General features: G+C 44.3%; 1 protein-coding gene across 1 annotated transcript; it reads left to right on the plus strand.

The window, feature by feature from the left end:
- The first annotated feature begins 60,161 nt into the window (after window positions 1–60,161).
- Window positions 60,162–109,598, plus strand: fam83b (family with sequence similarity 83 member B). Its single transcript, XM_079843404.1, has 5 exons — window positions 60,162–60,284; window positions 69,357–69,850; window positions 86,976–87,140; window positions 104,185–104,309; window positions 106,632–109,598. Exons 2-5 carry the CDS (start codon window positions 69,404–69,406, stop codon window positions 108,682–108,684), a joined length of 2,790 nt encoding a protein of 929 aa, XP_079699530.1. The 5' UTR covers window positions 60,162–60,284; window positions 69,357–69,403; the 3' UTR covers window positions 108,685–109,598.
- Window positions 109,599–121,896: the final 12,298 nt, after the last annotated feature.

Below are 121,896 nucleotides of genomic sequence, written 5' to 3' on the forward strand. Positions count from 1 at the left end.
TCCCATTTTAATCCCATTCAGTAATTGTTGATTACTTATTATGGAACTATCTTAGTCCTAAATTTGATATTCCTTATTGATTAGTTAAGCTCGTTTCTATATTAGTTAATAGTAGTAGCTGAAGTGTTAATGTAGTACTACTCATTAGTCCTGCATTTCTTCCTGCATAGTTACCTATTAATGACCGACCATTATTCTAAAGTGTTACCCACTCAACATTTCACAAGTTCACACTTACATATAATTTATGGAGAGTAAATTTAAATTCTTAAATTCTTATTTGGCATGCTACAGCCCCCCCCCCCCCCCCCCCGTGTATGTAAGTGGTTAGAACTAAAAGTGTGGAGATGGGGTGATGGAGGGATGCTGATAAACTGTCAACGAATGGAGGTAAGACTGCTGCGTTTATATACCTCTATTGTTGATTAGCTGAGTGCTATCCACATTATCTGAACGTGCTCCTTTCCGAACCTTCTTATTAAAACATCATAATGTGTAAAACGGTCACAACTTACTGCATCATATGCAAAACCTACACCTCTGTGCAACGGTGTAATACCAGAGTACATGCACGGTAACTCGATGGTATTTTGATGTGATATTAACGCTGAATGCAGCTTTAACCAACTTTAGTATTTCAACATGGTAAAAAATACACCTTTCTTTTTGTATTGCTCACGTCAGATGTCCCTTTCTCTTGTGAGCGATTTTGGGACTCGACTATGGCCATAAACTTTTGTCTTGACATCCCGCCAACTCTAAGACCTGTTTTTCTTTTCAGTTTCCTCAACGCCTTGAAGCAAACCTGTAAATAGAATAATTAGTACAAACAAAAATTAACCAAAGCTCATTTGGCTGAGCAATGCCGTGCTGAAGAGTCTTGTGCAAAGGCCATCCTTATATGCAAATGAATATGGCAACAATGAAGCTACCTTTCTGAGCAATTTGTTTATTCTGGACAATGTTGTTGGCAACACAGTCTTCCATCAAATCAATTTGTCTTGAGCCCTATTCGGACGGTAATTGTTTCTCACGTGAAGGTCCATAAAAATAAATGTGCATGCCACCTCAGTGTTATTCCACATGGAAATGAGCGGAAATAAGTGAATACAGCTTCTTATTTACATGATGATGTTATTTTAACATCTATAACTGCTGCAGTAATAACAGCCTATTTCAAATGTGTACGTGCTTTTCTTCTCTTTATTTTTTGAGCGATGATTAAATATATCGCTCTTGTAAACACTTGCCAGCATTTCAGTAATAAAAGTCTAGATCTTTAAAATGCATCCAAATTACAGCAAAGCGCAACCGTATGGTGCTCTGCAGGGGTCAAAAAGGGTATATACCATGAATTTTGAAGTGATATATTGTGGGAGAAAAACACTGACATTCTGGATTCGGACGGCAATAAAATCACTGATTGTTCTGCTGTGGATCTTCATGCCTCCACTCCGCTGGTTCCACTGTGGTCCTCTCCTCTTCCAGCTCCTCCGTGGTGAAGGCCTCCATTTCTGCCAGGAGTTTACTGTTACATATTGTCTGTGTTTTTCAGTTTTTCTGTAACTCTGGGTCAGATGTATCAACCCAGTGTTTGGGTAGTTTTTGTGTTACCCAGATCCTGGGTCAGACATATCAACCCAGTGTTTGGGTAGTTTTTGTGTTACCCAGATCCTGGGTCAGACGTAACAACCCAGTGTTTGGGTAGTTTTTGTGTTACTCAGATCCTGGGTCAGACGTAACAACCCAGTGTTTTGGTAGTTTTTGTGTTACACAGATCCTGGGTCAGACGTAACAACCCAGTGTTTGAGTAGTTTTGTGTTACTCAGTTCCTGGGTCAGACGTAACAACCCAGTGTTTGGGTAGTTTTTGTGTTACTCAGATCCTGGTTCAGACGTAACAACCCAGTGTTTGGGTAGTTTTTGTGTTACTTAGATCCTGGGTCAGACGTAACAACCCAGTGTTTGGGTAGTTTTTGTGTTACGCAGATCCTGGGTCAGACGTAACAACCCAGTGTTTGGGTAGTTTTTGTGTTACCCAGATCCTGGGTCAGACATAACAACCCAGTGTTTGGGTAGTTTTTGTGTTATTCAGATCCTGGGTCAGACGTAACAACTCAGTGTTTGGGTAGTTTTTGTGTTATTCAGATCCTGGGTCAGACGTAACAACCTAGTGTTTGGGTAGTTTTTGTGTTATTCAGATCCTGGGTCAGACGTAACAACCCAGTGTTTGGGTAGTTTTTGTGTTATGCAGATCCTTGGTCAGACATAACAACCCAGTGTTTGGGTAGTGTTTGTGTTACCCCTATCCTGGGTCAGACACAACAACCCAGTGTTTGGGTAGTTTTTGTGTGACGCAGATCCTGGGTCAGACGTAACAACCCAGTGTTTGGGTAGTTTTTGTGTTACTCAGATCCTGGGTCAGACGTAACAACCCAGTGTTTGGGTAGTTTTTGTGTTACTCAGATCCTGGGTCAGACGTAACAACCCAGTGTTTTGGTAGTTTTTGTGTTACACAGATCCTGGGTCAGACGTAACAACCCAGTGTTTGAGTAGTTTTGTGTTACTCAGTTCCTGGGTCAGACGTAACAACCCAGTGTTTGGGTAGTTTTTGTGTTACTCAGATCCTGGTTCAGACGTAACAACCCAGTGTTTGGGTAGTTTTTGTGTTACTTAGATCCTGGGTCAGACGTAACAACCCAGTGTTTGGGTAGTTTTTGTGTTACGCAGATCCTGGGTCAGACGTAACAACCCAGTGTTTGGGTAGTTTTTGTGTTACGCAGATCCTGGGTCAGACGTAACAACCCAGTGTTTGGGTAGTTTTTGTGTTACCCAGATCCTGGGTCAGACATAACAACCCAGTGTTTGGGTAGTTTTTGTGTTATTCAGATCCTGGGTCAGACGTAACAACCCAGTGTTTGGGTAGTTTTTGTGTTATTCAGATCCTGGGTCAGACGTAACAACCTAGTGTTTGGGTAGTTTTTGTGTTATTCAGATCCTGGGTCAGACGTAACAACCCAGTGTTTGGGTAGTTTTTGTGTTATGCAGATCCTTGGTCAGACACAACAACCCAGTGTTTGGGTAGTTTTTGTGTTACGCAGATCCTGGGTCAGACGTAACAACCCAGTGTTTGGGTAGTTTTTGTGTTACTCAGATCCTGGGTCAGACGTAACAACCCAGTGTTTGGGTAGTTTTTGTGTTACTCAGATCCTGGGTCAGACGTAACAACCCAGTGTTTTGGTAGTTTTTGTGTTACACAGATCCTGGGTCAGACGTAACAACCCAGTGTTTGAGTAGTTTTGTGTTACTCAGTTCCTGGGTCAGACGTAACAACCCAGTGTTTGGGTAGTTTTTGTGTTACTCAGATCCTGGTTCAGACGTAACAACCCAGTGTTTGGGTAGTTTTTGTGTTACTTAGAACCTGGGTCAGACGTAACAACCCAGTGTTTGGGTAGTTTTTGTGTTACGCAGATCCTGGGTCAGACGTAACAACCCAGTGTTTGGGTAGTTTTTGTGTTACTTAGATCCTGGGTCAGACGTAACAACCCAGTGTTTGGGTAGTTTTTGTGTTACCCAGATCCTTGGTCAGACATAACAACCCAGTGTTTGGGTAGTTTTTGTGTTATTCAGATCCTGGGTCAGACGTAACAACCCAGTGTTTGGGTAGTTTTTGTGTTATTCAGATCCTGGGTCAGACGTAACAACCTAGTGTTTGGGTAGTTTTTGTGTTATTCAGATCCTGGGTCAGACGTAACAACCCAGTGTTTGGGTAGTTTTTGTGTTATGCAGATCCTTGGTCAGACATAACAACCCGGTGTTTGGGTAGTTTTTGTGTTACTCAGATCCTGGGTCAGACGTAACAACCCAGTGTTTGGGTAGTTTTTGTGTTACTCAGATCCTGGGTCAGACGTAACAACCCAGTGTTTGGGTAGTGTTTGTGTTACCCATATCCTGGGTCAGACACAACAACCCAGTGTTTGGGTAGTTTTTGTGTTACCCATATCCTGGGTCAGACGTAACAACCCAGTGTTTGGGTAGTTTTTGTGTTACGCAGATCCTGGGTCAGACGTAACAACCCAGTGTTTGGGTAGTTTTTGTGTTATTCAGATCCTGGGTCAGACGTAACAACCCAGTGTTTGGGTAGTTTTTGTGTTACCCAGATCCTGGGTCAGACGTAACAACCCAGTGTTTGGGTAGTTTTTGTGTTATGCAGATCCTGGGTCAGACATAACAACCCAGTGTTTGGGTAGTTTTTGTGTTACTCAGATTTGGTTCAGACGTAACACCCTAATGTTTGGGTAGTTTTTGTGTTACCCAGATCCTGGGTCAGACGTAACAACCCAGTGTTTGGGTATTTTTTGTGTTACCCAGATCCTGGGTCAGACATAACAACCCAGTGTTTGGGTAGTTTTTGTGTTATTCAGATCCTGGGTCAGACGTAACAACCCAGTGTTTGGGTAGTTTTTGTGTTACTCAGATCCTGGGTCAGACGTAACAACCCAGTGTTTGGGTAGTTTTTGTGTTACCCAGATCCTGGTTAAGATGTAACAACCCAGTGTTTGGGTAGTTTTTTTGTTACTCAGATCCTGGGTCAGACGTACCAACCCAGTGTTTGGGTAGTTTTTGTGTTACCCAGATCCTGGTTCAGATGTAACAACCCAGTGTTTGGGTAGTTTTTGTGTTACTCAGATCCTGGGTCAGACGTAACACCCCAGTGTTTGGGTAGTTTTTGTGTTACTCAGATCCTGGGTCAGACGTAACAACCCAGTGTTTGGGTAGTTTTTGTGTTACTCAGATCCTGGGTCAGACGTACCAACCCAGTGTTTGGGTAGTTTTTGTGTTACCCAGATCCTGGTTCAGATGTAACAACCCAGTGTTTGGGTAGTTTTTGTGTTACCCAGATCCTGGGTCAGACGTAACAACCCAGTGTTTGGGTAGTTTTTGTGTTATTCAGATCCTGGGTCAGACGTAACAACCCAGTGTTTGGGTAGTTTTTGTGTTATTCAGATCCTGGGTCAGACGTAACAACCCAGTGTTTGGGTAGTTTTTGTGTTATGCAGATCCTTGGTCAGACATAACAACCCAGTGTTTGGGTAGTTTTTGTGTTACTCAGATCCTGGTTCAGACGTAACAACCCAGTGTTTGGGTAGTTTTTGTGTTACTTAGATCCTGGGTCAGACGTAACAACCCAGTGTTTGGGTAGCTTTTGTGTTACGCAGATCCTGGGTCAGACGTAACAACCCAGTGTTTGGGTAGTTTTTGTGTAATGCAGATCCTGGGTTAGACGTAACAACCCAGTGTTTGAGTAGTTTTTGTATTACCCAGATCCTGGGTCAGACGTAACAACCCAGTGTTTGGGTAGTTTTTGTGTTACCCAGATCCTGGGTCAGACGTAACAACCCAGTGTTTGGGTAGTTTTTGTGTTACCCAGATCCTGGGTCAGATGTAACAACCCAGTGTTTGGGTAGTTTTTGTGTTACCCAGATCCTGGGTCAGACGTAACAACCCAGTGTTTGGGTAGTTTTTGTGTTACCCAGATCCTGAGTCAGACGTAAAAACCCAGTGTTTGGTTAATTTTGTGTTACGCAGATCCTGGTTCAGACGTAACAACCCAGTGTTTTGGTAGTTTTGGTGTTACCCAGATCCTGGGTCAGACATAACAACCCAGTGTTTGGGTAGTTTTTGTGTTAGCCAGATCCTGGGTCAGATGTAACAACCCAGTGTTTGGTTAGTTTTTGTGTTACTCAGAATCTGGGTCAGACGTAACACCCCAATGTTTGGGTAGTTTTTGTGTTACCCAGATTCTGGGTCAGACATAACAACCCAGTGTTTGGGTAGTTTTTGTGTTATGCAGATCCTGGGTCAGACGTAACAACCCAGTGTTTTGGTAGTTTTGGTGTTACTCAGATCCTGGTCCAGACGTAACAACCCAGTGTTTGGGTAGTTTTTGTGTTACCCAGATCCTGGGTCAGACGTAACAACCCAGTGTTTGGGTAGTTTTTGTGTTACGCAGATCCTGGGTCAGACGTAACAACCCAGTGTTTTGGTAGTTTTTGTGTTATTCAGATCCTGGGTCAGACGTAACAACCCAGTGTTTGGGTAGTTTTTGTGTTATGCAGATCCTTGGTCAGACATAACAACCCAGTGTTTGGGTAGTTTTTGTGTTACTCAGATCCTGGTTCAGACGTAACAACCCAGTGTTTGGGTAGTTTTTGTGTTACTTAGATCCTGGGTCAGACGTAACAACCCAGTGTTTGGGTAGCTTTTGTGTTACGCAGATCCTGGGTCAGACGTAACAACCCAGTGTTTGGGTAGTTTTTGTGTAATGCAGATCCTGGGTTAGACGTAACAACCCAGTGTTTGAGTAGTTTTTGTATTACCCAGATCCTGGGTCAGACGTAACAACCCAGTGTTTGGGTAGTTTTTGTGTTACCCAGATCCTGGGTCAGACGTAACAACCCAGTGTTTGGGTAGTTTTTGTGTTACCCAGATCCTGGGTCAGATGTAACAACCCAGTGTTTGGGTAGTTTTTGTGTTACCCAGATCCTGGGTCAGACGTAACAACCCAGTGTTTGGGTAGTTTTTGTGTTACCCAGATCCTGAGTCAGACGTAAAAACCCAGTGTTTGGTTAATTTTGTGTTACGCAGATCCTGGTTCAGACGTAACAACCCAGTGTTTTGGTAGTTTTGGTGTTACCCAGATCCTGGGTCAGACATAACAACCCAGTGTTTGGGTAGTTTTTGTGTTAGCCAGATCCTGGGTCAGATGTAACAACCCAGTGTTTGGTTAGTTTTTGTGTTACTCAGAATCTGGGTCAGACGTAACACCCCAATGTTTGGGTAGTTTTTGTGTTACCCAGATTCTGGGTCAGACATAACAACCCAGTGTTTGGGTAGTTTTTGTGTTATGCAGATCCTGGGTCAGACGTAACAACCCAGTGTTTTGGTAGTTTTGGTGTTACTCAGATCCTGGTCCAGACGTAACAACCCAGTGTTTGGGTAGTTTTTGTGTTACCCAGATCCTGGGTCAGACGTAACAACCCAGTGTTTGGGTAGATTTTGTGTTACGCAGATCCTGGGTCAGACGTAACAACCCAGTGTTTTGGTAGTTTTTGTGTTACTCATATCTTGGTTCAGACGTAACAACTCAGTGTTTGGGTAGTTTTTGTGTTACTCAGATCCTGGGTCAGACGTAACAACCCAGTTTTTGGGTAGTTTTTGTGTTATTCAGATCCTGGGTCAGACGTAACAACCCAGTGTTTGGGTAGTTTTTGTGTTACTCAGATCCTGGGTCAGACGTAACAACCCAGTGTTTGGGTAGTTTTTGTGTTACTCAGATCCTGGGTCAGACGTACCAACCCAGTGTTTGGGTAGTTTTTGTGTTACCCAGATCCTGGTTCAGATGTAACAACCCAGTGTTTGGGTAGTTTTTGTGTTACTCAGATCCTGGGTCAGACGTAACACCCCAGTGTTTGGGTAGTTTTTGTGTTACTCAGATCCTGGGTCAGACGTAACAACCCAGTGTTTGGGTAGTTTTTGTGTTACTCAGATCCTGTGTCAGACGTACCAACCCTGTGTTTGGGTAGTTTTTGTGTTACCCAGATCCTGGTTCAGATGTAACAACCCAGTGTTTGGGTAGTTTTTGTGTTACCCAGATCCTGGGTCAGACGTAACAACCCAGTGTTTGGGTAGTTTTTGTGTTATTCAGATCCTGGGTCAGACGTAACAACCCAGTGTTTGGGTAGTTTTTGTGTTATTCAGATCCTGGGTCAGACGTAACAACCCAGTGTTTGGGTAGTTTTTGTGTTATGCAGATCCTTGGTCAGACATAACAACCCAGTGTTTGGGTAGTTTTTGTGTTACTCAGATCCTGGTTCAGACGTAACAACCCAGTGTTTGGGTAGTTTTTGTGTTACTTAGATCCTGGGTCAGACGTAACAACCCAGTGTTTGGGTAGCTTTTGTGTTACGCAGATCCTGGGTCAGACGTAACAACCCAGTGTTTGGGTAGTTTTTGTGTAATGCAGATCCTGGGTTAGACGTAACAACCCAGTGTTTGAGTAGTTTTTGTATTACCCAGATCCTGGGTCAGACGTAACAACCCAGTGTTTGGGTAGTTTTTGTGTTACCCAGATCCTGGGTCAGACGTAACAACCCAGTGTTTGGGTAGTTTTTGTGTTACCCAGATCCTGGGTCAGACGTAACAACCCAGTGTTTGGGTAGTTTTTGTGTTACCCAGATCCTGGGTCAGACGTAACAACCCAGTGTTTGGGTAGTTTTTGTGTTACCCAGATCCTGGGTCAGACGTAAAAACCCAGTGTTTGGTTAATTTTGTGTTACGCAGATCCTGGTTCAGACGTAACAACCCAGTGTTTTGGTAGTTTTGGTGTTACCCAGATCCTGGGTCAGACATAACAACCCAGTGTTTGGGTAGTTTTTGTGTTAGCCAGATCCTGGGTCAGATGTAACAACCCAGTGTTTGGTTAGTTTTTGTGTTACTCAGAATCTGGGTCAGACGTAACACCCCAATGTTTGGGTAGTTTTTGTGTTACCCAGATCCTGGTCCAGACGTAACAACCCAGTGTTTGGGTAGTTTTTGTGTTACCCAGATCCTGGGTCAGACGTAACAACCCAGTGTTTGGGTAGTTTTTGTGTTACGCAGATCCTGGGTCAGACGTAACACCCCAATGTTTGGGTAGTTTTTGTGTTACCCAGATTCTGGGTCAGACATAACAACCCAGTGTTTGGGTAGTTTTTGTGTTATGCAGATCCTGGGTCAGATGTAACAACCCAGTGTTTTGGTAGTTTTGGTGTTACTCAGATCCTGGTCCAGACGTAACAACCCAGTGTTTGGGTAGTTTTTGTGTTACCCAGATCCTGGGTCAGACGTAACAACCCAGTGTTTGGGTAGTTTTTGTGTTACGCAGATCCTGGGTCAGACGTAACAACCCAGTGTTTTGGTAGTTTTTGTGTTACTCATATCTTGGTTCAGACGTAACAACTCAGTGTTTGGGTAGTTTTTGTGTTACTCAGATCCTGGGTCAGACGTAACAACCCAGTTTTTGGGTAGTTTTTGTGTTATTCAGATCCTGGGTCAGACGTAACAACCCAGTGTTTGGGTAGTTTTTGTGTTACTCAGATCCTGGGTCAGACGTAACAACCCAGTGTTTGGGTAGTTTTTGTGTTACTCAGATCCTGGGTCAGACGTACCAACCCAGTGTTTGGGTAGTTTTTGTGTTACCCAGATCCTGGTTCAGATGTAACAACCCAGTGTTTGGGTAGTTTTTGTGTTACTCAGATCCTGGGTCAGACGTAACACCCCAGTGTTTGGGTAGTTTTTGTGTTACTCAGATCCTGGGTCAGACGTAACAACCCAGTGTTTGGGTAGTTTTTGTGTTACTCAGATCCTGTGTCAGACGTACCAACCCTGTGTTTGGGTAGTTTTTGTGTTACCCAGATCCTGGTTCAGATGTAACAACCCAGTGTTTGGGTAGTTTTTGTGTTACCCAGATCCTGGGTCAGACGTAACAACCCAGTGTTTGGGTAGTTTTTGTGTTATTCAGATCCTGGGTCAGACGTAACAACCCAGTGTTTGGGTAGTTTTTGTGTTATTCAGATCCTGGGTCAGACGTAACAACCCAGTGTTTGGGTAGTTTTTGTGTTATGCAGATCCTTGGTCAGACATAACAACCCAGTGTTTGGGTAGTTTTTGTGTTACTCAGATCCTGGTTCAGACGTAACAACCCAGTGTTTGGGTAGTTTTTGTGTTACCCAGATCCTGGGTCAGACGTAACAACCCAGTGTTTGGGTAGCTTTTGTGTTACGCAGATCCTGGGTCAGACGTAACAACCCAGTGTTTGGGTAGTTTTTGTGTAATGCAGATCCTGGGTTAGACGTAACAACCCAGTGTTTGAGTAGTTTTTGTATTACCCAGATCCTGGGTCAGACGTAACAACCCAGTGTTTGGGTAGTTTTTGTGTTACCCAGATCCTGGGTCAGACGTAACAACCCAGTGTTTGGGTAGTTTTTGTGTTACCCAGATCCTGGGTCAGACGTAACAACCCAGTGTTTGGGTAGTTTTTGTGTTACCCAGATCCTGGGTCAGACGTAACAACCCAGTGTTTGGGTAGTTTTTGTGTTACCCAGATCCTGGGTCAGACGTAAAAACCCAGTGTTTGGTTAATTTTGTGTTACGCAGATCCTGGTTCAGACGTAACAACCCAGTGTTTTGGTAGTTTTGGTGTTACCCAGATCCTGGGTCAGACATAACAACCCAGTGTTTGGGTAGTTTTTGTGTTAGCCAGATCCTGGGTCAGATGTAACAACCCAGTGTTTGGTTAGTTTTTGTGTTACTCAGAATCTGGGTCAGACGTAACACCCCAATGTTTGGGTAGTTTTTGTGTTACCCAGATTCTGGGTCAGACATAACAACCCAGTGTTTGGGTAGTTTTTGTGTTATGCAGATCCTGGGTCAGACGTAACAACCCAGTGTTTTGGTAGTTTTGGTGTTACTCAGATCCTGGTCCAGACGTAACAACCCAGTGTTTGGGTAGTTTTTGTGTTACTCAGATCCTGGGTCAGACGTAACAACCCAGTGTTTGGGTAGTTTTTGTGTTACCCAGATCCTGGGTCAGACGTAACAACCCAGTGTTTGGGTAGTTTTTGTGTTACGCAGATCCTGGGTCAGACGTAACAACCCAGTGTTTTGGTATTTTTTGTGTTACTCATATCTTGGTTCAGACGTAACAACTCAGTGTTTGGGTAGTTTTTGTGTTACTCAGATCCTGGGTCAGACGTAACAACCCAGTGTTTGGGTAGTTTTTGTGTTGTGCAGATCCTGGGTCAGACGTAACAACCCAGTGTTTGGGTAGTTTTTGTGTTACCAAGATCCTGGATCAGACGTAACAACCCAGTGTTTGGGTAGTTTTTGTGTTACCCAGATCCTGGGTCAGACGTAACAACCCAGTGTTTGGGTAGCTTTTTTGTTATGCAGATCCTGGGTCAGACGTAACAACCCAGTGTTTGGGTAGTTTTTGTGTTATGGACATCCTGGGTCAGACGTAACAACCCAGTGTTTGAGTAGTTTTTGTGTTACCCAGATCCTGGGTCAGACGTAACAACCCTGTGTTTGGGTAGATTTTGTGTTACCCAGATTCTGGGTCAGACGTAACAACCCAGTGTTTGGGTAGTTTTTGTGTTACCCAGATCCTGGGTCAGACGTAACAACCCAGTGTTTGGGTAGTTTTTGTGTTACCCAGATCCTGTGTCAGACATATAAACCCAGTGTTTGGGTAGTTTTTGTGTTACCCAGATCCTGGGTCAGACGTAACAACCCAGTGTTTGGGTAGTTTTTGTGTTACGCAGATCCTGGGTCAGACGTAACAACCCAATGTTTGGGTAGTTTTTGTGTTACGCAGATCCTGGGTCAGACGTAACAACCCAGTGTTTGGGTAGTTTTTGTGTTACCCAGATCCTGGGTCAGACGTAACACCCCAATGTTTGGGTAGTTTTCGTGTTACCCAGATCCTGGGTCAGACATAACAACCCAGTGTTTGGGTAGTTTTTGTGTTGTGCAGATCCTTGGTCAGACGTAACAACCCAGTGTTTGGGTAGTTTTTGTGTTACCAAGATCCTGGATCAGACGTAACAACCCAGTGTTTGGGTAGTTTTTGTGTTACCCAGATCCTGGGTCAGACGTAACAACCCAGTGTTTGGGTAGCTTTTTTGTTATGCAGATCCTGGGTCAGACGTAACAACCCAGTGTTTGGGTAGTTTTTGTGTTATGGACATCCTGGGTCAGACGTAACAACCCAGTGTTTGAGTAGTTTTTGTGTTACCTAGATCCTGGGTCAGACGTAACAACCCAGTGTTTGGGTAGATTTTGTGTTACCCAGATCCTGGGTCAGACGTAACAACCCAGTGTTTGGGTAGTTTTTGTGTTACTCAGATCCTGGGTCAGACGTAACAACCCAATGTTTGGGTAGATTTTGTGTTACCCAGATTCTGGGTCAGACGTAACAACCCAGTGTTTGGGTAGTTTTTGTGTTACCCAGATCCTGGGTCAGACGTAACAACCCAGTGTTTGGGTAGTTTTTGTGTTACCCAGATCCTGGGTCAGACATAACAACCCAGTGTTTGGGTAGTTTTTGTGTTACCCAGATCCTGGGTCAGACGTAACAACACAGTGTTTGGGTAGTTTTTGTGTTACCCAGATCCTGGGTCAGACGTAACACCCCAATGTTTGGGTAGTTTTCGTGTTACCCAGATCCTGGGTCAGACATAACAACCCAGTGTTTGGGTAGTTTTTGTGTTGTGCAGATCCTTGGTCAGACGTAACAACCCAGTGTTTGGGTAGTTTTTGTGTTACCAAGATCCTGGATCAGACGTAACAACCCAGTGTTTGGGTAGTTTTTGTGTTACCCAGATCCTGGGTCAGACGTAACAACCCAGTGTTTGGGTAGCTTTTTTGTTATGCAGATCCTGGGTCAGACGTAACAACCCAGTGTTTGGGTAGTTTTTGTGTTATGGACATCCTGGGTCAGACGTAACAACCCAGTGTTTGAGTAGTTTTTGTGTTACCTAGATCCTGGGTCAGACGTAACAACCCAGTGTTTGGGTAGATTTTGTGTTACCCAGATCCTGGGTCAGACGTAACAACCCAGTGTTTGGGTAGTTTTTGTGTTACTCAGATCCTGGGTCAGACGTAACAACCCAATGTTTGGGTAGTTTTTGTGTTACGCAGATCCTTGGTCAGACGTAACAACCCAGTGTTTTGGTAGTTTTTGTGTTACCCAGATCCTGGGTCAGACGTAACACCCCAATGTTTGGGTATTTTTTGTGTTACCCAGATCCTGGGTCAGACATAACAACCCAGTGTTTGGGTAGTTTTTGTGTTACCCAGATCCTGGGTCAGACGTAACAACCCAGTGTTTGGGTAGTTTTTGTGTTACCCAGATCCTGGGTCAGACGTAACAACCCAGTGTTTGGGTAGTTTTTGTGTTACCCAGATCCTGGGTCAGACGTAACAACCCAGTGTTTGGGTAGTTTTTGTGTTACCCAGATCCTGGGTCAGACGTAAAAACCCAGTGTTTGGTTAATTTTGTGTTACGCAGATCCTGGTTCAGACGTAACAACCCAGTGTTTTGGTAGTTTTGGTGTTACCCAGATCCTGGGTCAGACATAACAACCCAGTGTTTGGGTAGTTTTTGTGTTAGCCAGATCCTGGGTCAGATGTAACAACCCAGTGTTTGGTTAGTTTTTGTGTTACTCAGAATCTGGGTCAGACGTAACACCCCAATGTTTGGGTAGTTTTTGTGTTACCCAGATCCTGGTCCAGACGTAACAACCCAGTGTTTGGGTAGTTTTTGTGTTACCCAGATCCTGGGTCAGACGTAACAACCCAGTGTTTGGGTAGTTTTTGTGTTACGCAGATCCTGGGTCAGACGTAACACCCCAATGTTTGGGTAGTTTTTGTGTTACCCAGATTCTGGGTCAGACATAACAACCCAGTGTTTGGGTAGTTTTTGTGTTATGCAGATCCTGGGTCAGACGTAACAACCCAGTGTTTTGGTAGTTTTGGTGTTACTCAGATCCTGGTCCAGACGTAACAACCCAGTGTTTGGGTAGTTTTTGTGTTACCCAGATCCTGGGTCAGACGTAACAACCCAGTGTTTGGGTAGTTTTTGTGTTACGCAGATCCTGGGTCAGACGTAACAACCCAGTGTTTTGGTAGTTTTTGTGTTACTCATATCTTGGTTCAGACGTAACAACTCAGTGTTTGGGTAGTTTTTGTGTTACTCAGATCCTGGGTCAGACGTAACAACCCAGTTTTTGGGTAGTTTTTGTGTTATTCAGATCCTGGGTCAGACGTAACAACCCAGTGTTTGGGTAGTTTTTGTGTTACTCAGATCCTGGGTCAGACGTAACAACCCAGTGTTTGGGTAGTTTTTGTGTTACTCAGATCCTGGGTCAGACGTACCAACCCAGTGTTTGGGTAGTTTTTGTGTTACCCAGATCCTGGTTCAGATGTAACAACCCAGTGTTTGGGTAGTTTTTGTGTTACTCAGATCCTGGGTCAGACGTAACACCCCAGTGTTTGGGTAGTTTTTGTGTTACTCAGATCCTGGGTCAGACGTAACAACCCAGTGTTTGGGTAGTTTTTGTGTTACTCAGATCCTGTGTCAGACGTACCAACCCTGTGTTTGGGTAGTTTTTGTGTTACCCAGATCCTGGTTCAGATGTAACAACCCAGTGTTTGGGTAGTTTTTGTGTTACCCAGATCCTGGGTCAGACGTAACAACCCAGTGTTTGGGTAGTTTTTGTGTTATTCAGATCCTGGGTCAGACGTAACAACCCAGTGTTTGGGTAGTTTTTGTGTTATTCAGATCCTGGGTCAGACGTAACAACCCAGTGTTTGGGTAGTTTTTGTGTTATGCAGATCCTTGGTCAGACATAACAACCCAGTGTTTGGGTAGTTTTTGTGTTACTCAGATCCTGGTTCAGACGTAACAACCCAGTGTTTGGGTAGTTTTTGTGTTACTCAGATCCTGGGTCAGACGTAACAACCCAGTGTTTGGGTAGTTTTTGTGTTACTCAGATCCTGTGTCAGACGTACCAACCCTGTGTTTGGGTAGTTTTTGTGTTACCCAGATCCTGGTTCAGATGTAACAACCCAGTGTTTGGGTAGTTTTTGTGTTACCCAGATCCTGGGTCAGACGTAACAACCCAGTGTTTGGGTAGTTTTTGTGTTATTCAGATCCTGGGTCAGACGTAACAACCCAGTGTTTGGGTAGTTTTTGTGTTATTCAGATCCTGGGTCAGACGTAACAACCCAGTGTTTGGGTAGTTTTTGTGTTATGCAGATCCTTGGTCAGACATAACAACCCAGTGTTTGGGTAGTTTTTGTGTTACTCAGATCCTGGTTCAGACGTAACAACCCAGTGTTTGGGTAGTTTTTGTGTTACCCAGATCCTGGGTCAGACGTAACAACCCAGTGTTTGGGTAGCTTTTGTGTTACGCAGATCCTGGGTCAGACGTAACAACCCAGTGTTTGGGTAGTTTTTGTGTAATGCAGATCCTGGGTTAGACGTAACAACCCAGTGTTTGAGTAGTTTTTGTATTACCCAGATCCTGGGTCAGACGTAACAACCCAGTGTTTGGGTAGTTTTTGTGTTACCCAGATCCTGGGTCAGACGTAACAACCCAGTGTTTGGGTAGTTTTTGTGTTACCCAGATCCTGGGTCAGACGTAACAACCCAGTGTTTGGGTAGTTTTTGTGTTACCCAGATCCTGGGTCAGACGTAACAACCCAGTGTTTGGGTAGTTTTTGTGTTACCCAGATCCTGGGTCAGACGTAAAAACCCAGTGTTTGGTTAATTTTGTGTTACGCAGATCCTGGTTCAGACGTAACAACCCAGTGTTTTGGTAGTTTTGGTGTTACCCAGATCCTGGGTCAGACATAACAACCCAGTGTTTGGGTAGTTTTTGTGTTAGCCAGATCCTGGGTCAGATGTAACAACCCAGTGTTTGGTTAGTTTTTGTGTTACTCAGAATCTGGGTCAGACGTAACACCCCAATGTTTGGGTAGTTTTTGTGTTACCCAGATTCTGGGTCAGACATAACAACCCAGTGTTTGGGTAGTTTTTGTGTTATGCAGATCCTGGGTCAGACGTAACAACCCAGTGTTTTGGTAGTTTTGGTGTTACTCAGATCCTGGTCCAGACGTAACAACCCAGTGTTTGGGTAGTTTTTGTGTTACTCAGATCCTGGGTCAGACGTAACAACCCAGTGTTTGGGTAGTTTTTGTGTTACCCAGATCCTGGGTCAGACGTAACAACCCAGTGTTTGGGTAGTTTTTGTGTTACGCAGATCCTGGGTCAGACGTAACAACCCAGTGTTTTGGTATTTTTTGTGTTACTCATATCTTGGTTCAGACGTAACAACTCAGTGTTTGGGTAGTTTTTGTGTTACTCAGATCCTGGGTCAGACGTAACAACCCAGTGTTTGGGTAGTTTTTGTGTTGTGCAGATCCTGGGTCAGACGTAACAACCCAGTGTTTGGGTAGTTTTTGTGTTACCAAGATCCTGGATCAGACGTAACAACCCAGTGTTTGGGTAGTTTTTGTGTTACCCAGATCCTGGGTCAGACGTAACAACCCAGTGTTTGGGTAGCTTTTTTGTTATGCAGATCCTGGGTCAGACGTAACAACCCAGTGTTTGGGTAGTTTTTGTGTTATGGACATCCTGGGTCAGACGTAACAACCCAGTGTTTGAGTAGTTTTTGTGTTACCCAGATCCTGGGTCAGACGTAACAACCCTGTGTTTGGGTAGATTTTGTGTTACCCAGATTCTGGGTCAGACGTAACAACCCAGTGTTTGGGTAGTTTTTGTGTTACCCAGATCCTGGGTCAGACGTAACAACCCAGTGTTTGGGTAGTTTTTGTGTTACCCAGATCCTGTGTCAGACATATAAACCCAGTGTTTGGGTAGTTTTTGTGTTACCCAGATCCTGGGTCAGACGTAACAACCCAGTGTTTGGGTAGTTTTTGTGTTACGCAGATCCTGGGTCAGACGTAACAACCCAATGTTTGGGTAGTTTTTGTGTTACGCAGATCCTGGGTCAGACGTAACAACCCAGTGTTTGGGTAGTTTTTGTGTTACCCAGATCCTGGGTCAGACGTAACACCCCAATGTTTGGGTAGTTTTCGTGTTACCCAGATCCTGGGTCAGACATAACAACCCAGTGTTTGGGTAGTTTTTGTGTTGTGCAGATCCTTGGTCAGACGTAACAACCCAGTGTTTGGGTAGTTTTTGTGTTACCAAGATCCTGGATCAGACGTAACAACCCAGTGTTTGGGTAGTTTTTGTGTTACCCAGATCCTGGGTCAGACGTAACAACCCAGTGTTTGGGTAGCTTTTTTGTTATGCAGATCCTGGGTCAGACGTAACAACCCAGTGTTTGGGTAGTTTTTGTGTTATGGACATCCTGGGTCAGACGTAACAACCCAGTGTTTGAGTAGTTTTTGTGTTACCTAGATCCTGGGTCAGACGTAACAACCCAGTGTTTGGGTAGATTTTGTGTTACCCAGATCCTGGGTCAGACGTAACAACCCAGTGTTTGGGTAGTTTTTGTGTTACTCAGATCCTGGGTCAGACGTAACAACCCAATGTTTGGGTAGATTTTGTGTTACCCAGATTCTGGGTCAGACGTAACAACCCAGTGTTTGGGTAGTTTTTGTGTTACCCAGATCCTGGGTCAGACGTAACAACCCACTGTTTGGGTAGTTTTTGTGTTACCCAGATCCTGGGTCAGACAAAACAACCCAGTGTTTGGGTAGTTTTTGTGTTACCCAGATCCTGGGTCAGACGTAACAACACAGTGTTTGGGTAGTTTTTGTGTTACCCAGATCCTGGGTCAGACGTAACACCCCAATGTTTGGGTAGTTTTCGTGTTACCCAGATCCTGGGTCAGACATAACAACCCAGTGTTTGGGTAGTTTTTGTGTTGTGCAGATCCTTGGTCAGACGTAACAACCCAGTGTTTGGGTAGTTTTTGTGTTACCAAGATCCTGGATCAGACGTAACAACCCAGTGTTTGGGTAGTTTTTGTGTTACCCAGATCCTGGGTCAGACGTAACAACCCAGTGTTTGGGTAGCTTTTTTGTTATGCAGATCCTGGGTCAGACGTAACAACCCAGTGTTTGGGTAGTTTTTGTGTTATGGACATCCTGGGTCAGACGTAACAACCCAGTGTTTGAGTAGTTTTTGTGTTACCTAGATCCTGGGTCAGACGTAACAACCCAGTGTTTGGGTAGATTTTGTGTTACCCAGATCCTGGGTCAGACGTAACAACCCAGTGTTTGGGTAGTTTTTGTGTTACTCAGATCCTGGGTCAGACGTAACAACCCAATGTTTGGGTAGTTTTTGTGTTACGCAGATCCTTGGTCAGACGTAACAACCCAGTGTTTTGGTAGTTTTTGTGTTACCCAGATCCTGGGTCAGACGTAACACCCCAATGTTTGGGTATTTTTTGTGTTACCCAGATCCTGGGTCAGACATAACAACCCAGTGTTTGGGTAGTTTTTGTGTTACCCAGATCCTGGGTCAGACGTAACAACCCAGTGTTTGGGTAGTTTTTGTGTTACCCAGATCCTGGGTCAGACGTAACAACCCAGTGTTTGGGTAGTTTTTGTGTTACCCAGATCCTGGGTCAGACGTAACAACCCAGTGTTTGGGTAGTTTTTGTGTTACCCAGATCCTGGGTCAGACGTAAAAACCCAGTGTTTGGTTAATTTTGTGTTACGCAGATCCTGGTTCAGACGTAACAACCCAGTGTTTTGGTAGTTTTGGTGTTACCCAGATCCTGGGTCAGACATAACAACCCAGTGTTTGGGTAGTTTTTGTGTTAGCCAGATCCTGGGTCAGATGTAACAACCCAGTGTTTGGTTAGTTTTTGTGTTACTCAGAATCTGGGTCAGACGTAACACCCCAATGTTTGGGTAGTTTTTGTGTTACCCAGATCCTGGTCCAGACGTAACAACCCAGTGTTTGGGTAGTTTTTGTGTTACCCAGATCCTGGGTCAGACGTAACAACCCAGTGTTTGGGTAGTTTTTGTGTTACGCAGATCCTGGGTCAGACGTAACACCCCAATGTTTGGGTAGTTTTTGTGTTACCCAGATTCTGGGTCAGACATAACAACCCAGTGTTTGGGTAGTTTTTGTGTTATGCAGATCCTGGGTCAGACGTAACAACCCAGTGTTTTGGTAGTTTTGGTGTTACTCAGATCCTGGTCCAGACGTAACAACCCAGTGTTTGGGTAGTTTTTGTGTTACCCAGATCCTGGGTCAGACGTAACAACCCAGTGTTTGGGTAGTTTTTGTGTTACGCAGATCCTGGGTCAGACGTAACAACCCAGTGTTTTGGTAGTTTTTGTGTTACTCATATCTTGGTTCAGACGTAACAACTCAGTGTTTGGGTAGTTTTTGTGTTACTCAGATCCTGGGTCAGACGTAACAATCCAGTTTTTGGGTAGTTTTTGTGTTATTCAGATCCTGGGTCAGACGTAACAACCCAGTGTTTGGGTAGTTTTTGTGTTACTCAGATCCTGGGTCAGACGTAACAACCCAGTGTTTGGGTAGTTTTTGTGTTACTCAGATCCTGGGTCAGACGTACCAACCCAGTGTTTGGGTAGTTTTTGTGTTACCCAGATCCTGGTTCAGATGTAACAACCCAGTGTTTGGGTAGTTTTTGTGTTACTCAGATCCTGGGTCAGACGTAACACCCCAGTGTTTGGGTAGTTTTTGTGTTACTCAGATCCTGGGTCAGACGTAACAACCCAGTGTTTGGGTAGTTTTTGTGTTACTCAGATCCTGTGTCAGACGTACCAACCCTGTGTTTGGGTAGTTTTTGTGTTACCCAGATCCTGGTTCAGATGTAACAACCCAGTGTTTGGGTAGTTTTTGTGTTACCCAGATCCTGGGTCAGACGTAACAACCCAGTGTTTGGGTAGTTTTTGTGTTATTCAGATCCTGGGTCAGACGTAACAACCCAGTGTTTGGGTAGTTTTTGTGTTATTCAGATCCTGGGTCAGACGTAACAACCCAGTGTTTGGGTAGTTTTTGTGTTATGCAGATCCTTGGTCAGACATAACAACCCAGTGTTTGGGTAGTTTTTGTGTTACTCAGATCCTGGTTCAGACGTAACAACCCAGTGTTTGGGTAGTTTTTGTGTTACCCAGATCCTGGGTCAGACGTAACAACCCAGTGTTTGGGTAGCTTTTGTGTTACGCAGATCCTGGGTCAGACGTAACAACCCAGTGTTTGGGTAGTTTTTGTGTAATGCAGATCCTGGGTTAGACGTAACAACCCAGTGTTTGAGTAGTTTTTGTATTACCCAGATCCTGGGTCAGACGTAACAACCCAGTGTTTGGGTAGTTTTTGTGTTACCCAGATCCTGGGTCAGACGTAACAACCCAGTGTTTGGGTAGTTTTTGTGTTACCCAGATCCTGGGTCAGACGTAACAACCCAGTGTTTGGGTAGTTTTTGTGTTACCCAGATCCTGGGTCAGACGTAACAACCCAGTGTTTGGGTAGTTTTTGTGTTACCCAGATCCTGGGTCAGACGTAAAAACCCAGTGTTTGGTTAATTTTGTGTTACGCAGATCCTGGTTCAGACGTAACAACCCAGTGTTTTGGTAGTTTTGGTGTTACCCAGATCCTGGGTCAGACATAACAACCCAGTGTTTGGGTAGTTTTTGTGTTAGCCAGATCCTGGGTCAGATGTAACAACCCAGTGTTTGGTTAGTTTTTGTGTTACTCAGAATCTGGGTCAGACGTAACACCCCAATGTTTGGGTAGTTTTTGTGTTACCCAGATTCTGGGTCAGACATAACAACCCAGTGTTTGGGTAGTTTTTGTGTTATGCAGATCCTGGGTCAGACGTAACAACCCAGTGTTTTGGTAGTTTTGGTGTTACTCAGATCCTGGTCCAGACGTAACAACCCAGTGTTTGGGTAGTTTTTGTGTTACTCAGATCCTGGGTCAGACGTAACAACCCAGTGTTTGGGTAGTTTTTGTGTTACCCAGATCCTGGGTCAGACGTAACAACCCAGTGTTTGGGTAGTTTTTGTGTTACGCAGATCCTGGGTCAGACGTAACAACCCAGTGTTTTGGTATTTTTTGTGTTACTCATATCTTGGTTCAGACGTAACAACTCAGTGTTTGGGTAGTTTTTGTGTTACTCAGATCCTGGGTCAGACGTAACAACCCAGTGTTTGGGTAGTTTTTGTGTTGTGCAGATCCTGGGTCAGACGTAACAACCCAGTGTTTGGGTAGTTTTTGTGTTACCAAGATCCTGGATCAGACGTAACAACCCAGTGTTTGGGTAGTTTTTGTGTTACCCAGATCCTGGGTCAGACGTAACAACCCAGTGTTTGGGTAGCTTTTTTGTTATGCAGATCCTGGGTCAGACGTAACAACCCAGTGTTTGGGTAGTTTTTGTGTTATGGACATCCTGGGTCAGACGTAACAACCCAGTGTTTGAGTAGTTTTTGTGTTACCCAGATCCTGGGTCAGACGTAACAACCCTGTGTTTGGGTAGATTTTGTGTTACCCAGATTCTGGGTCAGACGTAACAACCCAGTGTTTGGGTAGTTTTTGTGTTACCCAGATCCTGGGTCAGACGTAACAACCCAGTGTTTGGGTAGTTTTTGTGTTACCCAGATCCTGGGTCAGACATAACAACCCAGTGTTTGGGTAGTTTTTGTGTTACCCAGATCCTGGGTCAGACGTAACAACCCAGTGTTTGGGTAGTTTTTGTGTTACGCAGATCCTGGGTCAGACGTAACAACCCAATGTTTGGGTAGTTTTTGTGTTACGCAGATCCTGGGTCAGACGTAACAACCCAGTGTTTGGGTAGTTTTTGTGTTACCCAGATCCTGGGTCAGACGTAACACCCCAATGTTTGGGTAGTTTTCGTGTTACCCAGATCCTGGGTCAGACATAACAACCCAGTGTTTGGGTAGTTTTTGTGTTGTGCAGATCCTTGGTCAGACGTAACAACCCAGTGTTTGGGTAGTTTTTGTGTTACCAAGATCCTGGATCAGACGTAACAACCCAGTGTTTGGGTAGTTTTTGTGTTACCCAGATCCTGGGTCAGACGTAACAACCCAGTGTTTGGGTAGCTTTTTTGTTATGCAGATCCTGGGTCAGACGTAACAACCCAGTGTTTGGGTAGTTTTTGTGTTATGGACATCCTGGGTCAGACGTAACAACCCAGTGTTTGAGTAGTTTTTGTGTTACCTAGATCCTGGGTCAGACGTAACAACCCAGTGTTTGGGTAGATTTTGTGTTACCCAGATCCTGGGTCAGACGTAACAACCCAGTGTTTGGGTAGTTTTTGTGTTACTCAGATCCTGGGTCAGACGTAACAACCCAATGTTTGGGTAGATTTTGTGTTACCCAGATTCTGGGTCAGACGTAACAACCCAGTGTTTGGGTAGTTTTTGTGTTACCCAGATCCTGGGTCAGACGTAACAACCCAGTGTTTGGGTAGTTTTTGTGTTACCCAGATCCTGGGTCAGACATAACAACCCAGTGTTTGGGTAGTTTTTGTGTTACCCAGATCCTGGGTCAGACGTAACAACCCAGTGTTTGGGTAGTTTTTGTGTTACCCAGATCCTGGGTCAGACGTAACACCCCAATGTTTGGGTAGTTTTCGTGTTACCCAGATCCTGGGTCAGACATAACAACCCAGTGTTTGGGTAGTTTTTGTGTTGTGCAGATCCTTGGTCAGACGTAACAACCCAGTGTTTGGGTAGTTTTTGTGTTACCAAGATCCTGGATCAGACGTAACAACCCAGTGTTTGGGTAGTTTTTGTGTTACCCAGATCCTGGGTCAGACGTAACAACCCAGTGTTTGGGTAGCTTTTTTGTTATGCAGATCCTGGGTCAGACGTAACAACCCAGTGTTTGGGTAGTTTTTGTGTTATGGACATCCTGGGTCAGACGTAACAACCCAGTGTTTGAGTAGTTTTTGTGTTACCTAGATCCTGGGTCAGACGTAACAACCCAGTGTTTGGGTAGATTTTGTGTTACCCAGATCCTGGGTCAGACGTAACAACCCAGTGTTTGGGTAGTTTTTGTGTTACTCAGATCCTGGGTCAGACGTAACAACCCAATGTTTGGGTAGTTTTTGTGTTACGCAGATCCTTGGTCAGACGTAACAACCCAGTGTTTTGGTAGTTTTTGTGTTACCCAGATCCTGGGTCAGACGTAACACCCCAGTGTTTGGGTAGTTTTTGTGTTACCCAGATTCTGGGTCAGACATAACAACCCAGTGTTTGGGTAGTTTTTGTGTTATGCAGATCCTGGGTCAGACGTAACACCCCAATGTTTGGGTAGTTTTTGTGTTACCCAGATTCTGGGTCAGACATAACAACCCAGTGTTTGGGTAGTTTTTGTGTTATGCAGATCCTGGGTCAGACGTAACAACCCAGTGTTTTGGTAGTTTTGGTGTTACTCAGATCCTGGTCCAGACGTAACAACCCAGTGTTTGGGTAGTTTTTGTGTTACCCAGATCCTGGGTCAGACGTAACAACCCAGTGTTTGGGTAGTTTTTGTGTTACGCAGATCCTGGGTCAGACGTAACAACCCAGTGTTTTGGTAGTTTTTGTGTTACTCATATCTTGGTTCAGACGTAACAACTCAGTGTTTGGGTAGTTTTTGTGTTACTCAGATCCTGGGTCAGACGTAACAACCCAGTTTTTGGGTAGTTTTTGTGTTATTCAGATCCTGGGTCAGACGTAACAACCCAGTGTTTGGGTAGTTTTTGTGTTACTCAGATCCTGGGTCAGACGTAACAACCCAGTGTTTGGGTAGTTTTTGTGTTACTGAGATCCTGGGTCAGACGTACCAACCCAGTGTTTGGGTAGTTTTTGTGTTACCCAGATCCTGGTTCAGATGTAACAACCCAGTGTTTGGGTAGTTTTTGTGTTACTCAGATCCTGGGTCAGACGTAACACCCCAGTGTTTGGGTAGTTTTTGTGTTACTCAGATCCTGGGTCAGACGTAACAACCCAGTGTTTGGGTAGTTTTTGTGTTACTCAGATCCTATGTCAGACGTACCAACCCTGTGTTTGGGTAGTTTTTGTGTTACCCAGATCCTGGTTCAGATGTAACAACCCAGTGTTTGGGTAGTTTTTGTGTTACCCAGATCCTGGGTCAGACGTAACAACCCAGTGTTTGGGTAGTTTTTGTGTTATTCAGATCCTGGGTCAGACGTAACAACCCAGTGTTTGGGTAGTTTTTGTGTTATTCAGATCCTGGGTCAGACGTAACAACCCAGTGTTTGGGTAGTTTTTGTGTTATGCAGATCCTTGGTCAGACATAACAACCCAGTGTTTGGGTAGTTTTTGTGTTACTCAGATCCTGGTTCAGACGTAACAACCCAGTGTTTGGGTAGTTTTTGTGTTACCCAGATCCTGGGTCAGACGTAACAACCCAGTGTTTGGGTAGCTTTTGTGTTACGCAGATCCTGGGTCAGACGTAACAACCCAGTGTTTGGGTAGTTTTTGTGTAATGCAGATCCTGGGTTAGACGTAACAACCCAGTGTTTGAGTAGTTTTTGTATTACCCAGATCCTGGGTCAGACGTAACAACCCAGTGTTTGGGTAGTTTTTGTGTTACCCAGATCCTGGGTCAGACGTAACAACCCAGTGTTTGGGTAGTTTTTGTGTTACCCAGATCCTGGGTCAGACGTAACAACCCAGTGTTTGGGTAGTTTTTGTGTTACCCAGATCCTGGGTCAGACGTAACAACCCAGTGTTTGGGTAGTTTTTGTGTTACCCAGATCCTGGGTCAGACGTAAAAACCCAGTGTTTGGTTAATTTTGTGTTACGCAGATCCTGGTTCAGACGTAACAACCCAGTGTTTTGGTAGTTTTGGTGTTACCCAGATCCTGGAACAGACATAACAACCCAGTGTTTGGGTAGTTTTTGTGTTAGCCAGATCCTGGGTCAGATGTAACAACCCAGTGTTTGGTTAGTTTTTGTGTTACTCAGAATCTGGGTCAGACGTAACACCCCAATGTTTGGGTAGTTTTTGTGTTACCCAGATTCTGGGTCAGACATAACAACCCAGTGTTTGGGTAGTTTTTGTGTTATGCAGATCCTGGGTCAGACGTAACAACCCAGTGTTTTGGTAGTTTTGGTGTTACTCAGATCCTGGTCCAGACGTAACAACCCAGTGTTTGGGTAGTTTTTGTGTTACTCAGATCCTGGGTCAGACGTAACAACCCAGTGTTTGGGTAGTTTTTGTGTTACCCAGATCCTGGGTCAGACGTAACAACCCAGTGTTTGGGTAGTTTTTGTGTTACGCAGATCCTGGGTCAGACGTAACAACCCAGTGTTTTGGTATTTTTTGTGTTACTCATATCTTGGTTCAGACGTAACAACTCAGTGTTTGGGTAGTTTTTGTGTTACTCAGATCCTGGGTCAGACGTAACAACCCAGTGTTTGGGTAGTTTTTGTGTTGTGCAGATCCTGGGTCAGACGTAACAACCCAGTGTTTGGGTAGTTTTTGTGTTACCAAGATCCTGGATCAGACGTAACAACCCAGTGTTTGGGTAGTTTTTGTGTTACCCAGATCCTGGGTCAGACGTAACAACCCAGTGTTTGGGTAGCTTTTTTGTTATGCAGATCCTGGGTCAGACGTAACAACCCAGTGTTTGGGTAGTTTTTGTGTTATGGACATCCTGGGTCAGACGTAACAACCCAGTGTTTGAGTAGTTTTTGTGTTACCCAGATCCTGGGTCAGACGTAACAACCCTGTGTTTGGGTAGATTTTGTGTTACCCAGATTCTGGGTCAGACGTAACAACCCAGTGTTTGGGTAGTTTTTGTGTTACCCAGATCCTGGGTCAGACGTAACAACCCAGTGTTTGGGTAGTTTTTGTGTTACCCAGATCCTGGGTCAGACATAACAACCCAGTGTTTGGGTAGTTTTTGTGTTACCCAGATCCTGGGTCAGACGTAACAACCCAGTGTTTGGGTAGTTTTTGTGTTACGCAGATCCTGGGTCAGACGTAACAACCCAATGTTTGGGTAGTTTTTGTGTTACGCAGATCCTGGGTCAGACGTAACAACCCAGTGTTTGGGTAGTTTTTGTGTTACCCAGATCCTGGGTCAGACGTAACACCCCAATGTTTGGGTAGTTTTCGTGTTACCCAGATCCTGGGTCAGACATAACAACCCAGTGTTTGGGTAGTTTTTGTGTTGTGCAGATCCTTGGTCAGACGTAACAACCCAGTGTTTGGGTAGTTTTTGTGTTACCAAGATCCTGGATCAGACGTAACAACCCAGTGTTTGGGTAGTTTTTGTGTTACCCAGATCCTGGGTCAGACGTAACAACCCAGTGTTTGGGTAGCTTTTTTGTTATGCAGATCCTGGGTCAGACGTAACAACCCAGTGTTTGGGTAGTTTTTGTGTTATGGACATCCTGGGTCAGACGTAACAACCCAGTGTTTGAGTAGTTTTTGTGTTACCTAGATCCTGGGTCAGACGTAACAACCCAGTGTTTGGGTAGATTTTGTGTTACCCAGATCCTGGGTCAGACGTAACAACCCAGTGTTTGGGTAGTTTTTGTGTTACTCAGATCCTGGGTCAGACGTAACAACCCAATGTTTGGGTAGTTTTTGTGTTACGCAGATCCTTGGTCAGACGTAACAACCCAGTGTTTTGGTAGTTTTTGTGTTACCCAGATCCTGGGTCAGACATAACAACCCAGTGTTTGGGTAGTTTTTGTGTTACCCAGATCCTGGGTCAGACGTAACAACCCAGTGTTTGGGTAGTTTTTGTGTTACCCAGATCCTGGGTCAGACGTAACAACCCAGTGTTTGGGTAGTTTTTGTGTTACCCAGATCCTGGGTCAGACGTAACAACCCAGTGTTTGGGTAGTTTTTGTGTTACCCAGATCCTGGGTCAGACGTAACAACCCAGTGTTTGGGTAGTTTTTGTGTTACCCAGATCCTGGGTCAGACGTAACAACCCAGTGTTTGGGTAGTTTTTGTGTTACCCAGATCCTGGATCAGACCTAACAACACAGTGTTTGGGTAGTTTCGAGTTTCGAGGGAACTCGCACTGCATCGAAACGACGCTTTGGGGATGCTCCCTTAGCATCAGCGAATCTGAAACCAGAATGCCAACTAGGCCAATCCGATTGGCGTGCGTGATGACGTCATCGTGACGGCATACCCGGAAGTATAAAAGGGGAGCTGGAACGTAATGGCGGTAGTTATTGCTCCTCAGCAAGCGCTATCTGTTAAACTGTCTGTCTATTTTCTGTTGTATGTCAGTGAGAGTGTGTGACAAAAGAAAAATGGAAAGTGAGAGAGTGAGAGAATTCAAGCAGTGTGTGCATCCGTGTCCCAGGTTTATGACGGGCTCGGATACACACCTGCTTTGTGTGCACTGCCTGGGCGTCCAGCATGCCCAAGCGTCTCTCGAGGGAGCCGCTGGTGAGCACTGCGAGAAATTGACGCTCAGGGTGCTCCGCTCTCGGCTGGCTGCGTTTGATGAGGCCGGCCAGCCTCGTGAGCCCCGTGGTTCTGGACCCGCAGTCGCTGAGGCGGCTCGGCGTCGCAGATCATGGGGCTCACAGCGGGATTTGTCAGAGAGTTTCGGGACTGCTGCGGCACTTTCCCGATCCTCCTCTGACAGTTCCGAAGATCTTCCTCCCCGTGTGGAAGCCCGCTCTGCGGCTTCTTCCCCCGGGGTGGGAGGTCCGGTGCTTGTTCTCTCCGGTTCCGAGGAGCCGGAGGAAATAGGCACCGAGGCGGGGGATGAAGCAGGAATTGTTTCATCGCTTCACCCACCCGCCCAAGAGGAGCTGGTCGAGGTGTTGACCCGGGCTGTGGCTAAATTAAATATAAGTTGGCCACAAGAGGCTCCGGAAATCCAGCCACCCAGCAGGCTGGATGACCGGTTCCTCTCACACCGGGTTCAAACACCTCGCCGGGGCCTGCCTTTTTTCCCGGATCTACACACCGAGGTGTGTAGATCATGGAATCGGCCCTATTCCTTGCGTGTTTCCAATCCTCCAGTGTTGGATTATTCTAACGTTAGTTAAATTTTTCAACTAAACATCGAAATACATCTAAATAATAAACTAAATTAACCATTTAAACTAAATTACTGATCAAATTATTGATCTAAAGCCCACACTGTCACTGTATGATACTTGAAATTTTTCCAGAATGGCTATACAGCTGAATAAAATTATGCTGCATTATTTTCCTGTTTAACACTGTAAAGCTGCTTTGAAACAATCTACATTGTTAAAAGCGCTATATAAATAAAGTTGACTTGACTTGACTTGGGGGCACGCGAGGCGGGCTATGGGGCGATGCCTCGGGTGGAGGAGGCTCTCGCGAGCTACCTTTCACCTGATTCTGCATCGTCCCTTAAGGCTCCGGTTTTGCCCACCAAACCCTGTCGGGATACCTCATCTTTGGTGGGCAAAGCATATATGGCGGCTGGTCGGGCTGGTGGTTCCCTGCACACATTATCCATTCTGCAGGCCTACCAGGCCGACCTCCTTAAAGAGTTGGACGAGGGAGATGGTCCCTCTCCGGAGGACATTCTGGAACTGAGGAAGGCTGCAGATTTGTCTCTCCGCGTCACCAAGGAGACGGCCCGCGCTATCGGCCGCTCCATGGCTTCCATGGTGACTGTGGAGAGACATCTCTGGCTGAATCTGTCAGGGATAAAGGAGAAGGATAGATCTTTTCTCCTGGACTCCCCGATCTCGCCTTCTGGGTTGTTTGGAGACGCGGTTAACACCGTCGTTTCCAGACACCAGGAGGCGAAGAAACAGTCGGCAGCCTTCCACCAGTATCTCCCTCGCCGCTCTAAACCTGGGAAGGCTGGCCCTAGCGGAAGGTGCAAAAGGAGAGCGTCGCATCTAGAGCCCCTCCCCCGGGAGCCTGGCAACAGAGGCGGCGCTCTCAGCAGCAGTCTTCCACTCCTAAGGGCGATCTACGGAACGTCCTTCAGGCGCGGAAGGCTGCTGGGAAGAAGTCCTAGCTGCGGCAGGGCTTCTAAGAGCGGTCCCTCCCGTGGAGAAACAACCGAGGTTGTTTCCTCCACGGCGCTCTGGGGAAATCGATGTGGTAATCCCGCCGTCTATGACGCTTCGGGCCACATCGGTTTCCCGCGAACGCATGCTGCACCAGCCGCCTCTGGAAAGACCTGCGGCTGGGCAGCTCGCGCGTCCGCACACGGAGAACCTTTCCCAGCTACTTCCTGCCGGTCAGCCGCTTCAGGAGGTTGGGAACGGGAACCGTGTAACACCCGACGCCAGCCTCGAGAGGCTGGTTCCCTTAGTAGATTATCTCGGCGCATGGAAATGCCTTCCGAATATTTCTACATGGGTCCTGCGTACTGTAGAAAAGGGGTACAAACTGCAGTTCAGTTTTCCTCCTCCACAATTCAGGGGGTTATACTGGACAGCAGTGATACCCGAGCAGGTTCGGGTAATGGAACTGGAAGTAAAAACTCTTTTAGCGAAGGAAGCCATAGAGCGTGTTCCTCTGCTGGAAAGAGAGTCCGGGTTCTACAGCCGGTACTTTATAGTTCCCAAAAAGGATGGAGGGTTGCGTCCGATTATAGATCTGAGGATTTTGAATCTGTCTCTAAGGAGCTTCAGATTCAAAATGCTCACCATTCCCATGATCGTGAGTCAGATCCAGTCCGAGGACTGGTTCGTCACGATAGATCTGAAGGACGCGTATTTTCATATCTCCATCCTCCCATGTCAGAGGAAGTACCTGAGGTTCGCTTTCGGGGGCGAAGCGTACCAATATCGAGTGCTTCCCTTTGGCCTAGCCCTCTCCCCACGCACGTTCACGAAGTGCATGGATGCAGCTCTGGCTCCAATGAGACTTCAGGGCATCCGTGTGCTGAATTATATCGACGACTGTCTCATACTGGCCCAGTCGTACGAAGTGGCGGTTCGGCATCGAGATGTCGTTCTGAACCACATAAAGTGCTTGGGGATGAGACTCAACACGAAAAAGAGCGTGTTGACGCCGTCCCAGAGGACAACGTTCCTCGGGGTCGTGTGGGACTCGACGACGATGCGGGCACAATTGTCTCCCGCGCGAGTCGAGACCATACGGGCGATGGTCTCAGGAATAAGGCTAGGCCACAAAATCACTGTGAAGCACTTTCAGAGAGTGCTGGGGCACATGGCAGCAGCGTCCAGCGTAATACCTTTTGGCCTGCTGTACATGAGACCCCTCCAGTGGTGGCTGAAAACCAAGGGGTTTTCCCCCAGAGGGAATCCTTTCCGTATGATCAGGGTAACGCGCAATTGCCTTCGTTCCCTAGTCATATGGAAGAAACCTTGGTTTCTGTCCCAAGGGCCAGTGTTGGGAGCGTCCTGTTGCCGTAAATCCGTTTCAACAGACGCCTCCCTCACTGGCTGGGGCGCGGTCATGGACGGCCGCTTTGCGAGGGGCCCATGGGAGGGCCGTCGTTCCTCCTGGCACATAAATTGCCTGGAGATGATGGCGGTCTACAAGGCTCTCAGGAGCTTTCTCCCGCACCTCCGCGGCCAGCATGTCCTGGTACGGACAGACAATACGTCTGTCGTGGCGTACATCAACCGCCAGGGGGGATTGAGGTTGCGCTCTCTTTACAGTCTAGCGAGTCGAGTCCTCCTGTGGACCCAGGGGAAACTGTTGTCCATCAGGGCAATGTATGTCCCGGGGGTCCAAAATCAGGGAGCAGACATCCTGTCGAGGCAGGGGCTGAGGCCCGGGGAGTGGCGACTCCACCCAGAGGTGGTGGAGGCCATATGCAAGAGGTTCGGCCCAGTGGAAGTGGATCTGTTTGCGTCTCGAGAGACGTCCCACTGTCCGCTGTGGTTTTCCCTCACGCATCCAGCTCCGCTGGGGCTGGATGCCATGGTTCAGACGTGGCCGAGGCTGCGTCTGTACGCATTTCCCCCGATTGCTCTGCTCCCGGGAGTCCTGGAACGGGTCCGTCGACAGGGGGTCAGTCTACTTCTGGTAGCACCCCGTTGGCCGACTCGAGTTTGGTTCTCGGATATCATAGCTCTGCTAGCAGGTCAGCCGTGGGAGATTCCTCTGAGGAGGGATCTCCTATCTCAGGCGGCGGGTACGATATTTTACCCCCGCCCGGAGATTTGGAACCTATGGGTCTGGCCCCTGAGGGGACCAGGTACATAGAGGCTGGCCTATCGGCGGAGGTGATAGAGACCTTACTCAGTTCCAGGGCTCCGTCTACGAGGAGACTGTACAGCCTCAAGTGGAATGTATTTTCCACTTGGTGCAGAGAGCGTGAGGTGGACCCAGTTAACTGCCCAGTGGCTTCAGTGCTGGAGTTCCTCCAAGATCGCTTCTCTGCAGGGCTTACCCCGTCCACACTCAAGGTGTACGTGGCTGCCATTGTGGCTTTCCACACTCCTATGGGTGATGGGCCTCTGGGTAGGCACCAGCTGGTTGTACAATTCCTCCGTGGGGCTCGGAGGATGAGGCCTGCGGCTCGGTCCAGAGTTCCAACCTGGGACCTGGCAGTGGTTCTCGAAGGATTGGCTGAGGCCCCCTTCGAACCATTGGAGTCGGCTGGACCAAAAAATCTGACCCTTAAGGTGGCTTTTCTCCTTGCCATTACCTCTCTTAGGAGAGTGGGAGATCTCCAGGCCTTGGTGGTAACACCGACCTGCCTGGAGTTTGCCCCGGGAGGAGTAAAGGCCATCTTACACCCTAGGCCGGGCTACGTGCCTAAGGTGCCTTCCAGGGTGGTCAGGTCATTGGTCCTGCAGGCATTTCATCCTCCGCCTCATGTGACGGCGGAAGAGGGGAGGCTTCACCTACTCTGCCCGGTTAGGGCCCTTAGAGTTTATCTGGCGAAGTCTGCACAGTGGAGGAGATCGCAACAACTGTTGGTGTGTTTTGGCTCACCTAAGAAGGGATTGCCTGCGTCTACTCAGACAATCAGTAATTGGATTGTCCAGGCGATTACCATGGCCTATCAGGTGCGCAGTTTGCCTTCACCTGTGGCCGTGAGGGCTCATTCCACCAGAGGCATGGCCTCTTCGGTGGCCCTTCTTTCTGGGGTCCCCTTGCAGGATATCTGCGAGGCGGCCGGGTGGGCTACCCCACACACTTTCATCAGGTTCTATAGCCTGGATCTCCCTACGACGCCTGGTGCGAGGGTGCTCCAGTCCTAGCTGTGCCCGGTTTCCGGCTTCACACTAGGGCAGGTGCTACCCTTCGGTGTGGCCTAGTGGGTACTCGTTCCCCAAAGCGTCGTTTCGATGCAGTGTGAGTTCCCTCGAAAGGGAACTGCTCGGGTTATGTATTTAACCCTTGTTCCCTGAGAAGGGGAACGAGCACTGCATCCCGACGCCACACCTCGGCGCGCCTGGAGCGCATGCTTCAGAGCAATTACTACCGCCATTACGTTCCAGCTCCCCTTTTATACTTCCGGGTATGCCGTCACGATGACGTCATCACGCACGCCAATCGGATTGGCCTAGTTGGCATTCTGGTTTCAGATTCGCTGATGCTAAGGGAGCATCCCCAAAGCGTCGTTTCGATGCAGTGCCCGTTCCCCTTCTCAGGGAACAAGGGTTATATACATAACCCGACCAGTTTTTGTATTACCCAGATCCTGGGTCAGACGTAACAACCCAGTGTTTGGGTAGTTTTTGTGTTACCCAGATCCTGGGTCAGACGTAACAACCCAGTGTTTGGGTAGTTTTTGTGTTACCCAGATCCTGGGTCAGACGTAACAACCCAGTGTTTGGGTAGTTTTTGTGTTACCCAGATCCTGGGTCAGACGTAACAACCCAGTGTTTGGGTAGTTTTTGTGTTAAGCAGATCCTGGGTCAGACGTAACAACCCAGTGTTTGGGTAGTTTTTGTGTTATGCAGATCCTGGTTCAGACGTAACAACCCAGTGTTTGAGTAGTTTTTGTGTTACCCAGATCCTGGGTCAGACTTAACAACCCAGTGTTTGGGTAGTTTTTTTGTTACCCAGATCCTGGGTCAGACGTAACAACTCAGTGTTTGGGTAGTTTTTGTGTTACGCAGATCCTGAGTCAGACGTAACAAACCAGTGTTTTGGTAGTTTTTGTGTTACTCAGATCCTGGTTCAGATGTAACAACCCAGTGTTTGGGTAGTTTTTGTGTTACTCAGATCCTGGGTCAGACGTAACAACCCAGTGTTTGGGTAGTTTTTGTGTTACCCAGATCCTGGGTCAGACGTAACAACCCAGTGTTTGGGTAGTTTTTGTGTTACCCAGATCCTGGGTCAGACGTAACAACCCAGTGTTTGGGTAGTTTTTGTGTTGCCCAGATCCTGGGTCAGACGTAACAACCCGGTGTTTGGGTAGTTTTTGAGTTACGCAGATCCTGGGTCAGACGTAACAACCCGGTGTTTGGGTAGTTTTTGTGTTACCCAGATCCTGGGTCAGACGTAAAAACCCAGTGTTTGGTTAATTTTTGTGTTACGCAGATCCTGGTTCAGACGTAACAACCCAGTGTTTTGGTAGTTTTGGTGTTACCCAGATCCTGGGTCAGACATAACAACCCAGTGTTTGGGTAGTTTTTGTGTTAGCCAGATCCTGGGTCAGACGTAACAACCCAGTGTTTGGTTAGTTTTTGTGTTACTCAGAATCTGGGTCAGATGTAACACCCCAATGTTTGGGTAGTTTTTGTGTTACCCAGATTCTGGGTCAGACATAACAACCCAGTGTTTGGGTAGTTTTTGTGTTATGCAGATCCTGGGTCAGACGTAACAACCCAGTGTTTTGGTAGTTTTGGTGTTACTCAGATCCTGGTCCAGACGTAACAACCCAGTGTTTGGGTAGTTTTTGTGTTACTCAGATCCTGGGTCAGACGTAACAAACCAGTGTTTGGGTAGTTTTTGTGTTACGCAGAACCTGGGTCAGACGTAACAACCCAGTGTTTTGGTAGTTTTTGTGTTACTCATATCTTGGTTCAGACGTAACAGCCCAGTGTTTGGGTAGTTTTTGTGTTACTCAGATCCTGGGTCAGACGTAACAACCCAGTATTTGGGTTGTTTTTGTGTTACCCAGATCCTGGGTCAGACATAACACCCCAGTGTTTGGGTAGTTTTTGTGTTACCCAGATCCTGGGTCAGACGTAACAACCCAGTGTTTGGGTAGTTTTTGTGTTATGCAGATCCTGGGTCAGACGTAACAACCCAGTTTTCGGTAGTTCTTGTGTTATGCAGATCCTGGGTCAGACGTAACAACCCAGTGTTTGGGTAGTTTTTGTGTTACCCAGATCCTGGGTCAGACGTAACAACCCAGGGCTTGAGTTATTTATCTCAGGCTTTTTGCAACCTTTCCAGGAGAGAGTAGTGCAGCTCTGTCAAATTGGTGCATGTCTTTGGTAAAATACAGGTTTGTGTGCATTTTATTTTATCTATATATATGTTTGTGTGTTGTATAGCATTTAATTTTATGCAAAGTAACATACTGGGCCGTGATGTGAGTCACCTAAACGAGTGTCACGTCTGTCTTTTCCTGTGATGGAAACGCCTGATGACTTGCATAAAATTGTATTAAAAAAGATACCGAATATAAATACTTATGATTGTCACAGATTCAACAACACCATCAATCCAGCCATCAGCACCAGATAACCACACTCAGCCCACTCGTTCACATTCACCAGAGATCTAATCACCTGCACACCCTCATCAACTCACCCTTTATCTGCCACCGATCCCTCCACTTCAGGGTCTGGTCTCGTCTACGACAAGCTCTACAGACTCTTTCCCTTCACTCACCTGAGAACTTACCTGTCGATTCCGATCTGTCTTCTGTCTGCCATCCTCCGTTGATCATCGTCTGCCTGAATCTCCTGTTCACCTGTTCTCCAGTATCCCATCAATCCATCACCTGCACAGATAACATCTGGTTACCAGCCAGCTAAATCCTCGTCAATCTACCTGTTGACTATTTACTCACCCGTGTTTGCATTCCTGCTCTGCTCTCTCCTTTGCACCTACAAAAAAAGTGTTTACTAACTTACCTTGTCTGTCCTCTTCTGTGTGGGACAATGATGTTAAAATATGTCCTCAGAACTGTACACTGATGGTTTATGGACAGGTTATGGAGTCAGTCACAGCATGTCTCGTCTACGAGAGAAACGCAAGTCAGCGGTCTGAAGGGAGAAGAATCAACCCATTATACTGGATTAAATAAACAACCCAATTTGCTGGGTAAAATGTGTTCTGTCCTATATTTACCCAGCCCTTGGGTTGTTTTTATTTCAGTGTTTTTGGAGTGTAGTTACCCCCCCCCCCCCCCCATATTGATTTGGTTGCCAGGGTGTTTGATTTAAGTTCCACCTATGTTATGTTAAAATGATCCGCAGGTGGCGGATCATTTACAGCCTTTTCTCACAGCAGCTGGAATAATTAAATGTATTTGATGGCGGATTGTAATCCAGAAAGGAGCTAACAACAATCATCATTGAGAGCTGGAGATTCACCCGGAGTCAAACACAAAAGATTAGGCTGTACGGATATCAAAATCTACAGGTAACGCTAATACACACTAAGTACATGTAGTCACGCAATGCTGATGTTGTTAACATTAACAATTTGAGAACAAAGTATAACAATAATAATAATTTGCACAGTTTGATGTGATGTGAGCTAAGCCAGTGGTTCCCAACTTCACGCCCTTATGGGGGCGCCAGAGTTCGCAGGGAGAATTTATATGCTTTGAGATCAAACATGGATACGGAAAACCTTTCCGTATAATTTATAGGAATGCTCCAAATGATCAGCCACTTATCCGAAAATGTTGACCGTTACTTTCTTTGATTCTATCCGTGGTCTCTCAGCTTGCCGATCACATAAATCGATCACATTTTAATGACGCAAAAGACGCGAGCTTGCTCACACCAGCTGTGAGAGCTGCGGCAAAAATGAGAGTTCAGCAGCGGCTGCGCAAAAATAACGCAGAGAAAAGGTGTGTATGGTTCAAACTACTTTATTAAAAAATCCAGAATTCCTCCACTCTCTTCTGAACTCTTTCCCTCACTCAGTAGCGTGTTCTCCTCATTAGAGCTTCAGGTGAAGGGTTGCCAGTAGAGATGCACCAGTCCATCAGTCAGAACCGGCCAGCGGTGCCTTTCCCGTACAACGACGTAACTCACTGCTTAACGACCATAGTACGATGCATCGCTGAAGAAATCAATTAGCTAGTCACGACTGTTTCCCGAAACCATACTGTTGCAAATATGTCGTTCAACCACGTTGGTTAATGATGTCACGCAGGTGGTGGAGTAATCAATGCTTTTAATTAATTATTTTGAGATTGAATTCATGCTAGATTTTTTGCTACACATTATGGATATGGCACCTGAGGAATAATTCAAATTTTTCTCAGTTATTTTGCTTTATTTCCAGATTCAAATAGGGTCTTTTTTACGTACTAGAGCACGTCCGCACATGCACACTCTTCAAAAACGGTGCTTTAAATCTCTTGACAAACTAAAAGACATTAATGACATTTGTATGTATTCTAAATAAAATATATAGGTTGTCCACATGTCATGCAAACAAGAAACTATGCTTCTAACCACAGTTCGAGAGCTGTCGTTGCAACCACACAAGTTTGCGACGCTGTTTGCGAACGTTCGTTCGAACGATGGTTTTGGGAAACACTGACTGGTTGAACTATGTTGATAACGATGGGACTTGCGACCATAGTTGGCTAACAATGCTTTTGGGAAACGCACCCCAGGTCCGTTTTTTTTGTGTTGTTTTTTTTCGCCCAGTCTCTGTCCCGGACTTGCACACAAAATGCATTGCAATCGTTTCTCAAAATGTAATTTGTGTGGACAACGTTAACCGAGGCCAGAGACGGGACACGCGTAAGACGGACGCAAAGAGAAGAGCATAGAAAATACACGGCAAAATGTATTTTCTTATTTAGTGTTTTTGTCTTGTTTCCAGTCTAAATATATACGAATTCTTAAATCAAGATGCATTTACTAGATAAGTAACCCCATTGGCAAATCCTCCGTTGATCATCGTCTGCCTGAATCTCCTGTTCACCTGTTCTCCAGTATCCCATCAATCCATCACCTGCACAGATAACATCTGGTTACCAGCCAGCTAAATTTACTAGATAAGTTACCCCATTGGCAAATAATTTTGCTAGTTTACACTTTATTTTGATTTATTTTTATATATATCTTTAAGCATCTTCCATCTTTTAAGCGTCGTGATTTAAGTTTTTTTTTTCTTTTCACATTTGGACTGGAAACAAGACAATATTAAAAATATTGAACAATATTCAGTGTATTGGAGCTGTTCCATAAGCGCCACTTTCTGAGTGAATTTGCATGTTTTTTTTGTGTGTGTGTGTGGTTTATTTTTTTATTTTTATTTTTTTTGGGGGGTGGGGGGGTCCTCAGAGTTTCTTATGTATGCTTCATGGACAAAAGGTTGGGAACCACTGAGCTGAGCGATCGTTAGATTTAATCGTGATTTATTATAACGCTTTTTTTTTCTCATTTGGTCAGAACATAAGAGGCAGACATGTTACTTACTTGACATTTTCCAGTGAAAATTCCTATTTTAGTCATACTTCCAAGACATAGAATCTGTGATTCTGAAGAACAGTATCCAGAGGTGGGAGTAAGTCACACATCTGCAAGTCACAAGTAAGTCTCAAGTCTTAACCTTCAAGTCTCAAGCAAGTCCAAGTACATTTTTGTGAGAATCAAGCAAGTCAAGTCAGTGCTTTATGTCAAGCAATTCAAGTCAAGTCGTAGCTTGGGTCAAGCAAGTCACTGGCAAGTCATACAAATGTTTGATGATTTAACTTAATTTATATGTTAAAATAAGTTAAAACTACAGTAGTTATGGACTATTTGCAACAAACAAATTGCAATATGCATTTCTACTCAAAAGATGTCCACATACAACTGAGATGTTAATACAATAAAAATGTTAACTTAAAACTAAATAGCCTAAAATGCAAATGTAGCTGAAATTAGGCCAATATATTGGGGGAGATACGTATTATTTGAATTTTCTGCTTGTCCTGTACAGTGTGACCTGTTTTGATTATAATGTTTTACTAAAATGTTTTACAATTGTGCAGTGTTGGGTGGATTTATGCATTTTTCTTTTTAATTTATATAAATTCAATCAATGGGAGACTAGAAAAATTACGTTCCCTTTCGTTCAGTCACTACGACGTAACGTTAGTGACTAACGAATGGGGGTTTCGCTTAGAAGCCTATCAACTTCGAGTTTTGAGAAAACGCCCAATGGCGTGCCAATGCCATGGGGCATGCGGAATTTGCATACGTAGCTCCGCCTCACTGCGTGAGTATATAAGGAAGTACGAGGCAATATCGCATTATGTTTCTGCTTTCGGAGCCAAGAGTACCTACCTCTTCACTCCTACAGCCTTCTGAGACTCTGTCAGCTTCTTCGAGACGAGCAGCTTTCCAGTCGGTGTTGGTGTGACGGCGCGTTCCAGTGATCGCATACTTCCTGCCTGCTGATCTGTGCAGTGGTCTGCATCCAGCTGGTGTGTGTTTCCCTGGGCGCTTCGGCATCGACTGTGAAGTTTCCTCTCACAAAAGAGCTTGCACGTGACGCGTCCTTTTCAGGATGTTTCGTCCGTGCACTTCTGGGTGCGGTAGATCGCTTTTTTCTTTCGACGGGCACGAGCGCTGTGTGACGTGTTTGGGCTTTCAGCACGCTCAGGCAGCGCTCGTGGATGACTCATGTTCTCTCTGCGGGAACCTGGCCATCTCAGTGCTACGATCGAGACTCCGTGAATTCCGTGCTGATGCCGGAACGAGAGTCCCCTCCGTCCCCCCCCAATCTGCGGTCTCCTCTGGAGGCGGCACTTTGGCTGGTGACCAGGGTGATCTGAGGGTGACGGTGTGGAATAAAGCTCCGACGCTAGTTCCTCGGCCCACACCCCCCTCTCAGGCACTTGACCCGGCCCGCGCTCAGGCGTCTACATCGGGGCCGGCTCCTGCTGTCCCGACTGTGGCGTTTGGCGCGGCGGAGGAGGAAGTGATGTCTATCGCCGCATCACAAGGTGGGCTGGAGTCATCTGAGGATGAGGATTCGGCTGTGCTGCCACCTTCGGGTGTCCCAGCATTGCCCGAGTCGGACCCAGAGTTGACAGCCATGCTCTCTCGGGCCGCCGCAGCGCTTGGACTGGAGTGGAACCCTCCGCCTCAGCCCGAGCGTTCGCGGTTGGATGATTGGTTTTTGGGGGCGGCGCGTTCGGACACCCGTCCGGCCGCTCCTCCAATACCTTTCTTCCCCGAGGTGCATGAAGAGGTCGCGCGTTCCTGGAAGGCCCCGTTGTCTTCCCGTGAACGTTTGGCGGCCTCTTCCGCCTTCACCTCTCTCGATGGAGCCGCGGCTCATGGGTACACTGGGGTCCCCCCAGTCGAACGTTCTGTTGCGATGCAACTGTGTCCACAGAGCGCTTCGTCCTGGCGTGGTGACCCAAAGCACCCCTCCAAGGCCTGTAGGTTTTCGTCATCTCTGGTGGCGAAGTCCTATAGAGCTGCGGGGCAGGCCGCCGCTTCTTTGCATACCATGGCAACTCTTCAGGCTTACCAAGCCAAGTTGCTGTGCGATATGCACGAGAGAGGGGCTGATCCAGGGCTCAGCAATGAGTTGCGTGCCGCCACCGACCTCGCTCTCCGGGCGACGAAGGTGACCGCGCGCTCCCTGGGTCAGGTGATGTCCACAAATGTGGTCCAGGAGAGACACTTATGGCTCAACCTGTCTGATATGCGCGACGCCGAGCGAACACGTTTCCTCGACGCCCCCATATCACAGGATGGGCTATTCGGCGGAGCGGTCGAGAGCTTCGCCCAACAGTTCTCGGCCGCTCAGAAGCAGACTGAGGCAATAAAATACATCCTGCCCCGGCGGTCAGCTGCTGCCTCCACCCCACCGCCCGCGCAGGTGCCTCAGCCTGCTCGCCGCCGAGGACGTCCTCCCGCGGCTTCCTCCGCCTCTGCGCCACCCAAGCAGCAGCCTCCACCCGGGCCGCGCAGAGGCAGCCGCAGGAAGGCGTCCCAGTCCGCTCCAGCCCCGCAGCCCGCGAAGAAACGCCAGGCTAAGCGGCGCTCCTGATGCGGACGGCTCAGGGATGGGCAGTTCTTTCCAGGAGACGGCGGCAGGGCCGCTCCTTCCCCCGGTGGAGGGCCGGGGGAGAATCTTTTGTTCAGCTGCTGGCCCCCGGGTCAGCGGCACCCTAATGTGGTTAAAGAAAGAACTGACAAACCCATCCCTGAGCCCCCAGAGATCGGTGACGGCAGTGCGCGCCACCCTCGGGTCACGCCACTCTCGTCCCTCTCTGTCGCCAGCCCCCTGGCAGAGCAGACCCCCGTGGAACGCGAGTCCTTCCCTGGTCTCCTCTGTCAGGGCGCAGCCGTTAACCGTGCTCCGACCCGGGGACGCCCAACAGCCTCCCCTGTCCGCGCCGGTAACGCTGCCTCGCTGCCCCACCCGGGGTACGCCTACTGTCCGTATGACCCCGTTGGTGCAGTCTCTGGAAGCCTGGCTTCAGCTTCCGGGGCTGTCCCGCTGGGTTGCCCGGACCGTCAGGCTCGGCTACGCGATTCAGTTCGCGCAGGCTCCTCCCCGTTACAGGGGAGTCCACTATACCGTGACCGGGGCCCATGCCCCCGTCATGCGTGCGGAGATTGCCACTCTACTGGCGAAGGGTGCGATCGAGCCTGTCCCTCCAGCCGAAATGAGGTCGGGGTTCTACAGCCCCTACTTCATTGTACCCAAGAAAACCGGTGGGTTACGGCCAATCCTGGACCTTCGCATCTTGAACCGATCCCTTCACCGGCTTCCGTTCAAGATGTTGACTGCGAAACGCCTTTTCGAATGCGTTCGTCCGGACGATTGGTTTGCAGCGATCGACCTGAAGGACGCCTACTTCCATGTCTCCATCCTTCCTCGACACAGACCGTTCCTACGGTTTGCTTTCGAGGGGCGGGCATACCAGTACGCAGTTCTCCCATTCGGGTTATCTCTGTCCCCTCGCGTCTTCACGAAGATCGCCGAGGCAGCCCTTGCGCCCCTTTGGCAGCACGGGGTCCGCATCCTGAACTACCTCGACGACTGGCTCATACTAGGCCACTCTCGAGAGCAGGTTTGCGGACACAGAGATCTGGTTCTCCACCACTTAACCCGTCTGGGCCTTCGGGTCAACTGGGAGAAGAGCAAACTCTGCCCAGTGCAGAGGATCTCTTTTCTCGGTATGGAGATCGACTCGGTCGCCATGTACGCGCAGCTTTCGAGCGAGCGCGCGCAGTCTCTGCTGACTTGCCTCCGACAAATCGAGAGCAAGAATGCGGTTCCACTGAAACTTTTTCAGAGGCTCCTGGGGCATATGGCATCTGCAGCCGCGGTAACGCCGCTCGGATTGCTTCATATGAGACCGCTTCAGCACTGGCTTCGCGATCGAGTCCCGAGATGGGCATGGCAGTCTGGCACGCTCCGGATCCAAGTGACTCAGGCCTGCTTACAGACACTCACCCCGTGGTCGAACCTCAGCTTTCTACGGGCCGGTGTGCCCTTAGAACGAGTTTCCAGGCATGTTGTCGTATCGACGGATGCCTCTGCCACGGGCTGGGGTGCCATGTGCAATGGACAAGCAGCCGCGGGCTCCTGGACAGGACCCCAGCGCCTCCTGCATGTCAATTGCCTCGAGTTGCTGGCAGTACGGTTCGCCCTGCACCGCTTCCGAGCGTTGCTGAAGGGTCAACATGTGCTCGTCCGGACAGACAACACGGCCGTAGTAGCGTACATCAACCACCAGGGCGGTCTACGCTCCCGCCGCATGTCTCAACTCGCCCGCCATCTCGTCTTATGGAGTCAGAAGCGCCTGAGGTCCCTTCGTGCTGTCCATATTCCGGGAGTCCTGAACCACGCAGCCGACGAGCTCTCGCGGTTTCAGCCTCTCCCGGGAGAATGGAGACTCCATCCCCGGACGGTTCAGCTGATTTGGGAACAGTTCGGCGACGCACAGGTAGACCTGTTTGCCTCCCACGACTCTTCCCACTGCAGCCTGTATTATTCCCTGACCGAGGGCACGCTCGGCACGGATGCACTGGCGCACAGCTGGCCGCGGGGCCTACGCAAATATGCGTTTCCCCCAGTGAGCCTACTCGCACAGCTTCTGTGCAAGATCAGGGAGGACAAGGAGCAGGTCCTTTTGGTCGCCCCGTACTGGCACGGCCGGACCTGGTTCCCCGAACTCATTCTCCTTGCGACAGCCCCTCCCTGGCCTATTCCTCTGAGACCGGACCTCCTTACTCAGAGACGGGGCACCCATTGGCACCCGCGTCCCGACCTTTGGAACCTCCACGTGTGGCTCCTAGACGGGACCCGGCAGGTTTGAGTGGCCTACCACCTACGGTGGTCGCCACCATCACTTCCGCTAGGGCAGAGTCCACTCGGCATGCCTATGCGTTGAAGTGGAACCTCTTCGTCACCTGGTGCTCTTCCCGCCAAGAAGACCCCTGGAAATGTCCGATCGGGTCCGTGCTTGAGTTTCTCCAAGAGGGGCTGGAGCGAAGGCTGTCTCCCTCCACCCTCAAGGTATATGTGGCCGCAATATCTGCCCACCACGATCTCTTGGAGAACAAAAAGGTAAGTCAGCACGACCTGGTCATCAGGTTCCTGAGGGGAGCTAGGAGACTGAATCCTCCTCGCTCTCCTCTCGTACCCTCTTGGGACCTCGCAGTAGTACTAACTGCTCTGCAGAGACCTCCCTTTGAGCCTTTGCGGTCGGTCGATATTAAGTTTCTGTCTATGAAGACGGCTCTGCTGACCGCATTGGCCTCAGTCAAGAGGGTCGGGGACCTGCAGGCATTTTCGGTTGACGAAGCGTGCCTGGAGTTCGGGCCGGCTAACTCTCACGTGATCCTGAGACCCCGGCCTGGATATGTGCCCAAGGTTCCCACCACTCCGTTCAAGGACCAGGTGGTGAACCTGCAAGCGCTGCCTTTGGAGGAGGCAGACCCAGCCTTGGCATTGCTCTGTCCAGTACGCGCTCTCCGCGCCTACGTAGACATGACGCAGTGTTTCAGGACCTCAGACCAGCTCTTTGTCTGTTATGGTGGAGAGCGGAAGGGAAGTGCTCTCTCAAAGCAAAGGCTGTCTCACTGGATAGTGGACACCATTGCTTTGGCTTACCAGCAGCAAGGCCGACCATGTCCCCTTGGTGTGAGGGCACACTCCACCCGGAGTGTGGCTTCCTCTTGGGCTCTAGCGCATGGCGCCTCGCTAGCAGACATCTGCAGAGCTGCAGGCTGGGCGACACCCAACACATTCGCCAGATTCTACAATCTCCGAGTGGAGCCAGTGTCCGACTATGTACTCGCCCCCCCGAGGGGCCGGTGATGGGCCAGGCTCAGGTGTCTTCGCTTGCTCGCCACTCCACTCCACGGACTGGATACGTGCGATATTTTCCTCAGGTGAGCTCCCCGAGAGCCCTGAGCTCCTCCAGCACTGTCGATGCCGACATCAGTTCAGTCTGCCCTCTCGAGCCCAGACCCTCATGTCCGGCCAGGTGCCCCATGTGCATGGTTCCCTCCGGCGACCCCCACATGTGTATTTCACCGTAAGTCTCCGCAGTGAGCGGGTTTCTTCCCTTGGCGTGTCCCCGCCACCCCTAGGGTTAAAAATCCACCTTCGGCTGGTACCCTAGAGATCTTCCATATACAGCCCTCTCCGGGTCATATGTGTCTCTTAAGTCCTCCCCACGGGTAGGCATCTTGGCATTCCCTCACTGGGATATGCTTCCCAGTGTACCTTGGTAATCCTGTGTTAAGTGGGAGTCCTTCGTCCGTTCTAGTCTTACGACAGGGAACTCACACTTACGCAGGGCGCTGGAAGACGGCTGAGTGGCGGGATTATATTGGGACCCCCATTCGTTAGTCACTAACGTTACATCGTAGTGACTGAACGAAAGGGAACGTCTCGGTTACGGATGTAACCCTCGTTCCCTGAGGAGGGAACGGAGACGTAACGTCCCCTTGCCACATCAGCTGTGTTGCCTGGAACGCAGGAGTTCAGTCTTGGCTCCTCAAGCAGGTAACATAATGCGATATTGCCTCGTACTTCCTTATATACTCACGCAGTGAGGCGGAGCTACGTATGCAAATTCCGCATGCCCCATGGCATTGGCACGCCATTGGGCGTTTTCTCAAAACTCGAAGTTGATAGGCTTCTAAGCGAAACCCCCATTCGTTAGTCACTAACGTTACGTCTCCGTTCCCTCCTCAGGGAACGAGGGTTACATCCGTAACCGAGACGTTTTGTTACATGATTTGTCAAAAATCAGCTCCAAACGCAAAACACACAGAAATGATATAGTGACTTTCCCGTCCAATCACAGTGGAGGAGGGGCGGGACAAATACAACACTAACCAATCGCCACATTTTGCTTGTACAATGTCAACAGATGACAACAAGAAGCATAAAAATGGATGAAATGAAAATGATACTTTATATAGCAAATACTTTATATTGTATCGAATATCTGCGGAGACTCCTTATATCACACACACAACTCTACTGAGATGCTCACAGCTAGGCGTCTTCAGCAAAACGGGCTAATTATTCAACAAGAGAAATAAGCAGCTATTCATCATTGTGCAACACAATTCGGATACCACAATGTCAACTTACAATGCTTGATGTGTTCGTAGAGAGGAGGTTTTTACCGCTTTGAACTCATCGCGACCTCTTCGTATAAAAATGATGGATACAGCGCGGGTGCTAGCATGGGCTAGCCATGACCCGTGAGGGACTGATTACCATGGAAACTTGAATTTCACATAATCCTGCGCTGCATATAAAAATGTATTAACCAAAAGATACGTTATTTCGAGTCATTTAACTCAAGTCAAAGTCAAGTCTTTTATTAATATTTGTCAAGCAAGTCTCAAGTCCTAAAATGTGCTACTCAAATCTGACTCGAGTCCCCCACCTCTGACAGTATCCACACCGGTGTGGTGAATGACTGACAGCCACACACACTCCTCAAAACATTATATTCATCTGCGCTGAGGAGCTGCGCCGATGCACAAACCACGTAAAGATGATAATTCAATAAAAAACTGCAATTACAGGTTTCAAACATAGATGGCGACAAAGAGGCAAAACTTACAAACAGCAGCTTTAAATAAAAACCGTATCTAGTCAGAGGCCAAAAGGGCAGGTGCTTGAGCACGAGTTGGGGTCTATCTGTGAACATGCCTGGTTTTATTGCAAAAAGAAAAAAAAGTCAATCACAAAGCACGTTTCTGTCACGTGTGTTTCTGTCTGTGTGCGAGTGTGTTTCTGCACAGTATGTGTGCATGCAGAAAAGTCAATCACAAAGCAAGTTTCTGTCACATGTGTTCCTGTCTGTGTGCGAGTGTGTTTACGCACAGTATGTGTGCATGCAGAGAGACCGCATGGGAGAATAGATAAAAGGTGATTTAGAGTGAAAAACAAGAAAATTGTTTGCAATTTTTTCCCTGTTGTTTGTCACATTTGTTTGCTTGGCCAGTCGCTTGGCCAGCTTAATTTGTGGCTCGCATGGCAGTCAATACGGTGAAATGATCATGCAGTCAATACAGATATTTCATAAAAACAAGCAGCGCTATAACATAACCCATTATGTCTGCAACCCAGTTTTTGCTCTATTACACATAATTTATAGATATAAAAAAATACCCCAAAACAGCAGCATTACAAGAAATATAGACTGGAAAGGATATTGAAACTTGCTCTGCCCTTACATTCAGTTGCCATTTTGGCTGTTTTTCCAGCTTTTAACGCCGAATGTGCTCTAATAGATCAACACATTCTCATGAAATGCATATCTATAACACAAATTGTATTTATCGTGCAATTTATACGCCAAAATTACTTTTTACGTGCATACACTCTAAAAAATGCTGGGATATAAAAAACCCAAGTTGGGTTGAAAATGGACTAACCCAGTAATTGGGTTGTTTTAATTCAGGGGTTGGGTTAAATGATTGCTTAAAGCTACACGGTGTAACTTTTTTAGTTTATTCTTAGCTAAAAACACTTAGTTCTTTCAAAAATATATGTGCTCATTAATGTATATTTACTTCTTTCAAGTAATAAAGTATTCTCATAAGTTTATAATATGCCATTGAAAATACATACGGGTGAGGGTTCGAATGCGGGTCGCCATGTTGCCCCTCCATCTTGAAAGTACATTAGCCGAAGAGGGACAAATTCAAGCTTCGCCTTTGGCGTTTTAACACTCGATGGCACCGTGTCGAATGTGGACGAGGTCGAACTGGAAGCCATGTTAATATTGGACTAAATCGGCCACCGTAGGAGTTAAACGAAATCGGAATTGAGAAGAACATAAACTAATATTCACTGGATGGTCATATACCTTTCAACCACTAGATGGGGGAAAATATCAAACAGTGTAGCTTTAAAACAACCCAATCGCTGGGTTAGTCCATTTTCAACCCAACTTGGGTTATTTTTAACCCAGCATTTTTTAGAGTGTATGATACGCATTGTCAACTAGTGGTGTGGGTTAAGGCTGATTTATACTTCTGTGTCGGACCTACGCCATATCCTCTACGCCGCAAGTTACGCGTTGGTTTTTTATTTATACTTCTGCGTTGTTGTCCGTGTCAATGTGCAATTACTCATGCAGACCGCTGGGAGGCAGTGTCCACGGGCATGATGATGGTAACCCACAGTATCAAGACAAAAGCCGGAGAAGAAGCAGCTTGTTGTGTACATTGTTGGAGTATCAGCAGCAGTGATGGCGGCGAATAGATAGAGACTGTTCTTGCAGCTTGAGTTGTTGTATCTAATACAAATGAAGCATCTCTAGTTGATTAGTAGAGTCTGGCGCTGGAATGTGTTTTTGAAATCATGCCGAGCTTGTGCCACTGTTTTCAATATCGTTGGCTCGTGCACAGATGAGCGCTTCAATCGATTGCTGTTGTGGAGACTTTATTCGTTCCGTTGAAATCACAAAATGAAATGCACCCAAATGTGTCCCTGTTCTTGATAAACAATCACTGACTAACATCTTTGGTTTTAATGAGTAAAAAAACTTTCCACCTTTTTCCTGGTGAGCAAATTTACCCATGATTCATAGCGGGTTTGAACCGGAAGTCGGTTGTCCTTTTCCGGTTTGAAGCTTGTGTACGTTTGATAGCTTGTAGCTTGCTATCTTGTTTGCTGTAAAAGCCGGTGTTTCTCCATGGATGAAGCACAAATGGACAAAAACGGAGGTGGATACACACCATGGATGTTTTAACAAGTCGTGACGACACTACCTCATCCATCCAGTCTGACGGAGAGGCTATATGACATGAAGCAATGGCCATTTATAAACACCTAAATCGGAAATAAAAATGCCCAAACCGAATTAAATTGTAATCGGTTTAAGAGGGGTGGGATTAGGGTTGGGAATCGAGAACCGGTTCTTATGCAGAACCGAAACTGATTTTTTAAAAATACCAGAACCGTGCGAAATTCCTAAGTTTCGGTTCCGAAAACGGTTCTGGTGCAATGTGTGTGCGAAGCGCTGGAAGCGTATCCTTTAATAGCGAGTGACAACCAGTGTTGCCAAGTCCGTGGTTTTCCCGCGGAATTGGGCTACTTAAACACTGTTGCCGCGGGCTGTGTTTCATGTCCGCGGGTTGAAGCGACCCCAATTATGTGATATTTAGCCCCGGAAATGCGAATTTTTAGCCCCCCTGAAACGCGATTGGGTTTGTTTTGGGCTAGTTTTGAGTAGCAATTGTGCGGGTTTTGTTGCGAAAACCTGGCAACCCTGGCTCACCTCATCGTTGCCTGCTGCTTCCAGGAGTGTAACGCAGTTCAGCACTGAAAGCCCTCGTGCTACACATTTACGGTTTTGCGTCAGATATTTTCTCGTTGACCACCAGCATGGCGAAGAGAAAGTCACCATTATGGATTCATTTCCAAAGAATGAATGATAATGAAGCAAAATGTAACACATGTGAAAAGTTAATAACATGCAAAGGAGGCTGCACTAGCAATTTGACAAAACATTTGCTACAGCACAGAGTGCCACAGGGCTTATACCAGATTTATAGTCAAAGGTCTATATATATATATATATAAATATATATATATATATATATATATATATATTTTTTTTTTTTTGTCAACCGTTGAGTCACCATGGTTTAGGTAAGCGTTTAGCACTAATACCTTTGTAATGCTGAATTGCAATTTATTATTTACAAGTTCACTGAATAACTGAATAACTATTAAATTAATATACAACTAATTAATAAATATAACTAATAAATATAATTTATAACTTGGTTTTATTCAGAGACAGAGAGATAAAATGTAATAAGACAATTTCAGAGGTGTTCATTTAAAAAAAAATGTGTTTCAAGAATGGCTTAATTAATACTGTAATATGTACAGTACAGGACTTTTTTGACATTGCCAACCTGTAAATTAATTTTAGGAGCAAGTAATAAACACTAAATGGATTGTTTGAGTTGCGTATTGTGCCTTTTTCCTTTACCACTATTTGTTTAATCATTTTAATGGAACCGGAATCGGAACCGGAATCGTTAGGCGGAACCAGAACCAGAACCGGAACCTGAAAATTTCTCACGATTCCCAACCCTAGGTGGGATAAACTATGAAAATAAAAATGAACCGATCAAATGAAAAATCTCACCATGTAAACGACCTGATCCGATTACTTTGTGTACTTCTGTGACATGATATACAGCGCGCGCCTCCACAACTGAAAAGTGCGCGCCGCGCTCACATCAGGGCAGGCTAATGTTGACAAGAGAGGAAAGATAATTTTTCTGAGGTATTCAACTTTTTATTTTATAACAAGTTATGAACATAATGTTGGAATAATGACACAAACATAGCCTGGCTACACCATCTCATCTTGACAGCGTTTGTCCTGGGCTTCGACAGCTGCGCCTGACAGAAGAATAGATTTTTCTGAGGTCATTCTTACATTTTACAACAAATAATAAATAGCTTTTATAAAACTGTATAAGTCCTGGTGTCCGTTGAGAGAGTTGCCATGGCAACGGGGAACATTCAAGCTGCTGGAGAGGACGTGTCGACATTTCTCTCTGTTTCTCGTAAGTTATATAAAATAGTAACTTACTGCATGTCCGCCCACAGAAAAATAAATAAATATAAAAATACCAACACAGAACTATTGAACTTATTCTAATCAAAGTAATGTTGCCTTCTCTGTCGATATCATGGTACGCTAGTAGAGGTTAGCCGCTGAACAGGAAACACAATACCGGAAAGCTGAAGTAGGTCAGCACCCACTGGTTGCTGGAGAAACAGGCGGATTCAATGGTGGATTAGAACCCAGAACCTCTACCAAAAATTCTACCACTAGACCATCAAGAGCTCACACACACTCACAGCGGATCTATATTTTTATTCACTAGCATAAAGAGTCTCTGGACTACAGAATATTGTGTTATATAGCTGATGTAAGGATGAAACTATCATTCCATTTCTGGACACACACACACTCCTATCGCAGATTTTTAATTTATTTATTGAGCTGAGGGAGGGGTTCTGGCAGACCAATCACAGCGCTTGCGGTCCGTGTAGAAATTACGCGTTGTTACATTTTTGGAGAGGTGTGCGTCAGGGTACGTCGTAGGATACGCGCGCATCACACAGCCTACAGCGTACACCCAATGCAGAAGTATAAATTGGGCTTTGCGCGCCAGTATCATAAGCACAGACATCGCGCCAAAATCGAGTTCTCTTTTGCTCTTGAACAAACTACAACACACAGAATTATGCCTAAATGTCCGTTTGGTGGAGCATCCTCATAAGAACAGTTTTAAAAGAGTTAAATAATGTCAAATCAAATCAAATCACTTTATTGTCACACAGCCATGTACACAAGTGCAACAGCAGGTGAAATTCTTGGTGCAGTTCCGAGCAACATAGCAGTCATGACATGTACAACATTTAAAGCAGCATCAGATTACACATCTGATGCGCCCACAATTACTCACAGCACAGTAAACACTACAATAAATAATTACACAATGTGAGTGTAGTTCTCACAGCTTTAACCAATATACACATACTTACAATATACATATACTTTAAACAATATACACTAAACATACATTAAACAGTATACATTAAGCTATAATAATAATAATATACAATGTACAGTATCCATTATTATTCACAGTAGAGATACAATGTACAATAGGTGCTATATGATAAATGATAAATAATAAATTATATAAATGTGTATATAATGTGTGTGTATCTACAGTGGGTTGTGCTGAGTGATATTCTGTCCAGTGTGTGTTATGATCCTGATGGGTCAAGAGTTAAGGAGTCTGATTGTTTGTGGGAAGAAGCTGTTCTGGAGTCGGCTGGTGCGTGTTCTGATGCTGCGGTACCGTCTGCCTGATGGCAGCAGTGAGAGCAGCCCATGGCTCGGGTGGCTAGAGTCTCTGATGATCCTCTGAGCTCTCTTCACACATCGCCTGGCGTAAATGTCCTGGAGGGAGGGAAGCTCACCTCCGATGATGCAGCTGGCCGTGCGCACTACCCTTTGCAGGGCTTTGCGGCTGCGGGCGGTACTGTTGCCGTACCAGGTGGTGATGCAGCCAGTCAGCAGGCTCTCTATGGTGCTGCTGTAGAACCGTGTGAGGATGTGGCGGCTCATTCCAAACCTCCTCAGCCGTCGCAGAAAGAAAAGGCGCTGATGAGCCTTCTTCACAACGGCCTCGGAGTGGACGGACCATGAGAGTTCCTCTGTGATGTGGACACCGAGGAACTTGAAGCTGCTGACTCTCTCCACCGGTGCTCCATCGATGGTGATGGGGCGGTGTTCTCTCTCATTCCTCCTGAAGTCGACCACCAGCTCCTTGGTCTTGCTGACGTTGAGGGAGAGGTTGTGCTCCTGACACCACCGTGTCAGAGTGTGCACCTCCTCTCTGTAGGCCGTTTCATCATTGTCAGTGATGAGACCTACCACCGTCGTATCGTCAGCAAACTTGATGATGGTGTTGGAGCTGTGGGTTGCCACACAGTCATGTGTGTACAAGGAGTACAGGAGTGGGCTGAGAACACAGCCCTGAGGGGCTCCAGTGTTGAGAGTCAGTGGTGAGGAGATGTTACTGCCCATTCTGACCACCTGGCGTCTGTTTGACAGGAAGTCCAGGATCCAGCTGCATAACAGGCTGTTTAAGCCGAGAGCCCGGAGTTTCACGTCAAGTATGGAGGGCACAATGGTGTTGAATGCTGAGCTGTAGTCTACAAACAGCATTCTCACATATGTGTTCCTCTTTTCCAGGTGGGAGAGAGCAGTGTGAATTGTTGATGAAATGGCATCATCAGTGGAGCGGTTTTTGCGGTATGCAAACTGCAGTGGGTCCAATGAGGGGGGGAGAACAGAGCAGATGTGGTCTCTGACTAGTCTCTCAAAGCATTTGCTGATGATGGGGGTCAGAGCAACAGGACGCCAGTCGTTTAAGCAGAGTGTTTTTGACTGCTTAGGTACAGGAACAATGGTGGACGTTTTGAAGCATGTGGGGACCACAGACAGGGAGAGGGACAGGTTAAAAATGTCCGTGAAAACTCCAGCCAGTTGGCGCGCGCACGCTCTGATGACGCGGCCGGGAATCCCGTCTGGACCCGCAGCTTTACGGACGTTCACCCGCCGGAAGGATCGGGTTACATCCGCTTCAGATACGGAGAGTGCACTAACCTCTGTATCTTCAGCCGCGAGCTCTCTCTCCGCGAGGGCGGTGTTTGTTCCCTCAAAGCGAGCATAAAAGGTGTTGAGCTCGTCCGGGAGAGAGGCAGCGGTGTTCACGGTGGAGTTTGAGTTTGTCTAATGAACTTAAAGAGTTGTGAGGAAATGGGACGCGGCAGATCTTAAAGTGACAGCAGCCACTAATGATGTCTGTCATTAATGTTCATCTCTCACTGCTCTTGACTAAAGAACTTTTGTAGCTTTAATACGGATTAATATATATTTAATTCATAATAAGTTTGAAACCTAATAAATGTTTAAAAGCTTTCAATTACACTGTAATGTTGAATAGCTATAATTAATGCTTAAAATCTACCGTAGAGACATCAGCAGGGGCGGACTGGACATCGGGAGCATCGGGAGTTTTCCCAGTGGGCCGCTGGACAATGTGGGCCGGCCCATTGCTACGTAAATATGATGAATGAATGAATAATATTAAATTCACGCAGCCTAGTCTATAGCCCGCGTGGCCCACGTGAGGGAAAAACTCGAATCTATTTAGCCTGATCAGTCTCAGGGGTTCGTAAATGTCAAAATGTTTGAAATAACCAATCAAATCGAAGGAGGCGCGATTTATTGTCCACAGAAACTGAGCAGCGCAGAACTTGAATCAGAGCCGAGGTAAAACAGCTGAACTTGTGGAGTCAATACAGCAATATTTCCAGACGGTTTACGATTAACAAAATTTAAACAATGGACATTCATTTCCAGGGATGCAAACTACTGCCGACCTTTTCGAATTTCTCAGATTGTAATGCCATTTACGTTATTCAACACACAATGCACAACGAAACATTAACGTAGTAGTTTTCAGCATATCAGAGTGAATGTGTGTCTGTTTCGAGGCTTTCTTCAGTAATATCACAGTCATTTATATTTATATATATCAAGTGATTTATATTTATAAAAGGATAAAACTCAAAATATAATTTTCACTAAAACATGATAAAACTGGCAACTTTCATATTCAAGTAGCCCATGTCTCATGAAGGAACGTGTCATATACTAAAATAAATACAGGCAAAAAATTTTTTTAGTAATGTCTATTAATGCTTTATAAATGATGAATAAACTATTTACTAATGCTTAACTAATGATCCAAAGCGTGCCATTATTATACAGTGTTACCCATTGATGTTAATAAGCATTTCAATAAAAAATAGCTTTAAAGCATTAAAGCATTAAATACCTGGGTGTTATATTAGAAAGCAACTTGTCTTTTAAAAATCATATTTCAAATACTACAAAAACAGCCTTCTTCCAACTCAGAAACATCGCTAAGCTATGAAACATGCTATCTGTCTCTGATGCAGAAAAGTTAGTTTATGCATTTATGACCTCTAGACTAGATTACTGTAATGCACTACTAGCTGGCTGTCCTGCCTCCTCAATTAACAAGCTACAATTAGTCCAAAATGCAGCTGCTAGAGTACTTACTAGGTCAAGAAATTATGATCACATAACACCAATTCTAACATCTCTACACTGATTACCTGTTAAGTTTCGTATCAATTATAAAGTATTGCTACTGACCTATAAGGCACTAAATGGTTTAGCTCCTGTGTATTTAACTGATCTTTTATCGCCATATAACCCATCACGATCTTTAAGATCACTAAACTCTGGGTTTCTGGTAATACCGAGGATATCTAAGTCAACTAAAGGAGGGAGAACGTTTTCATATTTGGCACCTAAACTATGGAATAGCCTTCCTAATAATGTTCGGGGCTCAGACTCACTCCTCCAGTTTAAATCTAGATTAAAGACGCATCTCTTTAGCCAGGCATACACATGATGCTTCTCCTAACCTTGTACTCTATAGTTATATCAATGCACATGATTGTCTTTGCTTAATGCTTTGAACAGCAGCTACGCTAATTATTTTTCTATTCTGTAATACCTCTGGACGCCCATTCCGAGGTAACTAGAGAATCCTCCAGTCTGGATCCAGCTTCTCGTAAAGACTTCAGATGACCATCACCTGTGAAGAGACGACTCAACTCCTGCGAGGACTTCAGATGACGCAGCTCTGCATCAACACGCACTCATGCTCATCTATATACCTATTCATTAACAAACTGTATTCTTACTTCTATGCCATAGCTATTATATTGATTAATAATAGATAGTTAGCTAATCTGTGTGCTTGTATATGTGCAATTCTGAAATGCATAACATGTACAAATCAATTAAATTGTAATGTAGATGCTTTTTCTGTGAAGCTGCTTTGAAACGATGTGTATCGTGAAAAGCGCTATACAAATACATTTGAATTGAATTGAATTGAATATTTTTGTATAAATAGCATCTATATTTTTATGTTAGTAAGTGGTGTTTAAAGTTGCTTTAATGAGCTGGTGGGTTTATGGTGAGATGGTGAGTTTATGGACCGGTTGTTATGGGCCGCTTTGTGCCAGAAAATCCAGGGCCACTTTTTTGTCCCAGTCCGCCCCTGAACATCAGTATCACTAGTATCAGTGACACTGGCCTTTATTCATAAAAAGTATTTAAAATATGCTGTCTTTGTTTTTTATACATTAATTTGGTGATTTACTGTGAAATTATTACATTATAAAATACACTCACCTAAAGGATTATTAGGAACACACACTAATACGGTGTTTGACCCCCTTTCGCCTTCAGAACTGCCTTAATTCTACGTGGCATTGATTCAACAAGGTGCTGAAAGCATTCTTTAGAAATGTTGGCCCATATTGATAGGATAGCATCTTGCAGTTGATGGAGATTTGTGGGATGCACATCCAGGGCACGAAGCTCCCGTTCCACCACATCCCAAAGATGCTCTATTGGGTTGAGATCTGGTGACTGTGGGGGCCATTTTAGTCCAGTGAACTCATTGTCATGTTCAAGAAACCAATTTGAAATGATTGGAGCTTTGTGACATGGTGCATTATCCTGCTGGAAGTAGCCTTCAGAGGATGGGGACATGGTGGTCATAAAGGGATGGACATGGTCAGAAACAATGCTCAGGTAGGCTGTGGCATTTAAACGATGCCCAATTGGCACTAAGGGGCCTAAAGTGTGCCAAGAAAACATCCCCCACACCATTACACCACCACCACCAGCCTGCACAGTGGTAACAAGGCATGATGGATCCATGTTCTCTTTCTGTTTACGCCAAATTCTGACTCTACCATCTGAATGTCTCAACAGAAATCAAGACTCATCAGACCAGGCAACATTTTTCCAGTCTTCAACTGTCCAATTTTGGTGAGCTTGTGCAAATTGTAGCCTCTTTTTCCTATTTGTAGTGGAGATGAGTGGTACCCGGTGGGGTCTTCTGCTGTTGTAGCCCATCCGCCTCAAGGTTGTGCGTGTTGTGGCTTAACAAATGCTTTGCTGCTTACCTCGGTTGTAACGAGTGTATTTCAGTCAAAGTTGCTCTTCTATCAGCTTGAATCAGTCGGCCCATTCTCCTCTGACCTCTAGCATCAACAAGGCATTTTCGCCCACAGGACTGCCGCATACTGGATGTTTTTCCCTTTTCACACCATTCTTTGTAAACCCTAGAAATGGTTGTGCGTGAAAATCCCAGTAACTGAGCAGATTGTGAAATACTCAGACCGGCCCGTCTGGCACCAACAACCATGCCACGCTCAAAATTGCTTGAAAGTGTTTCTTAATGTGCGTCGATGTGTGACAGCAGGAGTGAGGACGTGTGTGTGAGCTCTGCTTCCACCGTTCACTAAACAATGGAAGTAGAACAGAATAATATATACGCGCAGATCAGGAAAAAGAAAGCAACAGAAAAGTGTGGCGCGGCCACACACACACACTTTTCACTCAGACAGATCGCAACACCAGTTTCGCAGATTATTGGGTTTGAATGGTAAAAAATCTGTAAAAATGCACGTCTTGGCGAGTATTCGGGTAAACGCAGTCGGATATGTCTTTAGTGAACGTATACAGAGCTGAGTGAGAAATCGGGTGTTACAATGAATTTGGTCCGTGCGGCTCTTAAAGGGCCGGACATGATATTCTGTGTGAAGCAGGGCAGGAACATGCCGGCCAGGTGAGTTTATAGGGGTTTTTAACCCTAAAACAATGATACAACAATGAATAGTAAGTTCTGTCATATTATTCAATTACGTTTACAGTTTTTTTGCCATGGTATCGATTCAGTATCGGTATTGAGGTATTTTAGTCTGGTATCGTATCGAAGTCATAATTTTGGTATCGTGACAACACTATTCTATATAAAAAGTATTTGCTGATATTCTCTTTATGTTGGTTTATGTACCTTTTTACATCTTTACTCTTTTAGTTTTACATTTTGTCAAGGGCTTGTTTACATTTATACTTTTTTATAGTACACTACTGAAGGCCAACGTTGCAAGTTAAATTAAATGTTTTGAAGTAAAATTGTTGAAAATTATTGTGATAAATCAATCGATAGATTAATCAATTAATCGATAAATTAGTCGATAGATTAATCGATATAAAAATAGTCGTTAGTGGCAGCCCTAGTTAATTTTTTTAATTGATTGACAGCACTAAAATGAAGTTTACATGAAATATATCCTAATACCTTTTGTATTTATTGCATTGCATATTGTATGTTCAGGGATGACAGACTGATAAGCAGACATGCTATTTACGACTGGATGTTTGATACTTTTTGGTAAAAGTGGCTCTTCTATTGATTTTGTCCTATCAGTGGAGCTCTCATGAAAATAATTGTGAAGACCACTACCTTAGAGCGTTCGCCAGCCAATCAGAATCAAGCATTCAGCAGCCCTTTGATATAAAGTGTTGTTGCTTTATTTTCTAGCTGAATGAACATTCTATTAAGTGTGGCTTCTGAATAAATTCATAGAAAACAAAATAGCGAATGAAACGCTTTGATCCGTAAGGTTACGGGCTGCTTATGTAGAAGTGCCGTAGCTGAAGAAACAACTCACAGATCCAAACATACTGACCTTCTCATATAATTTATACTCATCATGTAGGTCAATATGTATAGATCTTCAGTAAATGCTGTGTAGCATTGTGTGTGTGTAAATGTTATTGACAGTCTGGGTCAAAATATATCTTGCATGGCATTTGTGATTTGAAATTGAATTACATAATTGGTGGCAATTAACCACGTTGTAAAACAAAATGCTACACATTTACTGACTTCCTTGCATCTGTTAGAATGAATGAAATACTTGACGTCTAAGACATTTTAGTGTCATACCATTGCATACATATATCAGTTCACTTTCAAGACAAATATAACACTGGAGAACTGTACATAAATACTTCAAGATGAACAGAATCATAGTTCAACCCTTGTGCCTCATCAGATGACTCTCACGCTCAACATTTTGCATTATCTCATTACTTTCCTTTTGATTTTGGGCTGAAATATGGCCCAGACATGCTTTTGACAGTTTCTAAAAAACCCGTCCCTTTTATTTTAAAATCAGGTGATTCGATGAATTTGGTGATTGGAAATCTCAGTTGTCCCTCAGGGCCTTGGGAACGCAGATAAACACTCCACAAACATTGAAATAACCACATGTAGGCAGATGAGAAAGGTTGTGTTCAGTCATCCACACTATTGAAGGGATGCCTGCTGGAACAAGCCCACAGGAAACGCGATACAGCTCAGGTGACGTATATTACAGTGTGGGCTGCTTGCGTTAAGATTTTCCCTTTCGGATAGCATTACTCGCCCGTGATGCAGTTACCTTAAGGGACAGAAACCTGTTGTGAATGTGCAAATGTGGCCTGAAAGACTGCACCTGCTTCTGAAATCCTCCAGCCGTAGCGGAACAATGCAGCCAAATGATATGCCTCGTACTACTTTTAAAAGGCCTGAGGTGTGTTTGTGACATATAGACGAGACTTACCTGTGTGTGTGTGTGTGTGTGTGTGTGTGTGTGTGTGTGTGTGTGTGTGTGTGTGTGTGTGTGTGTGTGTGTGTGTGTGTGTGTGTGTGTGTGTGTGTGTGTGTGTGTGTGTGAATGAAAGAATGTTTTTCCTAAGCAAGAGGACGTAATAACAGGGTTTTTCCCAATTATGTGAATACCGGTCTGACATGTCTATCAAAGACAGCTGATGTCTGCTGCCAAATTCAGGGTTTTACAGCGCTCAACCCTGCTCACATGTACGGCCAGTTAGTAATTACACTGATTTATGTTTCACAAGCCTTATACATCAATAACACATGAGTTTGACACTAGATTTTTCCATTAAAAAAACATGTTAAATAGGGTACAACAGGGCTAAAGGCACACCTTGTGCTTTTCATTACTCCCATAGTGTATGATTGCAGAAAATTTTTTTTTGGTTTGTTTGTATTGAATATTGATGGAGCAACAGATTTTGTGTGAAAATAAATCATAAAAGTGGTTTATTTTGTTTAACCCTTAAATGCATGATTAAATTCGCCAAACATTCTTACATATTCGGGTCTTTAGCGACTCGGATCTATATCTAACACGGATGGATCTATTCCTGTTGCGATAATATAAAACTCTCCTTATATTAGTGTAACAATTACAGAAGAATAACATAAAGCATATTTCGTTACATTTTGGAGCTTGGGAGGGTTCAGTTTGAGCAGATGTTTTATACCATCATCCCTATCCTCGTCAGAGCTAATTTCCCGGAACATTCAGCATCTGGATCATATTCACCATCTTACGGATATTCTCAAAACGTCAGCATTTTCAAAATCAATATTTTGATCGCTGACAGCTTCTTCACTAGATCCACCATCAGTGACAGTAATATTTGATTGTGTTCAATACTTGCTCTGCAGTAAATCACTGAGCCGATTATGTTCTTTGGTTTCGTAAATATGAGTGAAATGTCACTTCATCAGTGTGTATCAGACATCGCAACCTTGTGGAATAAAGGTGAAATGCACTTATTCCATCATTAAAGATTCAATTATTGTTGTGCAGAAAAAAATATACGTACACTCTTACACACCTCGGATCATTAGCGACCCTATACAATTTTTTTACAAAAAATTTATGGAAAAACAGACACTCTTTTATAATTTTATATATTTTTTCTTTGTAATTAATTGATTGAGGAATACTAAGAAGGTTGGTGTCTAACTTTAAATGAATGAGGAGAAGGGGAAGTGAATGACGTCCCGGGTCGCTAAAGACCCGAGGTATGCATTTAAGGGTTACAAATCGTATAAAGATGGGGCAAAACCAGCATTGAAACAAATACTTTAGATACAATAAAATGATTTTAATAATGTCTAAGTTAATACTTGTACAAAACAATCCCTTTAACCAAGTTTGAACTATTTTCTGTTTATTTTTTTTATAAAATAATTCATTTTTGTTCAATAAATATTACAATTGAAGGAGATCCCATAATAATTTAATACAGATTTACAGTAGTAACAATAAATTATATTGTATTATATGTAGTTTTTAAATATGATGGTTTAATTATGAATATGGTGATTATCTCTAAGGTGGACACTCAACTTAGTATATGATATTTCCTGAATCTGAATCTAATCATGTCATAAATGTTAAAGTCAGCCGCTGTTTATTATCATGTCTTTCGCCCCAAATATCATGCTTTTACATAATCTTCTGTTATTGAATAACTGTTGCTTAAATGGCCTTGAACAAAACTGAAAATCATTAACTAGACCTTTGTCTCAAAATATATTGATTCTCATTTGCTACTTAAATCTACAACATTTTAAAAAACATAAAATATCAGATCGAATGAGCACAGAATCATGTTTGCGCTGCGATCACGTCAAGGTTCAGACACATTTCCACGTGCATCTTGAAAAGTAGAAGTTTTGGAAAGTGTTGAGGTAAGTGTTTGTGCCATCTAGTGGTTTGGAGGAGAATAAAATCAAAGGAGCCTTTAGCCACGTTGTGCCCTATATGTTATTTCATCGTTGTCTTTGTATTGCGGTGTTTGTATTCTGGTCTTTCTCTGGCATTGCATTTTGATTCTTTCAGCATCCCGATCCCTCAAGACAAAACAATTGCTTTGGCCATGGCACCGCAGATTCAATTGCACCTTCGAGCTAAAACACTGAAAAGCAGCTCCTCAGTGTCTTACACCGAGAACAGAACAAAACGGCATGAAAATCATTCAGTTATTTTCTTCAGAAACGTTCTCAATCCTCAATCCTTCAAGTGAATCATCACAATGACAAGGATTATGAAATGCTCAGCCTTTACAGGGGGTAAACCGAAAAAACACCCACATGAAAACTCCCATTTCTACATGGAGGATGCTTGAATAAGCAGAGCACCCCACCGAGACGCGATCATTTATGACAAGCACACATGTCCCAGAAGCCTTTTGACAGTCTCCTTGATCTTCAGAGGTCTTTTGTAAAGCTCAGCAATTCACAGAACATAGATAGAGTCGGGATTGAGTTGATAGATCAAAACATGCTTTTAAAAAAATAAATGAGGTTCCAACATTAGGACGCTTTGCCTTCCTACACACTGTGAAGGACTTGATTTAGTACAGTAAGAAAGAAGTCACTGGAACGTTGTACCTGCCACATCTACAAAACAACGCCTCTGTCAGTGAGAAGATAGAATCTGTCAGAAATAGAAGCTGCCAACTTTATCTGAGTGAACCATGAACTCCCTGAAAGGATAGAGACGCGGGATGAAAGATAGAGGGGAAGAGGTGTGTCCTCGGCATGTCAGACAGGTTTACTGCCTCTGGCCAGTGAGACGCTCTTTTTATTTGCATGTGAAAACTTGAGTCCCCACCCTTCGCCAGGTTCTCAGCACTCCTCGTGTTAAAACACATTCAGGTTTTTTTTTTCTTTCTGAGACGAACTAATCCACCTTAGCTTGTGACATACCTCGTCTGTACTGGAACAACACGGGATAAGAATGCTAAGAGACGCCGCATGATGAGTTCCTCTTAAGTAAGTAACTTTTAAACACATGCCATAGACCTGAAAGTAGGTGCTGAATTGTTTGCAGACAGGTTACTTTGCTATACGTATTGTTTTTTTGCATACTAAAAGAAACTTTTCAGTACTCAAGCACAATGCATGACACTAGACTAGTTCTGAAAAGGTTAGGTTCTCACAGGCGAATAATCGTTTTTGTACATGGATTTTAGTTCTAGTTTTATCTTTGGAATGTGCTGATGCCTTACAGTCTCTTAGATTAAGAAATCTTAGAAAAATTGCATGCAATCTCTCAAAATTTGAGTGAAGCATTTAGTGAAATTAATTTTCAAGATCTTTTGGATATAAATATGCCTGTATGCCCATAGAATTTGAAATGCAATCACGTACTTGACATAATACTCTGTTGGAAATTCAATGTCGAACTTTACTGTCACTCTTACTATTGCACACATCAGTTCACTTTCTAGACGAATTATAATACCTGTATATTTTAATATAGAACCTTTGTGCGATAGTAACAGTCAATATTATGACTCTCTCCCACGCAACTCTCTCAAACTGCATTATTTTCATGACATTTTCATAAAAATTTGCATGTAATCTTTCAAAATGAAGTGTTTAGTAAAATTGCTGTTTTTCAAGTTATATGGAAATATACAGTATGCAATTATAGCATATCCTAAATCCGGCCGTGGAGATAAGACCATAACAAGTTTCCCTCACAGAAACACAAAATGAGTTGTTTAACACCCAGCGTTTGGTTTTGATGGACTTAAACAGACTTTGTTATTCATTCGCCATATTAATCAGAGCAGGTGGGGCTCAGATCGACTTTAGCTTTGGATGCCAACCCCTTGTGATCGCTTTAGGCCTGTGGAGATCTCAGCACCTGCTGATCAAGTCGAGTCAAGTTGAGTGAATTAATTACACCTGATGGGAAGAGTCTGAAATATGATGAATACTGACGGATTCTGGGACATAACCTGTTATTGGCATCAGGGTTTTCTAGTGTAGCCTGGTTTTCTGAATGCATATTTGTTGCAGTTTTGTTCACTTGTCCATACTTCGTACATAGGGGAACGCTTTTTGACTTTCTCAGTTTGTGTAAATCCACTTGGGGTTCAGAGTATTTATTTTTTCCCACATTAATTTCACACATGTCTAGTGCAATTATGTGGTTGTGTTTCATTAATACAGTAAATACTTTTTTCTTGATTTACCCCAAAAGAATGGAAGTGAAATGTGACAACATGCCCCATAGGTGGGGTACATTATAACATGACCACATGACAGCTTAAAATGTTATCTGATATAATAATAAAAATAACATATATATATATATATATATATATATATATATATATATATATATATATATATATATATATATATATATATATATATATATATATATATATATATATATATTGTCAATAAAATACAATTATTAACTTTTTAAAATAAAATGATGTATTTTTTAATCATTTAAAATATACACATTTTTGAGTTTGACAACAAACACATCGCTAAATACAGCTATACAGCATAGTTAAAAACATAATAATAATTAATAATTTCTGAACATTAACTCTCAGTCATTATTCACCCTTTTCTCATGGTTTTTCAATAGAATTCATAAAAGTATAGAATATAATAGCGTAGTTCTAATAGGGGCTCATTGTAACGCAGTGTGACAACACACCCCATCTGAGCAACTGGGATTTAAACATTAAAGAACGACCTCAGCCGTTAAATAACAGATATAAGATTATAATAATATCAGATTTGTCTTATTTTAAATAAACACAAAAACAGAGATGAAAAATAAACTTAAGTAAGAACTTTACTTTTGCTATGGTTAAATAAATGTTCAGTGATATCTTCCAGAGATTTTACATTTTTGGCGCAATTTTTTCTCTAAATAATGTTAATATGCCAACTAGTAAATACACTAAGTTTCGTCATCCTGGCATGTGTGGAAAGTGTTAAACCATGTGTGTTACAACTAACCCCTGGGTTAGGTTGTGCCCCGCACTCCCCTACAATCTTAAAAATTAAGGTTCTTTATTGGCATTGATGGTTTCATGAAGAACCTTTAACATCCATGGAATCCTTCCATTTCACAAAAGGTTTGGAACCTCCGTTTAGAATCTTTATTTTCCCAGACAGCATCATACACTATATTGTCAAAAGTTTTCGGACGCCTGCCTTTACATGCACATGAACTTTAATGATATCCCATTCTTAATCTGTAGGGTTTAATATGGAGTCGGCCACCCTTTGCAGCTCTAACAGCTTCAGCTCTTCTGGGAAGGCTTTCCTCAAGGTTTAGGAGTGTGTTTATGGGGATTCTTCTAGAAGCGCATTTGTGAGGTCAGGCACTGATGTTGGACGAGAAGGCCTGGCTCTCAGTCTCTGCTCTAATTCACCCCAAAGGTGTTCTATCGGGTCGAGGTCAGGACTCAAGTTCCTCCACACCAAACTCGCTCATCCATGTCTTTATGGAGCGACGCTTTGTGCACTGGTCAGTCGTGTTGGAACAGGGAGAGGCCGTCCCCAAACTGTTCCCACAAATTTGGGAGCATGAAATTGTCCCAAATGTCTTGGTGAAGCATTAAGAGTTCCTTTCTCTGGAATTAAGGGGCCAAGCCCAACCCCTGAAAATTTTTTTGTGGCTTTTTCATTTGTGGCTGAGTTGCTGTGGTTCCCAATCGCTTCCACTTTGTTATAACACCACTAACAGTTGAGCGTGGAATATTTAGTAGTGAGGAAATTTCCTGAATGGACTTATTGCCCAGGTGGTCACTGATCACGGCCCCACGCTTGAGTTCTCTGAGCTCCTGAGAGAGACCCATTCTTTCACTAATGTGTGTAGAAGCGTCTGCAGGCCTAGTGCTTGATTTATACACCTGTGGCCATGAAGTGATTGAACACCTGAATTCAGTGATTTGGAGGGGTGTCCCAATACTTTTGGCAATATAATCTACATGTGGATTCCACATGTACCAGATGTGGGCCGGATCTGGGACGATTCTATATTGCTGTCTGGATTTAAGGGTGTGTATCATATACACCTATATCTATAACTAATTGTCTGTTACGGATGGCTGAAGATGAGGATGGAGCGATGATATAAAATGCATTGTGAACTTTACTAAACAAAAACAAAAGAGTAGAACGGTAATCCAAATAATCAGGAAAGGCACAGTAACTGTGCATGAAACAGAAGTCACCAGACTATGAGTAACTGAGGCAGGGCATTATATGCACGTGAACTAATGAGGAAAATTAGGAACAGGTATGAATGAATCAATGAAACAATAACCATAGCAATGGAAGAAAACAGAGCAAATACAAGCAATGACGATTAACGAAACAAGAGTCCTTGAAAATGAAACCAAAACATCAGAAAGTTTCCTAAATTAATTTCTGAAGAACTTCATTAATATGCACTGCAAGTTCATTATTACTAATTTTTTTTAGATTTACTCCCCAACATGTTATTAAATCCTTAATGCTGACAAACAGCACATCAAAGGGTTTATTGACTTGCCTGCACTTTCATTAACAGTGTTAATTTGTTTCTTTGAAGGTGAAGTACATAATTTCAGTGCCACTAGATTTTTTTAAAAGCCTCATACGAACCGTAAATATATCATTATATTATAGTAGATGTTTTTAAGCGACCGGCCCTTAAACAGCTCAGGATAGTCACTATAATGAAGGGTTTGGTGTGCATTGGCAAAATCAGTCATAACATAATTCTCCTCCAGCTCCAGAGTAATTAGCAGATGCCAATTACAGCTAATGTGATTGCCTCTGAGTGGCATTGAGCAAAGTACCGGCTGAGCAACCATTGAGATTATCCTTAGTGGGCAACATTTAAAGATTGTCAACTATCTGAACTAACTGTCCTGCACCCAGCAAACAGAACTTATTGAGTTGGAAAGGAATGTTCATGTTGTTTTAGAAGCCCTAACTCAGTAGCAAAGCAGCGTGATGCAATTACTTTAACATTTCCTCACATTTTCAGTCGAAGAAAAGTAATTACAGAGCAGCTTTCCCATTACAGGAACAGTGAGTCACTGGGTTTCATCAGTTACATCTGGAGACCTTACTCACTGCTGTTGCTCAGTTTTATCTTTTTAAAGATAAATGTGCACTCACAGAATTTTTATGTGCACTCATTAAAAAAAAGTTTTACTGAACAGAATAGTTCTTAACAACTATTTTACGGTAATTTTACGGTAACAATTCTCACTATTAACTAGTGTCTGTCTTATTATCATGCATATTACTACACTGTAAAAAAATATAGGATCAATAAGTTATGACAACATATGTTTTTAAGTTAATTTAACTCAAAATCAAAATAAGTTAAGCAATTTCAACTTTTACATTTAAGTTATACAAGATTCAACTCAAAATTGTAAGTCAGTTGAATGTAAATTGTAATATAGAGAGTTGAAATGAACTTGTACACTGTTAAAAATATTGTTGGTTTAACTTTAAAAAATAAGTAACCTGGTTGCCTTAAAATTTTACATTTTTAAAGTTAATACAATGAAGGAAATTCAAAATATTATTGTATCTGAACCACGTTAATAAATAAAAAATGTTGTGATAAATCATGGAAATAGCACAATTTGGTATGTTTCACTGCATTATTACAAATAAAACACAATTACGCAATATGCTTACAAAATATTTAATAATATTTGAATAAAGGGTGATGTCGATTCTCAAATGTCCATTGTATTAACTCAAATGTTTAATTTCAATTAACTCAAAATGTTAAGGCAACTAGGTAACTTACTTTTTAGATATTGTTTTTTTTTTACAGTGGGATATTGTCTGTTTATTAGTACTTATACAGCACATATTAATGCCTTATTCTGCATGACCATATTCTACACCCCTTAATACCTAAACTTAACAACTACCTTACTAACTATTAATAAGTAGTAATTAGGAGTTTTTTGAGGCAAACGTTGTAGTTAATATTGAGAATTGGACCCTAAAATAAAGTGTAACCACCTACACTGTAAACATTATATGATCAATAAGTAATGATAACACATGCTTTTACATTGCTTTAACTCTTCAAAATAGGTTAAGCAACTTTTTTCAAATTCAGTTTAATATAATTTAAGATGAAATTACTTAAACATCCAAGTTGATTGCACATAAAAATTTAAGGCAGCACTTTTTTTTTTTGTATGCTGACATATTTCCTAATAAAGTGTGACGTTTTGTTTGACAATCTATATCCAGACTAAGGCCTAATATTTCATAGACATGAACAATGATTTTCTACTTTCAACTTGGTGTCAGGTGATATTGAAGGGAGGGAGGATTTTATTGGATAAAAAAAGAGGAAACAGCCTATGATATTATGGCCACAATTACATTACATGGATATAGTGACCCAATTTAGATTTTTTCCTCCCATGTGGCACAGATTGCATATGAGCTGAACATGTAAGCAGGGAAAAAGAACATGGATTACGATATTCTCAGATGGGTTTCAGGCCTCATTCATATGTGGAAATAAATCTGGTTTGAATCAGATGCATTTGCGACTGCCATGTAAGCAGATCGGATATTCTCCTGCCAATGCGAGTCGTATGCCATTGAAAAAGTGGCGATGGCATATGACGTCAACTCAGGTGAACACCAACCGCCACTATTTTCAGTGGCGAAATGGAGGATGAAAGCTCAACCCAACGTGTTGCTGACCGTTAAAGATGGTGTCAGTACGTCTACATTGGGTTGTTTCGTCAAGTGTATAGTCTAAATGCAGATATCTGATATGGGTCACTTTTAAAAGAAGATGTAAGCTAGTCATCAAAAAAATCCACTTTAGTCAACAAATCGGAATTGGGCATCAATATCTGCAGTGTAAATGCCTTTAAAGTCTTTAAAGGCACATCATATAAACAGCTCCCGAGTATAGTCCAGAGTGATGGTATCGATGTGTGGGATCCATCATTTCACACCAAATGAGTGTGGAGAAATAACATGTTCAGACTTCAAGCTCAAAGCTGCAGTATGTATTGCTTAATAAAACTTGTCTACAAGCCAGAGATGGCTGTCCTTGAGGGTCTTATTAGAAGCATTTGTACAAAGATCACTGCAGTGATGAGGCTTTTTTGTTGGCCAACCCGTAAGTTTGCATCACCCTGGTTCCCTCAACAAAAACATTTTTCCATTGGCTTTTTGGATTATAAGCAACACAAGTTTTTGATTCCTACGCGTTTTGTTCATCATCATAATCTTTACAAATTAACACAACTTTTATGATTTTTAACCGCCTGCATTTTTGAAAAAAGATCCCTGCCAGCGCCAGCATTTTTATCATCTTCACAAACATTTCATGGCCCGAGAATATTTTTGTTGAATATGAATATCTGAACATGCAATATATTAAAAGAAAGAACAGACCCTCTGCTTTTAAACCAGTTTTCTATCTTAATGCATTTCTTTTTATCAACTCTTGAATGTGGGTAAGTTTCATAAAAAAGGAACATTTTGAGCAAAAAATCACAGATGGGGTAGATGGAGTCCATCAACAATCCCCAAAGCCTCACTGTCCTAACGCTCGTCCTGGGGCGATATTTCATTCAGTAACTGTAAAGGAGTTCTTTGTTCAGGGAAGAAGGAGGCAGGAACCGGCGAACATTCAAAATACTTTAATAAATAAATAAGCAAACAGAAAGTAAAAGCGGCAGCCCCTCACGGACGACTTGTGGGCCCCTCTGCACACACAACAAAGCGTAAACAAAACACAAATGCTGCGTCCTAATTCACCTACTTATACTACGACCAAAAAAGTAAGAAAAAGTACATACTTTTGAGTGTGTAGCAGAAGAGTATGCAAGCTTTGGGACATACTACTTTGTCATCTATAACGGACTCTGTTGCTTAGTTACGTGCATCCCATCACTATCCTGTCATTCATTGTCACAATTCAAATCCTCCACATTCAATTTAATTTCCTACCATATCGGAGAGAAATGCAGTCGCACGTTGATCTGCCATTCGTGGGTCTTTATGCAGAGACTCCCCTCATGTGTTTGCAAAGTTAATGGCCAAACGTATCAGTACAAAAGTTCTCAATGGTGCTGCAGTTGAAATATAATGTGGATAATATTGAATAAATATCTTTTCGTCAGGTTAAATACTGATAATTATTCACTCAAGCCCCTTTATCTAACCCTCTCTTACTTAACCATCGGACGTCATGTTTGTAGTTTTTTTAACACTTTTTTATCAGCGTTTGTAGTTCTAATCGAATCCTCGTCCATCTCACAATGGGTTGTGGGCAATATCAGCCATTAGAGTGCTCATCGATCTGCACTTCGAATTCTGAGCAGAAATAGTCTTCAATCTTTGGAATACTCTTTTCAACATACTAAGATTAGGGACATACTAATAATTTTTTTGCATACTATTTAGCACGCGAATTGGGAAGCAGCGAAAGTAAAATCCAGGCCTGGTCCTCTCCGGTTCACTGTCGTCACTCCTCCTTTTATGCTACCGAGCTCCTTCGTGAGACACGAGACCGGTGCAGAGCGCAGCTGGCGCTCATTATCACTCACGACCGGCCTTGTCCCGTTCTCACGGTCCCTCGGCCTCGCTGCTTGCCACATATCCCCATCGCCCCTCGCAGGCCGGGGGATACTCCCGAGACTGTGCTCTAAAAAAATTTAATAAATCTTGGTCTGGTTCCCGGACACAGTGCCACTCGGACCTCAGCCAGCCGAGAGGCTCTTCCTCATGGTCCCTCACGAGTCTAGCGCTCCCTGCTCCTCCCCATCATGGTGGATGGTAGCAGGCTCCAGCCCCCTCTAGGATGGCAGCCACCCCACCTCGACCCAGGGGCACGGCAGCGAGCTCTCCGTCCCACCGGTCTGCACTCGCTCCAGCACCACCGCCTTGGGCAGCCCCTCACTGTCTTTTTTTCTTCCTCGCAGCCCAACCTCCAGAGCACTGCGATCCCCCTCAGCAGCAAGGGCTCCCCGACAGCATGTCCCTCCTTCCTCCCGGGTTTCGGCACCTATGTAATGGAGTTCTTTGTTCAGGGAAGAAGGAGGTGGGAACCGGTGAACATTCAAAATACTTTAATAAAGAAATAAACAAAAAGAAAGTAACAGCCCCTCACGGACGACTGCCACGCACACACATAAAACGTAAACAAAACACAACATAAAATCCAGGCCTGGTCATCTCTTGTCCTTCACTGTCGTAACTCCTCCTTTTATGTGACCGACTACTTCTGTGAGACATTTATGCATTTGGCAGACACTTTTATCCAAAGCGACTTACATCGCATTCAAGATATAAATTTTTTGTCAGTTCTTGCTTTCCCTGGGAATCGAACCCATGACCATGGCGTTGACTAGCGGCACGCTCTACTGTTTGAACAACAGGAAAGCCGGGAGAGACATGAGGCCGATGCGGCGCAAAGGTGACGCTCATTATCATTATCGTCCCGCTCTCACGGTCCCTCGGCCTCGCTGCTTGCCACAGTAACATTAGGCAGTTTTGGTCTATATGCTCTTTAATGTTGACGATCACGTTATTTTACATATGCAACTGCTTATATATGCTTCTTTTTCGCCTGTGTTTTGATCAGGAGATTACTGTACTCTTTCAGAGGACGTGTCATAGTGCCCCCTCGTGTATAACAGTGAAAACACGGAAAGCCGGAAAATTCCGTCAATGGCTGGGAAAGAGTTACCTAAAATACAGTCACTTGACTTCAACATCAACATCACCATAATTAAGCTTAATTTTCCCATCAAGTTTGAGTAGGAACAGGCATTTAACCACATACCCCTTTAAAACCCCAAACCCATTGACTTCAGGATGATTTAATCGGAAGTGCTAAAATGCAATTGAAACCAAAAAGCTTGGAAAACCAGGCCTTAATAGCCAAGAAGAAAAAAAGCTTCAAGCTACAAGTTATATTAGAACAAAATATCTATGCAAGATGCTATACATGCACCTAGATGAGTTGTTATATTACTGATGTACAGAATTGTCCTATATGAACATGATGTGTGTTGTTTCTTATAGGTGGCGAAGGCTGTTCAGTGTTTTGAGGAATCCAAATCAACACCGTGATGGAATCTGATTTATCACTGCTGTCCTCCTCAAAGGGAGAGTTCAAGGCAGAAGATTACATACAGCCGCATTACAAGGAAGCGTATCGCTTAGCCATCGACTTCCTGGTTAAAGAGGGAGAAGATTCTTATCAAAATTTCATCAAAGGGGAAGGCATATGCAGTTTTCTCTCTGAGGAGGAAATCAAGCATATTACAAAGAGCGCTGTACAGCCGCCCTCAAGCAACCAGTCAGATGAAGTGGACTGTCCGCAGAGCGACACGTCCTCCACGGGTACGTACTGGCCCACTCACTCTGACACTGAGCCGCCAAACCTGGAGTTAGGATGGCCAGACGTCCCGCACCGAAGGCTTGAGACCAACATAGACCTGCTCTTCCACCCGCCGAGGCAAAACAGCCCCACTATCAAGGAAGTGATCCGCAAACAAATACAGGACGCCAGGCAGGTAATGTTGATAAAACAGCATGCAGAAAAGGGTGTAAATAAACGCCTCTTCAAAACCAGTCCTTCTGTAGATCATCATGTGCTTTTGAACTGCGCTCAGAGTTCACAAACACATTGCTGAACACAAAAGAAATGCTCTACACTGGCAATTGTGTTAAAGTGCTAAATGTTCTGGGCTGCATTTCTCAAAAGCATTGGGAGCCAAGTTGATTGTAGAGATCATTAGTGCCAAACAGTTCTACGATCTTTTTACCTAGCAATGCCTTTGAGAAACACAGCTCTGGTTAGTAGAAAGGTTGTGGGTTCAAAGCCCACAAGGGTTGATCCATGCCCTTAACAAAGCACCTAACCTCAGGTTGCTCCTGAGACTCTGAGACATAGTAAGATGTACACCTTCCATTTTCCACCATCGAGGATGTTGACAAGGTCACTCTTCGGAAAAACTCCCTATGTCACCCTATGGAGTGTGTGATAAATAAATGAACAAATCTTTGAAAGGCTAGTAGAGTGCAAAATCAGATTTTGAATGTCACATTCATTTTCTTCAAAGAGAAATTTCGAGACAGGCCTGCCATGAGCTTGCTCTAAGGCTTAAGCAATAAGATATACTTCTGTTGAAGCCACAAGCCAGTGTTTATTTAGCAAATTCTAGTGAAGAACTGAACTACGTATAACTAATGACTTAAAGAGTAAAATCACAAATTTCAACTCGCTTTGTATTGTTACAATGCCGGTATATATAAATGTATAACGATACTCTCGTGTCACGATTCGATACATATCACGATACTGAACTCACGATACAATATTTTTGCATTATATTCCAAGACATATGGTAAACGGTTAACAAAAATGTACTGTTGATTATTACATTGGGGGTGGAAATGATTAGGCTTGGACTTGGTGCTGGAAACCCAATGCACAGGACAATGTGCATATATTTAAAATAATGTAAAATAATGTAACATTATTTAAAATAATGTTAAAGATATATTTAAAATAATGTAGGCCACTTTAAATGAGACATTTGGCATTATAAGGACTCACAAATATCCTCCATTGCATTATTATGCATTATATGCAACATTATATAGTAGTTCAATGTAGTACTGACACTAAAACTCTGTGAACTTGAATTTTTTTTGGCTGAACTATATACAATTCAGATTTTCACTATTCACGAAACATGTTGCTGCATTTTTGTGTTGCGACATTGTGACACGATATAATGTTACAACCCTAGTAAATGTCATCTGGGCCAAGAAATACATGTGACATTCATTTGACAGCTCCAGGGCTTTTGTGAAAACTACAGTTCTTGCACCCGAGAACAAAATAAGTCGACGCCATTATGACTAAAAGTTTGCTAAGAAGTATTTCCTGCTAAAGCAAGGCGCTGTTTCCAAGACAGCAACATAGTGTCGGCACATTGTGTATCCGAATATGGCCCGGATCTGGGCCGACACTATGTTGCTGTCGGGGTTGACTCTGGTAAGTGTATCCATTAAACAGCCTTGAACAGCAACATGCCCAGTGCATTATGGGTGTTGAAGTTTTCCTACCTTTTTGGCAAATAGGAAGACAACAGCCTTTTCTCTTTCCACCCTTATACTGTATAGACAGCCAAGTTTTATTGAAAGCTCATTTTGCCAGCGGTACAGAACCCCTTTGAAGGCAATAATTGTATTCTCTATTAATATTCATTAGTGCGTCATTCACTTCGTCATTTATACTGGAATGGGTAGTTCATTCATTAATTAAAAAAAATAAAAATAAGTACAAAACTTTTTTGCTTCATGTCCGGTTTGGCCATTCCAATGTCAATGGAAAAAAATGTATGGGGAACAAGAACAAATGTAGCTAACAAAGGGGCCACCACGAAATAAAAAAGCTAAACGTAAATTTTAAAAAAAGAATTAGACTGTATAACAATTCACGTGATATGTTGGTTTTAATAGTTTTCCTCAAATAAAGTCTCTTGCCATCATCTAGAGAGTGAGTTTTTATCGTAGCTTGCTGTTTTTCCTCAGGGCCTAATAATCACAGATCAAGGCTATATGAGCAAAGATCTTTTAAATGTAGAGATTCAACATATGTCTTTGATCTTCACTGGAATCACCTATCATATAGACATGCTTCTTTACTGAGTTCAGCCTTGCCGACAGCTTCTACCTTGAAAGTAAAGTGAATTTGTTCCCTAAAGACACGTCTTTCTAAATAAATTATATTGGCACGCTACATAAAAACATCATAGAGGCTCTCAGAGTCCTCTGTGGCTGAAATAAAATCCATTTTAGATACATTGTCTACCTCATCGATTGGATACATTTAGCTAAGTTTTGACTTGCCTTACCTGTAGAGTTAAGTCCATGTATTCAATTGATTATTAAACTTCAGTTGAACGTTGTCTTTGCGCCCAGCATTGCTATGGAACTGTTAGTGAGAGATGATGATAGAAAACATGTCCAGCTTAGATTTCCCTAAGCCATATTTGTTTTTTAATTCCATTGTTCTCTGTGGTGAATATTAGATTGTCAATAATAATAATAATAATACTATTATATACAGTTAAAACATTTTTTTTACCATTTTTAATGAGTTGGTGTCCATAATCTTGTACAAGTCATTTCGCACAAAGCCCTGATGAGACCAGCATTGCTGTCATTCACTGCATCTGTCTGTTCACCTTGTGAATCCCTCATAATCACAGAGGAGACTTTATATTGATTTCCTTTAAATCACGTCTTGAACTCTTGCTAAAGATGTGATAAGGTCAGGTACATCACTTTCTCCCTCAGGCATCAGTCATGTAAAAAAACTTTCCCCAGCAACAGTGGCAGCTAAACCATGCTGAACAAACACGTCAAACAATGAAACTAGTTGTGCAATATGCAATGCTGAAATGATCGCTCCCTTTGCAGTTGATGAGACAGGAGTGCCTGAAATATCTAGGTGTGGCTGTAAAAAAATGTTTTGTCATGCAAAGAAATCCCTGCTACTGGGGTGTGGACCTCATTAGTTATAAGTGAGAATGCAATGTCTGAGCAATGCACTCTTCTTTGTGTTTTGATTATGAGAGATGATTAAAGCCCTGGCTCTAATAATAATGAGACAGCAGGTCTAAGAGCTATGACAATATCGTCAGCATGGGATCTCATAAATACAGCATTGGCCAACCTTTATGGTCTTGACAAAAAATGGCAAAAAAAAAGGTCTAATCTAAATAAGTGTAACGTAGGCCAGTAAGAGCTGTGCGCGTAAATCTCACTCCCCTGATCTCAAGAGGCGCACTAATGACTGACGCTAGCAACTGCCTTTAACGTCCTTTTTAGCGTGTCCACCTGCCACACTGGAGACGCCGGTTCAAATCCCGCTCAGAGTGGGGCGAGTAGGATCGGAGGGGTTACTTTTGGAGCCATGTCCCAGATGGGAGTGAGGTTTAGGGTGTTGAGGGTAACTAGGTCAGTAAGAGCTGTGCATATAAACCTCACTCCCCTGATCTCAAGAGGCATGCTAACGGCTGTGGTCTTTAGCACTCCTGCCTCCCACGCTGGAGACACAGGTTCGAATCCCGCTCGGAATGGGGCGAGTAGGACCAGAAGGATTACATTTGGTGCCGTGACCCGGATGGGAGTGAGGTTTAGGGTGTTGAGTGTAAAGTAGGTCAGTAAGAGCTGTGCTAGTAGACCTCACTCCCCTGATCTCAAGAGGCACGCTAACATCTGTGTTCTTTAGCGCTCTTGCCTCCCTTGCTGGAGATGCTGGTTTGAATCCCGCTCAGAGTGGGGCGAGTAGGATCGGAGGGGTTACTTTTGGAGCCATGTCCCGGATGGGAGTGAGGTTTAGGGTGTTGAGTGTAAAGTAGGTCAGTAAGAGCTGTGCTAGTAGACCTCACTCCCCTGATCTCAAGAGGCACGCTAACATCTGTGTTCTTTAGCGCTCCTGCCTCCCTTGCTGGAGATGCTGGTTTGAATCCCGCTCAGAGTGGGGCGAGTAGGACCAGAAGGATTACATTTGGTGCCGTGTCCCGGATGGGAGTGAGGTTTAGGGTGTTGAGTGTAAAGTAGGTCAGTAAGAGCTGTGCTAGTAGACCTCACTCCCCTGATCTCAAGAGGCACGCTAACATCTGTGTTCTTTAGCGTTCCTGCCTCCCTTGCGGGAGACGCGGGTTCGAATCCCGCTCAGAGTGGGGCGAGTAGGATCGGTCACATTTGGTGCCGTGACCTGGATGGGAGTGAGGTTTAGGGTGTTGAGTGTAACGTAGGCCAGTAAGAGCTGTGTTAAAATGATGGTTGTTTTCATCACCATTCTGTATGCTTTATCAGACACACATATAAAGTGGGGAGGTAAGGTTACCTTTATTTGAATTAGAACATTTATTTAAATGAATTAGCCTATCTAGAGAGCGAGAGAGAGAGAGAGAGAGAGAGAGATGTGCATGTGAATTACCTGCATTTGCAATAAAGCTGTTGAATTCCTTTAAAAACAGCATCGTTTCAACCTCCTTGCTGTGTAATATAATGTAGCGATTCAGTAGCAAAGTTAATTTATTAATAAAAGTGATTGACAATGCGTTTCTGTCTGGTCCTCCTGTTTCTGTGTGTGCGCAGCGCGATCTCCGATCTCTGTGTGTGTGGTGATTAAACTGACTGGAACTGTTGCACTCCTTACAGTCAATCAGAATCGAGTATTCAGGCGGACCATGGTATAATATTATTTAATGGACCTGAGCTAACATGAAAATCTATTGCTCATTGTTAGTTAATGTTAGGTAATGCATAGGTAATGGTCCAATAAATAATGGATTTTAACCAGTTAAGTTGTAGTAGCTAGTAGTTTGCTTTTTTTTTTTTTTCTTTCTGTTTTCTGTTTTTTTTGGGATTACATTTTATTTGGACTCTATTTTAAATTCTATTTAAATAAAATTGTTGAAATCAAAAAGCATGATTAATTCATTTAAATCAAGAAATGTATACAATTGAACAACAATTTATTAAAAGCCCTATTAGATTTTTTTTTTCTTCTTCTCAATTTCTATTTTATTTTGACCATATTCTGTTTTTTTTCTGTTTTAAATTTTCAGGATTTAATTTTAATGGTTTAATTAAATTGTAATAATCAGAAAACATGTCTAATTTAATAATAATAATAATAATTGAAATAATAAAAACAACTATTTATTATTATTATTATTATTATTATTATTATTATTATTATTATTATTATTATTTAGAAACTCTGTGTTGTTTATTTAAATTTTCTGGTAATCAAATGAAGGCATCAAACATTAATTTAATTAATCTTTTAATCATGACATTAAAAAAAAAACTTTTTTTCAAAAAAAGTGTTGCACAACAGAGCTTTTCTGTTAAAATTAAAACATGGTAGAAATATTGTGATTATTCCTTAAAGTTTTAATAATTTATTATTATAATTATTAGTGCAAGTATTAATTGAGACATAGCTAGATTCAAAACGTCTCGGTTACGTATGGTAACCCTCGTTCCCTGAAGGAGGGAACGGAGACGTACGTCGGTAATAACCGACGAATTGGGATCACTTCAGAGAGCCCCTATCAGCTTCGAGAACTTAAGAACAGGCCAATGAACAATTGGCGTGCGAGATTTGCATCTCGCGCTCCGCCCCGCGCCGCGGGTATAAACGGGAAGCGAGAGCACCGCACTGACGTTTTTCACTGAGGAGCCGAACCAGTGACTCGGCCAAGCAGTGATGGAAGGAACTGTGGCGACGGGACGTACGTCTCCGTTCCCTCCTTCAGGGAACGAGGGTTACCATACGTAACCGAGACGTTCCCTTTCAGTCGGTCACTACGACGTACGTCGGTAATAACCGACGAATTGGGATCCCTATGGAAAACGCCACAGTTACTACCACTTCCAGCGCCCAGCGAGAGCCCCTCAGACCCCGTTCTGAAGCGGGCGGGAAGATTCACGCTAGAAGAGTCATACTGCTGTTCCGCAAGACCCATTCAGCAGACTTGATTGGATAACGCTGGGAAAGCGTGCCCGAAGGACGCTGCGGGAGCCACATCATGCCCGGAGGGAGTTACCATGTGGAGAACACGTATGGGCTGGCCGTGGGCAGCACAACATACGGAGTCCCAGGGGAGGCCCCGGCCTAATGCAGGCGGGGGACGACACCGTACTGAGACGGCAGAGAACTCTGCCAAGGGAAAGACACGAGCTCGCCGTAGGGAGCTGTACCGTGGAAATACACGTATGGGACCGCCGTAGGGGTCACGACATACGGAACCCAGCCTGACACAAGTTCCACCAATGCATACGAGTGCCAGACCTGGCGTCGGACGCTCCGCAACATCCGACTGCCGAGGGGTGCGGAGGACTCAACAGGGTTCGCCTATCCTGGGGAACTCGACTGGAGAAAATAAGCGCACGTATCCGTTCCAGGGGAAGGGAATGGCGCAGCAAGCCGACACTAGAACGGGCACTTCAGTGAAGCTGACTATGGGAAGCGAGCACACGAGAAGCCACCGGCTCTACACGCAGGCTATAAAACCTAGCGAACGTGTTGGGTGTCGCCCAGCCCGCAGCTCTACAAATGTCTGTCAGCGAGGCGCCACGAGCCAGCGCCCAGGAAGAAGCTACACCCCAGGTGGAGTGAGCTCTAACCCCGAGCGGGCAGGGCACGTCTTGGGATTCATACGCCAAGACGATGGCATCCACTATCCAGTGGGCCATCCTCTGCTTGGAGACAGCCTTTCCCTTCTGCTGTCCTCCGTAACAGACGAAGAGCTGCTCTGAGGTCCTGAAGCTTTGCGTTCTGTCCACGTAAGTCCGGAGAGCACGGACGGGACAGAGCAAAGCTAGGGCTGGGTCTGCCTCCTCCGAAGGCAGCGCTTGCAGGCTCACCACTTGGTCCCGGAAGGGAGTAGTGGGAACCTTGGGCACATATCCAGGCCAGGGTCTCAGGGTCACCTGAGAATCACCCGGCCCGAATTCCAGGCACGATTCGTCGACCGAAAATGCCTGCAGGTCCCCTACCCTCTTAACTGAGGCCAATGCAATCAGGAGTATTGTCTTTAGAGACAAGATCTTAAGCTCTACTGACTGTAAAGGCTCGAAGGGCGCCCTCTGCAGTGCGGTCAGCACCAGAGACAAGTCCCAAGAGGGTATAGAAGAAGGGCGAGGAGGATTTAGTCTCCTCGCTCCCCTTAGGAACCTGACGATCAGATCATGCTTGCCTAAGGACTCACCATCAATGAGGTCATGGCTTGCGGCGATGGCGGCAACATATACCTTGAGGGTGGAGGGAGACAGCCTTCGCTCCAACCCGTCTTGAAGAAAAGATAGCACAGATCCGATCGAACACTTCCGGGGGTCTTCTCGGCGAGAAGAGCACCAGTCGACGAACAGGTTCCACTTCAACGCATAAAGCCGTCTCGTAGAGGGGGCTCTGGCGGAAGCGATGGTGTCGACTACCGCTTGCGGTAGGTCACCTAGAACCTCCGCGTCCCGTCCAGGGACCAGACATGGAGTTTCCAGAGGTCTGGACGCGGGTGCCATAGGGTGCCCCGTCTCTGAGACAGAAGGTCCTACCTCAGAGGAATGGGCCAAGGAGGTGCTGTCGCGAGGAGCACTAGTTCCGGGAACCACGTCCTGTTGGGCCAGTACAGAGCTACCAAGAGGAGATGCTCCTCGTCCTCCCTGACCTTGCACAGTGTCTGTGCAAGAAGGCTCACTGGGGGAAACGCATATTTGCGCAGAGCCCGGGGCCAGCTGTGTGCCAGTGCATCCGTGCCGAGGGTCCCCTCGGACAGGGAATAAAACAACTGGCAGTGGGTCGTGTCGTGGGCGGCAAACAGATCGATCTGTGCGGCCCCAAAGCGACTCCAAATCAGCTGGACCACCTGGGGGTGGAGTCGCCACTCTCCGGGAAGCACTGGCAACCGTGACAGCTCGTCGGCCGCACGATTGAGCAGGCCCGGAATGTGGATAGCACGAAGGGACCTCAGATGCTTCTGACTCCACAGGAGGAGATGGCGGGCGAGTTGGGACAAACGGCGGGAGCGTAGACCACCTTGTTTGTTGATGTACGCAACGGCCGTCGTGCTGTCCGTCCGGACCAGAACGTGCTTGTCTTTGAGCGACCCTTTGAGGCGGCTGAGAGCAAGACGAACTGCCAGCAACTCTAGGCAATTGATATGCCATTGCAGTTGGGGCCCCGTCCACAGACCCGATACTGCAAGCCCGTTGTACGTGGCCCCCCAACCCGTGGGTGAGGCATCCGTGGAGACAACATGATGCCTGGACACTTGTTCTAGAGGCACTCCTGCCCGTAGAAATGAAGGGTCCGACCACGGGGTGAGGGTTTGGCGGCATCTCGGCGTCACTTGGACACGGAGGGACCCGCTGTGCCACGCCCATCTCGGGACTCGGTCGTGTAGCCAGTGCTGAAGCGGTCTCATATGGAGCAGCCCTAGCGGCGTTACTGCGGCTGCTGCTGCCATATGCCCCAGGAGCCTCTGAAAATGTTTCAGTGGAACCGCTGTACTGCGTTTGAGCGTACTCAAGCAGCTCAGCACCGACTGGACGCACTCCTCTTTGAGGCGCGCAGTCATGGCGACCGAGTCGATCTCCATCCCGAGAAAAGAGATCCTCTGTACGGGACAGAGTTTGCTCTTCTCCCAGTTGACCCGAAGACCCAACTGGCTGAGGTGCCGGAGCACCATGTCCCTGTGTTCGCACAACTGCTCCCGTGACTGGGCAAGAATCAGCCAGTCGTCGAGATAGTTGAGGATGCGAACACCACGCTCTCTCATGGGAGCAATGGCCGCCTCCGCGACTTTCGTGAAGACACGGGGCGACAGGGACAGCCCGAAGGGCAGGACTTTGTACTGGTATGCCCGTCCGTCGAAAGCAAAGCGTAGAAACGGTCTGTGTTGAGGGAGAATCGAGACATGAAAGTACACGTCCTTCAGGTCGATCGCTGCAAACCAATCCTGGGGACGGATGCATCTGAAGATGCGTTTCTGGGTTAACATTCGGAACGGCATCCTGTGGAGGGAGCGGTTCAGGTAACGCAGGTCCAGGATCGGTCGTAACCCGCCACCTTTCTTGGGTACAATGAAGTACGGGCTGTAGAACCCAGACTTCATATCGGCTGGAGGGACCGGCTTTATCGCGTCCTTCGCCAGTAGGACAGCGATCTCCGCCCGAAGCACGGGGGCATCCACCCACGCAATAGACGTGAAGTGAACGCCCCCGAACCTGGGCGGACGCCGGGCGAACTGAATCGCAAACCGAGTCTGATGGTACAGATGACCCAGCGAGACGGGCTGGGGAGCGCTAGCCAGGCCCCCAGAGACCGAACAAGCGGGGTCATCGGTACCACAGACGTACCCGCAGCAGGGCAGCGAGGCGGAATGCAGGGACCCCAGGACGACATGGGAGTGGTCCGTGTAGGGGTCTGGGTCTGACACACGACCTGCATCCGCTGAGGGGGTGCGCGAGTGTGGGAAGGCCGCTTGAGTGCGTTCCCACAGCCGGCACCCCCTGCTGGCGATTTGGAGAGGCACCAGAGGCTGACAAGGCATGGGAGCGTTGTACACCGCCCAACGCGCTCTCCAAATGAAGGAGGGGCTGAGCGTGGCAAGGCTTTGTGGCGTTGCACACGGTCTGCCTCACCTCCTTCCTCAGCGGGGAACAAGAGCGGCGAGGCATAGCGTCGCGCACTGTCGTCCACACACCGCTGAGAAGAGGGGAATGAGAGTGGCGAGGCTTGTAGCGTCACACACTGCCATTCTCGCCCTCTTGTGGGGAGGGGAATGAGGGCGGCGAGGCTTGTAGCGTCACACGCTGCCATTCCTGAACTCCTGAGACCCAGAGATATTGGAACTGTTCTTCTCTTTTTTTTTTTTTTTTTAGATATATATTTGGGTACCACTGGCTGTTTTTAACCCCAGTGGCGGAACAGAATTACTAATGGTTTTTACCCGGCCCTCCTCCGGGGGAAGAACAGTCCCGAACCAAATCCGGGTCAATGGTGTTTCTGGACATCGTCTAGCCAAGGGCCAGCGCTGTGCGCAGCTCAACCTCGGCTGAGAACTACCCTCATGCCCTAAGCAGGGCGGAGGTGGCCTGCCAGTGGCACTGCCACCCCACCGATGAGGGTAGTGAGAGAGAGGAAAACTTTATACAGATTATGGCCCTATTGGTGTTCCATATTTTGCCACCAATAGTTCCATAATGCAAAAGCCTTCCAACGCACATCCGGGAAAGGCAAGAGGCAGGCAAGGCGAATTATGCGTTGCACTATGCCTCAGCCACCCGGGAAAGCATGGCTGTCGAGCATGAATCGGATTCAGCACGAGCGCCCACTATTATAGTGGGAATCTCAGCATCATCTTCATTTTCAACACATAACAGCCCTCTCTCCGATGCAGCGATTGACATCTGTCCTCTGCTAGAGCCCCAAACGAAACGCTAGGTCCTTTTTTTTTTTTTTTTTTAAATTATTTATTTATTTATTTTTTAGGACCAGCAATCCCATCTGTAAGCTACCGGCAGACATGTGAGACAGTGGGCGTGGCCGTGAGACGGCACACGGCGCGCTGAACACTCAAGCCCTTATGAAAAAGGCAAGATGAACAGCGCGCCGACGTGGCCATGCTCTCATTAGAGAGCATAGACCACCCACAAACACTGTCTCAACATGCGTAGCCGCCGAGTGACGCGCGCTGAGCTGCCGTGGCAACCCGCGCTGTCACTCGGCAGCTAGACGGCACACGGCGCGCTGAACACTCAAACCCTCACGCGGAAGGCGAGATGACCAGCGCGTCGACGTGGTCCCGTTCCCCTGAGAGAACACGGATCACCCACGAACACAGTCTCAACATGTTTATGCGAGAGGGATCGTGGCCGTCAGGACAGGAAACAACCGCATCCAGAAACGCACGAGTGGAATGACGTCTTGAAAAAGACGCAGTGTCACACCCGTGTTGCTCTTTTTGTGAGGAACGCTCTTTTAAGAGAGTGCTGAAGCACCCAGGGAAACCGCGGCAACACACAGGGGATAGTGCAGCCTGTGTTTGCACTCAAAGAATGGAACGCCCACCGATACCAACAGATTGCTGTGATAACAGCAGTTTGTTCCTTCTAGCAGCTTGAGTTCGCGGTCCCGCTGGAAAGCGCCGTCACACCAGCACACGATCCTCTTCTCTGTTCTGATGAATTCTCTTTCGCTGAAAAGACAGGAAAGCAGTCTCTGCAACTTCAAACGCCGGTTCGGCTCCGAAGTGAATGACGTCAGTGCGGTGCTCTCGCTTCCCGTTTATACCCGCGGCGCGGGGCGGAGCGCGAGATGCAAATCTCGCACGCCAATTGTTCATTGGCCTGTTCTTAAGTTCTCGAAGCTGATAGGGGCTCTCTGAAGTGATCCCAATTCGTCGGTTATTACCGACGTACGTCGTAGTGACCGACTGAAAGGGAACTGCTCTTCAGAATCATATGGGTGACGTCACGGACACTACGCCCATATTTCTTTACAGTCTATGTACAGTCTATGTACAGTATGCAGCTGAAGTTGGATGTCCTATATCCAGCATTAATATATCGCTGGGCGAGGATAGAGATTTGCTATATACACTCTAAAAAAGGCTGGGTTAAAAACAACCTCAGTTGGGTTGAAAATGGACTAACCCAGCAATTGGGTTATTTTAACCATGCACTGTAAAAAAAAATCAGGTCTCCAATTGAAAATGTTCTAGTGACTGATCACATCTAAATTTTTTAGTTGGCCAACTGAAAAATGTTGATGTGATCAGTCACTTGGAGACCTGATTTTTTTTTTACAGTGTGTGAATGGGTCGGGTTAAATGTTTGCTTAAAACAACCCAATCGCTGGGTTAAAACAACCCAATTGCTGGGTTAGTCCATTTTCAACCCAACTTGGGTTCTTTTTAACCCAGCATTTTTTAGAGTGTAGTATCGCTTCACATGACTGTACTCTATATATCATACCAAAAACCCCGGGTATACTTCATCTTCCACGTTCCGTTCTCGTGCACAGTTGAGTGCTTTATACTTAGGCTTTGGGCTTTATATTAGTAGTATAATCTATAAAATGATTTCTGTTGGTATAACTGAACATTTGTCGCATGTGGACGAATTTAAACGGTGTCAGAAATCATAGGATATAACATTGTTTCCAGCGCACAGCCAGACCCAATCGCGATCTCTTGGGGGACGTGGCTTTATCAAACCAATTTCATTGTGTGGAATGAACTGACTCGTGTGGTCCTGGCGCTCTGATTACATGTACTCCCAAGAGTAACGGCACACTTGAAGGATGTATACAGTATCTTCTCGTGGTGTGTTCGGGGAGGGAGTGTTCTCATCTAGGGTGACAAATGATATCGACTGATACACTAGCCTCTGCCAAGCCAAGATTCAATGAAATTAAAGGTGGATTCATTGATACAGGCAATAGAATGTGGCAACTGAATATATCAGCAGTGTGTTGTGTGGAGATCCCTGGAGTTGGACCAACTTCTTCAGTAAATGTGTTGACGTATTTCTGCATTACAGAGGGGAAACAGGTGTGAGAAATGGCATTTTCTTGGAAGCTTTTTAAATCACTGTAAGTAGTACTTGTGTTTCCAAGAGCTTTGCAGAATTATGGCTTTGATTGTGCCCGGCAGTAATGATGCCTTTTCAGTGTTTCAATGACATATGAAGAAGTAAAGTAGGCTGAACGGCTCCTTAAGGTGCAGGATGAGAGGACTCTCAGTGAGTACAGTAGCAGAACACATGCGTTATTATTATGTCTAAGTAAACCGGATATCCTTTGGATAGGCTGAAACATGTTAGAGCGTTCGGAAGCCATGAGCAGAATTCAGGAATTGCTTTATTTGATACAGTTTCATTTTCAGCCATGTTACAATTCTAAAACATCTCACATTTATAAGTGTATAATAAACAACGGGTAAGGGGAGGAATCAGATGGAAATAGCCGTACTGCAGCTGTTGATGTCAGCAAATCTGATGATAGATCACATAATTGCAGATTTTAGGGAAGGGATCTCAAGACAAACTCAAAAATTGTGCACCTGTTGTTCATTTCGTTAATTGGTTTGTTTGTAGTCCCATGAAATATGTCTGATTTTGTTAGCCTCGCTGTTATCTATAAGCTAGTGTGGCTCTAAAACAATGACAAAATTCACATTTAGAATATATAAGCGTTCAAAACTTACAGTCTCTCACTTCAGCCAATATGGAGCAATGATATTGATGACATCACTCTGCACTTCAGATTCTCATCAGATTTTCTGTCCAATCAAATGCTCTCTAAAATCTGAAGCCCCGCCCCCTACATTATAAACAGACGCCGAAGCTGCGGCTGAAATCAGTCACTTGTGCACTATATAGGGGATAGGGAACGATCAGACAGTGCACTATATAGGGGATAGGGAACGATCAGACAGTGCACTATATAGGGGATAGGGAACGATCAGAGAGTGCACTATATAGGGGATAGGGAATATTTCAGACAGTGCACTATATAGGCGATAGGGAACGATCAGAGAGTGCACTCTATAGGCGAAAGATAATGATTCAGACAGTGAACTATATAGGGGATAGAGAATGATTCAGACAGTGCATTATATAGGGGATATGGAACGATCAGACAGTGCACTCTATAGGGGATACGGGATGACCAGACAGTGCACTATATAGGGGATAGGGAACGGTCAGACAGTGCACTCTATAGGGGATAAGGAACAATCAGACAGTGCACTATATAGGGGATAGAGAAAGATCAGACAATGCACTCTATAGGGGATATGGGATGACCAGAAAGTGCACTATATAGGGGATAGGGAACAGTCAGACAGTGCACTCTATAGGGGATAGGGAACAAGCAAACAGTGTACTATATAGGGGATAGGGAACGGTCAGACAGTGCACTCTATAGGGGATAGGGAACAATCAAACAGTGTACTATATAGGGGATAGGGAACGGTCAGACAGTGCACTCTATAGGGGATATGGGATGATCAGACAGTGCACTCTATAGGGGATAGGGAACGGTCAGACAGTGCACTCTATAGGGGATAGGGAACAATCAAACAGTGTACTATATAGGGGATAGGGAACGGTCAGACAGTGCACTATATAGGGGATAGGGAACAATCAAACAGTGTACTATATAGGGGATAGGGAACGGTCAGACAGTGCACTCTATAGGGGATATGGGATGATCAGACAGTGCACTCTATAGGGGATAGGGAACGATCAGACACTGCACTTTATAGGGGATAGGGAACGATCAGACAGTGCACTATATAGGGCATAGGGAACGGTCAGACAGTGCACTATATAGGGGATAGGGAACGGTCAGACAGTGCACTCTATAGGGGATAGGGAACGATCAGACTGTGTACTATATACAGTGTTGGGGAAAGTTACTTTGAAAAGTAAAGCATTACAATATTGTGTTACTCCCTTAAAAAATAACTAATTCAGTTAATTAGTTACTTTTTTAAGAAAAGTAATGCGTCACGTTACTTTTGCGTTACTTTTGTGTTACTTTTTCTCACCTGGGCTGGGCTTGCTTTTTTGTTTTATTTTTTAATGGCAAAAAAGGCCTTTTTTTTTTGCAAATGTAAAGACCTCTTCATATCAAAATTGAAATAATAGGCCTCAGGCTGAGGTAAAAATGTGCTGCCATACTGGATAATGGAAGAATAGGACGCAGGAGAAAAACGTTTTACCAATAAAAACAAAAAATCTAGTAATTTTTGCTCATGGCTTAACTGAATCATCAAAGGTCAGCAGCACGACATTGGTCAATAAAGGAAGATTAAATGCATAAAAATATTTGTTTAATTTTACATTTATATATTTGAGGTTTGCATGGTAATCTGATTTTGCATTTGACTGATTTTATTAATTTTGAGGAGTACTGAATCTTTATTGTGCAAGTGAGATGAGTAAATGCTCACATTTAGTCTAGAACTACAATAACACATTTACACACACACACACACACACACACACACACACACACACACACACACACACACACACACACACACACACACACACACACCTCTGCACTCTCCTTTTTTGAAAAATTAACTCAGATATTTTGTTGTAAATTTGAAAAGTAATGCGTTACTTTACTAGTTACTTGAAATAGTAATATTATTACGTAACTCAACTTACTTGTAATGCGTTACCCCCAACCCTGACTATATAGGGGATAGGGGATGGTCAGACAGTGCACTATATAGGGGATATGGGATGATCAGACAGTGCACTATATAGGGGATAGGGAACGGTCAGACAGTGCACTCTATAGGGGATAGGGAACGGTCAAACAGTGCACTATATAGGGGATATGGGATGATCAGACAATGCACTCTATTGGGGATATGGGATGACCAGACAGTGCACTATATAGGGGATAGGGAACGGTCAGACAGTGCACTCTATAGGGGATAGGGAACAATCAAACAGTGAACAATATAGGGGATAGGGAACGGTCAGACAGTGCACTATATAGGGGATATGGGATGATCAGACAGAGCACTCTATAGGGGATATGGGATGATCAGACAGTGCACTATATAGGGGATAGGGAACGGTCAGACAGTGCACTCTATAGGGGATAGGGAACGGTCAGACAGTGCACTATATAGGGGATAGGGAACGGTCAGACAGTGCACTCTATAGGGGATAGGGAACGGTCAGACAGTGTACTAAATAGGTGATAGGGGACGATCAGATGTGAGAGAACATAGATGAACAGATCCTGCTCATCTCGTATTGTTTGTAACTATGCTGGCAATATTTGAATATATCAATATTTGTTTTGCTACCTTACAGCATATGTGTTAACACGTTATGTTAACTATGTACTCACACCATAAAATCAATTATGTACAATGTACTTATTGTTTAGATGTTGTATTGCAAAACGCTTTTGCTGTTATTGAGGTGGATACCGGTAAGGTTAGGACAGGTTAGTTATAGATGTAATTACAGAAAATAATTACAGCTGTAATTACATGCAGGTATTTTTTAAATAAAAGTACAATGTAAAAAGACGTATGTAACCTACATAATAGGTGCACAGTAGAAAAATTATTCATCTAAATATTTGTACATTGGTCACACTTTATTTTAAGGTGTCTTTGTTACAGTTTAACTATGCATTTAAGTACTGAGTAATATTAGTTAGGGTTAGGTGCCTGGAATTATGCCTAATAAAGTACATTTAACATGAACACTAAAATGTGTCACCGTACATAGTAGTTAAAGATAATATAAGGCAGGTGTATATTGCTATAGCCTACAGTATGATCATAGAGTACAATGAAAAACAAAATCAAAAGTGCACTATGTAGGGGATAGGGAACGTTCAGACAGTGCACTATATTGGGGATAGGGAACGATCAGAGAGTGCACTATATAGGGGAAAGGGAACGATCAGACAGTGCACTATATAGGGGAAAGGGAATGATCAGACAGTGCACTATATAGGGGATAGGGAACGATCAGACAGTGCACTATATAGGGGAGTATTCCTGTTCTAGTCACATTATCGAAGTGCATTATTGACTAATTATTAGTCATGTTCTCATCAAATTCTGTAGAAATTATTGATTTGATCATTTGTTCTATGGGTGTGGTAAGGTACAGCTTATGCTAAGTCTCGCTGTCCTTTAGCTTCAACTGAACATCTTCAACCTGTCAAGGCTTGCATCGTGGAATGCGGGTCTTCCTGAAAGACACATGACTAAAACTTTTAATAATACAAAGCCAATAGTCTTCTCCCCAGATTTCTTATTGTTTAATATTAGGCACAGTGCCCAAGAAAACGCATATCCCCTGTCGGGTTCACCTCTCAAGTTATTGGAATCGATCTGATGAGATTTGTTTGACTATGCAGGAAAAAAAACAAAGGCTGCCGTTTTAATAACGCAGAGCAGCTTCTGTGCTGACACCTCTGCTTCCTTCAGCTCTGTGTAACGGACAGGGATGTCCTTCATTTAAGCAGGAGAATGTCAGCTTTTGAGAGTGAATGCCTAGAAATCCCCGGAGGCTGACGTTTCTATTGTTTTCATTTTTATGTCTATACAGGTCATAGGAATCGCAATGGATGTTTTCACTGATGTGGACATCTTTAAAGAAGTGGTAGATGCCTCAGTCAGGGGTGTTCCTGTCTACATTCTCCTCGACCATAATCACTTCAAAAGCTTTCTCAATATGATAGAAAAACAAGAGATCCAACTCCAGAAACTCAGGGTAAGTGTCCATATTCTACTGTTTATTAATGCACAGGCCACATGCTGCCTTCAAGTCAAGTCAGAATCAAAATGCCCAAGGAAAAAAACATGGTTACACTTTATTTCGATAGTCCTCTTTATACCACACTCCTAAGAAGTTCTGAACAGTACCAAATCAGGTTTTTTTTGGCTTGTAACAATAGCAGAACCCTTGTTGGTGCTAAATCAATTAAAGAAATGTGTGTTAGCCTCCTATGGTAATCCTGGTCAAATGTTCAATGAAAAAGTCATCCCTTCCATCCCAAAAACACAAACACAGTTCTCATGAACAACTCGATAGCACGAGCATGACAGTCCAACTAACAAACATATTACAATTATGACCAGATTAGAGGATTATATCAATCATGACAAGAGGAACCAAAGGAGACAAACACATACACTCACCTAAAGGATTATTAGGAACACCTGTTCAATTTCTCATTAATGCAATTATCTAATCAACCAATCACATGGAAGTTGCTTCAATGCATTTAGGGGTGTGGTCCTGGTCAAGACAATCTCCTGAACTCCACACTGAATATCAGAGTGGGAAAGAAAGGTGATTTAAGCAATTTTGAGCGTGGCATGGTTGTTGGTGCCAGACGGGCCGGTCTGAGTATTTCACAATCTGCTCAGTTACTGGGATTTTCACACACAACCATTTCTAGGGTTTACAAAGAATGGTGTGAAAAGGGAAAAACATCCAGTATGCGGCAGTCCTGTGGGCGAAAATGCCTTGTTGATGCTAGAGGTCAGAGGAGAATGGGCCGACTGATTCAAGCTGATAGAAGAGCAACTTTGACTGAAATAACCACTCGTTACAACCGAGGTATGCAGCAAAGCATTTGTGAAGCCACAACACGCACAACCTTGAGGCGGATGGGCTACAACAGCAGAAGACCCTACCGGGTACCACTCATCTCCACTACAAATAGGAAAAAGAGGCTACAATTTGCACGAGCTCACCAAAATTGGACAGTTTAAGACTGGAAAAATGTTGCCTGGTCTGATGAGTCTCGATTTCTGTTGAGACATTCAGATGGTAGAGTCAGAATTTGGCGTAAACAGAATGAGAACATGGATCCATCATGCCTTGTTACCACTGTGGAGGCTGGTGGTGGTGGTGTAATGGTGTGGGGGATGTTTTCTTGGCACACTTTAGGCCCCTTAGTGCCAATTGGGCATCGTTTAAATGCCACAGCCTACCTGAGCATTGTTTCTGACCATGTCCATCCCTTTATGACCACCATGTACCCGTCCTCTGATGGCTACTTCCAGCAGGATAATGCACCATGTCACAAAGCTCCAATCATTTCAAATTGGTTTCTTGAACATGACAATGAGTTCACTGGACTAAAATGGCCCCCACAGTCACCAGATCTCAACCCAATAGAGCATCTTTGGGATGTGGTGGAACGGGAGCTTCGTGCCCTGGATGTGCATCCCACAAATCTCCATCAACTGCAAGATGCTCTCCTATCAATATGGGCCAACATTTCTAAAGAATGCTTTCAGCATCTTGTTGAATCAATGCCACGTAGAATTAAGGCAGTTCTGAAGGCTAAAGGGGGTCAAACACAGTATTAGTATGTGTTCCTAATAATCCTTTAGGTGAGTGTATTAGGAGTGTATTATCTTACTCTCGGACACACTTTGGGAGCTGATGCTTGAACCAGACATTGGTTTAACCTTATGCGGTGTGGAAATGAACAGGTCTTTATCATCGCTGAAGTGAACAATGATTCGATCACAAATGAACAAACAAGTGAACATGACACACAAGCATATTCAAGCAAAAGCCAGCATATATTAGTTCTGTCAAACAAAACCAATGTCACTCGTCTATCGAGAAGAAATAAAGCAACCTCGGCCTAAGGAAGAAATGCCGCTATAACAAAGTGTTCCATGCCATGTTTTGGCAATGATCTATTGGATTTGACTGCATTCGCATTTCAAACACATGACAGTAAAACGGGCTGTACAAACTTCTATGCACTTCTGATAGGCCTATTTGTGAAGCGGATGCATGAAACCAATTTGGCTGTTGGATCGCATAATACGCATCTTTAATGGTTTTCTGAAATCTAGGTGTATTTTTTGATATTGCACAAGACGTAAACAAAATCTCCAAAATGAAACTTGTACACTCGCTTGAGGTGGGTCATTTAGCCTATTATTCGACAAACAGGAAACATATTTACAGAAGAAACTCCTAGAGAACTTATTAGGAAAGTAAGATACGCATTTAGAAAGTGTGTGACTGTATAATTCATTCGGACTAAGCATCGCATCGGAAATGTTGCTGATCATTCTGAAATTTTGAGTTCTGAAATTCCAAAGCCAGGCGAATGGGTCGAATACAAACTTAAATTGTTGAAGACTCATCTTTTTGATACTTTTGAAATATTGGACGAACGCATATAGTGCTCTCTGAGACACGCTGCTGTGCTGGCGTTCACAGAAATAAGACATGTTTTGTCTGTTAATATCTCATTAATATTAAAGCCATCACTAGAATTTCCAGGGAAGTGAAGATTTAGTTGTTTTGAACAGAACGAGAAGAGATGGAGATGCAGGTTTAGTCACATTTAGTTTTTTGCTTCAGCCTATTCTGATTTTCTGAGGTGAATCATTGCCTGTTTCCATCCATTACGTTATGCGCATTGTGGGAACCTCTTGTCGTGATGGATCATGGAGCCCGTTGTTTGGGAGAGAGTTATTTGTGTTGTTCGGCATCGAGGAGACAGAACAAATGATGAAATATCTCATAAGGGAGGGGTAAATGGCTGCTATGCCCATTTGCCGGTGCAGCAACCTCCGATAGCCTGCAAGTGCCTTAGCACAAATGACTCAAATTCTGTATGAATGTCAAGGGCCATTTTGGAAGAATTGTGTGCCAAGGTCAGACCTTTTGTTGGGCCTAATGCATAATGCCATGGTGTTTCACATGCACAAATGGTCACAACACGTCATCAGTATATTGAATAAACAGTTTCCATCACCATATAATGCACATTTTAACTAACGCAAAACTCAAAATAATTAGCATCCAGCGCATTAAATGTCAAGTTTATTTAGCATTTCAACCGTTTCCTTTCAGGATTCCTTATGCACATTCTCAAAATGAGCATCAAAATAATTGGATGGAAACCCGACTGAGATTGTGCATATAGAGGCTATGTTCCATTTCCTTTCCCTAACTTGCTGGATCCGTCCTCTCCTGTTGTTCCGGGACCTCGGAATTGACAAATTAAGCACCGCTTTAGACATTCTACTTACTAACTAACTTTGTCAACTAACTCTCATTGTAGTATTAGTAGAATGTTAGGTTCGGGTTAGTAGAATAAGTTGACATACAGTATATATATATATATATACATATACACTGATCAGGCATTTCCCTAAAAGAACACGTGATCCTTCTACAACAAACTGAGATGCTCTGTGTATTCTGACACCTTTCTATCAGAACCAGCATTAACTTCTTGAGCAGTTTGAGCTCCAGTAGCTCGTCTGTTTGATCGGCCCACACGGGCCAGCCTTCGCTCCCCACGGGCATCAATGAGCCTCGGCCGCCCATGACCCTGTGGCCGGTTCTCCACTGGTCCTCCATGACCCTGTGGCCGGTTCTCCACTGGTTCTTCATGACCCTGTGGCCGGTTCTCCACTGGTCCTTCATGACCCTGTGGCCGGTTCTCCACTGGTCCTCCATGACCCTGTGGCCGGTTCTCCACTGGTCCTTCATGACCCTGTGGCCGGTTCTCCACTGGTCCTTCATGACCCTGTGGCCGGTTCTCCACTGGTCCTCCATGACCCTGTGGCCGGTTCTCCACTGGTCCTCCATGACCCTGTGGCCGGTTCTCCACTGGTTCTTCATGACCCTGTGGCCGGTTCTCCACTGTTCCTTCATGACCCTGTGGCCGGTTCTCCACTGGTCCTTCATGACCCTGTGGCCGGTTCTCCACTGGTCCTTCCTTGGAGCACTTTTGATAGAGACTGACCACTGCAGACCGGGAACACCCCAAAAGAGCTGCAGTTTTGGAGATGCTCTGACCCAGCTGTCTAGCCGTCACAATCTGGCCCTTGTCAAACTCGCTCAAATCCATTTTTCCTGCTTCTAACACATCAACTCTGAGGACAAAATGTTCACTTGCTGCCTAATATATCCCACCCACTAACAGGTGATGAAGAGATCATCAGTGTTATTCACTTCACCGGTCATAATGTTATGCCTGATATAGTCATGTGCGAAGCTCTGTACAAAAAAAATTATTAATAATGTAATGCATAAAATATACATGGATAAATATTCCACCTTTATGTAATGCTTTGATCCAGTGGTATGATTCTTGCTTTGTCACATATACCACTTTTAATAAACCAAGTAACAGTGCTACTGCATATCAGAGGAAGTATATCAGAAAGTGTGGTGCTCTGGATGCATTTCATCGTGTGATTCCTCTGAAGCAGAGAGCAGTGTGTGTGTGTGTGTGAGAGAGAGGGACGAATCCCCTGTTCTGCTCACGAGAACAAATGCGTCACGTTACCACACTGACTGAGTGAAGCGAATGCCTTAATGTATGAACCTGTGCATGGAAGGTTTATCTCGATTGAGTGCACTCGCTAAAAGAGTCTGGATCAAAACAAACTGGAGCACAGGAAATGGAATGAATTGACAAGAAACTGTCAAAATGCTGTTTCAGATCATTTTGGCCCAGATGAGCGCACATGAATGCATACTTCACTGTCATGATGTGTATGATCGTGTGCTCTGTCTATATGACTATTGGCTATGGTTTATGGACAGGACAGTGAACTCGGATTCATCTGAAGGGCTTCTTCTGAACTACCTGTGTTATTATGGTGGTTATGAGTACATTTTATGGTAGAAAGCTGATTTTTGTAGTTGAAGTGTGGCATATTAACATCATATCACTTATGAAATATGTGGTAATGAGTTGTAAAATATACACTAATATGCATTGTCAGAGTATTTCTTACTGTGAATTTCTAGCATCATTTTCCTGGTTCTGAAAAGTCCTGATTCAAGTAAAAAAAAGTCACGGTGAAAACAAATTATTGATAATTTATTGTTTTAGTTTTTTCTTTTTCATGTGTAGTCATGAAGGATAGTATTGCATGCCAGAATTTTTTTTTTTTACTTTTACTTTAAAAAAAGTAACTTTTACTTCTGAAAAGTATTGACAGCATTTCTGTTCTGTGTGGCAGCATACGAATGATGAAATATATAAATAAAGCATGATTACACACCAAAAATTCACTGCAACTGAGCTAAAAAGGCTTTTTCTTTGTGAGAGAAACATTTTGTCCTGTCCATTTTGTCCAGTCCAAAATCACTTTGAGTAGGAGCTTCCCAGGGGGCAACAACAGTATATATTTAACCATGTTGATCCAAAAGCCTAAAAATCCACATGTCAAAGGCAGCAATTGACATTTTCCCGTTAACCTTCACGAGGACGCCGACGCACTCAATCATTCTTTCTTTAAATTAGTTCAGAATTACTGTTAGACCTTGACAAGCTATACATAATTAAAAAGATCAGTATTTTGCCTCTATTTTATTCTGAGAAACTTATAGTGACAGTTATGTCTTCATTTGTGTCAGGAGTTATGAAAATAAAAAAATGAGGCGATACCTTTAATATGAATTATGACCGTCAGCCACATTCAAAAAGAAAAAAACTCCTGTATGATTTGACAAAACAACATCCCTGAGGGCTTTTAGCTCAAAATTGTGCCGATTTGGAGAAATATTGATAGATTCTCATGTTTACATCAAATTTCTATAGAGAGGAGTAATATTTATTCAGATGCACCAATGTATCGGCCAATAATCAGTATCGGCAGATAAAAGCTATAATTGCTGAAAAACAGCAGATCAGGGCCGATGGTATCCTGTCATTCAAAAAGGGTGTGGAAAAATAGGTCCGACTCATAGACTGTATAAAACAATGGACGTAGTGTCCGGGATGTCAAAAGTGGGCGGAGCCACTCCCGGATAACTGAAAAGGGTCAAAGAGGCGGGGCGTGGGTGGAGCGGAAGTGCCTGGTTGCTGAAACCAGCAGCCGCAATCCACCTGTCACTCAGGTGGCCACGCCCTTAATTATGCAGATCTTTAATGCTGCGTTCACATCAAATGCGAATAGAGCGTCTAGAGCGAGTGATTTCCATGTTACGTCAATGTAAAGACGCGTTGACGCACGTCTGGAGGTCCTGCGGCGCGAGTGATTTTATTTGGTGCTTTTTGTGCATTCACGCGTTTGAGGCAAATTCGCGTCTGACGCCCGAGTTGAAAAATTTGAACTTTGGCGTCTGTTCGTGCCGCGTTAACCAATCAGGAGCCTGCTCGCTGCTTTCACGTGGTGAAGTGGCGTGATGAGAAACCCCGCATAATTAAAAAATATTACTGTTATTGTGTCACAAAATGTAGTTTTAAGACTTTTTCAGGTGAGAATGTTGTTGTTTAAAGCTCAAATCTGTGGTTTATTTATAAAGAGAGCGCCTATTGGACATATGTGATCTGTCGTTTGTGAGCTCCAGTGGATCAGCGGCGCTCAGCGCTCATTAACCCCGGCGAGAGCAGCCTTTCCTCGGCTAGTCCTTCTGACGCTGGCTCTGATGTCTCTGTGGTGGTTAAACATGAGATATAATTCATCTTGTGTGGATCTAACAGCCGATCTTTGCTGAGAAAACTTTGAGAAGTTTAATAACTTAAAATTTTTAGGATATTTAACTTTACTGTTGTAGCCGACTAGCGCTGACTTTGTTTGACTGAATTGTTTGCTTTATTTATTGTATAGCTTCTTATACCTTTTACTTTTATATTGGCTATTATTGATCACACATAAACTGACATTTAATTTTTGTTAAAAAAGACTGGGTTGTGTTTTACGTCATATTTAATTTTATTACAGGGATAATCATATATATGCGCACTTATTTATTTTTGCAGTAAACTATCCAAAAACGTCTAAGGTTACGTATGTAACCTCTGTTCCCTGAGAACAGGGAACGAGCGCTGCGTCTAGCTGACGCTATGGGGAACGCCCTCGGCGTGACTGGTGTCTGAAGCTACTATCGAATCACGGCAAAGTCTTTGACCGACGTCAGCCCATGACGTCATCAACGTGCGACCCGGAAGTATAAAAGGGCGCCGTGCCAACACATACACATCTTCTCGTCTGAAGGGACTGTATGGCAGATAGGCCCTGAAGCATGGCAACGCGACGCAGCGCTCGTTCCCTGTTCTCAGGGAACAGAGGTTACATACGTAACCTTAGACGTTCCCTTTCGAAAGGGAACTCTCGCTGCGTCTAGCTGACGCTATGGGGAACGATATACCAACGCCGCCATGCTGAGGGGAGTGTCTGCCCATTGGCAGTGACAACTGTCAACTCAAGTAATTCATAGAAAAACCTGAGCGATTCCCCCTCAGGTCCTGGGCTGACAGTGACAGCACTCCCTACGGTCATAGCCCAAGCTATACAACTAAACGGAACCCTAACGCACTGCGTGGAGTTCCATCTAGACAGCTCGAAGGCCCGGGACCACTACTTCCAAAGAAGGGGTCCCTTCAAGGGAATGTGGCTAGGGGACCCGAAGGAACCCCAGCCAGTCACTACTCGGGAAATGTTCTCCCGAGTGCCACCAGGGAGGCCTGACCTGGTGCCCTAAGTGTTATGGACACTTCGGTTTAGCCAACCCTGTCTGTTCAACAGAGCCTCTGGATGGTGCCCAAGGGGCGTCCAAGCTAAGGGACTGAAACACAGGCAGTCTTACTTAGCCCGGAACTCAGAGACGGGTTATCCAAGAGAGCAACACTCAGCGTAGTGCTTTTCAACCCTTGCTATCGAGGGGAGTCTGCCTGCTCAAATCAAGGATCTACCAGGTGCTTGTGTTTCAAAGCAGTAGGGAGGCCGAAAGGGCCTTAATGACTGATCTAACAGGGAGGCCTCATGAGAGGCCTACGACCGTCTGACCAGGCTCAGGCGGCTGAGCACTCATAGACGACCCTCATTGAGGGGAGCAGCTGAGCCTGCCTGGCGAGTAACCTCCAGCTGTAGGCCCAACTACCACAATTTCTCACAGAGAACTGGTAATCAAAGTGCCTAGCTCAGGAACTTCAACTTCAAGGAGGCCCTGTGGGCCTACTACTTGATAGCGGGTATTCCAGGGAGGCCTATAGAGGCCTACTACCTAACCGCAAGCCATGCTGGAAACCCAAGCATCCAGGCTCGGGACTCCGTCCTCAGGGAGGCCTTAGTGAGGCCTACTACCTGACAGCAATACCGCCTGCTGAGGTTACCCTTGTTTTCTCAAGGAGGCCTATGGAGGCCTACGACTTGACAGTCAAGCTACGCAGGCTAGTCGGGCATCCTGTTTAAGGAACCCGTCCTCAAGGGAGGCCTATTTAAGGCCTACTACCTGATAACCAGCCTTTAGGGAGGCCTGGAGAGGCCTACTACCTGATTGCAATACGTGCTAAATGACTGGGTCCCAGGAACACCTCAGGGAGGCCTGATGGGGCCTACTACCTCGTTCGAGTGACCACCGTCTGGGACTCGACAGTCAAGCTACGCAGGCTTTTCGAGCATCCTGATTAAGGAACTCGCCCTCAAGGGAGGCCTATTAAGGCCTACTACCTGATAAGCAGCCTTCAGGGAGGCCTGGAGAGGCCTACTACCTGTTTGCAATACGTGCTAACTGTTTCAAATGACTGGGTCCCAGGAACACATTAGGGAGGCCTGATGGGGCCTACTACCTTGTTCGAGTGACCACAATCGGGGAGCTCACCCTCCGGGAGGCCTATTGAGGCCTACTACCCGACAGTCAAGCTACGCAGGCTTTTCGAGCATCCTGATTAAGGAACTCGCCCTCAAGGGAGGCCTATTAAGGCCTACTACCTGATAACCAGCCTTTAGGGAGGCCTGGAGAGGCCTGCTACCTGTTTGCAATGCGTGCTAACTGTATCAGATGACTGGATGCCAGGAACACCTTAGGGAGGCCTGATGGGGCCTACTACCTTGTTCGAGTGACCACAATCGGGGAGCTCACCCTCCGGGAGGCCTATTGAGGCCTACTACCCGACAGTCAAGCTACGCAGGCTTTTCGAGCATCCTGATTAAGGAACTCGCCCTCAAGGGAGGCCTATTAAGGCCTACTACCTGATAACCAGCCTTTAGGGAGGCCTGGAGAGGCCTGCTACCTGTTTGCAATGCGTGCTAACTGTATCAAATGACTGGATCCCAGGAACGCCTTAGGGAGGCCTGATGGGGCCTACTACCTCGTTCGAGTGACCACAACCTGGGAGCTCACCCTCAGGGAGGCCTATTGAGGCCTACTAGTCGACAGTCAAGCTACGCAGGCTATCCGAGCATCCTGATTAAGGAACTCGCCCTCAAGGGAGGCCTATTAAGGCCTACTACCTGATAATCAGCCTTTAGGGAGGCCTGGAGAGGCCTGCTACCTGTTTGCAATTCGTGCTTAACTGTTTTTGATGACTGGATCCCAGGAACACCTTAGGGAGGCCTGATGGGGCCTACTACCTTAGAATTTAACAGCAGGTCTTCAGGGAGGCCTGATGAGGCCTACAACCTGCCTCTGGGAGTGTCACCCTCATAAAGGCCTAGTAAGGTCTTAGAGTTAACAGCAGGCCTTCAGGGAGGCCTGATGAGGCCTACAACCTGCCTCTGGTAGTGATCACAACCTGAGAGCTCACCCTCAGGGAGGCCTAATAAGGCCTTACAACTAACAGCGGGCCTTCAGGGAGGCCTGATGAGGCCTACAACCTGATAGCCGCCAGGCTAGCTGTCCCGATGCGCACATCGGTACATACCTCCAGTGAGGCCTGGTTGAGGCCTTCCAACTGAAAACGCGCCTTGTTCAAGAGGCCTACTGAGGCCTACAATTGACAGCCGACCTTCAGGAGAGCGTATTTGCCCCTTTTTAACCTGATAGCCAGCTAGGCTAGCAGTACCTTGATGCCTCAGCATTGGCACCTGCCTTACTAGAGCCTCCGATCTAAGTGGTACATATTACCAACGGTGGCGGTGCCTCAGCAACGCGCCTCCTTCATCCACATCCCAACTGACGCCTCAGCGTTCAGTCGTTGATGAATACCCAACTCTATACAGGAAACCTGGGGTCTGTAAGAAATACATATTTTTAGTGTAATACACAAAAATGACCACTCTCACCTGCGGCATGCTGAGCGAAGACTCATTGTGCGGTTCTCACCACCATGTTCTACCGCCCTTGAATGCCTGAAAGGGGCGTTCTCACTGAGCAGGTCCGGGCGGGCCGTCAGAACATAGTTCTACTCATCATGGGCCCGCCTCAGGCCTGATGTAAGAAGTGCCTGGGTAAAAAATCATTAAAAGACATTAAAAAGGAAAGAGGAGAGGGCTAGGATGTAACCGCCCTCAAGGGAAGTGATCCATCACCAACGCCGAGAGCGTTGGTCCTGGATCACCTCCCTCAGATCCTTTTTCCCCCCGGGAATCCCGTCTCCTCTGTGCCCTGCCCCTCCACGGAGGGGGGGGGGGGACGAGAGGAGACGCTAGCCCTCTGGTCCTGCCTACGGTCCTCAGACCGTGAAGGACCAGGTCCCGCCTGCCTGGGTGGGGGCGCGGATCTCAGCGGTATGCATGTCTTAAATGCCGCTGAACGCGCCTTCGCCTCCCCGAACTTTCCAACCCCCGCCTCAACGGAGGTGCCGAAAAATTCAGACGGCGAAACCGGCGAATCGAGGAGAAAGCCTTTCTCTTTCTCCCCGATATCAGCCAGGCTCAGCCACAGATGCCTCTCCGCGACCACCATAGCCGCCATAGAGCGGCCGATGGCAGCAGCAGTCTGCTTGGTGGCCCGGAGAGCAAGATCTGTGGTGCGGCGCAGCTCAGCAACCGCCTCAGGGGACAGCCCGGCCCCCTGGTCGAGATCCTCCAGCAGGTCCGCCTGGTACGCCTGAAACACCGCCATGGTGTGAAAAGCAGCACCAGCCTGACCCGCTGCCGTGTATGCCCCTGCCATTAAAGCACAGTTTGAGCTCTCAGTGTTGATGCCCACGAAACGCGAGAAAAGTCCACAAACTTTCCTCGCCAGTCGGTAGCCTCAACACATATCCATATTCCCCTATCCCCTCGACATCAGCGAAGTTAAACGCTGATGCTGATGAATATTGGGTCGAATATGGATTCTTCCATGCCCTCTCGATCTCTGTAAGAAGATCAAGAAGGAATGGAAGGCTCATCTGAGCTGATGGTTTATGGCCAAGGAGAAAACGATCGTACAATCTACCACGAGCGATCTCTCCTCTAACGCGCCAACATGGCAGCCGCAGCCTGCCTGCAGTACGTTCCATAACATTCATCAGCTCAGCATACACGGTCAGGGTGGCTGAGAGGATTCATACCACTCTCACCAGCCATCCCTAAGAGCACTTGCTATTTAGTCTCGTTAGCCGCCAGATCGTCGCGACGATCGGCGAGCTGCATCTGAGAACCCATGATGTATGCCAACGCTCAGCCTCAGCTTGAACGGGACAGCATCATCCAGTCCCAGATGCCAAACTTTCTTCCCTCAGGAAAAAAAACCAGACTAGAGTGGAGCGATCTCAGATTGAAAACCGCTCACACTCACACACAAACAACTTCAAATGAACTTGACTGTGCATGCTCTTGATCCCAGGCAGTAAATACACACTCGTGTGTATTAATAATTGAATTTGTTTTACCTTAACTCGTATAGCAGTTCAAACAGACAGTCCCTGAAGACGAGAAAGATGTGTATGTGTTGGCACGGCGCCCTTTTATACTTCCGGGTCGCACGTTGATGACGTCATGGGCTGACGTCGGTCAAAGACTTTGCCGTGATTCGATAGTAGCTTCAGACACCAGTCACGCCGAGGGCGTTCCCCATAGCGTCAGCTAGACGCAGCGAGAGTTCCCTTTCGAAAAGGGAACCACTAGGCCAGTGTTATATATTTTGTTCAGTTGAGCACTTAGAATATCCCAAATGTTTCCAACTATTTATAAATCGTGAGAAATTTTAACCAAGGAACCGGGACGTGTGAGCTATGCGTTTGAGGGAGTCGCCTGTCAAATCTGAGTTACCCTCGGTTTCCGGTTTTATTTAGCAGAAACGCTTTACTCTCACTGCAGTGTGAACAAGTGTCATAGCAGCCGCCAAGTGAACGTCATAACTTCCTTTTCAACACACTCAGATGTGTCTGATACGATAAACAGAGTTGCGTTACCTCATACTCATGACTGGAAAAGAGGAAGTGGCGCCAGCAACCGTTTCATAATAAAAGTCCCACAGGCGACTATGCCATAATAACAGTCCCGCTCTTCAATCGCTCCTGCGGCCTGAAGACCACATGTCCCAAGATTCTGCGCTCAAACGGGCCGTCATCAAACTACGCCTTTGTTTTGAACAGGCGACCTCTAGTGGACGGAAAACTTACATAGTGTAGCTTTAATGAAAATGAAAAGAGGCAGAGGTGTTTTATGACATATTTCTCCTGGAGCGCCTTGAATGTGCGTCTATTTAGCTTAAAAAGCTTGATTTATACGCGCGTCCAATTCGCTGTGGACGCGCGAGTGGATTCAGAATGTTCAAGCGTCCAACTAGACGCGAATTTGACGCTCTATTCACGTTCGTGTGAACGCAGCAAATTAGGCTTCATATAATTTAAACGGGTGAGTTCTTAAACAAATTCACCCCCTCACAGTTGTCATGAAGGGCAAAATTTGCCGTATAGACCTTTTTGTAACAGGCAGTAAACATATTTTATAATATGCTGTAAAGTTGGCCATTTTAACATGGGGGTCTATGGGATTGACTCTCTTTTGGTGCCTGTTTTTTTGCAGCCAGTCGATCAATAAACACACGATTGTGACGATGTATGGTTTATCTAGGGTGACCAAACTTCCTATTTTCCCAGGACATGTCCTGTTTTCAAATCCTGTCCTGGCCCTAATATAACAATTTTCTATCCATACAGAGGCGGCATACTTTAAATGTATTGAAATTAATAAGGAATCTTTGAGTAAATTTCGAGTATCTTTTGAGTATCTCATTGCCAGGCCGAGTGTCCTGGTTTTCGGTAATCAAAATATGGTCACACTTTATCTGTGTTCTTCATGCCATGTCGGCTATTTTCATAACTATAACGTAGCCTAATGCTAATTCACCTAGCCTTTATCAATGTGCAGAATATTATGAAATAATACATTTTCTGTCTGATTTTTGACATCAGAAGGTTATTGAAAACACTCAACTTTATGCGTTATGGAGTAAATTTGAAGAAAAATATTGTTTTAATCTCATAAACTGCAGTGTATTGATGAAGTGCTAAGCAAACATGTTATTTTTATGAATCATTTTCAATGGTAAAGCTCATTGAAATGTGTCTTTGTTCAGGAAGGGCATTTGATACAGTTTCAAAGAAGGTGAAGTGAGACGTTTGATCAGAGAAATGAGGGATTAAAACAGTTTGAATAGAGTCGTCAGTGATTATAATGAACACAAAAGAATAATAATTAAAGCCGGCTGGAGAGGTGAATGTGTGCAGGGGAGACTGAAACTGAATTCACCACAAAACAATAGAGACAATAGAATATATAATAAACAATAGAAGACAATAAACACCAGTTAGCATTTTAGAGTCTTCTCAAAATAACATCACATGACATGATCTTGAAAAAACATTTAATAAAACGCAGAGTTTTAGACTTGCCATCTTCAGATTTCAACATGGTCAGGCGTGTGGCTTTATCTGTAGTGCATTTCTAGATTAAAACAATGAAACTTTGAAGCTTTTTATAACTTATTCTGACATTACGTTAAACTGCCAAGAGTCAAATGAGACCACACGTATGTTTTTAGTGCACAGGGTTCATGAACTGTATCTGTTTTAGTTTGGGAATGTCTTGGGACGCGGGGTGCTGGCTAACAAGTTATCAGATATATTTATATTTGATTCCAGCGTGTGAGCGGATTTCCTCATTTATCTACATTATATTCATATGGCTGATAGCCGAGGCTGATGTCAGTTTAAAACTTTGACTGGCAGAACACATAACCAGAAAAACAAAACGTCAAGAACAATCTGCAAACCTGTCAGGCTTTCGCTCGTGTTATTTTCACAGAGCTCTCCTCCCTCCCTCTCTTTTATTTCTTTGTTCAAAGCGCTAAAGGATATGAAAGCTGTTTCCAGCGAGTCATTCTTTGAGAAATGCAAACATATACATCAAAAGGAAATGATAAAAGATTTTCTACATGCGTGATTTCTGTAAGCAGATCATTTAACGCTTCGTTCACATGCACTTTCTTGTGAAGTGTGATGATGAAGAGGCTATGAGCTGGAAACACCCTCCCTCCCACTTCTTCCCACTGGGTATTAACTATTATTATATGAAAAACATGCAGCAATTATGATTTTTTTTCTCACCACACCTCACTAAGTGCCATCATCAGATCATTTTCCAGCTACTGACATTTCATGAATGTCTATAAACTCCTCAGTATATTCAGAGGTCACTCAGCACAACAACAGCTGCTGAATCAGATCAAGATTTCTATGCTTGATTTATCTTCTACATTCTTTACATTTCTCTCACTCATGAGGCAGTTTTTCACAGCTGACTTTCCTCACTATAAAGAAACTTTCATTTTCCAGTTGTCGCCAGTGTTGTTTGTGTGTACAGTCGCACAGATGGCACATATAAACTTTAACAGCTTTAGCAGTGATAAGAACTAACCCTTGACTTCCACACACAGACTTGCTGTCATCATCTCTGTTTGCAGAGCAGTAATGAGGTGTGTTTGCTTTGCTTTTGCTGAAGCAGACGTGTGTAAAGCCGGGGACACACGGTGCGATTTTGTCACGGTTTGGCCGCCTGTATGGAATTCCAAAGCTGCCATAATAATACATGAATAAATACATAAATAAATATACCAAGAAATTAAAATAAATAAATATATACATAAATAAATATACCAAGGAATTAAAATAAATAAATATATACATAAATAAATATACCAAGAAATTAAAATAAATAAATATATACATAAAAAAATATACAAAAAAAACATTTTTCAACATTTATTGTATGTTTGTAATATGCCTACATTTATTTATTTTCACATTTATTTATTTCTACATGTCTTTATTTTCACATTTATTTATTTTCACATTTATTTATTTATAATTTTTTATTTTCACATTTATTAATTTCTACATAATTTTTTTATTTATACATTTATTTATTTTCATATTTATTTATTTATAAATGTATTTATTTATTTATTAGTTAATTTATTAATACATTTATTTATTTTCACTTTTATTTATTTATAAATTGATTTATTTATACATTTATTTATTTTCACTTTTTTATTTATGCATTTATTTATTTAAAAAAAAAATGTATTTTCATATTTATTTATTTATTTATTTATACATTTATTTATTTATTTATAAAACATTTTATTTTCAAATGTTTTTATTTATACATTTATTTATTTTCACATTTCTTTATTTATATATTTTTTATTTTCACATTTATTAATTTCTAGAAGTGATAACGAGCGCCAGGAAGTCGCAACATCGTGTGTACAGTAAAGGCTCCTGTGGCGAAACTGAACCAGACTGAATAGCTCTGACCATGTTAACTGAAGTGTTGAGGTAAACTATAGGCTGCCTAGGAGTTCACCGAGACATAATAAATGTTGTGAAATAATTGACTAATAGAGGATTAACTCTACTTTAGTGCTGCAAGGATACCTTCTTATCTGAGCTGCCCAGCCTGCGGTCTGTCACCGGCCGTCAATGTCAAAATATTTGAGATGACCAATCAAATTAAAGTAGGCGGGCTTTATGTCCACAGAAGCTGCTGGGCGCGGGTCGTGTGGCGCTTCAGTAAACGGTGCGAGATGTAAGCAACTAAACTAAACCTTTCATATTTGACAGCTGTTTTAGGGTAGAAATGTTAAACAATGAAAAGACTATCAGCCAGAGCTCAGCTTTAGGAGGGGAAGAGACAGGGCAAGAGAAGGAGAAAGAGTGAAAGAGTGATGGAAATGAGGAGAGAGCAGGTATGACAGATAATCTCTTGCCCACTAACATGGTTTTGAAAGCTATTTATTATGAAAAAAGAAAAATAGCCTTCAACCATCTTAAAATGCACATCTATATAGATCAGAGAAATCTATTTTTTCTTGAGGGACTATGCCCCCCAAACCCCTCAAAATACCTCAAATTCAGGACCTCGCTGGTTTTAAAACTCCTTAAGTTGTTGCTGTTTCTGGAAACCTGTTTGCTTTGACCTCATATCTGGAGTTAATGCGTTTATGCTGTTAATGTGTTGCAGCCTGGAATATGTATATATAGGCCTACTTAATATTAAAATTGAATATTCAGACGTTATATACTCATTGTATCTCTGTGCTTTGAAGATTTTGTTTTTTAAAAATACAAATTATTTCTGTGGTGGAAAACGTTGTGGCACCAAGATCGGCTACTATGGGGGCCCTTGGGTTTGTTACAGCCCGGGGCCCTACGTGTTCTTAATCCAGGCCTGACTGGGTGGATATCACACGGCTCTCAGCCGATTCCAGAACCAGAGAGCACTGTTGTATAAAATGCATTATTATATTCACAGATTCCTTGGTACATCTGAAATTGATTTTGGTTGTGTTTTAATGCGTTATACTTCCTCAAAGTGTATATGATGTATTATAACTGAGGTTACAATTGTTAATGAGACCATACAATGCATTATAAGGTGCATTACAAGGCATAGCTAATGCATTAAAATACTTTTATAATGCATTATACATACAGGCTTTAAGTAAAGGGTTACCATATTTTGAATCAATGAATCATGTTAATCAATTTGAGTTGAAAAAAATGTAAGATGTCATTTCAGATTTAAAGACATTTATATTTGCTTGTTTTCCTGCTAAAACGTTTTTCTTTTTCTTTTCTTGGATGCAGAACATGAGGATACGTATAGTGAAAGGCCAGGAATACTGTTGCAGATCTGGGGTCAAGTTCCACGGAGCGATGGAGCAGAAATTTCTTCTTATTGACTGCCAAAAAGTGTTTTTTGGATCATACAGGTGAGGCGGCATTACATATTATTATTAATTTATTCATTTAGCTGAAACAAACTGAAACATTATATGTAAAACAACAAGCAGCGGCAGTGTTTTTATATAGATGCCCCCCAAAATCTTTGCACACCTATGTCACATTTACATGAATTTAATTGCGTTAGATAAAAAAGAAAATCAAACCAAGTTGTTAGAACTTGATTCATAACTTACTTTGCTTTTCTAGTTTTCTAGATTCACACAGATGCCTTTAAAATTAACCACAGTTGTAGTTCATCACATTAAAGGGGTCCTATTATGCTTTTCCACTTTTTCAACTTTAGTTAGTGTGTAATGTTGCTGTTTGAGCATTGACACCGTGTCCTAACTACACGCGACGCCGCGACACGCGATAAAAGGTATATTTTCCATGTTAATTTGAGTTTTTGTCCTAACCAGCCACAACGGCGACACGCGATGATACTATTTTAGAAACGGTTTCTTTTTTCTGCGACGTCACGGCTGGAACAAAAACACAAAACATGATCTCAGGTAGTGTTTGTGTGCTTTAAAGCGTGTAATGTGACTTTGAATATCATTTAGTGCACCCAGCTTTACGTAGTCGTACTAAAAGCAACAATGGATAATTAACCTCAGATCTTGAAATTAAACAAATTGAAACTAGAACGTTCAAACTGTGAACAAACAAGTATATTCTATAACAAATATTGTTTTAGCAACACAGCGTGTATTTTAGTAATGTTTAAATGGTGTAATATTTGTGAATTTGACTGTTTATCCATTTCCTTGCGAGTACAGTCAAGATTAATCTCTGGTGCCGTACACTTGCCGCAAGAGCCCACCCACATGCTGTTCTGATTGGCTGTGGTTTTTGATTGATATGTCGCATCTCGTAGTCGCGTCACGTCTGGTGTGGACAGACAAGGGCTGCGTCCGAAACCTTGAAAATGCTACCTTCGGAGAACACATTTCAAGGCAGGAAGGCACCAAGGCACCAAGGCACGTCCGAATCTAATGTTAGCTTCACTTCCTGTCTCCTGAGATCCCTTCATCTGATTGAGTTTTGAAGGCAGCATATTTGTATCCTTCGCTGCCTTTGATATCCCACAATCCTGTGCGTTTCATTCTGTGACAGTTGAGCTGGGGAAAAAAGATGGCATCTGAAAGTTGCGTTTGCTGGTCAGTTTGTGTGTAAATGCACGTTTTTTACCAACATTTTCTAATTCTGATGTAATTTCTAGCAATAAATTACTAATGTAGTAATTAAATATTTGTTTAGTTCTCACCAAAGCTCTCTCTATTTTGCTGAGATTTTGTGAGGTGCCTTCATGCACAAACGCTGCCTCACAAGCCATTGTCTGATAAGGCAGCGAGGCAACGAGTCAGCTGTCTAGGTTTTCGGACGCAGACAAGTTGTTAGTTAGGACACGGTGTAAGATTATCATTGCCATGTTTTGTGTTCCAGCTGTGACGTCGCAGAAATAGAAACTAGTTTCTAAAATAGAATCATTGCGTGTCACCGTTGCAGCTGGTTAGGACAAAAACTGTAATTAACATGGAAAAGACGCCTTTTATCGCAATTTTTCTGGATCTTATGAAGTCACAATAATACTCATTTAAATAATCCTGCCCACAGAATACGCAAAAAAGGGACGAGGCCTGGTTGAGCTGCACTAGAGAAGACCGTGTCGCTATGTTGAAGAGATGCTGTTTTTTTCAACCCCGTTTCCAAAACTCATTTGTTTGACCTTCATAAGGCTGACGAACTTAGAGTGGTTAAAATGTATTTCAAACACTGTTCCTGAACATTATAAACCAAATGTGTATCTGCACACTGCTCATTTTCTGTAGAACAGCTTGTTTTCTGTAGCTTTAGAGAAATCTTGCTTTTGTAAGACGGTTCACCGCCCCTTAGGAAAATAAGCCATGGTTTTGTGATCAGTTACTGTTTTATATTACCTTCGTTTTCCGACAAATATCACGATTAAATGGTGGATAGCATCGTATAATGTCTAAGGAAATTACAAAAAACTTACCACTCTGAAACGTCCTGTGAAATTCATGATTTGCAAAGTCTATGCATGAAATCCGTTCTGCATGATCCTCTTGTTGTTAACATTGTCAGGGTCTGAATCGGTCTCGAATTGGTTTGAAATTGACACAATTTACACTAGAGAACAACTCGCAGTTATGGAGGGGCGGGACATTTCCTAAACATGCACTAAGCGCATTTGTTTATACCCTGCCCAAGGTAAACTGCATTCCAAAGTATTTGCATATTGAGAATGAATTTAATAGCCATATTTTTCTTCATTTCTCGTTTGGCAGCTTCATGTGGTCCTACGAGAAGATCAACCTCAGCATGGTTCAGGTTATAACAGGCCATTTAGTGGAGACGTACGACGAGGAATTCCGGACGTTGTACGCTCGATCGACAATCCCAGCTCCGTTTCAGACTGCCAGCGTGAACCAGTGTGAGTTGAAGCCCAATGGCAAAATGGATGGATATTCGATTAATTCCAGCAAACCCTTTGAAAGGAAAGATCATTTAAGGCACACACTTGACGCTGTTTACCGGCAAACCTGTGAAAGGAGATCAGGAATTGCGGCATTGAGAGAGGTTGAAGAAAGGCCAATTGTTACGCCGCATGCCCGATTGCTCCAAGACACATCAGAGTATTATAAAAGACACAGCTACGCAGGTGAACGCCAGGAGCCTGTATACCTGTCGAAATTGTCCAAGTACGGCTCTAGTAATTGGAACCTGGCAGCAGAGAACAGCCGTTATGGTGGTTTGCCCAAAAATGTGGACAACCAGTATGAGAGTTACGTCACCAACCCGATGTTCAGAGGCACACACGCGCGCCAAACGTTCCATGGCCACGACAAACAAGTTCTCAACATGAGGCAAAACATGCCCAGTTTAGCAAGTACTTCCAAGTCTTTTCTTCGGACATGGAGGTTAGAGTCTTACCTCAACAACCACAATGATGAACCTTATGGAGAGAACTACGATTACCTGGACCAATACGAGGAGAATAAATTGGCTCCTCCGCAACACTCTCGCATCAGGTCATCGGTTGTTTTCACGCCCACCATACCGGAACAACCAGAGACGAACAGCAACTCCAATAACTCGGCGTCCTCCAACCACGATCCAACACGAATTCAGCCAAATGCTCAGGTGTATTCTTCAACCCAGTGGAATCAGACAGCACAGCATGATGACTTCATGCTAAAGAGGCGCAGTATACAGATTTTAGAAAACTCAGGGAGTAACACGGCCTATAGCTCCGCAAGGGATACGATATACGCAAGTCTAAACCGAGCCAAAAGTAGATTTCCAAACAATGAGCTTGACTACTTGCAAGAGGACCAATACAAGAGGCACAGTGTGGCCGATCCCAGGTACAATACATACAATAACGGTGACATGAACGGGCCTTCCACTCACATGTACGCATCTTTACCTAGAAGACAGAGAAGCTGCAATGCACCTGCAAACGAGAATCCCAGACAAGGAGCGTACACTCCGAATTTCAAAGAGGAGCAGAGGTCCGTCTCGCATTATGATTTCAAAAAGGCGGATGAGAGCGCAACTACCTCAGGAAAGACATGGCAAGATCCTCCTACGAGAACTGTGTCAGAATCGCTTCTGGACCAAGAGGACAGTCCACCGCCGAAACCAAACAGCACATCGTCACAGCACTTCTTGAAGAGGAGCACCAAGAAAATAAAATCCCTTCTAAACATCCCACAGAAGGGGGACAGCTCACCGAGAGGAAAGAATGCACAAAGTCTCAAAAGCAGCACGGATACGATTCTCGCGGATTATGATGACATCGCGCGAGACAGGAAAAACCATGGCAGCACTGCAAATTCCACCAAGTCCGTTGAGAGCAGCCAACAGAGGCGAGCTAATGGGAAGATCCCTGGAGCTGGGAATCACTCTCCCGGCCTGATAGGAGAGAAATCTGCGCCTCGCTTTATCACTGAAGAGCTCAAACCCACTCACCCACCTGCAAGCGCAGAGACGTCCACCACACAGGAACAATCCTCGGTTATTGCAGAGAAAGAGAAGACAGACTCAACACTAACAAGATCGGATCTGTTGCCAAAGCAACAAGTATCAGCAAACAGGCTGTATAGCAGATTTGAGCCACTTTGCTCATTTGAAAACAGGAGTCCCACAGCAGGCCAGCCTGCCTATGTGTCTGCACAGAGCCACACAAGTGACAAAACAAGGAACACTGTCTTTTTAAGAAGACAACCAATGAATAACCATAACACTTATACAAACCAGCAGACACAGGGACAAGACAACAGATTGGGCCGTTTCATTCAAAGGGTTGGAAATTTAATACACAAGAATAAGTACTGAAACAAGTAGTGATGCTGGCTGATATGTGCCATTTCTGCACCACTAGACTGACCAAATGGATTTGCAAAAATTGCACAAATAATTGCTTTCTCAAGCACTACCATCCACTAACAGATTGAGCCAAGCTTGTGATATCAGACTGGTCGGGATTCTCGTGCTCAAAGGGTTTGTTTAAATTGGCTCTGCATATTTAACTTGCTTTTTCAGATCCAAAAAATTACACACTTCGTCTTTTAAAAATTAGAAAGTTTCTGTTTACTTGAATGCATTATTGCTAATTCCAGTGTTGAAGGTTTGCAATATAACTGGTGGAAAATGCTGCAAGGACTATTACACTGTTACTTTATAGTTCAATTTTTTACTAATAATATTTGTACATTTAAAAGGATGTCTTGAGTGGGGATATGGACAGATTGGCTCTATAATCTGTCTCTTGAATGAATGCAATTGTGAAACAAAACCTCCAATTTGGTCTGATTAAAAGCTTTAGTAAACCATTCACACAACCTTAAATTGCACTTCAGCCTGTACAAAAGCTCTCAGATTGTCGTTGTTAAATTGACATTGCTGGAACAAATGCAAGAAAAATAAATGCTGGTTTGTGGGTTATTGGTGCTTAGATATCTTTAAGGGTGACTAACAATACTGGCATATACTGAACTGGCTTTGCACTATATATAGGTCATGATTTTGTTTTGTTTAGATTGTGTTATGGTCGAACCAAAATGGGTTTAAAAGATGTTAATAATGGCTCTCATTTTACAAAGTGCACATGTACAATAAAGTAATTTGGGACAAACAATATCAAAATGCCATTCTCTTACACTATCAGGTCATTAAAAAAATAAAATACAATCACTGTTGCTTGTAACCTAACAGGGTACTTACCAAATAAATGAATGGTCATGAAACTGATTTAACTTGAAACTATTTTATGATGTGAGAAGAAAGATGCCATGACGTGATTCAAAAGAGAAGTGCAATATGAAATGCTGCCATTTTACTACAAGAAGATACATTTGAGTTGACCAGCAAACAGGTAAATTGAGTGACGATTGACAGCTTTAATCAATATGGTCAGTAGTCCTGGACTTTATACTGACACCGAACGCAAAAGTCTCTGGTTACCGAGATTCAGCTGGTCATGTGACAATCCACTGAGACGATTTATGCCAAAATACAATGGTTTTTTTTCTCTCTTCATCTTCATGTGCACATCAGTTTAAGCATATCTGTCAAATTTACTGTCATATTAGGTGTCCTTTAGGGATGGGCAATACCACTTATTTTGTTTTCGATACGATACCGATACTTTCAAGGCCAGTATCGCTGATATCGATATTGCCGATACGATACCTCTAAACCGAACTTTTAAATTATTACATTTATTAAATTATTACAATTTCTAAAAGGCATTTTAACCTTCAATATTCCTGAATTGGAATGTAATAGATTATATTTTTGTTAACACATGGTTAAAATGTTTACTTGTAGTGGTAACCATGGAAATCTACAAATACTACGGTCACTGTAGTAAAACCATGGTTCATTTTCATAAGGGACAACCAATGACAGGCCGTTGCACCCAAAAAATGCTTTTTATTCTGACATGATTTATATTTAGTTTATAGAACATGATCAATATTAACTCTTAGCATTACATTTAAATAAGTGTAATTGCACAAACTATGTAGGCTACCATGTCAATTTGTTTCTTGTGAAATAACAAAAAATTCTAAAACTATTTAGCATCAATATTTTTATTTGAGTATCGATACTTTTCGATACTCACATCAGTATCGATATTTCGATACTTCATATCGATATGCCCATCCCTAGTGTCCTTAACTTCTATTATTATTGTGCTCATATTGTATTGCAAAACACTTTTGCTGCTATTGAGCTGGACATGTTAGGACAGGTTTGGGGGTACCGGTAGGTTTAAGGGTGGGTTATGGTATCATGGAAGGTCAACAGTGTAATTATAGATATAATCTACAGCTGTAATTACATGCATGTTTTTAAAAATTATATAAGTACAATGTAAAAACATGTATGTACGCAGTAAGTGCATTGTATCAAATTATTATTTTAAATGTTAGTAGTAGTAAAAGACACCAAATATCTGATCTGTTGCCAAAGCAACAAGTATCAGCGAACAGGCTGTATAGCAGATTTGAGCCACTTTGCTCATTTGAAAACAGGAGTCCCACAGCAGGCCAGCCTGCCTATGTGTCTGCACAGAGCCACGCAAGTGACAAAACAAAGAACACTGTCTTTTTAAGAAGATAACCAGTGAATAACCATAACACTTATACAAACCAGCAGACACAGGGACAAGACAACAAACATCTTAAGGCTAAAAGTAGCTCCTAACTTGCCGATTTGTGAGAAACTCTTAAAAATAATGGGAGTGTCAGTCCTAATTTTAGGACTCCTAAATATTTGCTCTAAGAGTATTTCACAAAGCATTTTAGCGCTAAAACTAGCTCCTAAATCTGAAACGTTAGGAGTAGTCAAGAGGACTCCTAAGTCATTAAGATAGTGATGTGTCGTTCATGAACGATTCGTTCATTTTGAATGAATCTTAAATATGACTCGAGAACAATGGGTAACATACGCAACATCCCATTTGTTCTGTACAGGAAACAGAATTGATTAGTTCATCTCTCGAGTCTTTGGGTTTGAGTCATTCGTTCATCAAGTCCCAGCCCCATAGGCAAGGCTATGCAGCCACCGAAAACAGAAAAGATTAGTTCATTTCTCCAGTCTTCTCATTCAAATTGTTCGTTCAAGTCTCCATAGGCTGAATGCAGAAACAGTTCATCTCTCGAGTCTCGTTCTTTTGTCATGTGACAGCCGCATTGGATACAGAAATTAGTTAATTCCCAACCTTCCTTACAAACAAGTGAGTCGTTTTTTTATGTTTGTTTAGTTCAGTTTTTTAGCTAGTATAATAATTGATTTTCATATGAAGACTGGACACATTGGGTTGTTCAGAACGGATAGGCATAACAAATGTGTATTGCACATATCTTCAGATGATTTTATAATAATAAATGTATTACAACATGCAGTCAATAATACGACTGTAATGTTGTATATGTTGCGAGACACTGAACAGGAAAGCGGTCACGTGAAAAAAGAACGACTCGAACGAGAAGACTCGGGAGAAGACTCGGGAGAATCTTAATCTTTTCTGTTTCTGGTGACTGCATAGCCTTGCCTATGGGGCTGGGACTTGATGAACGGATGCATGTATTGCATATGAGGCTGTCACGGCCCAGATCAGACATGATGAACTAACAGCTCATACCCGAAGACACGAAAGGTGAACTAAACTTTCCAGGCAACAGACGTGATTAAATGTGAAGTAACAAAGGAAAGAACGATTTGGATCGGGAGGTGAGGTGAACTAACAGACTGCATACATAAACTGACCCAGCTTAAGCAATTACTTAATCTTTTCTTTTCTCACACTTTTCTCAAAGTTTGGCCATGACTGCATTAGCTTATAGTTAATTTTTGATTCCAAAAGTACTAAATGTGCACTGTAAAAAGAAAATCAGGTCTCCAATTGAAAATTTTCTAGTGAGCGATCGCATCAAAATTTTTCAGTTGGCCAAATTCAATTTCTTGAATTTTAATTAGGGCTGTCAAAAGATTAATCGCGATTAATCGCATCCAAAATAAAAGTTTGTGTTTACATAATATATTTGTGTGTACTCTGTTAATTATTATTTATATATAACTACACACACATTCATGTATATATTTAAGAAATATTTGCATGTATATACTGTATATACATTTATATAATCTATAATATATATAAATATAAATGTTTTATATATAAAAATAAGATTGTTTTCTTAAATATATACATGCTTGTGTGTGTATTTATATATAAATAATAATTAACAGAGTACACACACATATTATGTAAACACAAACTTTTATTTTGGATGCGATTAATCAAGATTAATCTTTTGACAGCCCTAATTTTAATTGAATTAAATTGCATCAATTCACAGAAATTCAATTTGGCCAACTGAAAAATTTAGATGTGATCGCTCACTAGAAAATTTTCAATTGGAGACCTGATTTTTTTTTTTTACAGTGTGTTCAAAAATGTAGCATGTAACATTTTAATTGGATTCTGCTGAAATGAACGAAATGATTTGAAAAAAGATTTGTTCATTTTGCTGAACGAATATTCAAAGATCCGAGTCAGTAAAATGATCCGAACTTCCCACTACTACACTAAGACCAAATAACAAACAATCCTAATGGCTGTTGCGGACCTGTCTCCCCTTTTTCTCTTCCACTTCGCTTCCTGTCTACTCACTGTCTTATCATAATAAAAAGGCAAAAATGCCTAAAAATAATCAATATTATTTATTTTATAAAATAATTATAAAATGTTTGATTACCTGTGGCAGTTGTTTCACAAGTTCACACTTACAACTGATCGGATAGAGTAAAAGAGTAAAATAAGCCTATTTGCCATGTTGTCCAAGAGGATCGAGGTCTCCGAAGCCAAACCCAGAGTATGCCTACACCCTTGAATCCCCGGCTGGGCCGAGAGTGAGGAGTCGAGGTGGTGGAGGGATGCAGAAAGCTGGGTGATTCGGCTGAGTATACTGTATGTCTCTCGAGCTGATTAACTTAGATAGTGCTCCTACCGAACTTTGTTTATAAAACATAATTTGTCGCTTGAATTCTGCAATCGAGAGAGAGGCTGATAATTAGCTGAACATATACTTGTTTAGTTAGTGACACTTAGCTTAAGACTTCTCTCTATTCCTTAATAAAAGTTGGTCTCAGCAGCTTTGTGAATAGGTTTTAAGAGAAAACTCTCAGCTAAGAACTTTTACTGCCATTTAAGAGAACTCTTAGTGATGTCAGCTGAGATGTGCCATTTCTGCACCACTAGACTGACCAAATGGATTTGCAAAAATTGCACAAATAATTGCTTTCTCAAGCACTACCATCCACTAAGAGATAGTCCTGCCTCTAACTAGATTGAGCCAAGCTTGTGATATCAGACTGGTTGGGATTCTCATGCTCAAAGGGTTTGTTTAAATTGGCTCTGCATATTTCACTCGTTTTTTTTTCAGATCTTTCAGGTCTTTTAAAAAGTAGAACATTGCAATTATAAAAAGTGGGACCACATTTACTCTTAATTTATTTAGAGGTAAAACATCTGTTCTGTTGTCCATATTCTTCTTTTGTCATAATATAAAGACCAATTGGGTAAAAGCTAATTCAGTCTATTTTAAGCTGAAAGTATAATGCTTTAGCAGGTGCTAGCAGTAGGACACACTCTCAGGACATCTTGTATTTTAGGAATTTTATTTGTAGTCTACAGCACTTTTCAAAATTGTCCCATCACTGCTCCGAGACTTTGTGTTGATGATCCAAATGCTGTCTTTTATTAGGGTACTCCATTAAAAACCGGCAATAGGTCAAAACACACAGGCAAACTATCCAAATAGGCAACAGGAAACACAGGCAGACAGGGTAATCCATATGACTTTGTTTATAAAACATAATTTGACGCTTGAATTCTGCAATCTCTTGAGATGCGGACATGTAAGAGGCTGACAATTAGCTGAACATATATTTGTTTAATTAGTGACACTTATGCCGAGTTCACACTGCCCGATTTTAGCCCGATTTTGACTCGCCATTTTTCCACTCGCGGTTTTCACACAGACAAATGCCCGAAATCATAGGCAAATCAGTGCTCGTTCAAGCAATCACTCAGTGTGAATTATCAGATGCGATCAGAGAGAATCATGAGTCGCTGACACCCGAGAGATATTTGGCATGTTTAATATCTGGACCTGTCAGAACACAATCCTTGCTCCCCGCGTCTCCCCAACCATTTCCTCCTCCATTATCTTTTTTTTATTTATTCGCCTTTTCACTGCAAATCAGCACATTCCCACTGAAATGCTCTCAGACAGCAAATGCAGTGAGTTTGCCTCCTTCTTCTCCGAGAAAATCATTAATATCAGAAATGCGATCAGCACATCGTTGAGTTGCTCTGAGGTGAGTCAGATGAGACCACAACCTCAGAAAGTTATCATGACTGATTTCGAAGCAATTGATGGTAAAATTTTAGAAGAAACGGTACAGCACCTTAAAACATCAACCTGCGCCCTTGACACACTCCCCACTTCTTTTTTCAAAAGTGTGTTTAACTGTTTAGAAGCAGATCTCCTAGAAGTGGTAAACGCCTCACTTCTTTCTGGGACTTTTCCAAACTCCCTTAAAACTGCAGTAGTAAAGCCTCTCCTGAAAAAGAGAAATCTGGATAACTCCATACTGAGCAACTACAGACCAATCTCAAATCTCCCCTTCATAGGCAAGATCATTGAAAAAGTTGTTTTCAGTCAGCTGAACAAATTCTTGAACTCAAACGGATACTTTGACAATTTTCAATCTGGTTTCCGACCGCATCACAGCACAGAGACAGCGCTCATAAAGATTACAAATGATATTCGCCTCAATACAGATACAGGCAAAACATCAGTTCTGGTACTACTCGACCTCAGTGCTGCATTCGACACTGTTGACCACAACATACTTCTTGACAGGCTAGAAAATTGGGTTGGGCTTTCTGGAATGGTCCTCAAATGGTTCAGGTCATACTTAAAAGGGAGAGGTTATTATGTGAGTATAGGTGACCATAAGTCTGAGTGGACATCCATGACATGCGGAGTCCCACAAGGGTCAATTCTTGCACCACTCCTATTCAACCTGTACATGCTGCCACTCAGCCAAATAATGAAAAATAACAAAATGGCTTACCACAGCTATGCTGACGACACCCAGATCTACTTAGCCCTATCACCTAATGACTACAGCCCCATTGACTCTCTATGTAAATGCATTGATGAAGTTAACAGTTGGATGTGCCAAAACTTTCTTCAGTTAAACAAAGACAAAACTGAAATCACTACATTAGGAAACAAAGATGAAATTCTCAAGGTGAACGCATATCTTGAGGCTAAAGGTCTAAAATAAAAAAATTAAGTCAGGAATCTTGGTGTGATTTTGGAGTCAGACCTGAGTTTCAGTAGTCATGTCAAAGCAATAACTAAATCAGCTTACTATCATCTGAAAAATATTGCAAGAATTAGAAGCTTTATTTCCAGGCAAGACTTAGAGAAACTCGTTCATGCTTTTATCACCAGCAGGGTGGATTATTGTAATGGTCTTCTCACTGGCCTTCCCATAAAGACCATTAGAAAGCTGCAGCTCATACAGAACGCTGCTGCCAGGATTCTGAGCAGAACCAGAAAATATGACCATATCACACCAGTCCTTAGATCTTTACACTGGCTTCCAGTTACATTTAGGATCAATTTTAAAGTACTATTACTTGTATATAAATCACTCAATGACCTAGGACCTCAATACATTGCAGATATGCTGATTAAATACAAACCCAACAGATCACTCAGATCATCAGGATCAAGTCAATTAGAAATACCAAGGGTTCACTCAAAGCAAGGAGAGTCTGCTTTTAGCTATTATGCCAGCCGTAGCTGGAACCAGCTTCCTGAACAGATCAGATGTGCTCCAACAGTAGCCACTTTCAAATCCAGACTCAAAACACATCTGTTCAGCTGTGCATTTACTGAATGAGCAATGCCACTGTACGTCTGACTGATTGCACCTTATCTTATACATTTACTGAATGAGCTCTGTGCTTTTTCCGAACTGCTTGCACTTTAATTATGTGTTTCAATTTAACCCGGTTTTATTTCTAGCTTTTAATTATTATTTTTTCTTTATTTTTATTTCCTTTTAATTCCTATTATAACTGTTATACTATATATATTTTTTTATTTTATTTTGTCATCTATGACTATTTTAACTTCATTTCTGTGTAAAGCACTTTGAATTGCCACTGTGTATGAAATGTGCTATACAAATAAACTTGCCTTGCCTTGCCTTGCCTTGCCTTAGGTATGTTTTGAACCTGGCCAGCTGGTCCTTTGCTGGTTTGAGCTAGTTTAAGCTGGTCAGGTGCTGATCCTAAGAAACTAGCTCCAGCTCAGGACCAGCAAAGGACCAGCTTAAACCATCTCAAACCAGCTGCCCAGCTTCAAAACATACCTAACCAGCATATGCTGGTCTTTTCAACAGGCAATTCCAGTCTCGCGCAAGAACTCCGGTCTGACTCACGTGTGATCTTGCGTTGTTTACTTGTCACATCTCACGTGTGTTTGGTTGTGAAACGTAGTTTGCGCACCAGAGAGAGTTGTCGGTGCTTCTGCCTATTGTAAAGTCATGCAGTGTGAAACCTTCTGTCGCCAATCCATCAGTCAGTGTGAACACAGCAGACACTGAATGCTACCCCAGATGTGAAAAGAGCAGTGATCCGACCAGTTTGAAAATCGTGCAGTCTGAACTTTTTAAAACCTTTATTTGAATATGGCAACATGATACCTCGTTCTACAGATTAAATCATTGACAGAAACTCCTCTCCTATCAGCCAATCACTGTGGGCATAGTTAGTTCCCCTTCGAGGGAACTCGAACTGCGTCATCGTGACGACACTTTGGGGAACGCCCCTCGCGTAAAGCGTCTGAAGAAACTGTAAAATCAGCCCAATCCGATTGGTGTTGCGTGATGACGTCGTATGTGACGGCATACCCGGCAGATACAAAGAGACGTCTGAACGAAACAGAGATAGCTTTTTTGCTCTTCAGCGTTAGCGCTCTGTGTTACCAGTCTGAGAGTATTTGGTGTTGTTATCTACCAACGTTGTTTCACAAGCATACAGGGCTCGCGAATTCCATGGCCGGTCCCGTGCTGTTGAGGCAGCACGGTTGATCTATCATGGACTCGCAGATGGGTCTGTCAGGGGAACTTGAGAAGTGCTTATGCATCTTCTCCTTCCCGGTGACAGCTCCATTGTTCTCCTTCCCCGCGTGGAAGCCCGTGCTGCAGCTTCTTCCCCCAGGGTGGAGGACCCGATGCGTGAGCTGTCTGATTCTGAGGAATTAGATGGGCTCCGTATCGAGGCTCGCCTTTCCTAATGCAGATTCAACCTCGAGTTTCCGAGGCGGCGCGCAGGTTTGGGTCTGTTATTAGAGTGATACAACGTGACACGGTGAGAAGGGATACTGTGGGTGCGAGGCATGCAGTCAGCTCCTGAGGGGGCGGGCTGTTTTCATTCAGAAATATCTCAACGCGTACTGCCGTGCGCCTTCGGGTGTTTCAGCCTCGCGCTGGCTTTTTTCTCGAGGGATGAAAGCCAGTTGTATTATAACGGCTTGAACCGCGTTGCTGAGGCAACGTGTGGTTTACGAGCCGTATATAATACAATTAAGCAGTAGGTCTGATATTTGTGGCTGCGTTTTATTCTGAGGAATTAAATGAAATATGATCTGACTTTGAGGAGTTAGATATTCAGCCTATTATTCAGACCATGTTCACCGTATTTGTGAAATGTGATACTGTTTGGCTTTCTTCTTGAGGGAGGAAGGCCAATTGTATTATAACTGCTTGAGCCGCGTTGCTGAGGCAACGTGTGATTTTCGAGCCGTATATAATATAATCGAACAGTATTCGCTTTCACCTTACTATGGTTGCATTTAATTCCGAGGAATTAAATAAAAATATTATCTGACTATGAGGAGTTAGATGTATTTTTTACTCAGCCTATCATTCAGACCAGGTTGCACGGTTTGGGTGATTATGATGACATTTAATTCTGAGGAATTGAGTGTCATGTTATCTGACTTTGTTAAGTTTGATACTTAATCAGTCTGTCGCCCAAGCGTGTTTGACTTGTCTGGATATCCATCTAAGATTGGAGGTTGCGGCCCTGTCGAGCTGCTCCCTTAGATGAGGCCCCTGCTGGCTGGCCCCCTCTCCCGGGTAGGAGCGATCGAGGTCGCCTCCCCTGTGGAGCTTTTGGGAATCGATGTTGTGCTCCCGCCGTCTAGTACGTTTCGGGCCACATCGTTTCTCAGCGCACGCGCGCTGCACCAGCCGCCTCTAGCAAGACCTGCGGCGGTCCAGCAAACGCGTACGCACACCGAAAATCTTCCTCGATTTCGCCCTGCCGGTTAGCCGCTTCAGGGGGTCGGGGAGGAGGCTCGGTTGACACCCGAGGCCGGCCTCGAGAGGCTGGTTCCCTCAGCAGATTATCTCGGCGCATGGTTATGCCTCCGAATATATCTGCATGGGCCCTGCGTACTGTAGAACGGGTTACAGGCCGCAGTTCAGTTCCCTCCCCCGAAGTCTAACGGGGTGGTCTGGATTGTGGTCGGCCCAGAGCAGGTGCGGGTAATGGAACAGGAAGTACACTCCCTGTCGGTTAAGGAGGCTTTGAACGTATTCCTCCGCCAGTCAGGGAGTCCGGGTCCTACAGCCGGTACTTCATAGTTCCTAAGAAGGATGGCCAGATGCGTCCAACTTTAGATCGGAGGTACTTGGATCGTTCTCCGAGGAGATTCAGATTCAAGATGCTTGAGTGTCATGGTTCAGATCCAGTCTGAGGACTGGTCTGTCACGGTGGATCTAAAGAGGACACATACTTCCATGTTCCATCCTTCTGCGTCACGGGGGATTCCTGAGGTTCGCTTTCGGGGGCGAAGCGTATCATTATCAGGTTCCTCCATTCGGGCATCACTGTACAGCAGTTTAGGACTGCAGGGACTTGCGGCAGCTGCGTCCAACAGAATTTCTCTTGGCCTGCTGCACGAGACCCCTACAGTGGTGGCTGGGAACCAGGGAGGTTTTCCTTGAGGGGAAGACCATTCTGTATGATCAGGGTAACGCGCAGATGCCTTCGTTCCCTCGTCATATGGAAGAGACCTTGGTTCCTGTCCCGGGGGCCAGTGCTGGGAGCATCATGTTGCCGGGAAACCGTTTCAACAGACGCATCCCTCACTGGTTGGGACACGGTCATGGAAGGCCGCTTTTTCAGAGGTCTGTGGGAGACCCGGCATTCTTCCTGGCACATCTACTGCCTGGAAATGCTGGCGGTCTACGAAGCTCTGAGGAGCTTCCTCCCGGACCTCCGCGGCCACCATGTCCTAATGCGGAAGTGAACCAGGGGGCTTTCCTTGAGGGGAAATTCATTCTGTATGATCAGGGTAACGCGCAGATGCCTTCGTTCCCTTGTCATATGGAAGAGACCTTGGTTCCTTTCCCGGGGGCCAGTGCTGGGAGCATCATGTTGTCGGGAAACCGTTTCAACAGACACATGCCTCACTGGTTGGGACACGGTCATGGAAGGCCGCTTTTTCAGAGGTCTGTGGGAGACCCGGCATTTTTCCTGGCACATCAACTGCCTGGAAATGCTGGTGGTCTACAAGGCTCTGAGGAGCTTTCTCCCGGACCTCCGCGGCCACCATGTCCTGATACGATCCGACAACATGTCGGCAGTATCGTATCTGAACCACCAGGGGGGCCTGAGGTCGCGCCCTCTTTGCAGACTGGCGCATCAGGTCCTTCTGTGGTCCCAGGGGAAGTTGTCATCCCTCAGGGCGATGTACATTCCCGGGGACCAAAATCAGGGAGCAGACATCCTGTCAAGGCAGGGGCTGAGGCCCGGGGAATGGCGGCTCCACCCCGAGGTGGTGGAGGCTATGTGCGAGCGGCTGGGCCCGGTGGAAGTGGATCTATTTGCGTCTCGAGAGACGTCCCACTGCCCGCTGTGGTTCTCCCTCACTCATCCAGCCCCTCTGCCATGGCACAGACGTGGCCGAGGCTGCGTCTGTACGCTTTTCCCCTGATTGCTCTGCTCCCGGGAGTTCTGGAACGTGTCCGCCGGGAGGGCGTCAGCCTTCTCTTAGTAGCACCCCGGTGGCCCACTCGGGTATGGTTCTCCGACATCATCGACCTGCTGGACGGTCCCCCATGGCAGGTCCCTCTGAGGAGGGATCTGCTGTCTCAGGCCGGGGGTACGATTTTCTACCCACGGCCAGAGGTATGGGATCTCTGGGTCTGGCCCCTGAGGGGGCTCAGTTCCTAGCAGAGGGCCTGTCGGCAGGTGTTGTGGAGACCCTACTCAGTTCCAGAGCTCCATCCACCAGGAGGTTGTACAGCCTAAAGTGGAATGTATTTTCCACTTGGTGTAGAGAGCGGGAGGTGAACCCAGTTAACTGCCCAGTGGCTTCAGTGCTGGAGTTCCTTCAAGACCGCTTCTCCGCCGGTCTTTCCCCGTCCACACTTAAGGTGTATGTGGCTGCCATTGGGGCTTTCCACGCACCTTTAGGTGATGCGACGTTGGGAAGGCACCATCTGGTTGTACGTTTCCTCCGTGGGGCTCGGAGGATGAGGCCTGCGGCTCATTCCAGGGTCCCAACCTGGGACCTGGCAGTGGTGCTCGAGGGGTTGGCTGAGGCCCCCTTTGAGCCGCTGGAGTCGGCTGAGGCGAGAATACTGACCTTCAAGGTGGCTTTTCTCCTTGCCATCACTTCTTTGAGGAGAGTGGGGGACCTCCAGGCCTTGGCGGTCACGCCGACTTGCCTGGAGTTTGCCCCTGGCATGGTTAAAGCCATCTTGCATCCCAGCCAGGGCTACGTGCCCAAGGTGCCATCTAACAGGGCAAGGTCAGTGGTTCTCCAGGCATTCCATCCTCCACCTCACGTGACGGCGGAAGAGAGCAGACTTCACCTCCTCTGCCCCGTGCGGGCATTGAGGATTTATCTGGAGAGACTCAGTGGAGAAAGTCAGACCAGCTGTTGGTGTGTTTTGGTTCACCCAAGAAAGGGCTGCCTGCGTCAAAGCAGACGATTAGTAACTGGATTGTCCAGGCTATAGCCATGGCTTATCGGGTGCGCAACCTGCCTTCACCCTTAGCCGTGAGGGCCCATTCTACCAGGAGCATGGCCTCCTCGGTAGCCCTCCTTTCTGGGGCCTCTATGCTAGACATCTGCGAGGCAGCTGGGTGGGCCACTCCTCACACCTTCATTCGTTTTTATAGTCTGCATCTCCCTGAGACGCCTGGCGCGAGAGTGCTCGCCCCCTAGTTGTGCCTGGTTCCAGCTTCACACTGGGGTGGGTATGATTGGTGCGGGATAGTTGGTACTCGTTCCCCAAAGTGTCGTCACGATGACGCAGTTCGAGTTCCCTCGAAGGGGAACGTCTCGGGTTATGACTATAACCCTTGTTCCCCGAGAAGGGGAACGAGACACTGCGTCTCGTGTCCACCCAATCATCAGAGCGCTCGCTTCA

The sequence above is a fragment of the Gobio gobio genome (genome assembly GCF_949357685.1).
Source record: "Gobio gobio genome assembly, chromosome: 18".
Lineage (NCBI taxonomy): Eukaryota > Metazoa > Chordata > Actinopteri > Cypriniformes > Gobionidae > Gobio > Gobio gobio.

Excerpts from the sequence above, each read along its gene's own strand:
- fam83b (XM_079843404.1), top strand. The coding sequence starts at position 69,404 with ATGGAATCTGATTTATCACTGCTGTCCTCCTCAAAGGGAGAGTTCAAG. Across the intron at positions 87,141-104,184 it reads TCCAACTCCAGAAACTCAGG|AACATGAGGATACGTATAGT; the intron begins GTAAGTGTCCAT and ends TCTTGGATGCAG. Across the intron at positions 104,310-106,631 it reads GTGTTTTTTGGATCATACAG|CTTCATGTGGTCCTACGAGA; the intron begins GTGAGGCGGCAT and ends CTCGTTTGGCAG.